This window comes from Crinia signifera, chromosome 12 (genome assembly GCF_055691185.1).
Source record: "Crinia signifera chromosome 12, ASM5569118v1, whole genome shotgun sequence".
NCBI classification, from domain to species: domain Eukaryota; kingdom Metazoa; phylum Chordata; class Amphibia; order Anura; family Myobatrachidae; genus Crinia; species Crinia signifera.
This window is the reverse complement of record NC_139228.1, coordinates 16,889,738-17,033,916: the sequence shown is the minus strand read 5'-3', so window position 1 is coordinate 17,033,916 and position 144,179 is coordinate 16,889,738. Positions and strand designations below refer to the sequence as shown.

General features: G+C 44.7%; 1 protein-coding gene across 1 annotated transcript; it reads right to left on the bottom strand.

Annotated features, from left to right (window-relative positions):
- Positions 1-39,724: 39,724 nt before the first annotated feature.
- Positions 39,725-136,002, bottom strand: LOC146050488 (putative N-acetylated-alpha-linked acidic dipeptidase). The gene is made up of 17 exons (XM_083167531.1): positions 135,809-136,002; positions 120,397-120,685; positions 119,161-119,286; positions 118,889-119,072; positions 112,257-112,347; positions 109,651-109,746; positions 88,050-88,135; positions 86,670-86,789; positions 79,974-80,056; positions 78,101-78,164; positions 68,182-68,249; positions 51,249-51,349; positions 49,829-49,919; positions 48,398-48,650; positions 45,897-45,978; positions 44,689-44,781; positions 39,725-40,391 (listed from the first exon to the last, which is right to left on the bottom strand). Exons 1-17 carry the CDS (start codon positions 136,000-136,002, stop codon positions 40,175-40,177), a joined length of 2,238 nt encoding a protein of 745 aa, XP_083023657.1. The 3' UTR covers positions 39,725-40,174.
- Between the last annotated feature and the right edge of the window lie 8,177 nt (positions 136,003-144,179).

The window sequence follows — 144,179 nt, the reverse complement described above, 5'->3', positions numbered from 1 at the left end:
GCCCGGAGGGCGCGATGAATCACCTAGTGAATAGTATATAATCCCTTAGCTTAGTCAGATTTGGGAAAAGACCTCCTGGCATTTAGCCCTATTAAACTGGGATAAAACCACCTCCAATGCCCTGACACGCCCACGTTCTGGTGAGCCCCACCCCTTATGAAATCTGTAACAACTAATTATTATAAACCATAAAGTCTGAATAATGATGAGTGCACTTACCTTACTGCTAGAGAATGGCCAGCACATGCTGAATTGGAAGCAGCTCATGGCCGCTCGCGGACATCTCTTCCTTTCTCGAGAGTGGTATGGAGCAGAGAGAGAGGGTTAGAGCCGGTGGGGCCTGTCTCTCCCAGTGAGTCAGTGGGGCCTGTCTCTCCCAGTGAACTGGTGGGGCCTGTCTCTCCCAGTGAGCCGGTGGGGCCTGTCTCTCCCAGTGAGCCGGTGGGGCCTGTCTCTCCCAGTGAGCCGGTGGGGCCTGTCTCTCCCAGTGAGTCGGTGGGGCCTGTCTCTCCCAGTGAGTCGGTGGGGCCTGTCTCTCCCAGTGAGCCGGTGGGGCCTGTCTCTCCCAGTGAGCCGGTGGGGCCTGTCTCTCCCAGTGAGCCGGTGGGGCCTGTCTCTCCCAGTGAGCCGGTGGGGCCTGTCTCTCCCAGTGAGCCGGTGGGGCCTGTCTCTCCCAGTGAGCCGGTGGGGCCTGTCTCTCCCAGTGAGCCGGTGGGGCCTGTCTCTCCCAGTGAGCCGGTGGGGCCTGTCTCTCCCAGTGAGCCGGTGGGGCCTGTCTCTCCCAGTGAGCCGGTGGGGCCTGTCTCTCCCAGTGAGCCGGTGGGGCCTGTCTCTCCCAGTGAGTCAGTGGGGTCTGTCTCTCCCAGGGAGCCGGGGGAGCCTTTCTCTGCTGGGGTGCCATAGGGGAATGTCTCTGCTGGAGTGCTGGTGGGTCCTGTCTCTGCCGGGTTCCTGCACGGCTGCCTCGCCGGAGGTAATGTTGCCATTTGGCTCTCTGAGGGTAGTGTTGATTCCTCCCTCTCCAGTAGAATTTGGGGGCATCGTTCTGCATCACTGTCATTATAAAATAAAAATATACAATTATAATGAAACACAATTATACACAAATATCCCTTCTAGTCATAATGGGTGGAATGTAATTGTTCAGCACCGACGGTCACTTCCTGTTTTTGTTAATCCATTACTTACAGTGCATCTGGAAAATGTTCTCAGCGCTTCACTTCTTCCACATTTTGTTATGTCACAGCCTGATTTCCAAATGGAATAAATTCATTTTATCTTTCAAAATTGTACACATAGTGGAGCAGATGTATTAAGCATGGAGAAGAGATAAAGTGGAGATAAAGTGGAAGGAGATAACGCACCAGCCAATCAGCTGTGTTTGAAATCTGACAGTTGGGAGTTGATTGGCTGCTGCGTTATCTCCTTCCACTTTATCTCCAGTTTATCTCTTCTCCAAGCTTAATACATCTGCCCCAATACCCCATAATGACAACATGAAAAAAGTTTTAGGGGGATTTTTTTCTAATTTATTACAAATAAAAATGTTATGTAACTTATGTTATGCACTGTGGGGGTGATCTGTGAGTTCGGCCCCATCCAGATGTTTTTGGGACTACGCATGAGCATTGTCTATTACGCACATGTGCAGTCTCCTTTTGCAAATAGCTTTGATGAATGCATAGTCCCCCAAGCCATTTGCATACATCGGGACGGGACGGGGGCTCACAGTGGTGTCCATATGAAAACACTGGGCGTTCCCATGGGTATGCAGGTGGGATGGTATGTCCTGGGAGCAGGCAGCTGATATCACAGGACATCAGCCGCCTGCCCCGTCTTTATCCCGGTGCTCCCAAATATTAGCCATATATCATTCGGTGGTCAGCGTTGAATGATTTATCCTGCAGCGGAGATATGTGAGGAGATGTGTCCTCGTTACACATCCCCTCACATGTTAATGCAGAGATTTGCCAGTGTGTGTGTGTGCGTTTGTGTGTGTGTGTGTGTGGGGGGGGGGGGGGGTCAGGTGTTTGGTGGGGCAGCGTCACAGGCAGTGGCAGCACTTACCTCATTGGAGGAGGGGGGTTGATGAGATGCCGCCCCCCCTCCAGTGCCGCCGCTGCTGGGTATCTAACCCTAAATCACTTTCAAAGGTGATGTAACTCTGGACAAATAATGTCTCTGCTTGTTTCTGTAACCACTAATTAGCAACAGCAAGTGTCCCCTGTACTATGGTGCATGCTTGTTTTCCCTCTGAAGTGACACTTTATTGTGTTGTGTCTTCTGATGTGTGCAATATATAGGAGTAATCAGTCTCTCTTTTTTACCATACTTCTGGAAATAGAGGTGGTTTTTCCCTTGCTCATTTAAAGCAAATGTACGCATCTTACCATATACTGTATTGACCTCATTCTACTTTCAAGGTGACTCAGGATATGGGTGTCTCCCGTGGCTCATGACACCTCTGCGTTCCCTGCAAGGCCCTGCACAACACCGCTATAACGAAGCACACATTGCCACCCGCAATGTCGTGGAACGCACCTTCGGGGTGCTGAAAAGACGTTTCAGGTGTTTGGACAGGTCATCAGGTATACTGCTTTACTACCCAGCCAAAGTAGTAATGATTGTCCAGGCTTGCTGCATGTTACACAACATTGCCCTTTCCCAACCACGTTATGTGGAGGATGGCAATGCAGCAGTCGTGCAGGAAGCTGAAACTACCCCACCTATGGTAATTAGGGGTACGCGGAGGGGGGATCTGATGCGTAGGGAGATCATAACACAGTATTTCTCAGGTAATAACATTTTTAAAATATACTACCATGTACCTTTTGTTTATGTGTGTTTACATACCATAAACCAATTGCCATACAATATCACCAATATTTAGGGGAGTAGTGGGACCCCAATAAAAGAAGCTGCTTAGCCTGAGGTATCCTTTGGTGATGACGTGCTGGTAAGTAACTTTTTACAATAGTGCATGCCAATTAAAAAATGACCTACAGCAGCAATATATATTGTAACACCCTAATTGCATTACCATTGTGGATTACACCATTTTAGTTTAAAACACCCAACCATTACGATGATAAAAACCACAGACATATGTTAGTGTAAATGAATGCTTGATTTGTGCAATTACTGCTCCATAAATTGTCATGAACACATTATGCAATTAAAAAGTATACAAAAATAAACATTTGCATGTTACAGAATCATTTTTTGGGAACCTGTGTACGCGCACAGCCCCCCTTTGCCCCTGACCCAAGGACACCCCTGGTTCGCACACTCCTACATGGGGGAGAAGCTGGTGAGCCACTCAGTGGGGTACTTGACATACTGCTAATTGTGGAAGTAGCTGCCCCTAATAAATTTAGTTCTTGGTTATTTAATTGTGTCTGCAGGGCGACCAATGCAGTAGTTTGTGCTGTAATTGCTTGTGTTTGACCATGTACACTCTCATTTAGGATGGCTACATTATTGTTTTGGACCCGTAGGGCCTGGCTGATCTCGCCCAGACGTGTGTCCAGGGTGGCAGCCATTCTTACTTGTGTGCCCACACTTACACAGACACTGTTGCCATACTTGCCGACTTTTCATCTCCCCTTTGCGGGAGACCAGGGAGAGGGCAGCTAACTAGGGGGCGTGGGTGCTCTCAAATGTAATTTGGATAGCTCCGCCCATGGCCCTGCCCCATTTACGGCACAAAATGGGGCGTGGCCATGGGCGGAGCTATCTAAATTACATTTTGAGATAGTACCGTAGCACTTTTTAAAGGAAGGAACCATATTAAAGAAAAAATAGTGGGGAGCAGAGGGAGCAGAGGGAGAGCAGGAAGCAGCTAGCCGCTATATTACCATCTCATCTGCAGCACTGCCTTCTGCTGCTTGTGCCGCTCCCTCTGCTGCCCCTGCTCCGATGGCTGCCCCCTGCTGCGCTGCCGCTGTAGGCCTATAGCCACTGCTGACAGATCCCCGGCCGGACAGCCGCGGCATCTGCCTCGGCACTTTGTGACTTGCGCATGCGCAGTCACTTTTTTTTTTTTGCCAGACGGGCGAAAAAAAACGGGAGGATACCACACATTACGGGGAGACCGGGAGGAAGGAACAAAAAACGGGATACTCTCGCTAAATGCAGGAGGGTCGGCAACCCTGCCTGTTGCCCATTTTTTTTTATTGCTGAAAGATATTTCTAAGGTATCCTTGCATGTTGCCCATTTGATGGCTTTGCATCTCCATGAACACTATTTGTTTGTGTTTAAATGTATGTAATGTAATTGGTGCAACGAGGAGAGATTTGGATATTTAGGTCAAAGTCAAGCTACCTGGCAAGACAGAGCCTTATATAAAAGTGATGGCCTGCACCCATCTTCAAGGGGAACGAGAATATTAAGTGAGAAGTTTGGAAGCTTCATAAGCAACTTTTTAAACTAGCAGAGGGGGGCAGTGAACCAAATAAGAATGAAGAAATCTGCTCCCCCAACCTAGAGGTATTGTCTCTGCAGGCAAATGGAACAGGAAGCCTATCCACTGCAACAGAAGATAATGCCAATCAAAACCGAATAGATATAGGCAGAAAGATGAACATAGCTAGCACCAGGAGAAGCACAAACACAACTTTAAGAGCTATGTGTGCAAATGCTAGGAGCTTAGGAAATAAAATCCCAGAACTAATTGCAATAATGACAAGGGATGAACTGGATATTGTGGCTATTACAGAGACATGGTGCAATGAAAATCATGACTGGGACATAGCTATACCAGGGTATACTTTATTTAGGAAGGACAGAATGGGAAAAATTGGAGGAGGGGTTGCAATATATGTGAAAAAATATATAAAGACTACCTTAATACAAAGTATTGAAGAAAAAACGGAGGCCCTTTGGGTGACCATAGAAACAGGGGAGAAGGCGATTCTTCGTATAGGGGTGATCTACAGACCACCAGGTCAGGAAGAGGAACTAGACAAGAGCCTATTGCAGGACATCAATAAAATGTCATTAAAAGGAGAGGTGATAATCATGGGAGACTTTAATCTACCTGATGTAAACTGGGAGCTGCCTGTTGCAAGTTCCACCAGAAGTAGGGACATGCTGAATTCCTTGCAAGGAGCATCCCTCCAGCAATTGGTGAGGGAGCCCACTCGTAAGGACGCAATATTAGACTAAGATACACAATGAAGTTCTGAAGCCACCAGACATAAGTCATGCAGCACCTTAATTATAACATACCAACGTTAAATATAAATCTATCTAAAGTATCATCATGTAAGTAGGTTCCACAATGTATCCTGATATTTGCAGATTAAAAGGATAACTTTTACAAAGTTTTCATGTACTTGACAGGTGTGAGCATTTATATATTGAAATTTTTTTTTTTTATCACAGATTCGCAAATGAATAGCTAATTAACACAGCCGCGGGATATTGCTGTGGAAAAAGGTGCACAAATTGAATTTGTGGCAAACTAAATTGCCATCTTAACCCTGAGTGCCAACATCATTGTGAGAGATGTTTAAAATATTGGCTAAAAATACCAGCGTCCCTCACATTTGTTATATAAATTCAAACAAAAAATGTTGTGTAAAAAAGAAAGATTAATGTTTGCTAGGCGATTCTCACACCAATTTTTCAAATTTACTTGGCAATCAAAGTGCAGGGGACAGCCCCCCCCCCCCCCCCCCCCCCAGCCAGAGCGCAGTGGCAGCACTAGCTTTCCTGATTCCTGTCCCAGTGTGTAAGTCAGGGTTGTTCCCCCTCTGATCGCGGCTCCCCCCCACACACACACCACGCACCATTTAAATCACCTGATATGCTTATCTCCGGTGAGGGGGCGGGGCTAAAGTGTCATAATTGCGTCATTTTAGTCCCGCCCCCTCCACGGAGATGTGCAAATCGGGTCAATTTCAAGCATGGGGGTGGGGCTTAATGATGTCACGTTCAAGCCCCGCCCCCAGAACTCCTGCTGAATGTCTCCCCTCCGGGCTTCTCCCGGAGAGGAGATTTAAAAAGTCGGCAACCCTGGTGTAAGTTGTACAGAGCTGCTGCTATTCTTGCATATGACAAGATAGATAGATCTTATACCATATTTTATTTTTCTATGTGTATTTCAAGGTTATATACCTTGTATTTTTTCACAACAAAAGTGGTTCCCAGGTACCCCTGGGGGTACTCTGCAGACCAGTTTGGTGTACTTGAAAATAATACTGGTAATGATGGAAGAAGTAGGAGCCTCCCGATGGCAGAAGAAGTCTCCCATTGCCCTGGAGACAAACCACTTTGCGTCACTTCTGTTTCCATCTGCAGCATCATCAGTGTCTCCTCGTGCTTTTGCCCAACTAGTAGCAGCATTGATCTTACAGGCGTTAGTGTACACAGAACACTACACATACAGTACACAGCCAATAGCCAGACACAGAGGGACCCAATTCCTGACCGCACACACACTACTCCTCCGCTACTACCTAATATAAGGACATGCATAAGCATATGCATACCGCTCATTTCCACTCCACTCGTAAGTACTGTGGGCATTTAAAATTGAGAAGCCTAATCAAGGGGTACAGGAGAGTAAAAATGTACTGCACTACAAGAAAGCATAAAAAATTGTTTCATAATTAAGAGGGAAGTCCAGATATAGAGCATTTTGTCCCTGTACTCGCCCAAATTTAATTATCTCTGTACAAGTTACATCTGCCCCACCTGCGGTGCAGCATGTTTTTGTCCATTTGAGAAGGAATTTGCACTTGCAAGTGAACCAGAATAAGGGCCCAATTATATGGCCGATCAGCCAGATTACTGTAAAATGAGTACCCAGCGTTAAATATATTTAGGCCCTATTAAGTTAGTTATCATCAGCACACTTGTCCTATTCTTTCCCAATGACACTTTCCCTATGACAGTACAAGCTAAATCTGTCCTGAACATAATTGAATTTAAATACAAAGTGTTGGACAGTGACATACTGTACACTACAGTAGGCTATAAACATCCTTCAATATCTTTCTTCTGAGCACTTGTGATACATACAGCATCATACATTTATTAGTTGCTTAGCAACCATTCAGCCGCATGGAGAACAGAGAGTAAACTGAAGACATGATGTCATATAGAATATAATTTTTTTTTTTATTCATTTTTATCACTGATTTATACCACAATGCAGTTATAGATTTGTACTCAACAGTGACAGCTCCAAGCCTCAGCTGTCATGATGTGCTGTGGAAGTTCAGACATTCGTAATGGCAAGGAGACATCTGCTGGTGCTTCCTGCACATGTAAAACCTGGGTCAATTTTTAGCACAACCAAAACAGTAGTGAAATATAGCATAGTTGCCTACCCTCCTGCATTCTGCAGGAGACTCCCTGAAATAGCAGCAATCTCCCTCTCTCCCTCATTAGTCTAGCAATCTCCCTCATGTCACCTAGCCCACATTACACTGTTACACCATAGTTACCTCCCCTCCTGCATTCTGCGGGAGACTCCCTGAAATAACAGCAATCTCCCTCTCTCCCTCATTAGTCTAGCAATCTCCCTCATGTCACCTAGCCCACATTACACTGTTACACCATAGTTACCTCCCCTCCTGCATTCTGCAGGAGACTCCCTGAAATAACAGCAATCTCCCTCTCTCCCTCATTAGTCTACCAATCTCCCTCATGTCACGTAGCCCACATTACACTGTTACACCATAGTTACCTCCCCTCCTGCATTCTGCGGGAGACTCCCTGAAATAACAGCAATCTCCCTCTCTCCCTCATTAGTCTAGCAATCTCCCTCATGCCACCTAGCCCACATTACACGGTTACACCATAGTTACCTCCCCTCCTGCATTCTGCAGGAGACTCCCTGAAATAGCAGCAATCTCCCTCTCTCCCTCATTAGTCTAGCAATCTCCCTCATGCCACCTAGCCCACATTACACTGTTACACCATAGTTACCTCCCCTCCTGCATTCTGCAGGAGACTCCCTGAAATAACAGCAATCTCCCTCTCTCCCTCATTAGTCTAGCAATCTCCCTCATGTCACCTAGCCCACATTACACTGTTACACCATAGTTACCTCCCCTCCTGCATTCTGCGGGAGACTCCCTGAAATAGCAGCAATCTTCCTCTCTCCCTCATTAGTCTAGCAATCTCCCTCATGTCACCTAGCCCACATTACACTGTTACACCATAGTTGCCTCCCCTCCTGCATTCTGCGGGAGACTCCCTGAAATAACAGCAATCTCCCTCTCTCCCTCATTAGTCTACCAATCTCCCTCATGTCACGTAGCCCACATTACACTGTTACACCATAGTTACCTCCCCTCCTGCATTCTGCGGGAGACTCCCTGAAATAACAGCAATCTCCCTCTCTCCCTCATTAGTCTAGCAATCTCCCTCATGCCACCTAGCCCACATTACACGGTTACACCATAGTTACCTCCCCTCCTGCATTCTGCAGGAGACTCCCTGAAATAGCAGCAATCTCCCTCTCTCCCTCATTAGTCTAGCAATCTCCCTCATGCCACCTAGCCCACATTACACTGTTACACCATAGTTACCTCCCCTCCTGCATTCTGCAGGAGACTCCCTGAAATAACAGCAATCTCCCTCTCTCCCTCATTAGTCTAGCAATCTCCCTCATGTCACCTAGCCCACATTACACTGTTACACCATAGTTACCTCCCCTCCTGCATTCTGCGGGAGACTCCCTGAAATAGCAGCAATCTTCCTCTCTCCCTCATTAGTCTAGCAATCTCCCTCATGTCACCTAGCCCACATTACACTGTTACACCATAGTTGCCTCCCCTCCTGCATTCTGCGGGAGACTCCCTGAAATAGCAGCAATCTTCCTCTCTCCCTCATTAGTCTAGCAATCTCCCTCATGTCACCTAGCCCACATTACACTGTTACATTTTGGGGGAAATAAGGAATGAGAGACAGATACAGTTACATTGAATCATCAGCACCATTTCCCAGCACTTTACCAAGTATAGTAGCTCTTACTAGCTGCTTTGGGCTCATCTACATTTGGTCATTTTAAAAGATTCCTCTCAGATATAGCAGTACACACCCACGCTTCTAGGTGCCACGTTCACAATCTTTCACAATCTCTCCATATATGGAACTAGACACGCCCTTTGGGTGGAGCATGACACGCCCCCTCAATGGGGCGCTGTGCAAAATTCTCCTACCAGCTATAATCTCCTTGAAACTAGTTTTCAAAAGTACGCAAGTATGTGTATAGTAAGTAGAGGAACTGTGCTTAATTGTTTTCAGGTCCCATAGGATAGGACCCAGTTTGGCCCCTTCTCCGATGGTGGGGATCTGCGCATGTGCAGACCCCCTGTACGAGGCGTTTGCATGGGCAGGGGAACATCCAGCATTTAATGAGCATTCCCCTGGGATCGCAAGCGGGCAGATGCCTGCATGGGGCGGGCAGCTGACATCACATGACATCAGCCACCGCCCCCTTTTCAAACAGCAGCGGAAATGAAAGTCAATTTAACCTGACTTAATACCGAAGGGGAGAAAAATAATTTGATGGTCATCGACCACGGAATGACTTCTGCCACATGTGAGGGGATGTGTTCGCGTACACATTTCATGGCATGCTAGAAACGGGATGTGGGCGGCACAGTCGGCAGGGGGGCGGACATTCGGCACCAACCTGATCGCTTGGCTGCGAGTATCTGATTCAGATAAACCAGGGGTGGGGAACCTCAGGCCCTGGGGCCATATGCGGCCCCCGTAGCCGGTGTGAGTGGCCCTCCCACCCGTTGCCAGGAGTCAAGTACAGGGGAATTTTCGCAAGAAGTAGGTAGTTCTTGTGAGATTCCTCTTAATTAACAGCAGCCGGAGACTGTCAGTCCTATTCAGTGGCAGCCGCCAGAGCGTCAAATGGCTGCAGCAGGACAATTTGTAAGAGAAATTTTTACATATGGCCCCCGAAGGATTTTTTCCCCATACAAACGGCCCTTTGCACAAAAAAGGTTCCTCACCCCTGAGATAAACAAATGACTGCGTTTGTCAATGCTCCTGATAATCAAACCAAAAATACAGATATTAGGACACTGCTTCCTATTAAGAAATGAGGCAAAAATATATAATTTTTTTAAATAATATTTTTATATTTCATCCGAATAAAAGAATAAAAGAACACCAAACTCAATGATCAGCAAGATCTTAAAAATATTAGTCTCTCATCTGCGTCTATATTTATAGTAACATGTTCTTACTTCTTAAGGACCTATTTACTAAAATGCCACTTATAGTTGCAACAAGTGTAATTATTTATCATAGTTTATTGTGACCGCAGAAAATGACATATAAACAATAATATGTAATATTATTAATAAATGTTAATAAATGAAGATACAGACACTGAAGATCCATCATTTTTTATATAATTCCATCATCGGGGATAGACTTATTTATGGCAGGATAAGCCAGCATCAAGCTTAATTGTCAAATTGAGACATCAGCAATCACTTTAGAGATGAGAGGCCAGACGCACTAAACTTCAAAAGTGATAAAATGGAGAGTGATAAACAGCCAGCCAATCAGCTCCTGCCTGCCATGTCACAGACTGTGTTTGAAAAAGGACAGGTAGGAGCTGATTGGTTGGTTGTTTATCACTCTCCGTGTTATCACTTTTGAAGCTTATTGCGTCTGGCCCGAGATGAGCAGGCTCAGTCCTCAGAGAACCAAGCCCACCTAAACTTACCTAATCCGTGCCAGGACAACAAGGCAAAACCTCCTCTTCCTAGTGTCGAATCTTGAATCTCACAGGTGTTAAATTTGGGCACCCATTTCAAAGTCTCATTGAAATCAATGGGCTAACTGCTGATTGGCTGAGAGATCCGTTCTCACATTTCTCAGCCAATGGCACCCTGCATTTTCATCCGCCCAGAGGCTGCTGATGCTGCACTGTAGACACACACACAAGCTAGGCGTGGTAAGCAGTAAGAGAGCACTGTGTACACTGCAGTGTCCAGTCCATCATCATCCTCACAGGCACCATGCATGCTGTCACAGTAAGTGTATTGTTAGTTTTAATGGCACGTCTAGCCGCACTGTGTCCGACTAACACTGTGCGTCCCACAATGTATCCATTCTGCACTATAGCCTGCACGGTATCCGACCCACACTCTACGTGACCGCATTATATCCAACCTGCACTGTATCAGACCCACACTGTACTGTATCCGTCCCACACAGTAACCAACATGCACTGTAGCTAACCTGAAGTGTGTCTCTCACTGTGTCTACCCTGTACTGTAGCCTGCACTGTATCTATCCCACAGTGTGTGACACGCACTGTATACAACTTGCACTGTATCCGACCCACACTGTACTGTATCCGTCCCACACAGTAACCAACATGCACTGTAGCTAACCTGAAGTGTGTCTCTCACTGTGTCTACCCTGTACTGTAGCCTGCACTGTATCTATCCCACAGTGTGTGACACGCACTGTATACAACTTGCACTGTTTCCAATCTGCACTGTATCTGTCCCGTCCCTCCGCACTGTATCTGACCTGCACTGTGTGTCTCAACTGTAACCCATCCAATAATTTACTGTGTCCCCCAAAGTATTCGGCAGTCTGTACCCAACAATTTGTCCATCAAGTACGGAACACTTTTTTTATAGTGGAAAGTTCGGGGAACTGCCCAACAAAAATGCTGATTGCGCTCATGTAAAGCCCCGATCAGAGTGCCACTCATCAGAGACCCAGTGCCCCAAGGAGGAAGGTTCATATTGGGCACTAAGAGCCAGCTGTATCAAGCTTCAAAAAGTGATACAATGAAGAGAGATTAACAACCAGCCAATCAGCTCCTACCTGTAATTTTTTCAAATCTGGCCGGTAACATGGCAGTTAGGAGCTGATTGGCTGGTTGTTTCATTCTCCATTTTTATCACTTTTTGAATTTTGATACATCTGATCCTAAGAGTAGGCTGTAAAGACAGAGATTGGAGGTAGGACCAGATAGAACAGAATTGGGGTGGGTTGGAGAGTTTGTGGGTTAAAAACTGTCACAACTCAAAGTGAAAGTACATTGCAGAAAATACATTTTGATGTACTTTTAACCAGTGCATTACTAATTTGCAAAACATTTTTAATCAAAATTAACTGCCGTGTGTTTGTGCCGCTGCTCTGTTTAGTTTTGCTCGCCAGCCTTTGGCCTATGTTGGTGAACAATACTTTGAGCTGTGAGGTGGTCAGAATTAAGTTAAAATGTAAATGAATGTTATTGACGTTAATAATAAAATGGAAACAAAAAAGTCCCAAAATATGTGATATTAGATTTTTTTTTTTACCAAAAACTTAAAAAACATACATATCAAAATCACAAAATTAATACAGACACAAAACCAAACATTGGGGGCATTGTACATCTCTAAATTATAACAAGGAGTTTTGATTTCCAAGGGAAGTTCCAAGGATTGTGAGTCTGCCATAGACTTGTGTGTCTTGTAGTGAGATACTGTATGCAGTTCATAATTGAAAGCTAAAAAAGCTTACCATTCATTCCATCATTATACAAAAAGCAAGATGCATAAGAAGCCTAGGGCAACATGACAATGTTAACATGACAATACTAATTAAAAAGACAATATAAAACAAATGATCAAGTATTAATTTTTAATTCAGATTATCATTCTTGAAGATGTTGTTTGTGCAACAAGCAGGGGCGGATTGGGGACGTAAAGTGGCCTTGAAAAAATTTCTATCAGTGGCTTAATATGGACAGCACCAAATCAAATGTAGGTGGGTCCAATACCAAAATAGGCTGGATTAGTACATTACAATAGTAAAAGTGAAGACTGCACAGCGCTCGGAGAGGGAAAACCCCTAGCAGCCCTCACTCCTTGGGGGAAGTCTCGGTCCCCCTAGTAGTACAATTGAAAAGGTAGGAGAGGGGAGTGCTGGCGCTCAGGGGTTTGGTAAGGATAGTTAGGCGTATGGAAAGTCAGATGCTGGGAGCAATAACTGTGGGCTGGGTGTTGTGATGATGAAAGCAGGGGGCAATAACTGTAGGCTGGGTGTTAGGATGATGTATAAACTGGGAGCAATATCTGTAGGCAGGATGTTGATAATGGAGGTGATGGGAGGGTGATCCCCGACTACGGTAGGTGTTACGGTAACCTGTCCCACGGGGACGTATAAAACAAATAAAAAACTGAATAGAAACCAATCCAACACAATCACTGAACACACGCATTGAAACAGGTGTGCCTGTTATCTCACCGATGGGTGGTGGTATCACGGTACCCAGATCCCTTCACGTTAAGTCCTGGAGTAGATGATGTACCTCCGAAGATAACGTAAGTGGTTCAGGGTATGCAGGTGGTATGTAGAAAAAGGTGGTAGTAGCTTACCGTGTGGTTCCGATGTATCAGCAGATGATGATGCGTGACTTCCCCGAGTCCTGATGTGCTGACACGGTTCCAGAGACTAATGTGTCCGTGTACATTACGATACCTAGGTGGAAGCCGTTGGCAGTGTACTGGCCCCCCAGACCTATAGTTGCTGTAACAAACCACAAGCCTCCACATTTCACATAATACCCCCCCCCCCCCCCACTGAGACTGACTACAGACCCCAAAACCTCCATCAAGCAGACACACATCTCTTTACCATAACCCCTGAATATCACAAATATCCCCTCCCCAATGGAGTCGCTGGCTGACAGGTGGCTTCATAGTTGCGACGGCCTACCAGGAATCCTCCCTGTAATGCTGTGTACACACGGTGCGATTTGCACAATCGATTTTGAGTATATAGTCAAAATCACATAGAAAATAGTGCAAAGCAAACAGTGTTTTGCTGCATCCGATCCCCGCCCCTCGGCATGAGTGGCCCCTCGGCATCGGAATCGAAAGTAGAAATTTCTATTTCTACTATATCGTAACGAGGGCCATGCTGCTCAATGCAGCTTTGCCCCTGCTCCCCCCTGTCCCTCCTTCCCTGCCAGCTGATGCCAGCAACCCTCCGGGTCCCAGAGGCCACCGATTATGTTAACCATCGCACCATGTGTACACACCCTATAGCCAATGCGCCCCGGCTACAAGTAATAATGTATTATTGTAAAGGAGAGGCACCAGAACAACTCATAGTGGATACATTAAGGGGGGTATTTATGAAAGCTTGGAGGGAGTATAAATAGTAAGCGATAAAGTACCAGCCAATCATCTTCTGAATTAGATTCTACAGTCTGCATTTGAGAAATGACAGTTAGGACCTAATTGGATGGTACTTTAGGTCTCATAATGTTATCTCTTTCAATGCTTTTATAAATATTCCCTAGGTGCAGTAAAATAGTCTTCAGAGCATCTGATTGGAAGAAGAATTCGGTGACCTGCACAATGTGACTACAAGGTGACTCATTCCACTTTGTGACTCATTCCCCGCCACAGTTGTATGTTGTTTCTCATCCTTTTAGTCTCTCTGACACTCTGTTTCTTAGCCTCCGAAATCTTAGGACCAGCATGACAATCATTGCCTATATCAAAGAGCAGCACAACATCACAATGCAAACTCTGCACTTGTAAGAAGGAAAGCATAGATTTCTATTTCAGTTTCTCCCAAGGGTACATTGATATTTTTGTTAAGTTTTTGTTTTGAAACTATTTCTATTATTTTTACCTAAAATACTTAAACTAGTTTAAAAAAAAAAAATTCTGGAAATATGCTCAGTACATGTTTAATAGAATAACTTCTGTAATAATTGGACTCATGGCAAATTTGTTGAATGGCACAAATCACATAAAAAAAACATATTATAGTGAACAGAGAGGCTTTGGAATACCCCTCTGAGCTCTCTCACTGGCACATCCCACTTCTCCTCCTATGTTATCACACAACATGCTGGGAGCCTGTTTCTGTGTAGCAGTCTGTACCTGGCAGCCACAATTTCTAAATGGGAAAATGATTTTAAGGTTAGTTAAAAAAACAAAATCATCATTAGAAAGTGCTTAATTTGCTGGTACAAATGCACGTCACAGTAGTTATTGATGTTGAAAAAAGTTCTCCATCTCATTACTTATTATTACATTATCAGACCACTCAATAACATTATCAATGCCCTTCCCCAGAGGAGGACTTTCTACAAGGCAACCTAGGTGCCTGCCTAGGGCACAGCAGGTCCCAAGGGGCCCCATACAGATATCCAGGCCATTCAAATTGTTTTCATTGCGTGACTACCACGTTATGTCATGACATCACATGGCCCTGCCCACTCTCCCAAAGTCCCTTTGATGTACTTCGATTCAGATTTGTACTCACTGCCAATGTTCACCCAGCTGAGAATTTATCAGTAGACTGTGCACGCGCCAAGGTTCTCTTGCCAATGCGCCCAATGAAGAGCTGGGAGTGCCTGGGAAATCACAGGCATTCTTAAGCCTGCCAGGAGCAGGCAGATGATGCCAGCGGCCGGCTAGTAGCGGCTGTTTTGTTGGCAGCCGCTGAGTAAGTCCTGGGCTAAGCGGCAGCTGCGAACAGCAAGGGCCTGAGGAAAAGTCATTCGATGGTTAGTCAAAATTGAATGATTATTTTCCTATAGGTAGCCGGATGCGAATGTACCCATGTACCAGTACACATCCATTTGCAGCGCTTGCAAACCTATTCACAAGGCAGGATTTCATGGGGCATGGAGCAGATACAGACCTGTTTGTATAAGGCGGATGAATTCGGCCCTGTATGAACAGGACTGAATCAGGCCCAATATCTTACCGTCTCCCATCATTCTAATGTGTTCATAGCCATAGGATCTCTGTTCAAAGGCTGAGAAACATAGATAGACACATACTAAGCGCTTGCTTTAGCTTTGTTGGCAAATCAAAAAGGCAACTGGGCAAATCCATGATGTAACGTGCAGAGAGAGTTAGACTTGGGAGGGTCTTTTCTGTGCAGGGTAAATACTGGCTGCATTTCTATACCGCAATCCAGATTTTAGGGGGTGATTCTGGTTTGCTCGCAATACTGCGAGTTCGGCCCCATCCCGCTGTTTTGGGGACTGTGCATGCGTAAGGTGTATTATGCACAGTTGTAGGCCTACTCTGCGAATGGCTTCCGTGGCTTGTATAGTCACTGAGCCATTCGCATACATCGGGGTGGGCAGTGGCGGTATCGCCCTCGGGGCATCCCCATGAAAACGCTCAACGATCTAACCAGAATTACCCCGTTTGTTTGAACATACCCCACCCAAACCTGACTCTCTCTGCACATGTTGGGGGAAATTTACTAAGATGGGAGATCTATTTCACAGGGGATGTTGCTACGGGCAACCAATCAGAATCTACTTCTTATTTACTTAGCACCTTCTAAAAAATAATAGATTGTAAAATGTCCCCCGTTACGTGTTACCTGCAGTGCAACATGGCCCAGTTGTTGTGTGCTTTTTGTTTTGCTAACAACCCTGAATAAGGATCAAATTCTGGAAAAAGCCACAACATACATACATACAGTACATACATACATACATACAGTACATACATACAGTACATACATACATACATCCAGTACATACATACATATAGTACATACATACATACATACATCCAGTACATACATACATACATACATACATACATACATATAGTACATACATACATGCATACAGTACATACATACATACAGTACATACATACATACATACATACAGTACACATACATGCATACAGTACATACATACTTACATACATACAGTACATACATACATTCAGTACATACATACATACATACATACAATACATACATACATACATACAGTACACATACATGCATACAGTACATACATACATACAGTACATACATACATACAGTACTTACATACATACATACAGTACATACATACATACATACAGTACATACATACAGTACATACAAAGCACAATTCTACAATGAAATACTATGGGGTATTAATTATAAAGCGTTGTGTACTGATATCAAGACCTCTAGCTGTAAATAAACAGAAATATATGTCCCTTACATTGCAGTTAATTATACAGATGCGGTTAAATTACAATGGATAAATCTTAACTGCAACTTCACGCATGTTTGCATGAATGTTTTTAGATGCATGTTATGTGTACATTCGCCCACAATTTCCCGCAGAGCGATCTACACGTTTTCTGACCTGGAAACACAGCTTTACTCCGCTATTATATACACATCTACGCAATGCATCAAATGACTAATTATCTACAGATTCCTCATTTCCCAGATGGAAACACCTGCAGTGCACATGTAAAAACTACGACAAAGGAAAAAAACAACAATTCTGCTTTCGGCAGCAATACGGCACAATGCCTTTGTATTTTACTTTTAAGCAGTTTCTGAACAAAAGCACAAAGCTCACATTCACTTGTATTCACAAATGTACTCACTTACATTTAAGTACACAGACACATTCATTTGTACAAAGAGTGGAAAAGGTTTGGTGTGTATACACATAGTGGGGTAATAGGGCCCCCTCTGCGTCACACATTACATCATGCAGGGGGGCGGGGCCTCCAGCACCAGGAAGTGCAGCTCTGTCCTGAGGACGCCCCTGAGCGGTTGTACTGTAGGGTGCATGCCTGGAGGCGGGTCCACACTCCGGGCAGCATTGCAGCACACGTACATCCATGCTTATAGCTCTGTACAGCACACTTGTTCACACTCCAAATTCAATAGGACAATTTTTTAATGCTATCGTATCCAGGGCCACTTGGAGACTGGTGGAGCTCTGGCAGTAAGGGGCCCCACTGTGAATATAGGAGCTGATGTCAAAACTGTGCACTCCACCCCAAAGGAGGCTTGATGACAGCATAATGGAGGTGTGGCTTAGCCTCCCTGGCTGGTCAGTCAGGCCCGACCATCTGTACCCCCCCCCCCCCCCTCTATTCAGCATCCCTGGTCATGGCATTTCTATCCTGTCCTCTGATTCTCCTTCATCACTAGAAGAGTGTTCGGTGGAGTCTGTATCGCTGTCCTCAGGCACCACAGGAGCTATTGATTTCTTCCGCGTTGGTTTCGGCTTCCTCCTCCTAATGCACATTTGGACTCCACCCCATACAAGCATTATCAATATCCCTAAGGCCACCAGTCCCAGAATTAAAGGAATAACTAGTTTTTCAATTAAGGGGTCATCGTCAATTGCTGACCCAGATGATGTACTGGGAACATGCAGCGCTGTACTTGCCACTGCCGGGAAGCTGGAACTGTTAATTGTACATTCTCCAGTATAGCACGGGGTGTGTTGTTCAGTGCAAGCACACAATACATTGCTGGATCGTATGCACTGATCTAGGCAAGTCTCATTTGTTAGATAGTGGCACCTTGTTAGCGCAAAGCCTCCACCTTTATCCTTTGTCTGCCCACAGAGACAGTGCGTATCGTTACACGTATAGGAGACGTTCTCAACTGTACATGGAACGGACCTGTTTCCCCAGAATTCTTTGCAAAACACGTTAATGGTTGAGGAAGAAGGAATAATCTCTGTATGGTAGTGCGTGGAAGGAGTCGCATATGGTATATGTTGATCTGTGGCGGTGTGAGAAGAAGTTTCCACGTGTTCTTCTGACACAGAAATGTCCACAGGTCCACTAGAGCGGCATATTAAAGGCAAGTGTTTGCTGCACTTATCGTTTTTCCAAAACCAGGTGAGATTTCCAAGTCCTGAGTTAGTGGAGATACTTCTACTTTTCAGAACAACACATTTCTTCTTCATGGTACAAGACATTTTTGGAGGTTTTTCCCATTCCATGATCTGGGTATCCTCGTCTCCGGAAATCCAGATAAAGCCATAAAGGTTCTTGTCCTTAACTGTGCAGGCGTTTTCAGGTAGGAAAAGTCCAATCCAAAATTCGCTCAGATTTCTTTTACTTTGAAACCGTGTCACCAATTGCAAAACTTCCATCTTCTCCTGCTGACTTTTCATGGTGGTAAGAGATCCTTTGCTACCACATGTAACATTTGCTCTTTCGAATGGCAGTTCAGTGGTGTGTATCATGTAGCAATTACCAGTTGGGTAGCAGTGCGTCTCATCGCCCCGAGACATGGGTGCTAAGCCCAGCGACACAGCAATAAGCAGCCTCCAAGCGAGCTTCATGATATTCTTGTCTCAAAGACATACTAGCTCCGATTTCATACTGCCAGGCTTGATATGTACTTTCCAGGAAGCCTGGGAGGATGTGACTTCTCTGCTAGAGAACAAAACGGAGAAACAGGAAGCATGAGGTAGTGCAACTTGCCAAATGGAATTCAGGATGCAGAGAACGTATAATGTGTGTTTATGCCCTCTGTCTGCATATTTGGCACTGTGATCTCATAGGAAGAAGGAAACTTTTTCTGAAACTAAAGAAAGAGACAGTTGTTATTATTAACAGTTACTTATACAGCTCCAGCAGAATCCGTTCAATTTAATGGTGGAGATTTAGAATAAAGAGAGAGATAAAGTACTAACCAATTTAAAGCTGTCAATACAGCAGAACGATATCAGACCGATTTAGACAGGTCCTGTGAACGATTGTGTGCACATCGTGAGGTGTTTAGGTACGATGTGCTGTCCCGTGGGTCGAGAGGTGGATCCTCAGATCATGTGTGCTTCACGTAGGATCTCAGTCGTGATTGGGTGCTGATCGTGAGTGGGTGATGGTACGACCCGCATCATTTGACTGTCATTTTTCCAGGAACAATATGATGCATACAATCAATTGCGAGACGGTCGATCGTATGCGGCAGCTGGATCACATTGTGTGCCACTTGGTTTGTCCCTTGGTTCACGATGTCTGATGGTTTCAGAGGCTACATTTCCTGATGGGGTTCTAGCCACTACGGAGATTGTAAGGCAGGGAGATGACTAGGATATGTCTACTTCTTCATATTACCAAAACAAACTGAATATGTTGATTCCAAGTTCCAACCCCTTTTCATCATCATCATCATCATCATCATCAACGTAGAAATACAGGAATACAAATGAAGCATCATAACAATACAAATGGTACAATAAAAATATGAGATGCACAAGTCCGATGATAAATAGCAGAAAACAAGTAGATACTCTAAATATAAATCAAACACAGCAGAACCCCACTCTTACAATTGTGCTAAGTGGAATAGATGTGTACAGAAGTGTGAGCCAGACTTGTGAGAGCTTACAATCTAGATGGAAAGGGCATATGTTTTACTACTTGTTTATTTTGTATCCTTCCCTTAATCTGCCTTTTAGTCCTATTTGGAGTCATTCATAAAGTCCCATTGAAGCACCCTGCAATCACACCAGCCATCAGAAAATGTGGGGTCGGGGACTGACAAAATAGGAAGGGCCCCCTTTACCGTTCTTGAACCTCTGACTTGACTGGTGAGGCCTCCAGTTCAGCACTGGCCAAACTACTCTATCTCCATGTTGCTTCAAGGGCATGTGAACTTTGTTTATGACAAAATATAGTTGATAGACACCAGTCCTGAGCATGAGATGGCAGTCCCCACAGCTGCCCCCCCCCCCCATGGTCGGTGCCCTTCCTGCAGTACATCATGGTTTTGCATTGGCACCCCTTGCTGGCCTTCCCAGTGTATTTGAAGGAGTAATTACTATCAGCTGCCACTGAAATATAAAAGCGAACCTTGATATGTGGAAGTGGACCCTACTTCAGAGCTGTCTTACAGCATACTTACTTCCCCCATGACCCCATAACCCTCCCTCCCCCACAGCTTTACCTTTAGTATCCCCCTCACTAATGCCTAACCCTCCACCTACCATCTGAACCTAACCCCCCCTTCCCGCCCAGCCTACACCTAATTCCTTGAACTAAACCACCCCCCCCCCCCCCCAATGCTACCTGCCATCATCCTCATGGATGCCGACATGCCGGCATACGGAGATTGCTGGGATCCCGACCGCCGACATGATAAACACATCCCTATTTTTCAATGTTGCTGCTTCTTTGGTAGTTTTGGGTGCTGGATTTAAAGGGGCAATTATATAATGTAAAAAAAAACAGGAATATCATGTATTTAATATTATGTCCCTTTAAATCCATATGGCAGAATGTGCAAGGACTGAGACGCCCACGTCTAGCCTCTGTACACGTAGTAATACTGATTGGTGTATCTTACGACGCCACCATCAATTGTACCATTGAAACTTGCTGCAGCGCTATAACAGGTGCAGTCTCTCTCTCTGACTATGGCCTCCTGTGGCATTAGTACAGGGGCGGAGAGTTCACTCTGGTGAGGTGGCAACTAAATCATTGTTGGGCTCTGGCGATTAGCAGCGAAGTGATCAGGTTTGAATTACCCCCTCAATCTGGCTATATCGGCATTAAATGCGGCACTGAATCAAGGCCAGTGTCAGCACTTTTATCCTCTATTCATTATAACGGAAGCAATTTTGAGAGAAAGAGAAATGACCCGAAGCATCTGTAGGAGCTGAAATATTGTGATTTAATAGTAAAGGGTTCAGAGCTATAAATATCCATCGAAAAAAGCAGCGTTTTATCTTCTGTAACGGTGACAGCTCATCCAGTGTCAGAGAAAACAAAACACTGATTGATGAGCCGAAATAATGGAAGACTCTTCCTGCCTTTTAGTTCTGAAAGAAGAAGAGTAGGACTCAGATAAAAGACAGCGGAACGACTATCTCCGTAAAATATGAAAGAAGCGGTTTGTTTGTGCTTTTTTCAGTTCACTTTTAAATTGTAGTCTATTGCTAGTAAATAATACAGATGGGGTCTTCATTATAACGATTTTGGCTAATTAAAACACATAAAATAGAATGTCGACAAATAATTTATTAGTATTTATTTATAGCATATTCCACTTTACTTTACAATTGGGACCAATTGGGACCAAGCAGTATTAAATTGAGACTGGGTAGAGAGGACGATGGGACCGTAGAAACAGTGTGGTAAAATGTGTGGTGCATGGTATATATATATATATATATATATATATATATATATATATATATATATATATATATATATATATATAAAAATAAATATAAATAAATATATATATATATATAGAGAGAGAGAGAGAAGGAAGGAGGCGGCACTCGTCAGGCTGAATAATAGGTGTCCTTTAATCCTAATTATCACTATGTTTGTAAACCTGGGGGGGTTTCCCTTATTTTACTCCCTGTTGTCCTGCAAAATTATATTTATTGTTATCTATATGCATGCAATTTTCCCATTGAGACCACAGCATTAATGAGTTGGGCAGTCATATATACTGCCACATTAGATATATTCATGTTTGATACATTTATATGCTGTTGTTTTTTTGTTGTCTAGGTAACAGATTGGGCTCTGTTACGTTTCCCCGTCCCGGGCGCCATCTTGGGGTTGGCACTGTTGCATGAGACGGGAGATGGTTGGCGGAGGTGAGGTAAGCATACTGACACTTCCGGGCGTCCGTCCCCGTTTGCTGCTGTAGTGCGCTCCCTGGGCTGGCAGGCACGTGAGAGGAGACCGATGTATGGAGTAGTCAGCTGGACCGGAGGGACGCCTACTGTCGGGTGGACATTTCCGGTCTCACCTGGCTTAGTAGGACGCTCCCATGTCCGGCAGGTGAGCTCAATTTGTTTTTAATGGGGTTGGGGGGCGGGGTGATTGGTCTGGGTGTGTTTATAAGGTCACTTCTGTTATGTATCATTGTGTGTATGTTGTCCATCCCTGACGACGAGGGGTAACCCCGATACTGTAGGATTAAAGGACACCTATTATTCAGCCTGTCAAGTGCCGCCTCCTTCCTTCTCTCTGTCTGTTGGCCCCACGTGGACTTACAATTGGATGGCACCGCAGCACATATACCTATTTCATGGACTCTAGTAAGTCAGCTTACTTTTATTCTTGAGTGCCGGACCTTGGTTACATATATACAGGGCTATTTTTCAGCCGGAACGGTCCGGAACGCCGTTCCTGAAGCTCAAATTAAAAATGACGTCATCAGGAACGGCGTTCCGGAACCTGCTCCAGGCCGCCCAGCACCCGCATCGCCTGCCCGCTCCCCGCACCCCTCTCCCCGCTCCCCTGCCCGCTGTTTATGGAGTCCTCAGTCCAGGAGAGAGACGTGCAGCAGTAACATTCACGTCTCACGCTGGACCGCTGAGCCAATGGGCGCTTGCGGTCCAGCAGCCAATCAACTGGTGGCTGCTGGACCGCGAGAGCCTATTGGCTAGCGGTCCAGCGGGAGATATGAATTTTAGCAGCCCGTCTCTCTCCTGGAGTCCGGGCCGGGGTGCGGGGAGCTGGGCCGGGTCCCGCACCCCTCTCTGTGGCCGTTCTTCTCACCAAGCCGGGCCGGCTGAAGACTGACAGTACAGCGGCTGCAGCCGCTCTCACTGTCATAGCCGGCAGCTCCGCCTTTTTTAAGCTCCTCGGCTATGACAAGCCCGGCGCGTCTATCTGGGGAGAGGTCGTGCAGAGCCCGGCCCAGAGCGCCTGGACCACAGGCACACACACACAGCCTGCAGCACCGTTATGTGCCCTGCTCCGGGGCTCTGCCTCTGCAATACACATGCTGTGCTCAGCTGGGGCTACATCGGCATCAGCCCTGGACACCCGCACATCTCTGCAATATCCGCTGGGCACGCTGCATCATGTGCTGCGGGCTTTCTCACCCCCGGCTGTGGCTAGCAGCGCTGCTGGATGATATTGGTCAGTGACAGCCTGGTGTGAAGTTAAAGTCTTGCTTCCCCCAGATCATTCTGTTGGGGGACCATGCCCACCCCTAGGCTCAGGGGTGAGGACTTCTGCCCCAACCTGTGTTGAGGACATCTGCCCCTGCCAGAGGCTGGTGAGAGGACATCTACCCCTGCCAGAGGCTGGTGAGAGGGCATCTACCCCCGCCAGGGACTGGTGAGAGGGCATCTACCCCTGCCAGAGGCTGGTGAGAGGGCATTTACCCCTGCCAGAGGCTGGTGAGAGGGCATCTACCCCTACGAGCTAGACAGCACAGTATAAAGGTATGTGCTATGTGCTGGTGAAAGGTGTAATATGTAAATGTGTGCTGGGGGGTCATGTACATATGGGGAGGGGCATTGAGCATGTAGGTAAGTGGCACTTATGTGTCAAATGTGTAATGGGCATCTCTGTGTGGGCCATATGTTTAATGGGCATCTCTGTGTGTGGCATATGTTTAATGGGCATCTCTGTATGTGGCATATGTATAACGGGCATCTCTGTGTGTGGCATATGTATAATGGCCATCACGGTGTGTGGCATATGTATAATGGGCATCTCTGTGTGTGGCATATGTATAACGGGCATCTCTGTGTGTGGCATATGTATAATGGCCATCACGGTGTGTGGCATATGTATAATGGGCATCACGTTGTGTGGCATATGTATAATGGTCGCCACGGTGTGTGGCATATGTATAATGGCCATCATGGTGTGTGGCATATGTATAATGGGCATCTCTGTGTGTGGCATATGTATAACGGGCATCTCTGTGTGTGGCATATGTATAATGGCCATCACGGTGTGTGGCATATGTATAATGGCCATCACGGTGTGTGGCATAAGTATAATGGTCGTCACGGTGTGTGGCATATGTATAATGGGTATCTCGGTGTGGGCCATATGTATAATGGCCATTACGGTGTGGCATAAGTATAATGGTCGTCACGGTGTGTGGCATATGTATAATGGGTATCTCGGTGTGGGCCATATGTATAATGGCCATTACGGTGTGGCATATGTATAATGGGCATCACGGTGTGTGGCATATGTATAATGGAGCATCACGTGTGGGGCATATGTATAATGGAGCATCACGTGTGGGGCATATGTATAATGGGAATCTCTGTGTGTGGCATATGTATAATAAGCGTGACGGAGTGAGGAATTATGTTTTTCCTTTTTTTCTCTCTCTCTTTTTTTTTAATGTAATACCCCGCCCCTTTTGTAGCTCCTCCCACATCACCGCCCACTTTCTGCCCCCGCCCACAGTTCCTGAACCTATTTTCCTACAAAAATAGCACTGCATATATATATATATATATATATATATATATATGTGTGTGTGTGTGTGTGTGTGTGTGTGTATATATATATATATATATATTCATATATATTTATTTATTTATATAGAGAGATACATATCTATATCTACACACACACACACACACACACACACACACATATATTGTGTGGCAGATACAGCATATATATATATATATATATATATATATATATATATATATATATATATTTATTGTGTGGCAGATACAGCATACATGAGGATAATGTGGACAATCCAGAGCAATTTTAGAGCAGCAGCAGGAAAATTAGATCCAGTCCATGTTTTCTAACTGATGTGATCAGGGTTGGGCTGATTAGCAGCACCTTTGCCTTTCTGATATAAGTGTTCCCGGGGGAAAAGGTTAATTGTTCTGGAAGGTGGAATAGCCACCCAGGTGATAGGTCAGGGGTGTGGGCTATGGTAGGGACCACTAAAACATTCTGAGGTGTTTCCCTGCTACAACATAAAGACCAATACTTCTTATTCTGTGTATGTGATTCCTTGTCACAAAATAGATAGATAGATAGATAGATAGATAGATAGATAGATAGATAGATAGATAGATAGATCTGTGGCATAAATAAATTATACACTAAAAAGTATTGCTAAAATCTAGCAGTAAAAAGTTCTGGAGGACGACGGCTTCCTTAAAAAGTTTAAATTTAATCTGAAAACAAAATGCTTAAAACATAATGCATATTAGAACAACAATACATTAAAAAAATAGTAATAATAGGGAACCATAAAAAGATCTTATCTTAAAAATGCAGGTTAAATGAAACAGTTCAACACGTTTCGTCAATCTGATTTCCTCAAGGGGAAGAAACCAGACATTCACCTCAAATGCAAATGTGCCCCTGGCTTGACCCCGGGTGTTTTTTTTATTTAAATATTTTATTATATTCAAATGAAGAACAGGAAAAAAAATGTTGTTTTTGGGACTAATCAATTATGTGTTTTAATTACTTTCACTTTCCCACATCCCTCCTCTGAAGCTCTGCATCTCCTGATCACCTGTTTCCTTCCCCCTCTAATACCTGTACAACATTCATGAACTTGATAACACTTATTGTCACACTGTCCTTTTATTACATTTCAAAATGCTTACATACCTGAAACTCAAGGCCATAGCCTGTTGCATTGCAGTCAGACACTCTATTCATTGAGCTATCTGACCCTGCAAAGTAAGCTAGAGAATGGCAACTACTGTATTTGAAGTTCAAGGTATTATCAATGTTGAAGGGGCGAGAAAGTGATTTTGTCCCAAATAAATGAGATGCTGTCCAGGTACAATACTGGTAAAGGAGGAGGAAAAAGTGCCACCCACAGAGGGTCACCTATACAAGGAGGCGCATCCACCTGCATCCACCTATAACCCTTGTCAGAGGACTGGTAACTATAGAAAGGAATACAAAATGCCATTTTGAGATCTCAATAAGCCTCATAAATACCAAGCCTGCATAAAAATCTGCCTCAAAACGTTATAAGCCAGCCATCTATGTTACATGTTGTTTGTCATTATTTTATATGTATGTATTTTATATTTTGTATTTTATATGGTGAAGTGCACTTCACACATATAGCATTATGCACTACTCTGTTTAAATAATAAATTCATCAAAGTATTTTTACTTAAAATTGTGTCAATGTTCATTCAGGTCAGACTGCGCTTCTTAAAGTGACAGCATCTCATTTATTTGGGACAAAATCACTTTCTCCCCCCTTCTTTCTTGATACTTGAAGAGGTCACACATCCTCTTCCAAAAGCGGCAGCAGTCTCATCTGTTGATGGTTAATAAATTGTTGTAATTATTTTTATTGTGATCCACATCACCAATTATAGTGATCCAGCGCTCTTAAGTGCCCCTAGGGACACTATCCCCCCCCTTTTATTATCAATGTTCTCAATGGTTAATATGCCGTAAGCGGTATGTATCAAAATTGTATTCTCCCAGTGCATTTAATTGTATATTTATAATCTAGAACCCCAATTTGATAAAAATGAAAAATAGACATTGAAGTTTTTGGGTTGGGATCATTTGGTCTATTGCATTATGGTCGAAAGTCATTAGGTCGAATCCATTAGGTCGACATGCTAAAAGGTCGACATGACTCTAGGTCGACATGGGAAAAGGTCGACATGATTCTAGGTCGAAAGGTCATTAGTTCGACAGGTCATTAGTTCGACAAGGTCATTAGTTCGACATTGTCTATGTCGACATTCACAAGGTCGACATGGGGTTTTTCACTGTTTTTTACCTGAATGTCAACACAGTCGACATGGACACAGTTTAAAGTGCACTGCATCCCCTCGCATCGCTCGCTGCGCTCGCTATGCGTCGGGCACGGTGCCGCGCTACGCTCGGCACACTATTTTATTCTCCCACCACGCCCTAGTGGATGGTAGGGCATGAAATACCGCCTGTCGGCACATGTTGGCTCAAAAAACAGTGAAAAACTCCATGTCGACCTTGTGAATGTCGACATAGACAATGTCGAACTAATGACCTTGTCGAACTAATGACCTTTCGAACTAGAATCATGTCGACCTTTTCCCATGTCGACCTAGAGTCATGTCGACCTTTTAGCATGTCGACCTAATGGATTCGACCTAATGACTGTCGACCATAATGCAGTAGACCAAATGACCGCATCCCGAAGTTTTTGAATCATACCTGACAATGGAGAACGTTCCTGAGCATTATACAGATATTTCCAAAGGTTTGGGCTGTTTGCCATAAATATTCTCTATAAAATATTTGCTAATCAGTTCTACACTCACTCCAAAGAGTTCCTATGGCAATTACAGAAAGAATAATCAGAGTTACAGACCTATCAGAGTGAGCGAGTTAAATTATAGCAGTCAAGAGAATTGAAATGATATGCCGAGAGTCTGCATAAATGTTATATGTCAAAACATGATTATACTAAGAGCGCAATATACACTGCCAGCGTTGGATGATGTCTGATACAATTTACCTGGAGTACTTCACTAGGAGTGCCAATAGTACTAAGGAAAGCGATCACCGGAATGATCACTGCTTGTTGGCTCAAGTTTGCAGAATCTTCTACATTTTATGATACAGATTTTAAACAATATAAGCTACAGTGTTAACCATTCTCCTCAGTTTTCTCCCTTCTGATCCCCAATCTTTCCTGGAGTTTCTCCATTCTATACCCTCCCACCTACATGTTCTCTCGCTCAAAGCTGGCCCTCCTACTAGCTTCTAGCTACTCTGCCCTCTCTTTATTTACTACACCCTCTACTCTTCACCAGTTACTCCGTTACTACCAGTTGTGTGCACGGTGTCCATATGGCATGTATGGCAGATACAGCATATTTCCACATGAGGATAATGTGGAGAATCCAGACCAGGTTTTAGAGTAGTAGCAGCAGCAGCAGGAAAATTAAATCCTGTCCAGCATGTGATGTGGTCAGGGTTGGGCTGATTAGAAGCACCTGTGTTTTCTTATATAAGTGTTTCCAAGGCAGGAGGTAATTGTTCCTGATGGTGGAACAGCTGCCCAGGTGATAGTTTAGGTTGTGGGCTATGGTATGGATCACTGAAACAGTGGGGCAGATGTATTAAGCCTGGCGAAGAGATATACTGGAAATAAAGTGGAGAAAAAGTGGAAGGAGATAACGCACCAGCCAATCAGCAGTGTTTGAAATATGACAGTTGGAAGCTGATTGGCTGGTGCGTTATCTCCTTCCACTTTATCTCCAGTTTATCTCTTCGCCAGGCTTAATACATCTGCCCCATTGTGAGATGTTTAAACTATGTTGTGACACATGTGCTGCAATGCTGTAACCGTGCTTGCCTATGCTGTTTACCAGGTATGCTGCTAACCTGCTACAAAATAAAGACCAAGACTTCATCTTATCCAGTGTATGTGATTCCTTGTCACACAAGATGTCGGGGGAAATTTACTAAGATGTGTATTCTACTTCACATGTGATGTTGCTATGGGCAACCACTCAGAATCTACTTCTTATTTATATAGCACCTTCTAGGAGATAATAGACAGGATCTGATTGATTGCCCATGGCAACATCACATGTGAAGTAGAATACACATCTTAGTAAATTTCCCCTGTCGTCTTTTGTAACAAAGCATTAAATCTTATGTTTTCTGGGACAGTAGTGTCTCAGTCAACATATGTTCCTAGAGAATCTTGTAAGAAAGCTGGTCTCCTGTGCATCCATGAATTCTGCATAAGATCTTAATGATGATCATTTCTACTTGGTTTCCATGGAAACAATATTAATAACTGTGTTGAATGACATAAGTCCCATAAGCACGGTAGACCACCTTTTAACACCAGAGGCTTAACTACATACACAGGAAGAAACATATCAGATATTTGTTCTTTATGTTTTTTAGTTTAATATGTTGGATAGATAATGTATGTGATAAATCCATAGGAAAAATGGGTATCCCAGATGTACTGTAGAATGATAGGATGAAGCTCAAACCCTCTACTAGATTGATTTAAACAAGTTCATCTAAATTCACTGTCCAGAGTTCCAGCCTGTGGCGTAAATTACTTGAAGATATCTAAAAAATGTCTCGGCTGTTCAAACATTTTTGGAAAATTATCTTGATGGAGCTAAACCGGTGTAGATACAGCAAAGAGCAACTAGAACGCATTGCCTGGAAAATTGCCCAGTCTCTGTTCTACTTTTTACATTTAAGAATAAACTGGTTTAATTTTAATAACTGATGTTAAGATATACATTTCAGCCTTCTTACACAGTAGGAAGTCATGGTATATGTTTTAACAAGCTTCGATGCTGAAAGTCCAAAATCCTGGACCACACAATTAGGGTCATGACTGTTGGGTTAGCCCAACAGCCGTCACCCTGTCCCGTTCTCGGCCAGCTTGACAGGGATTTTGCAAGCGGGATTCAATGTCCCGCCTGCCGAGTGCCAAGAAGGGGGTGTGGCCATGAGAAGCATCCGGAAATCGTCAAACTGTGGCCGGGAGCTTGTCAATTCCTGGCCGTTCTTGGCAGAATGTGCTCGACTGCTTGTGAAGTCGGGCACATTCTGCCAATTTCCATGTTCAATGCTGTCGGGGAAGACAATGGCAGTGGGAGATTGAATATCCCCCTAAGTCTACTATCAAGAAAGGCCAGGAATATGAGGTAATATTAAGACCAAGATTGATTTCCAAGAAACTTTTTGTTAAAACCAATAACTTGCAGTCTGAAAACTATATATATATTCTGGGAAATACGCCTAAAACCCAGAAGAAGAAAAATAAATCATGAAAATAATGAGAATTGGATCCTACAAAAAAAAAATGTTGTTGCTTTTTATTATTAACATCTAGAAAGAACCAACGACACAGCAAATGTATTATAGAAATCTAGCACATACAACACTAATATCCACTAGAAGTATTTGAAATTCTGGCAAAACAGAGAAGTATAGAGGCAATAATAGATAGAACAGACAATACAAACAAACCGTAAAACCAGAATTATTATTTTATAAATAAAACAGTTTCTTTAATTTTTCCAACTGGAATATCACTATTAAAGAGAATAATGTACATTCAAAATATCGTATTTGCTCCAACTACAATCAAAAGCTAATATCATCATTCCTAATTTGTGGATTTGAATTGCTTATTAATTTCAACAGTTGACCATTAAGAAGTATTCGATCCACAATAAACAGAACAGAGTAACATCTGTTATTACACATAATCCATCCACTTTTAATTAACACTGAAACTCTCTTTCCAAAGAACATTGTCTCTGAGGGAGAAGTCAACAAAGTTCTAATTATCTTTTAATGACCATATTCATTTCACTCTCCGGAGGAAATTAGGTACAGTAGAAAGATTAGCATATCTAATGTTTTCATGAAACTTTCTGTGGCTCATTTTAAGAACAACATAAGAGGGGGAGAATGGTTTCAAATGGGACCAAATGGCTACTCGCTAAGGGGCTTATTTAAAATTAGGAGCTAATAAATAAAAAGGAAGCCATTTTCAATTTGGCACTGTCAGGCGGGATTACTAGGCAAAGCCATGCTAGATTACGGATGTGCATAGATCATGTGACTGGAGAAAATTGATTACAATGGCCGCTAGAGCCAAATATTTAAGGAATTGATATATCACGGTCCACCAGTACAGTACAGAACCATATGGGCTTCCCACTGTGTCTTCAGGTCTATCATGGGAAGGGAAGTATTTTGGATTAGATACAATCTCCTCTCCCAACATAGGGTGACATGGCAGCATGGATGGTATAATGGTTAGCATTACTACCTCACAGCACTGAGGTCATGGGTTCGATCCCCACCATGGCCCTAACTGTGCAGAGTTTTTATATTCTCCCTGTGCTTGCGTGGGTTTCCTCTGGGTACTCCGGTTTCCTCCCACAATCCAAAAATATACTGGTAGGTTAATTGGCTTCCAACAAAATTAACCCTAGAATGTCTGTGTGTGTGTGTGTACATGTGGTAGGGAATATAGATTGTAAGCTCCACTGGGGCAGGGACTGATGTGACTGTTCAAATATTCTCTGCAAAGTGCTGCAGTATATGTGTGCGCTATATAAGAAACTGTTAACAAATAATAAATAAATCCAAGAGCAAACACCAGCAGTCTCCAGAGGATGATACCTATATACATACATTAGACTTTCTCTTCATTTCCATTTTCCAGTAACCGATAATTACTTTATCCTGAAGAGGACTCTAACGCATGTAAAAATGTTGCAAAGACCATTATTACAGTCATGTTCACAGCGCTGCTGCCATCATTGCATGGACTCCAGGAGTATGTGTTAATAAAATGGATGCAGCGGGTACATTGGCACCCCCCCCCCCCCGTGGAATAAGGGGCCGTGTGTCTGCACACAGTGTACGCCCCATTATTCCCATTTTATAAATTAAATTTCATTCAGGCATACAATCAGATGCGATGCGATGCGATATCGCATCGCATAGCATTGCATCGCATACGACCATATCGCATGCGATGCGATGACCCGATTTTTCCATAGGATTTAATGTTAAAATGGACTGAGTCCATTTTAACATGGAATTCAATGGGAAAAAGGGGTCCTTTTCATACCCCTACTATCCAAGTGGGCATGGAGTTGGATATAAACCTGTGGCGAGCGTAGCGAGCCACCGAGCCCGAAGCGTGGCGAGCGAAGCGTGGCGAGCGAAGCGAGCCCAGCGAGGGGACGGTATTCTGTGTCCCCTACGCTCGCCACGCTTCGGGCTCGGTGGCTCGCTACGCTCGCCACAGGTTTATATTCAAAACCCATGCCCACTTGGATAGTAGGGGTATGAAAAGGACCCCTTTTCCCATTGAATTCCATGTTAAAATGGACTCAGTCCATTTTAACATTGAATTCTATGGAAAAATCGGGTCCATCGCATCGCATCGCATGCGATATGGTCGGATGCGATGCATTGCGATGGACCCGATTTCAAAATCGGCAGCCCAGTTAGTACATAAGTACCAAAAAAATATTGTGGGGGTAAGACACCCCTAGCACCCCATGGGGGGCCAAAGGTAGGTCCATCCACTACACAAAGTGGGTCATGGAAGCAAGGAATCCAGTATAACAAGCAATTTACGCCTAACTTGGTACACATATGAATTACAATCTGGGAAAAAAATATTGTGGGAGTAAGACACCCCTAGCACCCCCGCATGGGTCCCGGGGGCCTAAATCTGGTCACTACATAAAGTGGGTCAAGGAAGTGTGACACCCCACTACAGTGGTGTCCTCCCCTCTTTTTTCAAATCGCCCCAGCACTGTTAAACAGCCCTTTCTGCGCATGGACTGGGGCATGAAGGGTTAATGGGAGCCGGGTGCTAGGCCCCATAGAGCACCTCAGCTCCCTTTTATGTGAACGGAGCCTGAACCCACAGGGATTGGCTGGTGGGAAAGCGCGCCAAGGAGAGGTCAGGGGTGACCAGCGCAAGGTGTTAGGAGTAAGCAGCAGGACTTGCTTGCATGTGCAATGTTCATGGGCCCAGAGAAGAGATGCAGGGCACTCTCCAATTTAGGCACCCTCCAATTTAGGACGGTAAAACATCTGTCCAATTTGTGCGCACAATTCTGAGTACCCAATCAGGACTTGATAACTTTACTGTATGCTACTTTTAATATTATTGCATTGATGATTTTGTTTTAAATTGATTATTGCATGCATGCAAGTTATTATTTTTGTTATTTATTAATTATATTGTAAGTTTTGTGTGCATAAGGCGCCTACTGGTGTTTTTTCCAATTTGTTTCTTCTGTTGAGGGCGGCATCCCTCTACCAGAAGGCAGCCACATGCACACACACACTTGTCCATAGCGCTCAAAGCCTGTTGCTCATCTTCACAGCCACTAACTCCTGCAATCTTGACACCGCCGGGGTCCCGGGGACCAAAAAGGGGTCCGGCCACTACACAAAGTGGGTCAGGGTAAAAAATGTGCTCAGATACGGGAGCCCACCACAGACCTGTGTATGCCGGTCACACCATGGGCCCACCACAGACAGATGTATGCCGGCCACACCATGGGCCCACCACAGACAGGTGTATGCCGGTCACACCATGGGCCCACCACAGAAAGGTGTATGCCGGTCACACCATGGGCCCACCACAGAAAGGTGTATGCCGGTCACATAATGGGCATGGCAAACTGTTAAGTTATGGCGCCTGATTGGGACACAGCTTGTACTTTATATGGCAACTTTGTGATCGGCGTCTTGGCAGTGCCATGATTATACTGTGGGTTTGTGCTATGTGATGGCTCTCTTGCACCCAGCTTAGGATGGAAACAGTGAACCTTGCAGCTTCACCCTTGAATTTTTAATGATTCTCGCATTAGCCCTATGGAAATTCTCATTGGCAGATTTCTACAGGTTCCTCACTTTGTATGCGACATGCCTATGAAATCTGTCTGCCCTCCTGATTTAATGCAAGCACTACAGTACATGGTGGAAACATCATGTAGAAATATTTTGACTTTAATATAAAGTTTTAGGCCCACAGCAACCAATCAAAATATACTTCTTAATTATTTAGCACCTTCTAGAAGATAATATATAGACTCTGATTGGTTGGTTGCCCATAGCACCATCTCATCTGAAATAGAAGTCCCATCTTAGTAAATTTCCCACAAGGTACCAACCAATCAGCTCACTTGACGTCATCGCCGGCCCCCTTTTCAGCTGTCTCAGTCTGAAATAAAAGTCAGTAATCATTGGATGCTCGGCAAGTGTTCCTTAGTGAGCAAATAAATGCACATTGTCTGATAGGAAACGGTTAGAGTGACATCAAAGATGGAGTACAAAGCCATTGTCCTAGGGAGCACCTACAAGATAGGTGAATAGGTGAATGTGTCTTTCCTAGAAGTATTTAGCATAAAAAGGCATTGATCTAAGATTGTGCATCCTCTACGCACAGCTCAGCTGTGGAAATATAATAATAGGTTATAACACGTTTGCTCGGACACTTCCCTAATTACTGAATGCAGGATGGTTTGGGCGGTGATAAGGGAAATGTGGACACCTGGGAAGCCGTCCCTTTTCCATTCTTACAAAGGATTAAGGGGAAACTGTGAAACTGAAGGCATATAAATAGCTATTATGGTAAACTGGATTTGTTTTCAGAAAAGGAAACTATGCCGGATCTCTAAAAATGAAAGTGAGGGCCAGTAGTGTAAGCAGCCGCTGTTTGCACATGTACTTCTGCAGTGATGGTGGTGGATATTGATATAGGTGAGTGAGGCAGTGAGTGTGCCTTAAGCTGGGTGCACATTAGACTCCACTGCAAATAATACGATGTCGCTCATGATTTGCCTTGAACTCCTGGACAAACGTTACAGTGCATACATAATAAACGATCTCATAAATATGATCGATGGTAGCCACATCCAAGATTATAGCTGTCATTGGCAAAGAGCCTTATTCAGATCTGTTAGCAATGCTGCAATTCTTACAGATGGACAAAACCATCCTGCACTGCAGGTGGAGTAGATGTAACAGGTGCAGAGAGAGTTACATTTAGGTCAGTTAGTTTGTTTCTGTGCAGGGTAAATACTAGCTGTTTTATTCTCATACTGCAATATTGATGTCAGTTGGAACACACCCCATCCAAATCCAACTCTCTGCACATGTTACATCTGCCCCACCTGCAGTGCAGCATGGTTTTGTCTATTTGCAAAAATTGCAGCCAGGGACCGGCTGGGCCGGGGGGCAGGGTGCCATGTGCCCCCCGGGCCACTCGGTTACTTAGTGCTTTGGGCCACTGTCCTGAGGCTACAGCTACGGCTGTGACTGTACAGCAACAGCGGCAGTCACGTGGCTGGGAGTGAGTGGCCGAGAAGCGGCAGGGAGAGAGTGCCAAGCAGCGGCCGGGGTGCAGGTGCCGAATACCGGCTGACTTGGGGGAGCCAGCGTGGGATTCTGCTGAGGGGTCAGAGTCAGGCTGGTCGGGAGCAGCCCGGCTGCTTAAGCAGCACAGTCGGTCATCAATCCACCACTGTCTGCGGCACCTCCCCTTCCCAAGAAACTGCCCCTGTCAATCTCTCAATGACCCAGCGGAGTGAGTGCCGCTGGAGCTGAAGTGATGTCCTTCTCTGACATCACTTCAGCTCCAGAGCTGCAGCAGTGGAGACTTTTTGTAAAGAGCCGCACCAGGGAGCAGGCGCCATGCTACCCAGATGCAGGTACCCACAGAACTGGATTAAGGGATGGGGGAGGGGGTTTGTTACTACAGCTCTAATATATATATATATATATATATATATATATATGCATGCATGCTGAGATGAAGGGAGAAGCCCTCTAAAGTGCTCCAGGTCCCCCCTAACACTTCAACTTTACCACGTCGCATGCGCTGCTTTGTGCTGCTCACTTTGGCCCTTATTCTGATTCGCGCGGTACGGCCCGCGTGCGGCCGTACCGCCGATGTTTTCCGTCTGCACATGCGCAGAGGTCAATCTGCGCATGTGCAGGCGAATTCGCCGCACATAACGTTACTACGCCGCAAAGGGGGCGTATAGGGGAGTGAGGGGCTTCATGCCCTCATTTCCCTATGTATACGCCCCGCGTTTCATGGGCGTTCCCATGCAAACGCGGGGCGTACGCATGCTAATGAGGGCATGACGCAACTCATGGGGGCGGAAAGCTGACGTCGCCGGATGTCAGCTTTCAGCCCCCATACAAGCTACCACACGGACGATTGTCCGTGTGGTCTCAGCTTGCGGGAGCTGCCGCGGCGTGCGGACCTGCCTTCGATGGTCGACGACCATCGAATGCAGGGGGCAGCTCCCACCATTTTTATGCGGATCGCCAGCCGTCCGTGTACGGACGGCCGTGGCGATCCGTAGGGTGGGCGGGGATTCGTCTGGTGCGGTCGGAGCCGCATATGCGGCTCGACCGCACCAACCAGAATAAGGGCCTTTATCCCCAGACACACGGATGTGGGCGTGGGACCAGTGCCCAGTCCACAGACCACCCCTGGCCTCAGCACCTACTATCCTATTCAGGGCTGCCTTTCCATACATATATATTTCTAGGCATTATGATGTGTGGCATAATGTGTAATGAGTATTATGGTGTGTGGCATATTGCATAAGGGGCATTACGGTGTGTTGTGTAAAAAAAACAATGTGTGACATATTGTGTAATATGGGCATTACAGTGTACAACGTAATGTGTAAGAGGCATAACGGTGTGGCATATTGTGTAAAGAACATGACTTAGGCATTTTACTGTGGTGGCCAATGTCTCGCAATGCAGGGGTACTGGGTAATAAGGTAGTCTTTTCTTGTCACACACCCTTTTTTGGAATGCCATGGGGGGGGGGGGGGGGGAGGGGCGCTGAATTTTTTTGGCAGGGGGAGCAAAATTCATAGTTACACCACTGAGCCAGTGGGCGACCGGGGAGCGGTAGTCGAGCAGCGGCTGCCACTGGGGCCAGGAGACCAGCTGATGCTGGTAAAAAGACTTGTCTCCCCTCCCCACCCACTCCTATTTCCAGTGACGTAACTATAGCACCGCAGCCCCCGCCACCGCGGGGTGCGCTGTGCATATGGGGGCGCCGGGGGCTGCGGTGCTATAGTTACACCTCCCCCCAATCCCCCGCAGGCTTACCTATTTCGCTGGTCCCGGCGGCTCCGTTCTTCTGCTGAGGACCACCACAAAATGGCCGCCTCCATACAGCAGACAGAAACTGATGCCGCTGCCTATTTCCCCTCACCACATGATATCTCTCCCTCTTGTCCCCTATCACCTCCCACTCCTTCTCCCACCAGCACCTCTCCTGTCACCTCACCCCCTTCTCAAGTAACCCCTGCACCCCCAGCACCTCACCCTCTAACTCTTGGTAACCTCACCCCTCTGTGACCTCAGCCCCCCAGCCCCCCAGCCCCTGATTGAAGCCTTGCTGACAGGTGTGAATTAGGCCCAATATCCTCAGATCGAGCTGCGCGCACAGATTAAAAATGACGTTGCTAACGACTTACGGGAGTGCGCATAATTAACAATATAGTGCAGACATACTAGATCAGTGGTCCCCAACCCTGTTCCACAGGACCCCACACAAGTGCATGTTCCTGAGGACCCCTGCTCTATTCATTTACAGCCCACATCTGCATCCCTGCCCTCTCTGCCCTGGCCTCCTAGCTGTCTCTGTCCCTGCCCTCTCTGCCCTGACCTCCTAGCTGTCTCTGTCCCTGCCCTCTCTGCCCTGGCCTCCTAGCTGTCTCTGTCCCTGTGTCCCTGCTGTCCTTTTCTCTGTCCCTGAATTCTGTCTGAAGCTGTGTGGCATAATGTGAATTTTGCTCCAATCCACATGGTAAAATTAAAATTTTGTCTCATTCCGTGTAAATTTTGGCTTAAGGGTCAAGGATAAGGGGGTCTGCTATTGGGTTGTATAATGGGTATATGGTTTGGTACAATACACTCAAGGACACACCCCCTTTTAAGTGGCCATGCCCCTTTTTCAGGAGCACACGCTTGACTACAACATTTACTTTTCCATACCCCCAATTTTCACTTTGACCACTGATTATATTTATATTATATTTATATTACTTGCATCTATGGATTACATTTTTTGCTTTTAGAGGGAGCTACGAACAGGATAAGCCTTCACATTGTTCATTGCCTCATCAAGATACAAGAATGAAACAAAATCAGGATGCATGTGGTCTGACCCCTTTCACATCGCAAATGCTGGGTCGCACCAGGGATTAGGGCACGGGCCTGCCTACATTATTCAATGTAGAAGAGAAAACTGTACTTTAAACAGATTTGCTTTTACGCATATTAGACGCCTGCACATTAGCTAAACCAATATCTTTGTATCCTTTCTCACTGACTGCAACGTTGGAGCAGGACCCGGTCCTGGGTAAAAAGTACCCTGGACCAAAACTCACCCAAATCAATGTGTGACAGAATGAAACCCAATGAGATTAGTCAGGGACAGGTTGCGGTAATAGGAAATTAAAATGGAGGATTGTTAAATGGCAAGCACAGGTATGTGAATTCTGAAAACGGTCATGGCTCATGGCTCAAGAATGCAGACAGCAATCACAGTGGTAATCCTAAATACAAGCAGAAGTCATGCAAAGAACAAGCACAGGACTGGCTAGGTTAGCCCATTACACCAGCAAGGTCAGGATGGCGCTGAATGTATTTATGTTAGTGCTGGCCAATCAGCTTTAGGTTAGACAACATGTGATCATACAGGTCAGTGCTACTGATCAGCTGTAATTGATAAGCAGTAAGGAACCTACGGTTAGCAAGGCTAACAAATCAACTGAAGATTTACGATCGGCTCCGGAAAGGCCAGGTGACATATGGTTGCCTTGCAACCTCAATACACAAACCCCCAAACTACTGAAATATCCCACATGCTGCCGATAACCTGGAAACCCAGACAGAATGTAACAATGGCAATGTCGGCATTATAAATGTTGACATTTTGTACCACACGCACACCCATATATTCAGATCTACAATTTATTACACAAGGAATAAATAAAACATCTCTTAAACGTTTTTGATGTGATGTGGTTTTATTATGATAAAATTCACAATCGCTTCATATATATATTAAAATCATTTGCAATGTATCATACAGCATACGATAATTAGACATGATTATAATTCTACTATTTAAAGGCAGGTTTTAAACAGGTAATCAGAGGGGACTAGGGATGCCAATCCCGGGGCATTTTTTCAATCCCGGGATCCGGGATTGAAAAATGCTCAATCCCGGGATTCCCGGGATCCCGGGATTGGCATCCCCAGCAAAAAAAACCCCATTTTTAGCATAGTACCCACCCCGGCCGACCCGCACATCTACTTACATTAGGGTGCGGGCGGGCGGCCGGGAGTGGGTTTGGAGGTGCACGGTGCCTCCCGGCAAGTGCACCTCCATAGAAGACGGCGGGCGGCGGAGACGTGGCTGGCAGGCGGAGGCGGGCGGAGTCAGGCCGGCGTGCTGTCGGGAGGCGGGCAGGCGGAGGCAGGCCGGCGGTCACTGGTGACGTGTGGCCTGCGCAGCGTGACCTCTACTGTCACGCTACGCAGGCCACACGCCGGGTCAGGTTACGGGAACAGCCGGGCAGCGTCTGAGCTAGTGCTCAGACGCTGCCCGGCATTAGACTGCGCATGCGCAGTCTAATCCCGAAATCCCGGGATTGGATTCTCCAATCCCGGGATTGAAATCCCGGACTTTTTTAGGCCAAATCCCGGGATCCCGCCGATCCCGATCCCGGGATTGGCCACACTAGAGGGGACCAATGGAAAAGATCTAAGCATAAAGTAGGGCAGAATTATGCCTGGTGAAGTGATAAAGTGGAAGGTGACAATGCACCAGCTAATCAGCTCCTAGTTGTCAAGTTACAGGCTGGATTTGAAAAATGACAGGAGCGGATTGGCTGCTGCGTTATCAATTTCCACTTTATCCCTTCGCCAGTCTTAATACATCTGCTCCACAGTAAGAGAACATGTATCCTATAAGCAATAAATATAGATAGCATACCTCCTAGCATTTACAACTGGAAAATCAGGATATTTTAGGACACCTTTTCTATACAATACATCAGTTTAAATAACAGATGTTATCAGTGGCACTTGTATGCATTTCATGCTAGTTAATGTACATCATTAAGAGGACAACACCTCAGTATTTCACACTGACCCCTCCTATGCTGCCAGTGTCCTGCATGGTGCTAGCAGCGGAGGCGATGGTGAACACAATGACAGAAATTTCCTTTTCAACTTGTTGCCAACGCCTTTCCTGGTTTGGATCATTTTCTATATCAAACATTGCAGCAGCCAGTCCGGGGAAGCTGGAGGCACTGTACAGATTGTGCTGATTAGGGGCATAAATCACGTGTCTTGGAAGGAGAACAAAAAAAGTATCAATGGAAGAACACAAAGAGTTGTGTGTAGTATACAGTATTGTCTGAAAAACAATTCACAATGATTTGTTATTCTTTGCAGGACGCACATTCTTACCTCTGATAAACGTAACAAAGGATAATCAGTGTTAATTTATTTTGTCTATTACAAATAATTGGGCCTGTATTTGTTTGTGTATGTACCAAAAGTCAGAGGTCAAATTCATACCATTTGACATAGGCTACTGTACAGGAACCTTTATTCCCATACATACAGTACAGGTTTCTTTTTTTTACCTGTGGTCATACAGCTGAGCCAGAACATCTATAGCAGCCTGTACTGTACAGTGCACCCTAATTGCAGCCATTGTTTGTCACTGTTTATAAAGCTGCTCCTAGGTTCCTCTACTAGCCAATATAAACTCTTCCGTATACCTCTAAAAAGTCCAATTTTTTCCCGGGACACTACTGTTTGTTTGGGACTATCCCATATTCCCATCCGGGGACAGCACTGTCTCGCAATGTATGGGGCGGGGGGTGAGAGTTGGGAGTCCCCTCTGTCACTTGCTGCTCTGTGCTCTGCCTAGCAGCATCTATCTGCAGAGAGAGGGGCAGGAGGTATTGCCAGCAGCACACAGAGCGCTGGCCATGCCCCCACAATGGCAAAAAGGGGTGTGGCTTTGCAATCGCACACATACCCACAAAGCCCACAGCCCTTTTCCCGGGGCCATGTCTCCTTACCAGAAAGGCAAGCGGGAGTCCTGCTATGGGACATTAAAATGTTGGGAGGTATGCTACTGTATAGGTTCGCACTGTTCTTGTGCTCCAAGAGAGGACTCAGTGGTCAGTGGTCAGTTCCCTCCAAAATACATTTTGATGTAGAAGTTGTTAGATATAGAGGTTGAAAAGTCAAAAAGGTTGTGCAAGATATAAGAGTAGCAAGTGGGAGCATATTTGAACTGTCCTTTTGTATTTCCACCTGCTTAGAATATACTTGAATATTAGCAGATGCTGCTTGACCACCTGTAGATGAAAATAGAAATAAAGTAATTGTGGTGAGGATGGGAACGGCGTGTTCCCTTCCCAGTTATGAGTCACCATGGAAAGCTGGAAATGTGGAAACTCACACATTCTGGGTCACATGTCACCGAAAGTAGACGTGGACACATCCTAGTATTGTTATTAAAATATTTGAAACCTTTTCATTAATAGCTGTCAAGAACATAAAGTGAGAGGTCAGTTTTTTTTACAATTTATAAAATGTCACACATTGCACAGTAAATCAGTGGCCAAGACAAAGGAGCAATGGCAAGGTCATAAAAGTTTAACATTTTTATTAGTATTTATTGAAGTTTGTCAAACTATGGAGAAAATTTTAGAGGGGCAGAAAAACAGAGATGGACGCGGAGAGACCAGGGCAGACCACCACCCTATCTGCTGCTCGGTCACCTGGCATAGGGAAACAAAGGGGATTACAGCAAGCCCAGGCCATTGTGACTCACACCCCTGCAAGCAGTTGTCATGGCCACACCCCTTTTGTGTGCATGCACGCGCACTGTTGCTAGACTACACCAGTCTCTCCAGAAAATTAAGAGGCGCAGGAAGTGAATGGGGAGATGCATACCTTCCAACATTGAAAAAGTCCCGGGGCGGGACATCCTCATGTGACGCCAAAAGTTGGGGGTGTAGCCTGGAGATGAGGGGGCATGGCCTACAAATGATATCACTCCCACGAGGCCACACTCTCGTTTTGTCACTGTGGGGGGCATGGCCAGAGGTTCTGTGAGCTTCTAGCCATGCCCCCAGCCCCTCCACCTGCAGGAATAGATGCTGTGCACATGCGGACAGCGTCTATTCACCAATGCTCAGCGTGAGACAGAGGAACTCCCAACTGCAAACCCCCCCCCCCATGCCGCGAAACACTGCCGGACACGAGCGGGATGTGGAAATGTTGTGAGGTATGGAGATGAAGAGAAGAAGTTGAATTTATATTACACTCAAATTGCCTGCATAAAATGTAGCTGAAATATGAGGCAATAGTGTGTATATGGGATGCATCTGACAGCTCTGCAACACAAGTATACTGTATACACTTGGATTGCACCAGGAAAAACCCATAGAGATCTGGCCTGTGTAAAAATGTTGGTGCTGATGGGGACTCCATTAGGAAAAAGCCGCCTGCCGGCATCTGCAATCTGAGTGCTGCGACCTCTAACTCCAATATAGCTCATTAGTGGCTGCTAGTGGTCAGTATCAGCAGTGTGTGCTCGGTACCATGGACTGAGCATCTGCAAGAGATACCCTCATTACTTATCATTACTTATCTCTTATCACAGCAATAACAAATTATGGGCAGTGGTGTAGCTAGAAATTTTTCTCCCCCCTGTAAAAAAAAATTCCGCTCCCCCCCCCCCGCCCCACACACAAGAAAGGGCAAGGCGATGGACTACAGGCCCCGTTGGCTGAGCTGACAGGCGACCCAGGCAGCAGTGAGCGCTGACCCACTCATTACATATGCACAGGGCAAGGACCCGTTTATTAAATATGCACTGGGTCCCCGCTCTGCCTGGGTCGCCTGTCAGTTCAGCCAGCGGCGCCCACCACAGACCACGCTGACACCGCTCCCCCAAGCCACCGCAGGGTCTGCCACATATGTAGCTATGCTACTGATTATGGGTATGTGGTTATTAGGTTGTCAGTGTCTAGACCAGGCATTCCCAACCACGGTCCTCAAGGCACAACAACAGTGCAGGTTTTAGTGATATCCAGGCTTCAGCACAGATGGTTTTTTCACCTCAGTTGTTTTGAATAAACCATCTGTGCTGAAGCCTGGATATCACTAAAACCTGCACTGTTGGTGTGCCTTGAGGACCGTGGTTGGGAATGCCTGGCCTAGATCTACAGGTCTACTCTGACACATGAAAAAAGGTTGACGTGCATTAGGTCGATATGGTCACAAGATCGACACAAGCAAGTTTTTCATGTTTTTTTTTTTTAAACCGACTTGTTCATACTTTACCATCCCAGTGGACCCAGAGGAAGAATAGTGTGCCAAGCGCGGCAAGGCATCATTCCCGAAGCATAGCAAGTACAGCGAGTCCCTCAAGGGGACAAGGGACAATAATACGGTGTCCATGTTAACCTATGTCGACATAGACACTAAAAACTGTGAAAATGCATGTTGATCTTTTCCCTTGTCGACCATTTTTTATGTTGACACTTTCCTTGTATAAATTCAGCAAGGACTGATGGGAAGGATTCCATATTCTGTTGAAAGTACCAAGTAATATGATGGCTCTATAAAGTAAAGAATATATGAATGCATTGTGATTAGGGCGGCCAATCCCAGGATCGGGATTGGCAGGATCCCGGGATTTGGCCGTAACATAGCTGGGATTTGAATCCCGGGATTGGCCTGCATCTGCACAAATCTAATGCCAGGCAATGCTGAGAGATCTGCTCAGAGGCTGCTCCTGACCCTGGCGCAGTGCTGGTCTGCTGTGTACAGCGTGACCTGATATCAGGGCAAGCTGTGCAGCCCGTCTGCTGTTCCGCGCCCACCCACCACACCATCACTTGGTTCCCGACCACCGTATAACTGCCTGGCACCCGACCACCGGGCTCACGACTGCTGTATGTACCCAACTTTAGAGGAACAGTTCAAATTGTTCCCAGGTGAGTAAAAACATTTTAGATTGAAAGGAAGATATGCCAAGTATCTATTGCACCAAAATGCTACAGTATGTACATTACGTATGGAAATATATTCCAGCAGCATAGAATAGTCTCAGTCGGATACTTTTACAAACTTAAAATTATTCTCAGTCAAGAATAAAAAAATAAAATAAAACAGCGTTGTGGCATTATAAAAGCAACATGCTATGCTCTGCCAGTGCGGGTGAGTACACAGGCGCTGTATAATCCTGCCATGCCGCATGTCACTGCGCTCATTTACATCTTACGCGGTGATGCGAGAAATGAAGTGTGAAATGTTCACGGTCCCTGAAATGTGTCGGCTCGTTACATTTAAATGTAATCAACATTTTCTACACAAGCGTTTAGCGCTCCATGTAATAAACTGTGTCCTTGTATATTCCACTTCATATACTTCTTCCGAGCTCAGCATCATTTACCTACAGTACAGCCAAAATACCGACCACAATTGGCAGATGGTCAAAATACCGACACGGTCAAAATGGCAACATTTAAAATGCCGACAGGTAAAAAAAAAACGTGATCTACCTGCGAGCAGGCCTTAGGCATCAGTAATAAATGCTTATTTCTAAGTCATTACCTGTGATATATGCTCCCGGTGATTCCAAGGGGATCAAGGAAGGATCTCTCCAGCTGCATCAGCTGATCATTAATCTTTCTCACCTCTAGTGGGCTGAAAAGAAACAATCAGGTTTCATCTTTTTTATCTGTTTATTTCAAGAAATTCTTCATATCAAAACCAAAACATAAAGTTCATCAGTAATGCTGATAGGATATGAAATCAGCGTTGTGTAGGTGTATTTTATTATCACAATCAGGAGGAATAGGGCCTTCAGCCAGATGATCTTCCAGGCCACATAAGTAGGTCACATGGTTAGAGCCCCAGCCAATCAAGGGGTGTATACACAGTGAGATCTGGCCAGGTGATTTTGAGTAGATAGTCAAAATGACCTAGCAAGTTAGCCAGAATTGCACATTAGAAGTGATGAAAGTACAGAAGGAGGGAGAATACCCCAATGTGGCACAGTGCCGCAGCAGGGGACAGAGGATGCCATTCTGAGGGCAGATGTGACTTGCTCTATGGGAGTAGATGACAGGTGTTATATTGCCTGATCCAAATCCACGCCCGGTTCCTGAACATGTTCACTGCCATCTTTACACCCTCAACCCCTGACCTCCTGACGTCTGAGCATTTTCGGATCTCTTCCCGTTTCCTGTTAGCCGAAACGTTACTTTCAGCCTAGCAGCAGCCTCACCAATTAAGCTGCCCATATACGCTGCGTTTTGCAGGTGCAATGCTATGCGCTCTCCCACGCACATACCTTCGCACAGTTCAAAAAGTATGTGCTGCACATACTTTTTCAATTAGGTCCCGATCGCATCGCACACAAATCCCATGCGATTCGCATTTGATGATGCCATCACGTTCAAGACGCATGCAATGATCGCACCGTGTATGGGCACCTTTAGAACTTGCTGCAGGTGGATGCTGATTCCAGACAGCGCACGTGATTGGAAGATCATGTGACGCTGACGTTGGCGTAGCGCGGCCGTGTCAGTCACATCGGGTGGTCCGTCTGGATTCAATGTCCACCTGCAACAAGTTCAAATTGGTGAGAGTGCCGGGTGTCAGGGGAGTCTGCAAATGCCGGACAGCAGGGCATCTCTCGCCAAGCGGACCTCCAGAAAATGTAACCCTGGGGAGAACACTGCTCACACCCTATGGAGGTGCACAGGGTAGTATGCATTGTTGCAAAATCCATTCATACGTACAGATTTCTCACTCACTTTTCTCTGTTGATTTTCTCAGTCTTTCCTTGTAAGGAATTAGCCGCTCGATGAAATTCTTCAACTGCTTCCCTTACGGGATCTGGAAAATGAAAGTTTAGGAGGTAGAGTAAATGAATTCAGTGACATCATATAATACAGTACTTGCAATCCCCTCTGATTCGGTAAACGAGATGCACCTGTCCTTTCAAATTCCGTTTATTAGTATTTTATACACAGTATATGGTTGACCTCAGGCTTTTGTGTCAGCAAATAATAGCACGTTAACATTATTATAACTAACAGAAATTACACCTTAACCATATAATGCGCCAGAAGCGTAACTATTACTTTTTGGCCCCCTTAGCAAAATCTTAAAAGGGCCCGCCCCACCACATTTGTCACTACAATGCCCCTTAGAGAGAGTGAGGGGAATGAGAAACAAAGGGATTCATGTAATTCAGAGCGTTGTGAACAGCGCCGGGAGGGAGCTCCAATCAGTGCGTTCTTGTGTCGGAAAATGCTCTTCATTAGTATTTGGCGATGCCTGGTAAATACAGCATAGTGGTCCCCATTGAATAAATGGGGGATGCTGTGTGGCCAGAAATAGAGAGACTGTGGCAGGTATCAGAGATGTCTGATGCAGCCTGTCATTCTTAAATACTGAGGAAGGGATGATGAATATTTGTTGCAAAAGACGTACGACGTCCATTCAATGTCTAAGCAATTTGAACTATATATCAAAATTGAAGGAAAAGTCTCACCATGTGTACACACTCTTAAACAAAGACAGATGACAGATGTCATTCACAACTCACTCACCAGCGAATTATTTTTCCAGTCTGCGCGTAACTCTGACCCTCCACAATGTGCGTTAGAAACAGGGTGATTTAGGCCGGACCTATGTCACAGAACCTCCCTTAAAATATCTGGGCACACCTGTGTTTTTTCTTCTGACACTCCCGGAACAGCTGGATAACACCCCCAAAGGCCGGCTTCCTGTCAGTCAACTTGCGAACGGCTGGCAAATAAATTCATCCCTATTTTCTTATTGCTGTTACAATATCTATTTATTATTTATTACACTAATTATTCACTGGCCAGTGACAAAATTGACACATAACATAATTGGCCTAAAGGTCATTTGTTAGTCGTATTCAAACTGTTAGTTTGTTATTTTGCCAGGCCTATATGTTAAGGCTCATTGATAGCCATTAATGCAGTCATGTTAGTCCCATTAATAGGTGGACTTTGGTTAAGTTTAGTATTGTCCACTTTTTGGGACAGAAATCTGGTCAGACAGAAATCAAATAAGGGTGTAAAGTTCTCTGTACCTGCTTGTTTCCTGTGTCAGCAATCACTTAAGTCAAAGCAGCATTCGCATAGGGGTAGCATTACTTGCTTTTCTGTAGGATGCAGGTGGAGGAGAGACCCCCACTGAAATTCCAGAAAAGATAACAATCAACTATGACGCGTTTCCCCGCCTCTTTTCTGTGGCTTCCTCCGATAATGGACTGCTGCTTATCGTTGATGGGACGCTTCAGTAACATGTTTATGCTGGTTCGTGCATGAGTCCCAGTCTACTTCCGGTATTTTGGCGGTGTTCTAGTTACCGCCTTCTACATCTGCGCGGCCCGTCTCTAGTAGTGCGTGTAAGGCCTCATTTTGGGGTTAATGGGTCTTACTTGCAGCCCAGACTAAGGCTTGACATGGAAAAAAAATGAAAAAAACTCATGTCGACCTTTTAATTGTCGACTGAATGCTTATGTCAACCTTTCAACCCTGTCAACCTTAGCCATGTCAACCTATTTCACCTATTCCATGTTGACCCTCTGAGGTCGACCCAATGACCCATACTATGTAGGAGATAGAACATGTCAGGCTAACACATCACAGGATTTCCCGGTATTACTTATTTATTAACAGTTTCTTATTCGCATTCATATTCCACAGAACTTTACACTTTACATCAGTCCCTGCCCCAGTGGAGCTTAAAATCTATATTCCCTACCACATGTACATGCACACAGACATTCTAGGGTTAATTTGTTGGAATCCAAGTAACCTACCAGTATATTTTTGGATTGTGGGAGGAAACCGGAGTACCCGAAGTAAACCCACGCAAGCACAGGGAGAATATACAAACTCTGCACAGTTAGGGCCATGGAGGGAATGGAACCCATGACCTCAGCGCTGTGAGGCAGTAATGCTAACCATTACACCATCCGTGCTGCCCCAGGTAGGCAAATCACACTTATTTTACTGTGCATTATATAGAGGTGCAAAAAAAGAATACTCCACTGAGATGTCTTACAGCAATGGCTGGGCATCTGTGAACCTTATGCTTAATTGCAAACCTTATGCTTTATTGAATCTCTCCCTAGATTGGAATTAATATGGTTTGAACTAATGATCGTATAACCTCCTACAAGACTGAAATTTGCTAATTATTCTGAACTTGGCCAGATCTGTGAGTTTTAAGAGAATAGAAATGAAAACTATAATTGTAATATGTTAAATACCCAAACTCAAGCTGTGTTCCTGTAACATAGGTCCGTATGTGCTTTGTGCCTCCGTGACAAGCCTTCTCAGTGTCTCGGCATATTGTACACAGTCAAAATTCAGCACAACGTCATCAGCCAGACGCAGCGCCATTTCACCCCACAGACGTGCAACTGCTTGGTGGTACTTAAAGCCTTGGTCCATGATACGAGACACTAGATCCATTGTTTCGTATACAGAGTGATACATGGGGTATGAGGACAAAGAATACTTCTGAAAAACAGAACAATATCTTGTTAACTGGAAAAGAAAAAAATATGTGTATTATCCAAACAAACACACATATATATATATATATATATATATATATATATATGTATATATATATATATATATATATATATATATATATATATATATAGTCGCAGAAAAAAAAACAGACAGCGGCACTCAGAGGAAATTTTTGAGGTGTATTGAAAAACCAAATCCAACGTTTCGGGGCGGATATGCCCCTTTGTCATATATATATATACACACACACAGCATATATCAAATTACTCCTCACCTCTATGAGGTGAAGTTCCACCAGTGAACACTAGAGGTCACTCAACGGACCAAATTGCTCCTTTGTCATAGCAGAAATTAAAAGCAATTTTTGCAGGGACACTGATCTTTTTTTAAACTGGTTGGATATAGAGAGAGGGAGCTGTGAAGACAGAGATTGGAGGTGGGAGCAGATAGGGACTAGGGGCAGGGTGGAGAGTTTGTGTGCTAAAAACTGTCACAGCTTTAAGTGAAGGTACATTGCAGAAGCCGTATATTTAAAGAGTACACTTATATTGTTTTTCTGCAGGGTCAATACTGGCTTCTTTTGCATGTAGCCCACAGATGTTAGACAGCTTTCTTTTTACACTGCAATTTAGATTTCAGTTTGAACACCGTCCCACCCGCAAAATAGGGGGAAAATGTACTACAGCAGGCATGTCCAAACTGTGGCCCTCCAGCTGTTGTGAAACTACACATCCCAGCATGCCTTGCTATAGTTTTAGCACTCCTTAATAGCAAAACTGTGACAAGGCATGATGGGACTTGTAGTTTCAGAACAGCTGGAGGGCCATAGTTTGGACATGCCTGTACTACAGCTTCTAAAAAGGAATAAGAGGTGATGTCACCATAGCAAACTACCAGATTCTTTCTATTATTTTCTAGGATGCAATAAAGAAACTATAGACAGATTTATCGGTTGCTATGGGCAATATCTTGCAGTGCAAGATGATTTTGCCTATTTGGGTGCTTTTCCCCTTTGCTAACAAAGCAGAACCAGGCCCTATAACTTCATAAAATCATAAATTCTTTGTATAAAATAAACTGCAAGTTTTAGACATTCTTATTTGAAGGAGCATTTTGAATTCACAGCTATCTTTCCATTTCTAAAAAGTGACTTGTAGTACCGGATCATAGTTGTATCTCACATCTGCTGCCGGTACACCCAGAAGCTGCAGGAATGGGGAATAGTCACTTCCTGATCCCAAGTCCCCAACACTGTAACATATGAAACAAGCATCAGACAATACAGGACGTGCCGTTACCATCCTATTCATTGAACCCTGACAATAATGAATGTTGGAGACAGCTGTGGGTTAAAGTCAAAACTGAATGATCACATTTTCATTCGCCTATTCTTCTGTTTGGCATCTATTTGAGTAAACCTTGATAATTGAGTGTCCACGATCATTTAATCTCAACTGCCAGGTTCAAGGGGACCCTGGAAAAAAATGTCTTATAATTGTATACCAAGAATGGCAAGCTAAGCTGTTGGGTCTGATCAGCTGCAAGGCCTAATAAAGCTGACACTCCATTTTCAGTGAATGATATGTGTGGTGGATGTTACCGGTAAGGTGGCATAACCTGTACTGGGCGCTGTAATGTGGTATAGTTTAAATTGGATGGTATTGTCATTTTGCATAAAATGAATAGGGGACACTAATGTGGCTTAATATGAACCAGGGAAACTGTAATGTGGTATAATCACTGGCGTAACTATAGCACCGCAGCCCCCGCCACCGCGGGGGGGGGGGGGGCGCTGTGCATATGGGGGCGCCGGGGGCTGCGGTGCTATAGTTACACCTACCCCCAATCCCCCGCAGGCTTACCTATTTCGCTGGTCCCGGCGGCTCCGTTCTTCTGCTGAGGACCACCACAAAATGGCTGCCCCCATATAGCACACAGTTCTCTGAAACGGTCTGCTGTATGGGGGCGGCCATTTTGTGGTGGTCCGCAGCAGAAGAACGGAGCCGCCGGGACCAGCGCGAAAGGTAAGGCTGCGGGGGATTGGGGGGGCTTTGAATGGGCGGGGGGGGGGGGGGGCGCCCAAAACATAGTTACGCCGCTGGGTATAATGTCATTTATTTTTATGTTGCATAATATAAATAAGGACTAAAATCTTGTACTATATAAACTGTGTGTACTACAGTGTGGCATAATATGAACAGGAGGCTCTACAATATAGCATACTTTAATAGGCACTGTGGACCGGGAGCACCCATATACAGATTCCAATGTGGCACTGTGGCACTGTGGCATTATGCTAGTGCGCATGTGCAGTTCACAGGGAACTTCCCCTCAGCCTTTCTTGTTGCATGATCTATAAACTCGAACATTCATAACAATATATTAAGTTTGAGCATTGCTATTTTATAATTATTATGTTCACAAATTACCAGCTGCAGCATGTTATTATCATTAACTGTTAGTAATCGTTCTCATAATTATTCATCCTCATAACAACATAAAACAGATTTATTTTCTAAAGACGAATGAAACAAGATGAAGTTAATGCAGTATTTATGTAATTGTTATAAATTTACATACCGTGGGAGATTTTGGTCATGTGATGATGGCAGATTTTTAACCCATGTGTCGTACACTGTTTTCCGCCCTGCGCGCACTTCATCTGGGTTTGGATTGTCTATCTGGTACACAAGGAAAAACATTTTTTTTTTTATAATTGACAGGTTATTCAGTATTTCTGATTGTGTTGGTATTTATTTACTATCATCAATTTATATAGTGACTGCAAGGCAAAGTGTACAGATGTAAGGAACTACTAACATGCCCATTGCTGGGGGCAGTATATATATTCCAGGGGCAATATATACAGTATATATATATATATATATATATATATATATATATATATATATATATATATCGATACCTGGAATAGTTAACTTCCAGGTAGTGATATAGACTACCTATTTGGACCTCAAGCCAGAGGTAGAACTCTTGGATGCAATGGAGTCATCTGCCACCAGGCTCCTGCTCCCAAGGGGGCACCTCTCCTTTAAAAATATTTATCGGAATCCATTGATATTGCTTCTGTGGCTGATTCCCCCTCCTAGCAGGACCATAGAGGACTAAGCTAAGAAGACCTGGGGATTGTCAAATTCTGCCGAGAATGTAAGATGATTTTGAAAGGGGCCTCAACTGGTTTCAGTGCTGCCATCAGGGGGGACGGGACTGCGGGACTCCAGTCTTGGGCCAAGGCAGAAAGAGAGCCCAGGACTGGAGTCTATGAAGCATAAACAAAATTCACATTTCCCTTAAAGCAAGGTAGAGGTTGAGTAATGCAGACAATATGACACATCGGAGGTCTCACCAAGCACATTGGGGGTTCAGGAAGGGGAAACGGCCCTAGGTCATACCCCCGACTTCTGAAATGGGGGTGGGGGTGTGGCCTAGCAACCCGGGTGCCATGCCCCCAGCCCCTCTACTCCAGCGTATAGACACTGTGTACATGCACACAGCGTCTATTTCGGTACTTGTTTCCTAGCACGGCACCCATTACATAGTATACCTTAAGCCTTACAATAGTATGCGATGCAATGCAATGTTACGCAATGGCACCCGATGTTATACAATTTAAAACCGTATATCATCGCATTGTATGCCATTGTATGCCATATACAATGGTATACGATTTTAAATTGTATAAGCACCCTAATGGGTGTTTTCAATGTTAAATGGCCCCCCTATAAGATTATTAATTGTATAAGCACCGTAATGGGTGCTTACAATGTTAAATGCGGGGGCGTGGCTTGGACAGCCTAGAGGAAGGCAGCAATCCCCCGGAGCTCCTGCTGAATATCCTTTTAACTATCCTTTTATACTCTTAACAAGGGCCCTAATATTGGTGGCGACTGTGGGACAACCTGCCTGAACACTTGTAGTGCTGGTTGGTGTGCAGAGACGAATCCTCTCCGTCAATCCGGCTGTCACATTCTCAGTGGCCTGCTGCTTCACCGGAGCCCGTGAGCGGGGGATCTGCAGGCCGAGTTCCCCTGCGCCGGACAAAGTATCCTCCTGAACGGCACCCTGTTTGAGGTGTTTTGGCGGACGGGAGGAGGTGCGGGCTGGAGAAACTCCCAGCAAATCTTGCGGAGATAGCGGGAAGCGGTCTCGGCCGAGACACGGTGCCGCGGACCGCACTGAGAGAACCGGCGCCATCTTGCCCTGTCCATCGGAGTGCTTAGCAGTGTTAAAGGCTGCCTGAATACTGCTGGTGGTGAGTGGCGGTGGGACACGGAGTGTCTGTTAAACCTCCCCTTAACTGCACAATTTCCAGGGGAACCCCTCAATATCCTAATAGTATATTTGTGGACTCCCTGGATCGCACAACAGTGCCAAAATGGAACACTTCTCTGCACAAATAATTCAGGCTGTATATGCTTCATCTGCCAGACTCTCTCGCTACTTAGATGATGTACAAAGGGGTGTCCCTTTACCACATGTTCCCCATGGCTGCGAGTTGGAGGCTGTGGGTGATATTCCTACTTCTAATACCCTTCTGGATTATCCTGAGGCACCTCTGAAAATAACACTGAACTTGTACTCTTATCTGGTTCCATATAACATTGTGACCAACTGGTGCATAGCTCCTGGGGACGGTGCCGGTGGGACATTTCGCTTTCATCCTTCTTCTGTTTTAATAATGATTGCACGATGCTCCTGGTCTCTGACTTTTTCGAATCCCAGACAATCCTCAAATAACCCCCACGAGAAAGATAATCCATGCCGGTCGATGGTAATATACCCTCAAGGAACTAAAAACTGGCCAGACTAATGAATCCCTATAAACTGTAATGTGGACTCCAGGGGCGTAACTAAGTTTTTAGCGCCCCCCCGCCGGATGGTTTTTCGGCGCCCCCCTCGAACACCCCCCCCCCACCCACCCCCGCCGCCGCCACTGCCGCCCGCCACCTAACCTGACCCCCCCTTCTTACACTTACCTGTCCCCGCAGTCTGCATCTCGCCCGGCTCTCTGCCGGGACCTGCCTGACGTCACGGTCCCGGCCGGCTCCTGCTGCTGCAATGAAAACTGACTCTTAGAAAATGGCTGCCCCCATACTGCAGACAGAAAACTGTCTGCAGTATGGGGGCAGCCATTTTATAATAGTCAGTTTTCATTGCAGCAGGAGCCGGCCGGGACCGTGACGTCAGGCAGGTCCCGGCAGAGAGCCGGGCGAGACGAAGACCACAGGTAACTATACCTCCGCAGCCCCCCGGTGGCGCCCCCAATTTCTCTGCGCCCCCCCGCCACCGCGGGGGCTGCGGAGGTATAGTTACGCCACTGGTGGACTCTGTTCATATTCATTCTTATTAGCTCTTTTGCTAACCATTCTTACGGTTTACTATTATATAAGCTCTCTTCTGATGTTCTATATTTTTGCTATCCGTCACTATTCTTCTTATATTAGATCCGATGCAAGAGATGCCAGTATGTTATATTTACATGATCCTGCTAAATATTTATTTAAAGTGTCATATAGGCTATCTCTTTATAACCAGTCGCCATATCCTGATGTTGAACTAATTTATTAGGAGCCACTTATATTTGCGAAGGCTAGCCTTGTACTAGTTATAATACTTCGCTCTTGTGCCCCGGTTAAATATCCGCTTACTATCCTGTAACTAGGGGTGTGTAGGGAAGGGAGGGGGGGGGAGGGTTTAGTTAGTTAGCGTAGTTATTATAGTTAGTTGGGGGGGCACGGTTAAGGGATCCAGGTACACCTAGGTTGGGGGTGGGTAGTACAGGGAGGGGGGTTATAAGGGAGGTTTGTTTTGGGTCATTTGGGTGGGTTTATTCAGTTATATTTTCTGTTTCTCCGGATAGACCAGACATATGATACTGAACTATACACTTCACTCCGACATCATATCCTACCCTGGACAGGGATAATGGTGTCTTGGCAATCTTATACATATGCAATGTTCGAATTCTGCCATTCTGCAGTGTGACATTTTTAATTTGTTTAGTGCTTGAATGGCGCCTTTGGGCACTAGTAATTATTACATCCTGCATTGGAATGTCTTAAATTGCTATGTTCGTATACAATACCCTTGTTATACTGATATATACTTGATACTGACTATATACTGATTTGAACCATTGTCGTTATCCTTGCCCACCTTGTTATATAAATACTCCAGGTCATTGCCTTATGATTCGAGAAACCTACTGTCTGTGTCTATAATGTCCTCTGTTTGTAATGGGAACCTTGTTATACACTGTAAAATTTCAATAAAAATCATTGAATTTAAAAAACAATGTTAAATGCACCCCCACGCCACCCCCACTATCAATGCCAACCTGAAGCCTGGTGAGCGCAGCGAGCCCGCGAGGGGCAGCGGTACACGTTCTACGACCTTTTCATACCACCACTATCCTTGCGGGGCTCGCTGCGCTCGCCACGCTTCGGGTTGTGGGCGCCGTGCTCGGAAACAAGTACCGGAATTAACTGCTTAGCTCAATCCAACTGTTGTGTATACATTCATAGGGCAATATACATTAATCACAGTATGTCTAGTGGGGACAATAGCCTATGTCTTGAAAGGATATCAATCCTTAAGAGAGAATTTTTACTGACCACTTGACAATTTGAATTTGTATCAATATAGGGGGATTAAATCCTTGTTAACAAATACATTCACATTTTATGCTGTGCATAGATTCCTGAAATATATGGCACGGGGCACAAAATTATCAATTGTAAGTGACAGTAAGAGAAGGAATAAATGAGAAGTACTGTATGGAGCTCTTTGCAAGATTCTCTGAAATCTTCTACTTTCTCACTATCAGGGGTCAGAGGATAGAGAGATGAGAGTTTAAAAGAGACTCTTTTGCTCCGAAATGATAGATGAAAGGTTCCTTCTGCTGCTCCCTTTCATTAGGTCTGCAGCACTGATATTAAGTAACATTGCAGTATCGCTGATCTGCTGTCAGTGGAGTGAGAGAGGAACTAGGTTGAAACAGTATATTTGTGCACTCTGTATCGATTTTACAAAAAGATATATGTTGGTTGAATTTAGAAACAAATGTATAGTATGGGAACAGTAGATACTATTAGCCACCACACTTCTTACAAAATATAGATATAATTGTGCACAGAGGAAGAAGGGAAAAATAGAGATATCCAAGGTGTTAGTTCCACAGCAAATTTTGCTTTCCTCTCATCATTGAAAAAGCGGATGGAGGATGAGAGATTTGATTGGACACCAGTCAATCTAAAGGAGGATAGAGTGTAAACTCTCTACTACTCTGCGTTTAACATGTGGGATATACCATGGTGCTGTAAAGCATTGCAGGGCATAAATCACGTCACGATCGAGTCTGGTCCCGATACTTTGTGTAATCGCCCAATTCTTGATGTGTGCGGGAGACTCCGGAGATACCAATATCTGTGTCGTGTCCCAATATGTGTGGAGGGGTCGTCCCTGGGGATGTCAGTAGCAACACTGTGCTCTGCTGGGTAGGCCGGAGTTTCAGACCCTCCTGTCTAATACCCCTTTCACATTGCAAAAACCTGCTTTCAACCCGTTTTTCTAAACGTGTCTTAAAACTGGTCAAAAGCCAGTTAAACCCCTTTCATATTGCATGATGTAAAGGTATATTGCAGTTTAAATACCATTTTGTACCTTTCAGATTCAACCCGTTTCACCCATAGAAAGCCATACAATGTCATTTTAAATGTTTTTTTCCTGCTTGTGGGCGGGGATCAAGTGTGGTTATCATTTGTAGCAAATACCGTTTCTGAGCTGTTCAGACTGCAGGGAAAACGGCTCAGAAACGTGTAGGATCCTGCTTTTAACACGTGTCAAAATACCGGTTTTCTGTAACCGGTAAATTGACAATGTAGCTTTCACATTGCAGCTGGAACCGTTTTAAAGCACTAATAAAACGGCAATATACCGTGTTACAGCTGCAATGTGAAAGGGGTATGAGCGGCAGGGGTGCCGTTACCGCTTTACTGCCTCTACTGCAGTATTCGGTGCCACGCTGGTGTGTGTCCAAGGGATTGGACAGTCACTCTTGGTCCTCTCCTATATGCGCAGTCTATGTGGCTATTGCCAGCGGTGCCCGGCGGGGCCTGTATGCAGCCTCTCCGTCTGGAACCGTAATATACTTTGCGGAGGTGCCCGGCAGTCTCCGACTCTAGGTATGAGCTGCCTGGGTTCATTCAGTGTTGTGTGCGGGATGGGGGAAGACGCGTTTCGCCTGTGAAGGGCTTGATCACTTCCTGTCCTGGATGTGCTGGGGTTCATTTTATTTAACCCCGCAACTGCTCCTAATTGGTCCGCATTTTTTTAAAGTTGATTGTCACTTGTGATAATGAAAACAGCAATTATTCAATTAGTGCGGGATGCCGGCAAAGTACTCCCTGTTTATAAAGTTTGACAGTTTTAATAGCACTGATTGAAAATGGATAACATTTTTAACAATAATAGATATAGTTATTTCATTGGGAATGTTGATATTAAAAGCAAACGGAGAACAAGAGAACATTCTATTTTAATTTTAATGGGATATCAATTGCATGTGCAGGATTTTAATTGTGTATATATATTAATTTGAGGATGATTCTTGTGAAACAAATATCTGTATGGAGAAGTATGTGGGTTATCCTTAATTTTCAATTGGAGATGCACATGTATGTGTTGACAAACACTAATATCAGCCGTGTCCTATGATTACTGATGGTTCTGAATATATAGTTTTCTGAAGGAGGGGATAATCATAGAGAAATAAAATGTTAGAAAAAAATAAAATAAAAAATAATAATAAAATATATAATAAAAAAAAGGGGGAACCCACATTATTTTGGGTATATAGATCAAGTTAAACAGAAGTGAATACTGAGAAATTGATGTCAGCAATAATTTCTGGGATTTCACAGGAATGAGCTATAATTGATGTTTTCAATACCTGATTTGGTATAGCACTCTGTTAGTGGCAGTGCTTTTCCAAAATAGTTTGGTTTCCACTTTGCTGTCCTCCCCTTTATAGATTTTAAGGTCCAGGAAGGATATTTCTTGACTACTGATCTCAGAGGTTAGGCATAAGTTAAGTGTGTTGGTGTTGAGAACATCCAGGAATTCTTTCAATAGTGCTTCTCCTCCATCCCAGATAAGGATGATGTCGTCAATATAGCTACACCATAGGGAGATGTTCTCGGTGTATCTTTCATTATCCTCTCAAAAAAAAACCCCAGTTCCTTCTCCCACCATCCTTAATAGAGATTTGCATAAATTGGCGCACATGCCGCTCCCATTGCCGTCCCCCTTGTCTGCAGGAAGAACGTATCATTGAACGTGAAGAAGTTGTAGTTGAGTACAAATTGCATAAGGTCCACGAGGAAAACTTGAAAGTTGCCTCTTTCCTCTATGTTGAGAAAATACTTGATGGCCTCTACACCTTCTTTGTGGTTAATGCTGGTGTATAATCCCTCCACATCCAAGCCTACCAATAGTTTATTGTTTTCCAATTTAATGTCATGCATTTTCTTGAGTATGTCAGCCGTGTCTCTGGTATATGAGGGTAGCTCCAGTACAAATTTGCACAGATGTAAATCTAAGAAGATGCTTGCTTTTTCTGAAAGGCTTCCAATCCCTGAGACTATAGGTCTACCAGGTGGTATCTGGGTTTTTTTATGGACCTTGGGGAGCAGATAAAATGTGGAGATTTTCGTGTTTTCTGTCCATAATTGTGGAATTAATTTTTTGGTTAATGCACCTTCTTGTAGGGCATTTTTGAGGATGAGTTCATATCTGGATTTAATCATGTCCAGCGGGTTGAAAAGTATCTGTTTTATAGCAGTCTTTGTTGTCAAGTTGTTTCAGTGCTTCTGCAGAGTGTTTTTGGCCAGATTACCACATTTCCCCCTTTGTCAGAGGGCTTGATGACGATGTCTTCCCAGCTTTGTATATGCTTCAAGTTTGACCATTCCTCTTTACTTAGGTTATAGGATGTTTTGTGAAACCTGCGGTTGGAGTATAGTTTATCAAAGTCCCTTGATACCAGGTTCATAAAGATGTTGATTTCTGGACAGATAGTTTCGACTGGAGTGAAGGTTGATTTCTTCTTACATTTTGGTCTTGCCCCCTGTTTCTCAAAGTGAATGTCTTCCATGTGGGTGTGCTCTGATTCCCTTTGGAGTTCTTCCATGTTAGCCAATGTCATCCTCTCCTCGTCAGTGAGCTCAATTTCATCGGGATTATCCCTGGTGCTGTCCCTTCTTGAGAAGATTTTTTTCAGGAGGAGTTTCCGGCCAAAGAGTCTCAGGTCTTTCTCAAGAATAATCTATCAATGTGGTTAGTTGGTGAGAATGAATGGCCCTTCCTTAGTACCGCTTGTTCCGTGTCTGTGAGGACATGATCCGATAAATTAATGATCTGGAGCGTATCCGTGGTCACTGCTTCCGTGCCCTGATCAGATATCGGTTTGGGGATGGGGAACCCCATCTTCTTGTTCTTCCCTGAGGAGCGCCTCATTTTTTTCCAGATTCTTGGTAGCCACCCATGTGATCCCAGCGGTTGTCTAAAAAAAAAACCTGCGTTGGATGTGTGGTTTGATCTTGACGTGCTTGTATCCGCTGTGTCTTCACCTGACGAATCAAGTTCTGAGGACGAATAATTATATTCCCTGATATTATTTAGAGTTCTCCTTGTATCCCTGTTGTCATTCCGTCTCCATGAAAAGATTTGTCCTGTGGCAAAAAATTTCTTGCGTTCAATTATTGTTTTTTCATCGTTGTCCAGGTTTTTCTTGTTTTGTTCAAATGCCCTTTGGAAGTTTGTGTCTTTTTCCAACTTTTCGAGCATGTCAATTTCTTTTTCACATTCTTCAAGAATCAGATGGTCATGTTTCAATAGAATGTTCGTGAGTTCATGGGATCATTTAATCAGACAGGCTTCCCATTCATTCCTAAGTGCCTTTAGTTGCTAGTGGGAAGGCTGGAAAGACCTTAGACCTCTTGGGTATATTTTGTGTTTCTGGTAGTTTTCCAATGTTGTGAGATCCCAGCTTGCTCTTAATTGTTTTTGTAATATTGATCTTAGATTTTAGAAATCTTCATCCCATGTATTGTTCGTATCCTTGTCATGGACTTCGCTCGGGAAGATATCGTTAAGATCCTCGTTGATATTTCTCAGCGTAGTTAGTTAATTTTTTAGACTGAAATTTGTCATGCTGTTTCCAGAGGAGGTTAATGTATTGTGGAATATCACCTTCTTAGTGGAAAATATTCAAGTTCAGAGTTTATTGTTTATACATCCTTATGGTTTATACATCCTTATTTTCATATGTATAGGTAAAGGGATCTGGTACTTTTGAAGTAAATATGTTATTCTATTGTATACGTCGGTTTATTCCCAGTTCTCTGTCCTTCATCAAGGCTTGTAACAATCTCCAGAAGCAGCTTATTACCACTTCTTCCCAACTGCTGCTAGGCCATTTTAATCTGACATATTACTAATATATTTATAAATGTACTGCACCACCGCAGCAAGGTTTTGTGACCTTTTGTCACTGTTATGAATGAACATTCTGTGCTAAATACATGTGTCACTAACCAGGACCATTATCTCCAACTGATATGACCGAGAGGCAATGGCCACAATGAACCCTGTCCAAAAGGGTGTCACCCGGGGTTCTGGGCAGCAATCCAGTTTATATTGCTATTTGTTCTTTCTACTCTGTAGCTCTAAATATTCCATGTTTTAAAAAAAAATTTGACTATATTATACGAATCCTACATTGAAATCCATGTTTACTTGGTACTTATATTGCTGTTGCTGGACTGCAAAATTCTAATCTGTCTAGTATATATCAGTAGAACAAGTGGTGCTGAGAAACTGGTGGAATGAATACTAATTACCCAGGCCCAGGTCTGATGGTGGGGCCCAGAAGGGGCCCACTTTACCTGGCAGCAGCAGCTGCTTCGGCATCTCTTCTCAACAAGCTGCTGTGTTCTGGGCTGCAGAGTGGCCAGAGTGGTGCTTAAAGTGCACATTTTTTCTGTATTTTATTCTAAGGGTTCATGGCCATGACTCCCACAACTAGGCCACGCCCCCTACAATTTACCTGGGCACTGACAGCCTCTCTGCTGCTCCATGTACAACATCTGAAGGCCTGGAACTAACCCTGGTCCTGATTTTACTCCACTGCTGATCTAAATCAATATTTCATTAGTCCTATGTCAGGGGTAGCCAACCCCAGTCCTCAAGAGCTACCAACAGTTAACGTTTTCCATGTCTCCTCACAAAATTGCAAGTGAAATAATTAGCTCCACCTGTTGATCTTTTAAAATGTGTCAGTCAGTAATGAGTGCACCTGTGTACCTGTGAGGTGAGCTGGAAAACGTGCACAGTTGGTAGCTCTCGAGGACTGGAGTTGGCTACCCCTGTCCTATGTTATCCCAGTGCCTCACGGTATCAACTTGCCCCACATGTTATCTGTATTAAAAAAAAGTTAAATGTAATCCTAATAGAATTGTCTAATTATGTTGTTGTTATACAGGTAAAAATACACCCAAACATATTTGTAAAAGATAATTGTACAAGAATCATAAACCAAAGACCATAGCTTGAGTAGACGTTCTACAATTCCAGGCCTGACAGGGCCAGCCACTTAATGAGCTGATTATCCCAGTTCTTCATTAACGTCAAAGATTACAAGAACATAACTAATGGTAAAAATGCCATTGCAAAGTGCATTATCATTACATTTTAGAAAGTACATTAAAAGAAACATTTTTGAAAGTAGAAGATCTAATCAATTCAAAGCCATCCATGCGTCATCGTTCATTGACAATATTTATCTTTTCATATCTAATGATATTATTACTTGAAATGTCACAGACGAGCATGTCATGATCCACTTATCCTCTCTTCTGTTCTCAAAACAGAGCACATTGTAAGATTAATGTTACGGGTTGTTTTTCTTGTGAGATAAAACAACTGGATATCAAATTCAATGTATGGCAGTGGGTGCTATTTTTAACTGAAGATTTTTATTTTTTTTCCTGCTCTTTCTATTATTTATTTATTTATGATGTTAAAGTGACATCATAAATGATTACTGAGTTATTCTGACAAAAGTGAGATCGCTGAGAATTTAGATCATAGATTTATCAATTTCCCACAATGACCGCCAGTTTGGCTATCCAATGAGCCCCATTATTGGGCAGTATTCAATGACTTTTATCAGCATTTAATCCTAAACAGGATTCGCTGCACTGTCGCTTTGTTCCAGAGGGCTGGGGCCTTCGCTGCCAGCCCTCCCTGTCACAATATTCAATGCCGCAGGGGCACGCTGCCCCTGACGGCGATTCTTAACACCTGCGGTGGATGACGCAGGGAGCCGGGGGGCGGCGGCAGGCAGGGAGATGGAAGTCTCCCTGCCTGCCCCAGAATGTATGTGGGGGGGGGGGGGAGGGAGAAGCCCCCCCCCCCCCCCCCCCCCCCCGGGAGAGCTTGCAGAGGACTGGGTAGGGAGCTGCTAGCACTGCTTCCGATCGTGCATATGTAATGATCGGGAGCAGTGAATATATGAATATGTAATGAGCTGCTCTCGGCTCCCGGCCCCCTGCTGGCTGTTATGTGTAAAAATATATATATATTTTTAAATTAAATATATTTATGTGCTGTAAGCACATGAATAAAAATAGCATGCTCCTACAGATAATACAATTCCTGATTTTTTTACACCAAATTTTTTAAAAAGAACTTTATTTTAAAAGTTCACATTCCACTTGACCATAAAAAGATGGCGATTGCTACACGGTGACATACGGCGAAAGTCACTTAGAAAGCAATTCGCCATCTTCTCATTGAATACACTCATGGTGAATCACATTGAAAAACTCATTGAAAACCCACAGTGAATTGCGGAGACGGTGAATTATCCGTCATTCACTGTTCGCCGTCAGCGAATATTGCACGTTGAATAGGGTGATTCACTTTTTCAAGTAAAAAGATTCACCTTAGAGCATGAAAATAGCACATATTCGCCGTAGAACATGGCGAATGTCTCATTGAATACTGCCCATTGAAGATTTCATTTCACCTGCCTCTGGCTGAAAACACAAGTTTCATAGAACCTGTGTGTTTTGGGAAGAAAGTTTTTTTTTTTTTTTATTGGGCAAGCTAATTCGATGGCCTAATAAAAAAACATTGTCAAAACATAGGTGTAATATGGGGGGAATTGGTGGATATCTGCTATGTGTAGAAGGGTACACACACATATGTGTGTGTATATATATATATATATATATATATATATATATATATAAATATATGTATAACAATTGTATCCGGCACTCCCTGATTCTGATTCGTGAAGCTGCCCTGGTGCCCTCCAATGAGCAGGATACCTCCTGCCCTGGTATGTGGGAAGCAGAGACGGGCGGCACTCAAGTGGTGGTGAAAAAAACCAACAAGTTGTTGTCTTTTGGCTTGAGAAAGGGGCGCAGCCCCGAAACGTTGCCTGTATGCACAAATAAACCCTTCTTGGTTTTTTTCACCACCACCTGAGTGCCGCCCGTCGCTGCTTCCCAGCTAGCTGTTTATATGTTGAGGTAACCTGAAGAAATGTCACCCCATACTTCTTGAAGCACCTCCCACAAGTTGGGATGGATTGGCTTGATGGGAACTTCTTGCTTACCATACGGTCAAGCTGCACCCACAACAGCTCAATGGGGTTGAGATCTGGTGACTGCGCTGGCCATTCCATTACAGACAGAATACCAGCAGCCTGTTTCTTCTCTAAATAGTTCTTGCATAATTTGGAGGTGTGGTTTGGGTCATTGTCCTGTTGGAGGAGGAAATTGGCTCCAATCAAGCGCTGTCCACAGGGTATGGCATGGCGTTCCAAAATGGAGTGATAGCCTTCCTTATTCAAAATCCCTTTTACCTTGTATAAATCTCCCACTTTACCAGCACCAAAGCAGCCCCAGACCATCAAATTACCTCCACCATGCTTGACAGATGGCGTGTTCTGTATCAGCATCTTTTCAATTGTCTTGTGTGATCCAAACACATCAAACTTCGATTTGATTGTCCATAACACTTTTTTTCCCAATCTTCCTCTGTCCAGTGTCTGTGTTTTTTTTGCCTATATTCATCTTTTCCTTTTATTGGCCAGTCTCAGATATGACTTGTTCTTTGCCAATCTGCCTAGGAGGCCAGCATTCGAGAGACCCCCCTTCAATGTAGATGTTGACACTGATGTTTTGTGGGTACCATTCAATGACACTGAGACTCTTTTTCTGGCTATTTTCAAGTATAATCAAAGCCACAAATGTGATGCTCCAGATACTGAACTAGCTCAAAGGAAGGTTAGTTTTATAGCTTCTCAAGTGAGCAAACCCATTTTCAGCTGTGCTAACATAATTGCACAAGATCTTTGAAGGGGTTTCAGCTAGTATAGTCATTTACCAAATTAACAATGTATAGAGTGTATTTCTGATTTATTTAATCTTCATTGGGAAAAAAAACGTGCTTTTCAAAAAAAAAAAGGACATTTCTAAGTGTCCCCCAAACTTTTGAATGGTAGTGTATGTTGCATCCCTGACCCACTTTGTAGTAGCTGGACCCCTTTTTGGGTCCCCGGGTCCCCTGTGGTGTTGGTGGCTGTGAACTTAATCTGGCCAATCAATGGCCTCTATCTCCTCTATGTTATGCAACTTTGGCATATGTTGCTTCACTGACTCACTTTGTGTAGTGGCCGTACTACTTCCCCCCCCCCCATTGGGGGCGGGATTGGGGGTCTATGTGACTGCGAACCTATGCTGGGATGATAGATAGATAGTGGTGATGTCATGAGTAAGTATGGGGAATAATTGGTGTAGAGGTGTTATGACATCATTAAAACTGGTGAGGGGGTCAGAGGTCATACCAACTATCATTGCATGTCACCCAACAAAATAGGCAAGGGCCCCCACCAGCAGCAAATACAGGCTTCAGAATAGTCATGTGCACTCTGCCCTCATAGCCACACACATTGCCCCTAGATATGCCTCTCAACACTCTTAGGTCAGGACGCATGCAGACTGGAAACCAATCACTCTGTCAGTCCACGAGCTCCGATTGGCTCGTGGTAAGTGCTAAATTCAAAATAACGCCACCGAATCTGTCCCTCTATAGCTGTCTGCCATTTGTCCCAATCCCCACTGCTTTCTGCTTCCACCCAGGCCGGGACTGAACTACCAGCTGCGCTCATGTGAAGGCAGCCCTGCACAGCTTCGGCACCAATATTTTTGATGTAATTTTCTTTCTTAAAACTAGGTCCAGAAACAGCAAGCAATACATGAACTCCTTCCAGTATTTACAGAATTATCTGGAGAAAGGAAGTAACCATCAATCTTGCATCACAAGAGCCTTTTTTTTCTGATTAATGAGAGAGCATTGCCTAATATTATGATTTCGATTTTCCTGATGGGCAAAGGGTCATCTAAAATAGTAATAAATCTCAGAGATGTCTATTTATAAAGCGGAGATAATCTGAGTCTCCGGTGAAGACACGTGAGAAAAGCTCTGTCCCCCCATCTCGCTAACAAGAGGTCAACGCTGGAGAAATCACGTACAGGTTGAGTATCCCCTATCCGAAATGCTCGGGACCACGAGCATTCCGGATAGGGGAATTTTCCGGTTTTTGGAATAAATTTGTGTAGCCATACTTACCTGTCCCCTGAAGGTGTCCGGTGGTCCCTCGGTGTCCGCGCAGTCCCCGGGCGTCCACAGCAGGCCTCCGGCATCTTCTCCTGGTCTCCAGCGGTCCCAGGAATGCATTGCGCGAGTGTGCGCGCGCACCGGTGACGTCACCGGCGCGCGCACACACTCGCGCAATGCATTCCTGGGACCGATGGAGACCCTGTAGAAGATGCCGGAGGCCTGCTGTGGACGCCCTGGGACTTGGTAAGTATGAAAAGAGGGTTAGGGGGGGTTAAAAAAAAAAAAAATTCGAATGATTCCAAAAACCACGGTTTTTGGAATAATTCGGATAGGGGATGCACGGATAGGGGATACTCAACCTGTATTTGGGTGACTGTCTTAACCTGATGGTCTGTAGCTGCTTGAACATTCTCATTTACAAGGGATCTGCATGAGCCTCTTTTTGCAATACAGCATTATTGTGGTTGAGCTAGATAATGGACAAATTACAGTATTGCTGACCAACAGCTACATTTTAAAAGGTTTGATAAAATAATTTGATAATGTAGCTCAGATGAAAGGGTGAGGGCCAAGTTTATTTGACAATAAAAAGTGCTTTAGGGCAATTAACTAAGAAGGACAGTTCCACATGCGACCCCAAAAGTCCCACTTTGAAGTAGGCCCTGATTCTAATAGTGATAGATTTACTAAGACGGGAGTTCTGCTTAAGATGGGATATTGCTCATAGTTACCAATCAGATACTATTAAGGGTACTTGTGTATTAGCACGGCTCCCACGATTTCCATCTTATGGCATCTTATACAATTTAAAATTGTATACCATTGTATATGGCATACAATGAGATGAGATGAGATGAGATTTTAAATTGTATAAGCAATGTTAATTGGCCCCCCTATAAGATTTTTAATTGTATAAGCACCCTAATGGGTGCTTACAATGTTAAATGCACCCCCACTATCAACGCCAACCCGAAGCGTGGCGAGCGCAACGAGCCTGCAAGGGGTGGCGGTATGCGTCCTCCGACCTTTTCATACCCCCACTATCCATGTCGGCGTGGAGTTGATTTCATATAGTGTGGCGAGCGCAGCGAGCCACCGAGCCCGAAGCGTGGCGAGCGCAGCGAGCCCCTCGAGGGGCCGCGTTTTACTTTACATGAATTACGCGTCCGCTATATAAAGTCAACTCCACGCCGACATGGATAGTGGGGGTATGAAAAGGTCGGAGGACGCGTACCGCCGCCCCTCGCGGCCTCGCTGTGCTCGCCACGCTTCGGGTTGGCGTTGATAGTGGGGGTGCATTTAACATTGTAAGCACCCATTAGGGTGCTTATACAATTAAAAATCTTATAGGGGGGGCCAATTAACATTGAAAGCACCCATTAGTGTGCTTATACAATTTAAAATCTCATCTCATTGTATGCCATTGTATGCCATATACGTCATACAATTTTAAATTGTATAAGATCGGGTCCCATCGCAGCACATCTCATCTCATTGCATACCATATTAAGCCTTATGGTATGCAATGCGATGGGCACCGTGATAATACACAAGTACCCTATTATGTTCTAGAACAGTGTTTTTCAACCAGTGTGCTTTAAGCTGGTCTCAAGTGTGCCCCCAGATCTAGAGATGCCAAAACCAGATTACAGCCACCACCAGTTCATAACCAACAGTTATTTACTGGTTTATAAGGGGGTCAATGAGTTTGTTTGTTTTTCTGTGAGGGGCCAATGTGTTTTGCCCTGTGGGGATCTCATGGTGTGCCTTGGCAATTTTAAAATCTTATTTAGGTGCCGCAAGGTAAAAAGGTTGAAAATCACTGTTCTAGAAGGTGCTAAATAAATAAGTAGACTCTGATTGGTTGCTATGGGCAATGGCCCTTATTCTGATTGCTTTGCTCGGACTTATGCATGGGCCGAAGCGAATGTACCAAACCCCGCCTAACAAATGGATTGCCGATGCCGCCCATTCGCATTCCAAATTTAGCCAGACGGCATGCAAGCGGACGTTTTATGTGAACATCCAGTCGGATGCATGTGGGAACCTCCCCCATCATTCGATGGTCAGCGACTATCGAATGATGTGGAAAGTACTCAGCCATGCATGAGTGGTCTAGACTACTCGTACATATGAGCGAAGAAAAGCAGGGATATGGGCGGGGAAATGACATCCGGTTAAGTCCGCTGTCCGCCCCCTACACGCACGTCATGACCGCGTTTCCATATGCATGCCCTGAATTTTCATGGGAACACCCAGGAGTGCACATATGGTAATGACCCTGATCAGCCCGCAAAGCCCCTATCCACCCCTGCTCCGAAGGCCAGGAGCGAGCACTCTGCGGCCGGACTTCTCGCCGAGTTCGCTTGCTCCCAGCGTACAGACATGCTCAGAAATGGTTCTGCACATGCGTATACGCAAAACATCGGAACACTGGCCGAATTCGTGTCCGAGCTAAGCGATCGGAGTAAGGCCCATCACAGTTGAGAGGGGCATATCTGTTGCAGTCGCTCTAGTTGCACCACTGAAACTTACACCAACACTATTGGCGGTGCCCTTCTCCACTTGGGTATGTCCTACTAAGTGAGCAACAGCCTTGCTTGCAAATTAAAACTACAGTTCGGAACCATGCAAGGAGTGACACAGACACAGATGGAAAACATAGTTCCACTGCGTCAGACGTCACCGCTGCATCCAATGCAGAATAAGGCAAATGGCGTCCTACTGAAAGGGTAAGGTCTGTGGTTTTATCAATAACATTTATTCCCAGAAGCCCTTTGGCCAGTGACGGATGTACCTTCTTGGCTGCCGCAAACAGTAGTTTATGCAGGATGGGAGTAGCAAGTGCACGGAGGGTGGAATTTCCTGTAAGGAAGAGATTTCATCATGAATCGAGAAGTGAGTTCACAAGAAAAAATAATGTGACAGAAAAGATAAACGCAACTTAAATGCTAACAAAATAAAATTATGGTAATAAGGAGTTAGTATACAGTAAATTAGAATATATTTCCTCTTTTCCAAAGAAAATGAAATACAGTACAAGAACCTGTAGAATAGATTAGCAATGTACTTGAAATTCTGTTCAACTCACTAATTAGCACACAGTTTGGCAAAGAACTATTTTTAAACGACTTAAGTAAACTGTATTCAGTCTGCCAGACTTGTTCTCTTTCAGCCGCTACAATGGTGCAGCATGAGCTACTGTATTTGATCCATTTATTTCTTACCATCTGTTCTGATAGAAGCCAGATACTTGTGAAAAAAGCAGAGTTCCGGGAATTCTCTAGCGCTCCTTAATCCCTCTGCTGCAGTGGTTTTCAAATGGTGTTTCAATCTCAATAACACCCAAAAAAGGTACAAATGTTAGCAAGTGGAATGGGAACCGGTCTGCAGCGCTGGACAATATGAATAAATTTACTGGAAATCCCAAAGAGAAGCAGTCCACTCCGTAGTTTCAAGGTAAAAAAAGTACTGAATGCTTTATTAAATAAAAAGTCACATAAAAGGAAGAAAATTTCCTTAAAAAATCACACAAAAACAGTCTAAAAGTATATAAAAAAGGATTCACTCTCTTCTTTGCATAGGAGAGAAAACAATTTAAAGGTAGCTCACCAGATTCTTGGAGACGCAAGTATCCCTGTATACTCCAGACTGCACTATAGGTCCTTATGTTGGGTACACCTATCTGGGTGTATGGGGTGTTTCAGGGCTGGGAGGCCGTTCTGCCACTACGGTTACCTCTCTAGTCCTTATGGATTCCCCAGATCTCAGCTCCACCCGGACTCACGGTATTGCGCTTTGGGTTCTGGAAGCCGCACTGCCACTACGGTTATTCCTTCCTCCTTCTGAGCTCACCTGCAGATCTTTACTGTGTAGTGTATCTGGATGGGTACTTTCAGGACAAAGGAACCGTACTGCCACTTGGGTCCTAAGTCCTTACTCTTCCCCAAAAGGGATCCCCGGTGTCTGGTATAACACGGAATGGAGGGCCGCACTGCCACTGCGGTTTATTTCCCTTGCGTGGTTCCCCGTCCCGGGTCCCGTTTAAAGAGTGTCCGGCTTTAATGTAAAGTGCCGGCACACTCCTCCGCCTCTGCTGCCTGCGCTTGCAGCGTTTGGCGGGCACACAGGTCCAAAAGTTCTTATCTGGATACTGTGTGATAATACAGGGGACTCTGGTCTGTTTGGAGTCTGGTCTTTCTCCTTCTCTCCACAAGCAATATCCTCCAGCTGCTCACCAACTAGTTTCTACCAATTATAAAATATATTTGGTAAAAACTAGTTGGTGAGCAGCTGGTGGATATTGCTTGTGGAGAGAAGGGGAAAAGACCAGACTCCAAACAGACCAGAGTCCCCTGTATTATCACACAGTATCCAGCTAAGAACTTTTGGACCTGTGTGCCCGCCAAACGCTGCAAGCGCAGGCAGCAGAGGCGGAGGAGTGTGCCGGCACTTTACATCAAAGCCGGACACTCTTTAAACGGGACCCGGGACGGGGAACCACGCAAGGGAAATAAACCGCAGTGGCAGTGCGGCCCTCCATTCCGTGTTATACCAGACACCGGGGATCCCTTTTGGGGAAGAGTAAGGACTTAGGACCCAAGTGGCAGTACGGTTCCTTTGTCCTGAAAGTACCCATCCAGATACACTACACAGTAAAGATCTGCAGGTGAGCGCAGAAGGAGGAAGGAATAACCGTAGTGGCAGTGCGGCTTCCAGAACCCAAAGCGCAATACCGTGAGTCCGGGTGGAGCTGAGATCTGGGGAATCCATAAGGACTAGAGAGGTTACCGTAGTGGCAGAACGGCCTCCCAGCCCTGAAATACCCCATACACCCAGATAGGTGTACCCAACATAAGGACCTATAGTGCAGTCTGGAGTATACAGGGATACTTGCGTCTCCAAGAATCTGGTGAGCTACCTTTAAATTGTTTTCTCTCCTATGCAAAGAAGAGAGTGAATCCTTTTTTATATACTTTTAGACTGTTTTTGTGTGATTTTTTAAGGAAATTTTCTTCCTTTTATGTGACTTTTTATTTAATAAAGCATTCAGTACTTTTTTTACCTTGAAACTACGGAGTGGACTGCTTCTCTTTGGGATTTCCAGTAAATTTATTCATATTGTCCAGCGCTGCAGACCGGTTCCCATTCCACTTGCTAACAATAGAAGCCAGATACTGTTACTAGTGCATGCTAAAGCAGGAATTCAAATGTAGATTCATTTTTCATCATATAATGAATTCAGGGTTTGTGAAAGGCCACAATCACCTGTTCTGTATTTTCATATTCAACTTTTAATCTACGGACCTATCCAATTTGTACTTGAAAGTTATTTACAGGAAAAGAAAAGTGGTTCAGAAAAGATATACTTGATCATGCAGGGCCATGAGGACAATGCCAGAGGACTAATGTATGCACTGTGCAGCTTTTACTGAATACCTAAAAAATGCATTCACTGAATGGTATTAGCAGCGCCGTCTTTTTCGTATGGGCTTAATGGGCACTTGCTCAAGGGCCCCAGGTGTATAAGGGCCCCTGAATTTTGAAAATCGGCCCTGGGGAACTGGAGATATCCAACTTCAAAGCAGTAGTCCACATCCGACCTGTTAATTGCAATTCCCAGTCATATTTCTCAGGTTCTCTCTGACTGAGCGTATATTCCAAAAGCTGGGACTCTTCCCTTTCTGTCGACACTAGCGACTTGTGTCTATCATGCCCAGAACCAGAGATATCAGCCTTCCAAACGTCTGGTGTAAAGTTTTATATTTTTGTCAATGGATTGCTCTGGCTCCTGATCTCTGATCCCCAAGTTCCCAGCACCTCCTGAAAGTTGGGACTCTAGGTTTTTATACTATTGAAGGCTAAGAAATCTATTTTCAGATAATGGCGATATCTTCAGTCAAACAAGCTGCCGTTCCACCGGAAAATGACGAATATTAAGCCCACTCCATTATCCAACCCTCCCCTGCGTATAAAACACCCCCTACCTCCCTGGAAGTTATTTACAAGGGACCCTTCATTCAGCTCAGTGCCCCCTTCCACATGTTAGTGTTCATTCTCCCACCACCTGTGCAGTAAAGGAGTAATTAGCAGAAGTTACTGCTCCAGGACCTACATGTTGAATGGAAGATAGAGCACCCCCTGCCACCTGTGGGACATCAAAGCTGCTGCTGATAGCACCCCACACCTTGGAGGGGAGAATTAGTAAGGGCCCCAGTGCATTGCTTTGCCCAGGGGCCCACACTGCTGTTAAGATGGCCCTGGGTATTAGTAAACGGGATACAGTCATTGGGTCTACAGCAAGTTGGTCGACAATCCTTAGGTCGACATCGGGATAGGTCGGCATGGTTCCAGGTCGACTTAGGTCAAGGTCGACCTGGGTCTAGATCGACATGGGTTTAGGTCGACAGGTCATTAGGTCGACAGGTAATTAGGTTGACAGTGTCTAGGTCAGTGTTTTTCAACCAGTGTGCCGTGGCACACTAGTGTGCCTTGAGCTGTTCTCAAGTATGCCCCCACATCTAGAAATGCCCAAACCCATTTACAGCCACCACCAGTTCAAATGTTATTTACTGGTCTCTTCTTTTCATGTAAAGGGCCAATGTATTTTATTTTTGTTACCTGTGGGGACCAGTGTGATTGTTTTTAATGTGGGAGCCAATAGGTTTTTTTTTCCTGTGGGGGCCAATGTGTTTTGCCCTGTGGGGATCTCATGGTGTGCCTTGGCAATTTTAAAGTCTTATTTAGTGTGCCGCAAGGTAAAAAGGTTGAAAATCACTGGTCTAGGTCTACAGTCAAAAGGTCAACATGGAGTTTTTACTGCTTTTTGATACGACATGTGCCGACAGACGATATTTCATGCCCTTCCATCCACTAGGGCTTGGCGGGAGAACAAAATAGTGTGCCCGAAGCATTGCGAGCAAAGCGAGCGTTGCGTGGGGATGCAGTGCACTGGAAACTATGTCCATGTCGACTGTGTCGACATTTCGGTCAAAAAAACAGTGAAAAACCCAATGTCAACCTTTTGACTGTATAGGACTATGCTATACAGCAGGTAAAAATACACTGGAACCAATTGGAAGCCCCCTATAAAATTTGCATGTAGACCGTGAATGTCAGTACACTGATTGAGATTCGGGACAATTTGCTGGGTAATTATGACTGCTAATTATTTGGATTCTGAGATGGATTCGCGGTAAATACAAAGTAATATCACCAGTCTATAAAGCCATTTATATTGCTATATTAGTGTGTTTTATGTATTTAATTGTGATATTTATGTGTTTTTACTTTAATTGAGTTATGTTTTAAATGGTGATTCATCTGTTTATGAGAAAGATTAAAAGGGAAAGACTTCCAAATATAATATCCTTGTTTTACATTATTATACTGAATGAGCAGGGCTTCATCATTATAGTGGAGTAATCCATTATAGAAATTACATTATCCCTAAAGTCAGATTTGTGGTGATGGACAGGATTGACTTCTGTTTGTCCACATATTTTATGAAGCCACAAGCACTGGGTTTGACTATTATACTATGCATAAATAATTTGAATTGATCCTGGATCACCAACCCAGGGCACCCCTGTAAGTCCTCCGCAGCACACCAGGGTGCCATTGCACACCGTTTGGGAACCACTGCCCTGCAGTAATGACCTGACAGACACTCTCCTACAGTAATCACCTCATAAACACCCCCTACAGTAATCACCTCACAGACACCCCCCTACAGTAATCACCTCACAGACACCCCCCTACAGTAATCACCTCACAGACACCCTCCTACAGTAATCACCTCACAGACACCCTCCTACAGTAATCACCTCACGGACACCCCTATAGTAATCACCTCACAGACACCCTCCTACAGTAATCACCTCACGGACACCCCTATAGTAATCACCTCACAGACACCCTTCTACAGTAATTACCTCACAGACACCCCCCCCCCCCCCATAGTTATCACCTCACAGACACCCTCCTACAGTAATCACCACACAGACACCCTCCTATAGTAATCACCTCACAGACACCCTCCTACAGTAATCACCTCACGGACACCCCTATAGTAATCACCTCACAGACACCCTCCTACAGTAATCACCTCACGGACACCCCTATAGTAATCACCTCACAGACACCCTCCTACAGTAATTACCTCAAAGACACCCCCCATAGTTATCACCTCACAGACACCCTCCTACAGTAATCACCTCACAGACACCCTCCTACAGTAATCACCTCACAGACACCCCCCTACAGTAATCACCTCACAGACACCCTCCTACAGTAATCACCTCACGGAAACCCCTATAGTAATCACCTCACAGACACCCTCCTACAGTAATCACCTCACGGACACCCTCCTATAGTAATCACCTCACAGACACCCTCCTACAGTAATCACCTCACAGACACCCTCCTACAGTAATCACCTCACAGACACCCCCCTACAGTAATCACCTCACAGACACCCTCCTACAGTAATCACCTCACAGACACCCTCCTACAGTAATCACCTCATGGACACCCTCCTATAGTAATCACCTCACAGACACCCTCCTACAGTAATCACCTCACGGACACCCCTATAGTAATCACCTCACAGACACCCTCCTACAGTAATTACCTCACAGACACCCCCCATAGTTATCACCTCACAGACACCCTCCTAAAGTAATCACCTCACAGACACCCCCTATAGTTATCACCTCACAGACACCCTCCTAAAGTAATCACCTCACAGACACCCCCTATAGTTATCACAGACACCCCCCATCAGTGGCGTAACTACAAATTTTGCTCCCCCCCGACAAAAAAATCCTGGTGCCCCCTCCCTTTCACTAACTTTTTCCACTGTCGCCTTTAATGATAACCCGTTTGTCTTTATAAGTCAGTGTCACCTCTACAGGAGCATGCTCCAGCTCCTAGTCTCCACAGCAGCCCCAGTACCAGGCCAGCGTCTACAGTAAAAATACCTACAGCTCCTCAGCAGCCACAGTGCCTGCCCCGGCGTCTGCCAGTAATCACCGGTGCTGCTGCAGCAGCAGTACAGAACTAGCAGTGCCACACGCATTGGGACCATTTTACCTTTGCTGAAGTCTTCATCTCCATCCGAGTCGCATCCCACCCGCCGCTTTAGAGACCCTGCGCGGCCCAGCGTGCACCTGGTGGAAGGGGGGGGGCGGCAAACGGCGTGCACCCGGTGATAGGGAGAGCGGCAAGCGGCATGCACCTGGTGGAAGACACTGTCAGCAGACAGTGCTTTCACATCGTGGTGTGTGATGCCTAGTAGTCCGCTCTGTGGGAAGCGGCTGCTGCTGCTGTTGTGTGCGCTGTACAGTGGCACGCAGGCTGCTGCAGCTCACACAGGATTCTTGGCTCCAAGAGAGCGCCATGACCCTGCGCCCCAGTGGCGCCGGCTCCCCCCCGCGAACGCTTGGGCTGCGGACCCCTAGTTACGCCAGTGCCCCCCATAGTTATCACCTCACAGACACCCCCCACATACCCTCCAATAGTACCGATTTAGCCGGTACAGTACCGTTTTTAAACGGTCTGTACCGGCAAAATTCAAGAGTACCGAATGTACCGCTTTTTTGGCTGCCAAGCACCCATTCCCAAGGGTGCATTGCGGTTCCCGGGATAGCGCCATGCGTCATGCGCCGGCACCGCGGACCAGCCTCACTGCACTCAGGGAACAGGTCTCTGTGTCGGCTAGTCCTCTCTCGCATGCACAGTGGTGTTTTCTGGACACCAAGCGGCAAGCGCTGCAGAGAGAGGAGAGCTAGCACAGAATGGGGATGCAGCGGCTGCGGGAGTGACATGGGGGGAATGACTACAGCGGTGCACCCAAGGTAAGGGACGGCATCCTGCGGTGCACCCAAGCCTGACTGAAATCGCCCCCCCCCCTCTTCTTTCCCTAACACCGGACACGTCCTCCCATCACTTGCAGTAGTCACCACTTCACAGATGTGTGTATATATATATATATATATATATATATATATAGATTAGCGCTCACTTTTTATTGTATTTTAAATACACATTCGGAAAGGGGTGAGCACGCCCACTCTACCAGTAACCACGCCCACTTTACCGATAGCCACGCCCCTTTCTAGATGTGTACCGAATTCTGACTTGCAGATGTTGGAGGGTATGCCCCCATAGTTATCAACTCACAGACACCCTCCTACAGTAATCACCTCACAGACACCCTCCTACAGTAATCACCTCACAGACACCCCCTATAGTTATCACCTCACAAACACCCTCCTATAGTAATCACCTCACAGACACCCCCCATAGTTATCAACTCACAGACACCCCCTATAGTTATCACCTCACACAGACACCCTCCTACAGTAAATATCTCACAGACACCCCCTACAGTTATTACATCCCAGCATGCCTTGCCATAGTTTTAGCATTTCCTAATAGCAAAACTGTGGCAAGGCATGATGGGAATTGTAGATTCACAACAGGTAGAGTGCCATAGTATGGCCATGCCTGCCCTACAGTAATCACCTGACAGACACTCTCCTACAGTAATCACCTCACCTACACCCCCTACAGTTATCACCTGACAGACACCCTCCTACAGTAATCACCTCCCAGGCACCCTCCTACAGTAATCACCTCACAGACAACCCCCCTACAGTAATCACCTAACAGACACCCTCCTACAGTAATCACCTCCCAGGCACCCTCCTACAGTAATCACCTCACAGACAACACCCCTACAGTAATCACCTCACAGATACCACACCCCTAAAGTAATCACCTCACAGAACTCACACCCAGAGGGCCAGATGTATCAAGCTTCATCAGCTCATGGGCCAGATTCTCTAAGCTTCAAAAGTGATAAAATGGAGAGTGATAAACAGCCAGCCAATCAGCTCCTACCTGCCATGTCACAGACTGTGTTTGAAAAATGTCAGACAGAAGCTGATTGGCTGGCTGTTTATCACTCTCCATTTTATCACTTTTGAAGCTTAGAGAATCCGGCCCCATATCTGCCATGTTATAGGCTGGGTTTGAAAAATGACAGGTAGGAGCTGATTGGCTGGCTGTTTATCACTCGATTTTATAACTTTTTGAAGCTTGATACATCTGGACCAGACACCCTTCTACAGTAATCACCTCACAGACACCCTCCTACAGTAAATATCTCTACAGTTATTACATCCCAACATGCCTTGCCATAGTTTTAGTATTTCCTTATAGTAATACTATGGCAAGGCATGCTAGGACTTGTAGTTTCACAATAGTTGGAGGGCCATAGTTTGGCCATGCCTGTCCTATAGTAATCACCTCACAGACACCACCCTGCAGTATTCACCTCACAGATGCCACACTCCTTAAGTAATCACCTCACAAACACCCTCCTACAGTAATCACTAATCACCTCACAGACACCCCCTACAGTAATCACCTCACAGACACCCTCCTACAGTAATCACCTCACAGACACCCTCCTACAGTAATCACCTCACAGATACCACACCCCTAAAGTAATCACCTCACAGAACTCCTGCCCTCTCTTCAATTAACACCTGACAATAAACACCTGTTGCAAAAAGTATTTTTATATACACCCATCTACCAATATAGAAAACATTGAACTCATGCCCCAATCTGAGCGCAGGGGGGCTTGCACTTTATTACTTATATAACTGTGCATTGCAATAAACCTCAGCTCCTTTTTAAGTCTATACACATTAGCGCTCAATTCTGAATTAGGCCCTTAGTACAGCGATTAAGGCAGTTTGTGCCCATTTCTGAGGATTTTCCACTATACATTCTCACAAAATAAGCGAATTGTTGTAAGATAGGGCCTTATTCTGGTTCACTCTCAGAGGCAAATTCCTTCTCACATGGACAAAACCATGAGCACTGCAGGTGAGGCAGATGTTACTTGTGCAGAGAGAATTAAATTTGGGTGGGGTTTTACTTCAAAGTGAGATCTATATTGCAGTGTAAAAATAAAGCAGTCAGTATTTTCCCTGCACAGAAACAAAATAAGTCACCCAAATCAAATCTCTGCACATGTTACATCTGCCCCATCTGCAGTGCACATGGTTTTGTCCATTTGAGACGGAATTTGCCTCTGAGAGTGAACCATAATAAGGCCCACAGTACATACGTAATTATGTAACCATATGTATTTTACTTGCATCAAACCTCACAACCGGAGAAATGAAATAATGGAAATAAAGTACAAAAGTCAATCTCTGCTATTAAAACACATCATAAAACGTGTAATTACTTATTGGCAGGTATTCAATGCTGTGGGCGAGCGGCGACAGCGAGCAGAACTTCCTGCTTGCTGTCACCACTCACCCTGTCAGTATTCAACGCAGCCTCCTCATACGCCAATTCCCCCTCGCTCCATTTTTTGAGCGAGGGGGAGTTGACGTATGCGGCTACAGAAGCAGCGAGGCTCGCGACTAAATACAACAAGTTTTCTGCATTAACCGCGGGTCTCGCTGTTTTGGGGAATTCTCGCCGTCCTGTGACAGCGAGGATTTTCCCAGAACGTTGAATAGATCGAGCGGCCTGCGCGGGGGTTAAACAGCGAGGATCGCTGGTTTTCTGCAATCCTTGCTGTTTAACCCCCTTGCCGGCCGCATTGAATACCTGCCATTGTATCAAAAACATTCATGTCTATGTAAAATCAATATCTCTTTATTATCCAAAAGCACTTTTTCCTTTACCTGCAAGCGACAGATCCACATTCAGGTATGCCACAGTTCGGGACCCTAACACTTTTCCCATCTCCTGTAAAAAACGAGATTTATGAACTTTTACTTTTTACTGTATTAAATAGCACAAACTTAATTTACTTCTAAGTAATCATTCTGACACTTACAACAATCAAGACTGGTATTAGGGAAGATTAGAGCATACAATACAGGGCCAGATTCTCTAAGCTTCAAAAGTGATAAAATGGAGAGAGATAAACAGCCAGTCAATCAGCTCCTACCTGCCATGTCACAGACTGTGTTTGAAAACTAGCCAATCAGGAGCTGATTGGCTAGTTGTTTATCACTCTCCATTTTATCACTTTTGAAGCTTAGATAATCTGGCCCCCAGTCTGTAATTGGTACTATTGCTGTATTCTCTGTTTGAATAGACATAAGCATCACTTCTGTTGGGTATTGATGATTAGGTCAACCAAATGAAGATTGACATACATTGGGTCGACCACTGAAGGTCGACAGGCCTTATGTCGACACAGACAAAATGTCAACATGTCTAAGGTAGACAGGGTCATAAGGTCCACCTATACATTAGGTCGACATTGGGAAGCTCTCAGTCAAAAGGTCAACATGGGTTTTTCCCGTGTTTTTTGGCCCGAATGTTGACACAGTCGACCTAGTGTAGGCTCGCCATGCTTCGGGCATGGTGCCTCACAAAGCTAGGCACACTATTCTATTCTCCCTCCACACCCTAGTGGATGGCAGTGCATGAAATACCAGCTGTTGACACGTCAGGTCAAAAAAAAAAAGGGAAAAAGCAATGCCTTTTGACTGTTGACTTGCCCAATGTCGACCTAATGCATTGAATTGCCCAGTGTCGACCTTACGACCCTGTCGAACTTTTGTCTGTGTAAACCTAAGGCCTGTTGACCTTCAGTGGTCAACCCAATGTATGTCGACCTTCATGGTTTCGATCTAGTGACCATATCCCCTTTTGCTAAGGATAGTTGACTCCTATGGAAATAAGTGACAAATCATTCTCCTGGCAGTCCGAAGGGCGAGTCTGGGTTTGGCAGATGCATTACCAACCTGACTGCATTATGCCAATGGAAGTTTTGGGGAAGAAGAAGAATGGTAAGGGACTGTTTTTCAGGGTTTGAGCTACTGTAGGCCTCTTAACTCCAGTGAAGGACCATCTTAATAAAAAGTTTTGCTCACCTATTTTGACAAATACCCTTGGCACTCAAAGGGTTAATGCTTCAGCATTCCAAGATATTTCAACAATGCTCTGCTTCCAACTTTGTGGCTACAGTTTGGGGAATGCACTCTTCTATTCCAACATGACTGTACGGCATTTCACAAAGCAAGGACCATACAGACATGGATTGATGGGTTCCTTGTTGAAGAACTTGACTGGCCCCACAGAGCCCTGACCTCAATTCCATCGAGGACTGGAACGTTCAGTAATAAAATAAAAAACTTAAATTTCTCTTTTACAATTTAAAAATATTTGATGGTCTGGTCTTGGTCTTGGTCTCATCAGCGACGGGTGGCGAGGCAGCGGGGACCCAGGGGGGGGTGCTCCGTCGGTACAGGGCACGTGAGCGTCTCGTGCGCACGCACCCCCTCCCATGGCTGGCAGAGGCTGGCGATAGAATCGCCAGCCCCTGCAAAGATGTAACGGCTCCAGCTGTATACTAAAGAGATTTCTAGCTGAAGGCAATTAAATGACCTTTGGATTGGAGGAAACTTGATGACACTGGTTAATAATTTATATCTTATTAAGTGTTTGTCTCATATTAAATTAATATTTGATGCTTAATTATTGCTTTATTATTTTCACACTGACACAGACTTATTTATTTTTAAATAAGTGCATGTAACTTACTTCTACGCCCTCTGTAGATCCAATAAGACCATATTCCTCTGCTCCCCAACTACAGAACAAAATGGACCGTCTTGGGCGCCAGCCTAATAAAACATAATATATGTTCTGTTGGAATTTCACAGGAGCCATAAGTAGTTTGCAATCATTTCAACTGAGTTATAAAATTCTTTAAATTTTTACAAAATAGAAAAACTAAAAATTAAATTATAATATGCATTTCATTTATTAATTCACAAACTGACTCTATCATGGAACACATTTCGTTAAGGAAATACATTCAGACATATTAATGAAGTATAACATTCCAAACATAGTAATTTAGGTATGGAAGTAGTTGGTATCAGTTAAATATATATATATATATTGTGTAATGAAACCAAAGAGTTCCCAGTCATTGGGGGTGAATTGCAAATTGGAAAACAATTAGAGTGCAAACTGACATTCTAGGTTTGAGAAATGTGCCCTATATTAGATTTATATTTACTGAAACCATTGAAAATGTATCTTAATTTCTGTGTTTCGGGGGCTAAAACGCACATGTATTAACATTTATTTAAATATTAATATCATTTTGTCTGACTTTTTAATGTGTCAACCTATTACCTGTCATCCAGTAATGGTCGACCTATTAATTGTCAGCCTACAGATGGAGCTCCTCTAGTGCTTGCGGGGGGTGGGGGGGGGTGGTGGCGATAGAATCGTTAGCCCCTGCCAACCACCGGGCCCCGCCATCTGTTGGAAGGTGGTGTGCGCTCATGAGAGGCTTGCGCGCCCGTTCCCATGGGAACAGTGATCACAATATGGTTTCACTGGAAATCAACTTCAGTAAATTACATCAAAAAGGATCTGCAAAAATACTAAACTTCAGAAAAGCGAACTTTGAATTATTCAGGGAAGCCCTAACAGGAATTGGGTGGGAAACGGTTATGGAGGGAAAAAATGCAGAGGAAATGTGGGGTACTCTAAAAAAGGTGCTTGATTCACTAACTATGGAATACATTCCTAAAGTAAATAAAGGTAAATTCAATAAAAAAAAAGCCACCATGGTTGGACAAAAAAGTAAGGTCAGCTATCAACAATAAAACAAGAGTATTTAAATTCTATAAAAATAACTTGAATGAGGAGGCGTTCGCAAAATACAAAGAATCAAACAAAACTTGTAAAGGGGTAATCAAAGCAGCTAAAAGATTATATGAAGAGCGCATAGCCACTGAAAGCAATAACAACCCAAAGAAGTTTTTTAAATACATAAATAGTAAACGTTTAATTAAGGAAAACATAAGCCCACTAACTGATACTAGTGGAAAAAGTGTTACTGAGGACAAGGGAAAAGCAAAACTGTTAAATGAGTTCTTCTCATCAGTATTTACTAAGGGAGAGCAGACTGTGGAACGAACATTTACCACAAACGGGACAAATAAGCCAGATCTCATTGTGGATTTCACACCGAAGGAAATAGTACTGAGGCTAAGCAAATTAAAAACAAATAAATCACCATGGCCAGATGGGATTCATCTGGAATTAATGGAATTAAGGGATGAACTAGCTACCCCCCTACAATATATCTTCAGCAAGTCACTATCGTCAGGTATAGTACCAAAAGATTGGAGAATAGCAGAGGTAGTGCCAATATTCAAAAAAGGAAAAAAGGAAGATCCCGCTAATTACAGACCTGTTAGTTTAACATCAATTGTGGGTAAACTATTTGAAGGATTTTTAAGGGATGGTATCCAGGAATATTTAGACCATCACCGTCTACTCAGTACTAACCAACATGGGTTCGTGAAAAATCGTTCATGCCAAACTAATCTACTAGGGTTCTATGAAGAGGTTAGCAAAAACCTTGATAATGGAAATGCTGTAGATGTGATTTTCCTAGATTTCGCTAAAGCATTTGATACTGTCCCACACAAGAGATTGATTAATAAAATGGAGAACCTAGGATTGGGTGAAAATATCTGCAGATGGGTAGGGAATTGGCTATGTAATAGAGAACAAAGAGTGGTTGTGAATGGTGCCGTATCAGATACGATACCGGTACTAAGTGGAGTGCCCCAGGGTTCGGTTTTGGGGCCCATTCTGTTTAACATTTTTATTAACGATATTGGGATAGGGTTACTCAGCAATTATTAACGATATTGGGATAGGGTTACTCAGCAATGTATCCATCTTTGCGGACGATACAAAACTTAGCAAAGTCATCAAATCATCAGAAGATGTCACCATGCTTCAAAATGATCTTGCAATTCTAGATGAGTGGGCAAAAAAATGGAAGATGAGGGTCAATGTAGATAAATGTAAGGTTATGCACCTTGGGAGACACAACCAGTGTGCAAGTTACAACCTTAGCGGAGAGGAACTGGGTAATTCCATACTTGAAAAGGATCTAGGAGTCCAAATAGACAGCAAACTGGAATGTAGTGCCCATTGTAATGTAGCTACAAAAAAGGGCAACAAAATTTTGGCATGTATTAAGAGGGGAATGGCAACTAGGGACTCAAGGGTAATTATGCCACTGTATAAGGCATTGGTGAGACCTCACCTCGGGTACGGAGTGCAATTCTGGGCCCCACACTATAAAAAGGACATCATAGAATTAGAAAAAATCCAAAGGCGAGCAACAAAGCTTATTAGGGGAATGGAGAATTTAAGCTACGAGGAGAGATTAAGCAAGCTGGGACTATTTACACTAGAGAAGTGACGTTTAAGGGGGGAGATGCTCAACATGTACAAATATATCAAGGGCCAATATAAGGAACTGTCACACACCCTCTTTTCTACTAGAAAGGAATCTAGGACACGAGGGCATGAGTATAGATTAGAAAAAAGATTTCATTCAGCTAGTAGAAATAATTTCTTTACGGTCAGAACAGTCAAACTCTGGAACTCTCTTCCCAGAAAGGTGGTAACGGCTGGCTCATTAAATGCGTTCAAGGCAAAGTTGGACAAACATTTACTGGATAAAAACATCCATGGGTACAATTAAGAAATATATTCTGTCTGTAAAATATCAGAACCTACCAAATCAGCAATGGATATCTATACCAGGTTGAACTAGATGGACGCAAGTCTTTTTTCAGCCTTACCTACTTTGTAACTATGTAACTATGTAGCTCCCCATCGGTCCCCACCACCTCGCCACTGGTCCCCGACGGTCGCCACCCCCTGCACCACCCTAAAGTGGAGACGGCCAGGGTTCTGCCGCCGAGTGACTGGGATGCACGTGCATGTGAGACACTCGCGTGTGCCAGTCTAATGGAGTCCCTCTCAGCCAGCGATCGCCAGTGGGTACATTTTGGTGGACACCGGCATTGAATGAGAGGGGCTCCATCTGTATTGATAGGATACCCACCATTCTAAACTTATAATACCCTTACTTGACATCAAGATGCCTATTTAGAGCAAAACAGAATCTTAGACAGCCTGAATAATTATCTTGTCCACAAAGCCACTTTATACATAGTAACATAGTTTGGGCGGTACGTCCCGCGCCCATCGCCCCAATGCTCATCGCATATGTACTAAGCTGAGCTGTGAAAGGGCAGCTCTCCAGATAAGCGTTGCCTTTTGCGATCCCCAATACTGCCTGGACATCCTTGTTTCTAACGGAGAAGTCCAACTGCGCATGCGTAGATAAGCTGGCGGCCGCGAGGCATGCTGGGAGGGAACCGTGTCAGATCCCTCAGCAGCGCTGCGAAGACAAGACCATAGGCTTCAACTAAAGCTGGCGTAACCCCCGCAGTGAAGCCCCACCAGGAGGGGCTTTAATGAATTTAAAAATGAGGTAAAAACCCATAAAACTGTGTTTTCAATGCATTTTTTTTTGTACATCCCACCCTTTGCGAGGTTAAAAAAAGACATAAGTCCATACTATAGTATCCTATCTCCAGCATTCCCTAAGGCCTTGGCCTAAGGCCTTGGCTGATATTTACCCTACTAGACCTCCCCCTATGCATTATAATTAATGGTTATATCCCTGGATTTCTTTGATAAAATTGGTCCAACTGCATCCTAAATATATTAAGTGAATCAGCCACCACAACCTTTTCTGGCAGATAATTTCAGATCTTGGGCCAGATTCTCTAAGCTTTAAAAGTGATAAAATGGAGAGTGATACACAGCCATCCAATCAGCTCCTACCTGCTATGTTACAGACTGTGTTTGAAAAATGTCAGGCAGGAGCTGATTGGCTGGTTGTTTATCACTCTCCATTTTATCACTTTTGAAGCTTAGAGAATCTGGCCTCCTAACTGCCCAAACTGTGCCTGTTTCTTTGCTGCGTGTGAATTCTCCTTTCCTCCAGCCTTAGTGGGTGCCCGCGTGTCTTGTGCATAGGCCTCATGGTAAACAGAACCTGACAGTTCTCTCTATTGGCCCTTGATGTATTTATAGATATTAATTATGTACCCTGTTAAACACCTTTTTTCCCAATGTAAACATTACTAGTGTGGCTAACTGTTCTTCGTAGTCCAACGCCTCTAAACCCATAATAATTTAGTTGCCCTTCTCCTGACCCTCCACAGTTCCATATTATCTTTTTTAAGGTGTGGTGCCCAGGACTGGACACTGAATTCCAGGTGGAGTCCTACTAATACCAGTTTAAAGGAGTTAATTTGCATAATATACAAATAGAAAACAACAGATAATCTGACCTCACAGTTGTACTACATTATAACGGACCTTTAGTAATTTACCCAGTGGTTCTATATTGGAGAACTGTGATCATCTGCAAATGTGAAGAATTATTACCAGCCTCCACAGCCTCATCTGTTATATAATCAGTTTGTATTCAGTATAGAATAAATTATATTAGTTTACTGATACATTATGCCAGTAAGACGTGACATCTTGTATTTTTGCTGTCAACAGCAATTATATACATCTACGTGTGTTTCTCTACAAAATGCATTTACGCATTTTGGCTCATTCTCTTTACAGCCTACATTGTGTAGTTACAGTACTGTACATCATGAGCAATGACATCAATAGGTTTGTATGGTACATTCTGACTGGAGGGTCAAAGATCAGCGAAAGCACCACCTGGTGTTATTGTAAAATGACTTGTCTACTCGGTAAAGCTGAGGGTAACAGATTAGGAATGGTGCCAGGATTACAAATGTCATCGCAGTGCTTTATTATACTGTAGCTTGAAGGAAGAGCTGGAATTCTTCATTAAACACATGGCAGGGTTCTAACAAGGAATATGTTGTTATTATTATGTATTATTTCCATGCATGACGTTCTTACCATCTATTCTGTCACCAATACATGCTTGTAGAAGTTAATAGTGAGACACTGAACATGTTTCAGATCACTGTGAGTGGTTAGCCACTGAATAAAAACCCGCCCTGTGTAAATCTGCAAGTGAATTGCAAAAATATTGCTATCCGCTATCCTGTTGCTCATCCATACACAAATCACCATCTAATGATTTTTCCAGTGTGTACAAACATTATTAACCAGTGGCGTAACTACATTTTGGGTGCCCCCCCGCCGTTAAAGGGAGGGCGCCCAGCCACTCACCCGCCCCTCCGCCAACCGCCCCCCACCCCGCCTGCCGCCCCCCAGGTAGCCGTCAATGCAGGTGGGGGGGGACGCTGCGAGGCGGCTGAGGGGACGGACGCTGCGGGGGACACAGAGGCGGCAATTACTTACAGCTGAGCCGGGCAGGGGGAGCCGGGAGCTGTCACTGTCAGTACGTAAGGAGAAAAAAAAAAGCCCATACAATGAATCGGCAGCCTGTGATTGGCTGAGCGCTCTCTCAGCCAGTCAGCAATTGGCTGAGAGAGCGCTCAGCAGCCAATCACAGGCTGCCCATTCATTGTATGGGCTTTTTTTTTCTTCTTCAGTACAGACAGCTCCCGGCTCCCCCTGCCCGGCTCAGCTGTAAGTAATTGCTGAAGCTGTGTCCCCCGCAGCGTCCGTCCCCCCAGCCGCCTCGCAGCGTCCCCCCCACCTGCACAGGTAAAGACTGGGGATGGTGCGGCGGGCGGCGGGGTGTAACGTAACTATAGCACTGCAGCCCCCGGCGCCCGCACATGCATAGCGCCCCCCCGCGGTCGCGGGGGCTGCGGTTCTATAGTTACGCCCCTGTTATTAACTCTAGCCCACCACAACTCTGCAACAGATACAGGCCGATGGAGGCTGTCACTGATGTCACAGACCCTCCTTTGAAACACCTGGGCAGGCCTGCGTTTTTCAGACACACCCAAAAATGGCCGGTTACCACCCCCAAACCCCGAGTTCTATTGCACATGGAATGTTGCTTTAGGCAACCAATCAGAATCGATTTATTTAGCACCTTCTAGAAGATAATAGATCTGATTGACTGACCATAGCAACATCCCATGTGAAATAGAACTCCCATCTTAGTAATCAAGTGACCCAAACCATAGCATCTAAAATGGCTATCCAAGCCTCTGTGGCAGCTGGCCACACCCCCTCTGGAGACTAGCCACACCCCCAAGTATTGGCCCCTGCTTCTAAATCCTCTGAGTGCACCCTTCCTGCACTGAAGCACAGTGTTATGTGTTGGAATTCCGAGGTTCGGGTGAATGAATAATCACTATGTACGATTGATGTCATAAACAATATGTCTCTGTGGTCCAAGAATTTTGTAGGACAACATTGATTGGTGCTTCACTTGGCGAGCGCAGTTACACAGATCCCAGTAAAAAATTTCCCCATATCATATACCTTCTTTAAGTAGCTTGGCAATGGCTCTGCTTAGCTCCATCATAGTGGCGGTACCGCTGGATGGATCAATCGCACCAAAAACCCAAGCATCTCGGTGATTACCCAGAACCACGTAACGATCTGTGTGACAAAGAAAATGAATGTAAAGAGATATTTAATCAATAATAAATTCCAGTATTAAGAAAATACACTCATTTATTTATGAAGTTAATTATAACGCACATACATACTGTAATATGAAGTGCTTTTCAGAGAATATTTAATCATTCACTTCAATGGCTGCCCCAGTGGAGTTTACCATATATATTCCCTGTATTAACAGGTGAGGCCAAATGTAATAGGGTGTGAGAATCGGAAAGTCAGAGATTTTGGGCGATTATTCCCATTTTGTTAAAGCGGCAATCAAATACATGGCAAAAATCAACCTAGTTTTGTAGTGTAATTGCAACATTAAAAAAATATGGTAAATCTCTCCCAAAACATCTCACTTTCTGATTCTCTATCCCTATTACCTTTGGCCCGTGGTTTGTTATATCAAAGCAAGGGGTGTTTTTAATCCATATTTACTGGAAAGAAGGTGAGTACATATTACATTGTCCATGGCCTCCCACTTGTCCTCACTGGCCACAAACTGCATGGGAGAATATTACACTGTCAAAACACAGAGTAAAGGCAGTATAAACTTGGACAACTGCAGGGGGGGGGGTTTGATATAAACTTAAATAAATATATATATATATGTGAAATAAAAAATGGTTATAGAGCGTGCTCTATCAGTACCACCACCTTTCACGATAACACCTCATATGAAATAGATGGAAAGAAAGGTCTCCAACGTGGACAATTTTTTCACATTTATTGTATAAAAATGTTTATACAGAACATTATTTCTTCTTAAAACATGTAAAACAATGCATAATGATATTTTCAATCAAATAGATGCTTGAAAACCCTATGCGTTTCGTCTTGATGACTACATCAGGGGAAGACTCAAAGCAAATGATTTATTGGGCTTAATGACTCCTTTCAATATGGGTTCTTCATTAATATACAATTCAAACAAGAAACGGTAAATGAACTATGGAAAATTCCAACGTTTTTTCTTCGGATAGGAGATGGTAGCCTTAAGCAGGGTGGTGCCATAGCAGTAGCTCCACACTTGTATGTCCTCCAGAACAGATGTTCAGATTATCCTATTTATTTTGCACATTCTATAATAAAATAAATAGAATCTGATTGGTTTCTATGGGCATCAATATCCCATCTTAGTAAAATTACCCCTTAATTTGGGATTAATGACAAAAAGCATGTCAATGTAGTTATGACAGAAGAAAATATAAGAAACACCACATTACGCACTTTGTTTGCTTGATCACTTACCAGGTTCATATTGTCCTTCAATAAATCCAAAGACATTTTTTATTGTTCTCTGAACGTTATAAGTTTTCACATAAAGTTTTATTTTGCTGTAAATAAAAAAAGTAAAATGTTTGAATCGCTGAACTTTAATGGTAACTACATAAAAAAACAGTGCTGAAGAAATAAGGATGTGTGACCTATAGCAGCCTTCCATCTAGATTCTCCCTTCCACATAATGTGTTCCAGGCTCTCTTATGGAATCACTTTGCCTGTAGGGGGGAGGACTTTACTAAAATGGACAACCAATCAGATACTTTATCTTCTAGAAGGTGCTAAATAAATGAGAAGTGGATTCTGATTGGTTTCCGATAGCAACATCCCATGTGAAATAGATCTCCCATCTTAGCAAATGTCCCCCGAAATGTCTTATTTTTACCATTTATTTATCACTGCTTTCCCACAACCAACCTCAACAGGAGACACACAAACTGGTCGGTAGCGGGATCTGGGTGAGAGTCTAACCCCTGAGAAGTGTTCTAACATCAGAAGACAAAATTACATAAATTAAGAGAGCGCACGGTGTTGATCTGTACTCTATTTTGTTATTTATTAACTGTAATGTTAAGTTCTTTCTTCCTGTACTGTTCTATGTAATGCCCTATGTACGGCGCTGCAAAACACTTGTGACGCCTTATAAATAAAATGTAATAATAATGTTAATAATAAAAAACTAAAAATTGTTGATAATGCTGGCATACTGTACAGAGAGCTTAATTAATGAACATTTATATATATATATATATATATATATATATATATATATATATATATATATATATATATATATATATATATGATAGATGGTGTGACCCCAATAGTGTGCTTATAGAAGAGCAGCACCTCTATAGTACCTCGCTGTTAACAGAGGGACTGAAAGGGAAATGGATAGAAACAAGATAGAGGTGCGCTACAGTTTTATCACCAATGCCCACTTATCAGGTGGCTAGTAAAACAAAAAGAATATAAAATAGATAAAAATATATGTCTAGTGTCCATGTGGCTCTGAAACACTGCCATCTGTTGGTAGCAAATGAAACTACATCTACTACTGTAGCTTTCGAAGAATTTGCTTCAAGCAGGCTTACAATAGGCGTGCGCAGCACAATTTATTAGGGGGTGCACCATCAAAGGGGTGTGCCAAGCACCACCTATTGGGCATGTCTAACATCGCCCATTGGGTGTGTCTAACACCGCCAATCAGACGTGTCTATCATCATCTATTGGCACTCGCTACAATATAAAATGTCTCTCAGCCACACCATAATCTCCTGCCTGTATCAGTTTTAATCTTCTAATTACTCTGTGTAACAGTACTTGTAATAAAGTAAAAAACACATATGGATGATGCAGGTATGTAGGGATTAACATTGCAAAATACACATATTGATGGACGCTTCTTTTAATAAAATACAGTTCGAAAAACCAAAAGCCTTTGGTAAAAGGTATTGCAGGTATTGCCAGCACCAGACGGGTGTCCCCCTTGGCAACAAGCAATAATAGTCCCCCTTGGCAACAAGCAGTAATAGTCCCCCTTGGCAACAAGCAATAATAGTCCCCCTTGGCAACAAGCAATAATAGTTCGCATGGCAACGGGCAATAATTGTCCCCCGTGGCAATGAGCAATAATATTCCATCTTGACAACGAGCAATAATAGTCCCCCTTGACAATGAGCTATTTCAGTCCCCCTTGTAGGGTTACCACCTCATCCCTTTAATTCTGGACACATATTAATTACACAGGTTCTGTGGCTGTTTAAAAAAAAACAGTTGAAATGGAGTCTTGAAGTCAGCCAGCCACAGAACCTGTGTAATTAATATGTGTCTGGAATTAAAGGGATGAGGTGGTAACCCTACCCCCTTGGCATTGATCATGAAGGCCCTTGGCATCCACCATGAAGCCCCTTGGCTTTGATCATGAAGCCCCTGGTGTCGAGCATGAAGATCCTAGCAATGAGCATGTATTATGTGTCAGATGTGTACTGGGCATTACGGTTTGTTATATAGTATGTAATGGGCATCATGTGTGGCTTTATGTGTAATGGGTATTACAAAGTTTATTAAAATGTGCAATGGGCATTATGGTGTGTGGTATAATGTTAGGCCGCGCCCCCTTTTTACTGCGCAAGAGCCCCGTCTACTACAAATCAGGGGGGGGGGGGGCGCAAAGCATGCTCCGGGCACCGTGGCACCTAGCTACACCACTGATCGCATGGGAAAAACACACCATGCATGATGGGCACCTTCATGTATTCAAACCTGCCGCATTCATTCCTACTATAGATCCACAGGTTGCCTGAGAAGCATGTACTGCTGGTAGATCTTGAGGACAGGTTTGGACGCCCCTGCCTCACGGTACAGTCTATATTGTCATGCTTAATTTTGGGCAGAAATTAGACAAAACTAAGTAAACTTTAAGGAGTTTTGTTTTTCCGCTTACATGTAAGTAATCTGCACTTGGTACATGTAAGTAATCTGCACTTGGTACATGTAAGTAATCTGTACTTGGTACATGTAAGTAATCTGCACTTGGTACATGTAAGTAATCTGCACTTGGTACATGTAAGTAATCTGCACTTGGTACATGTAAGTAATCTGCACTTGGTACATGTAAGTAATCTGCACTTGATACTATGAGTAGCACTTAACCGTAATATTCCCAAGAGTTCTCAAGATCTAATTTACTCCATGCAACACGTATCAGTGTTTTGCAGCCATTATAGTATAGCGTAAACTGCGTTCATATCTCAGTATCATTATGCCTCTGGGCCTATAGTAAGTGCATTCTCATCAGCTTATGTCTGGTTGCCTTAGAAACACAGAGGCCTCAGATAGTGCAGCAGACATCTCTATGAGTAATTGGCTCCTGGGCATTTAATTACTGTCTGATATTTTTACATTTTCCTTTTTTTGCCTGATTATTTCCTGCTGTTTCCAAATGGCCCTTTCTAACATTGCTTTCTAACAGTAACTACATAATCACTACCGGCGGCGTATCTACATTAGGGATACAGGGCACCTAAGTACAGGGGGCCCACACTGCACACCCGGCACCCACCTTTTTATACTCATCTCTCTGGAGTTCCCAGCATTGCAGAGCGGGGAATAGACGCTGTGTGAAGGGGCCAGGTGGCATGTTTAGAAGATGATCATGCCCCTGTAGTGATGAATAATGGGGGCATGGCCTGCGGTTGTGGTATCCATGAAAGGCCACACCCCTTTTTCATGCGAGCGTCCCAATTTCTAAATTGACAATGTTGGGAGCAGCTCTATTGTAGTCAGGGCTGCCACTAGTAATGTCGGGGCCCAGGACTGACCTGCAGCCCGGGCCCCCAGCGGCACCCCCCTCGCACGTGCTGGCACCCCACCCCCTCGCGCACGCCGGCACACCCCCCTCCCCCAATTACTTACCAGCGGTGTAGTCGGCTGCGCAGCAGCATCTTCTCCCAGGCTCGGAGCACTCACTGCACAGTGCAGCCTGCAGAGCGCCGAGCCCCTCTGTATCCTAGGCTCGGCGCTCTGCAGGCTGCACTGTGTATTGTGTGAGCCTGGCCACCGGCGCCGGGTGGGGGAATTTGTGCGGGTGAGGGGGGTGCCATGCCACTGTGGGCAGAGGCTGGGGCCCAGGACAGTTGTACCCCTGGCACCACCCTGTCGGCGGCCCTGATTGTAGTGCTCACAGTATGCAGGGGTTATTAATTCCTACAGACGTTCTCCAGACAAGGACAACTGGTGAACCAGAAACAGGGACAAGTGCACATTGATGATTGATATGCTTGGGGAGTTTTGGCTACACCTTCCTGCCTACCTAGAAAAGCTACTGTAGCACTAGTTGCAGGAGTCTTTAATGATGGCAGCCACTGCAGCACAGTCTGCTGACAAAGGTAAGGCTGGCCGTTATAGAAAGGTGTCAGAACACAAATAGTTACATAGTTACACCGTAGTTAAGGACGAACAAAGATGTGCATCCCCCGAGTTCAACCTTGGTTAGTGTGTATGATCCATTTGCTACATCCCTTATTTTGCATTGTGTATTCTGATTTATTTAGTTCAATCTGTCTTCGTAGCTTAAATTCTCCAACCCTTTATTAGCTTTGTTGCTCTTCTTTGGACCTTTTCCAGTTCTAGGATATACTTATTATAGACCCAAATTCTCAATTTTTTTATTCATAAACCTCTTATGTGGCACGGTATCAAAAGCCTTAGCAACCTCCAAGAAGACCTCATCTACAGCATTTCCATTGTCTACACGCTTAATAAATGTGTTTGGCATGAGCGATTTTTCACAAACCCATGTTGGTTAATACTGATTATACTATGGAGCGCTACATGTTTTTGGATACCATCCCTTAAAATGCCTTCAAATAATTTACCCACTATTGATGTTAAGCTCACAGGTCTATAATTTGCTGGGGCTTCCTTTTTTCCTTTGTTAAATATTGGTACTACCTCTGCTAATCTCCAGTCCTTAGGCACTTTACCAGATGAAAGTGAGTTCTCAAAAATGTAATACAGAGGGTTTGCTAATTCCTCCCTTAATTCCATTAGAACCCTAGGATGAATCCCATCCGGATCTGGAGATTGGTTTGTTTTGATTTTGCTGAGTCTCTTTTTTTATCTCATCTGTTGTAAATTCAATATTAAGTTCTAGCTGGCCTGTCCCATTAATGGTACCTGTGGGTTCCAGTGTCTGCTCCTCCCTATTACACACTGATGAGAAAAATGTATTTAACAGTTCTGTTTTTTCCTTATCCTCAGTAAAGCTATTTCCTTTGATATCGGTTAATGGGTCTATGCTCTCTTATTATTCTTTTGCTATTTATGTATTTGAAAAACTTCTTGGGATTGTTTTTGCTCTCTGTGGCTTTGCGCTCTTCATTTTCACTTTTAGCAATTTTGATTACCCCTTTACAAATTTTATTTACTTCTTTGTACTTATTGAATGCCTCCTCATTTCCCTTAGCTGTAAAATTGAACTGCTCTTATTTAATTTATTTATTGTTGTCCTTACTTTTTTTTTTTAAGGATTGAGCATAGAACATGTGTCAGTCACAGTTAGACATTACAGCGTTTATGTTTTATACAATTTTATCTCATGGAGAGAATATTACAGATATCTATACGGAAACAGAAGGTACATGAACAATGCAGAAATTGGATGGACAGGACTGGGAGAATTCTCATAGTCAGGCAGTGATATTGCAAGTTGGGAGATCAATCGGATCATCCCCCGACAGAATACATGTTTCGTACCACTGAGTAGATCGAAAGCATTTGTAAATCTGTGTTTTGAGATCATTTGATAAAGAGTCAATAAAACCCTCCCATATCTGAAAGAATTTTTATGTGCGGTCTTCTTTTTGGAGAAATGTATCCACCCATTCCATATGAAACACAGAGAAGAGTTTGGCTCTTAACAAAAGGTACTGTATAGTAGGAGGTTCTGTGTGAATCCACTGGTGTAAAATTCATTTGTGGGTAACCACTGAAATAAAGAGCTACTATATATATCGTAAAAACGTTGTGTTGGGATCGCCCATTCTGCTGTCAGTGGGAGACGGCATAAAATATATGTGGTGGAAAATCCCTGTACGTGCCTTGATGGATCAGAGCTGTCTTGGTACCATTAGGAGAACCAATACAATATTAGTTGGGTGAATTTAATGTGGCTGTTTAGTGTTTGTATTTGTATACATGACAAAGGTAATTTAGACAGCAAGCTCCCCTTGGGCAGGAACTGGAGAGAAGGACAAAGGCCCTCCTTCTGGTTGACTCGGTATGCTGCGAAGCTCGCATCTTACTGAGTCCCAGAGAGGCCGCCCTGGCAAATATAGGCCCCCCCCCCCAGATCATCAAATGATTTCTGCCAGACTGGCAAATATGTCAGTGGAGACTGACTTATATTTGTGTGTGCCGGGACAAAGACAGGATGGGACACTCCATCATTGCCCCATTTACATGGGAACACCCAGCGTTTGCATGGGGCCGCCCATAAAAGGCTTGGCCTTACCTGGGCCCGCCACCACCCCCCTCCCGTGCGAGCGAGCGAAACACCAACTGCAGGTCGGCGAAGGCACCCCCACAGAAGCCATGCACATGCGCATATGAGAATATGTTCAGGGCAGAACCAGGTGAACACGTCGGGGACCGAATGGATTAGAATCGGTCCTCATATTTGCTGTGTGCACCATATAAATGTTCATAAATATATTGATATCTTCGATGGCATTAGTAAAGTTTTTGAATTTCAAGAATAATTTTCTATGTATGTAAAGGGAAGACCCATTTATACAGCTGCTTAGGGAGGTATTCAATTGTGGCTGGTTTTTCTGCCAATGCGGTTTCACTTTTGTAAAAAGTCAAAAACGGCATTGGCCACAAATTGTCGAATAAAGACCCAGATTCGCTCCCCTGTCCGATGTTTTGGATTTTTGCTTGTGCAAAACCCTGGAGTGACCGCCTTCAGCGAGTTTCACACTGGCTGGGGCGTACGCTAAGTGATAGGGGGCAGATGTATGGGACCGCCAAGTGTTTTATGGGCGTGCTCACAAAAACGCTAGGCATACCCCTGCGAACACCGGCGTGTCGATGCCATCAGTGCCCACCCCCTTTTCGGCCATCTTCGTCCAGGATAAAAGTAAGTATAGACTTTATGGTGTGTACACACGGTGAGATTCCCTTGCTATTCCACTTAATATTAGATTGCTATGCAATCTTTGCTATCTCTGTACTATATACATACAATTCATACAATCTGCATTAGATTTGCACTATATAGTCATTGCTGCCCTGTCTATCTGGGTTTAGATTTGTGCTGTCACAGGAGCGCACAAAAAACCTGTTCGATCTGCATACGATCTGCATGCGGTTTTCACTATATAGTCAAAATCTAATGTCAAATCTCACCGTGTGTACACAGCGACCATCAAATGATTTTTCTCCATGCAGCCGCATGCAAGTGGATGTGCAAGAATACACATCCAGTCGCTTGCTAGTGCAGGGATTCCCTCGACAGGGGGCCGTTTACCTGCTCGCTAGACAGCAAATATACATGCTGCCTAGAATCAGACCCATAGTTTCCTCTAAAACATGTAGACTGGCGAGTAATTCACCATTCGTGACTTTTCTGACAGAAGAAAAATTGCCATTTTAATTGAATAGGTCAGGGGTGGTCAACCGGTCAGAGGTAAAGAGCCAAAAAATATCGGTAGTCAAGCCAAAGAGCCGACATCATGCGTGCCAAAAAAGGGGCGTGGTCTATTTTGACCCCTTGGGTGGGTGTGATACAAATATGCCTCCAATAGTGCTGTGCCAGATACACATATGCCCCCCACTGTGCTGGGTATGCCCCCACGGTGCCAGAAAGCTGGTATGCCCCCACAGTGCCAAAAAGCTGGTTTGCCCCCACAGTGCCACAAACCGTTATGCCCCCACAGTGCAACAATCTGCTATGCCCCCACAGTGCCACAAACTACTATGCCCCCACAGTGCCACAATCTGCTATGCCCCCACAGTTCAAAATTCCCAGCAGCAGCACTCACCATTGTTGCACCATTGTTTAACCCCCTCGCCGCCTGGCACACGCAGTGCGGTATCTCTGCGGGGGAAGCTGGCACTGCACGTTGCTGGCAGGGAAGTCACGCTTCCCCTTCTCTCTCTCTGGTTCACTCCAGGTCTGCTTCCTGCTGCTCGGGTTCTGCAGAGAGCCTCAGTATCCCCCCAGATGACACTCTTCCAACGAGCCGAGTTTAGCCGCGGCCTCTCTGCGTGCAGACAGTCCCGTCTCCTGCCCCCCTCACTTCTCTGTGACTGGGCCATCCACCAATCAAAGCTCGCGGGCCGGCTCCTGATTTGCTGCCGGCCCGCAAGCTCTAATTTGGGGACAGCCCAGTCACAAGGATGCACAGTAAGGGGTAGGAGAGATGCGCGATGCGCGCTCTCCTCCCCTCAGAAGAAATATGGATTCGGCACTGGGGGACGGGAACGGGCTCTCCTCCCCTCAGAAGAAATATGGATTCGGCAGTGGGGGGGGGCGGGAACTGGGATGGGCGGCGGGCAGCAGTGGGAGGCGAATGCAGCTCGCAAGCCGTGGGTTGGCCACCCCTGGAATAGGTTGAATGTAAATTCAACCGAAAATCATCGAATAGTGCAGATTTCCTCACTTTCAAAAAATCAGCCCTAATTTAATACCCCCCTTCGTTTTACACTTTTTTGATATACTGGTCTGCCTAATATAGCATCTCCCAATGAATGCAGCAGTAGAGAAAGTAACCAATATAATCCTTGCAACTGCGCTAGATATGGAGTTCTATAAGAATATATTGTAACCAGGGCAGCCAAGAGGTATGCCTGGCCCCAATAAAATGGGGGCATGGCCTAATTACGGAAGGCGTGGTCACCTCCCGTGATTAGATCAGGCCCCCAAAATTATTACCGGGAGAGTGGAAAAAACTCTCTAAAGTCGAGAGGGGAGTATTATTATCCCCCCACCCCTTCACCAGCACACTCCTACAGCATGTGCTGTACTGACAGCAGGCTCAGCATGAACTTTCATGCTGTCAGTAAGACGCTCATGCTGAGCCTGCTGTCAGCACACCACATGCTGTACATGTGTGCTGCTGCTGCCTGGGAGGGACCGAAGGGGAGGGGGTCGGACCAGGGCCCCTACCGGGCCCCTCCAGCAAGCCCGGGCCCGGGCACTTAGTACCCGCTCTTCCCCTTCTCAGCAGCCCTGATTGTAACATGGCACCTTATACATTTGCATTTTGTATTATGAGAAGACCTGCCATCTGGATACTCCAGGGCACCTATCTGATACAGATGCCCATGGAAACATGGTATAGGAATTAATTAATTAATTAATTAGCTTGTTGTCGCGTTGTTTCTATAACTACTACACAAGCAGACACGTCTTCACACATCTGTATGAAATGATCACCATGGCAGAATGCTTTTGCTCAAGCTGTTTCCATGGCAACTAGTACACCAAAAGCTTATATGCAGGGAAACGGGTCCCTTTGTAAATGGCTGGGGTTTTGCGCTGACCAGCTAGAGGCATTTGTTGGCAATATGGCTCAAAGATACATCTGTATTCTATTTGCTTATGGCAACTAAGGAAGATGAACATAACAGTTTATTCAGGTCCAAAATCGTCCCCGTCTCCAATGGTGGGAGTGTGCGCATGTGTGTAGTCCTTCATGCGCAAACCCCCGGAGCAAGCACCTTTGGGCAGTTTTTCAGCGCCCACCCCCTTTTCGGCCATCTTCGTCCAGGATAAAAGTAAGTATAGACCAGGGGTGTCAAACTCAAATTCATCGGGGGCCGCATCAGCAGTTTGGTCACCCTCAAAGGGCCGGTTGTATCTGTAGGTCCCCCTGTATAATTACAATGCCATGACACCACAGGCTGCTCCCCCTGTATAATATAAAATGAATGCCATGACACCACAGGCTGCTCCCCCTGTATAATAATAATGCCATGACACCACAGACTGCTCCCCCTGTATAATATAATAAAAGTAATGCCATGACACATAAATGATTATACAGGAGGAGCAGCCTGTGGTGTCATGGCATTATTATTATTATACACGGAGACACCTCAGGAAACAGCAGATATATATATATTTTTTTATTGTTGTGAGTGTGATCCTCATCCTCACTTACTGTTTCTCCGTCTGTCCTGCAGCTGCTGCGGCTTCCAGCTTTTCTTCACTGCTTGCTGCAGCCACACTGTCCCCGACTCCCGGTCCAGCTTCCCTGCCTGCTCCTCCTTCTCTACAGACGCATAGGCTGGCGGCGTCATCGTCATGACTTCCCCACCCAGTGTCTGTCACTGCCAGGCATCAGAGGGAACAGGCGGCCGGGCCCTCCTCCACGTAGCCGTGGAGGCCGGCGGCCATGTTTCTGTAGCCGCATACATATGTGCCTACAGGAACATGGCCACCGACAGTGGAGGAACAGGTAAGGCGGCCGCGGTGGGGTGGGTGAGAGGAGGTGGCCTAGGCAGAAGCTGGGACACACTGCCCTGCGTGCTATCTCCTTGCGCGGGCCACATGACGAGGTCTGGCGGGCCGGATTTGGCCCGCGGGCCTTGTGTTTGACACCCGTGGTATAGACTGATGGTGTGTACACATGGTGAGATTCCCTTGCTATTCGATTTAAAATTAGATTGCTATGCAATCTTTGCTATCTCTGTACTATTTACAGAAAGGCATGAGGCAATTAAAAGACGAGACCACATGCCAGAGATTGCGAATGGACCCCACGAACCAATATAAGAAAGAATTGGAAAAAATACTCTCCTTTCCAGCATGTTAAAAATACAATGTGCCTCTGTAGTGTGTACTGGACTGGAGAGAGAGGCTGTTTTTCGGCAGTCCCGTGCTCTAGCCATTGGGCTGATGCAAGGTTCCATGGTGTGACCGATGGGATACACCAATCAATATTCCAATATGGGCTCTTAAAAGGTTAATCCTTTAAGATTCCATCAGGGTGCCTGGTTTATAGCCTGGTTTACCATTTATTGCTGTTGCCAATTTTAACCAATTGGTCAAAGTCACCAATCAACAGAAGTTTTGACAAAGTGTTTTTTAGTATATTTACCCCTTATCTGTTTTATATATTCCATTTATTTATTTATTTACAGTTTCTTATATAGTGCAGCAAATTCCGTTGCGCTTTACAATAGGGGACAGTGATACAATAAACTGGGTAGTAACAAACTGACAAAGAGGTATGAGGGCAAGCTTACAATCTATAGATACATGTACACGTCCCACCCAGTGTCAAAGGGTGGTGGTGGGGGAAGCAGTTTGGACTTCCCCCTTTCAGTGCGGCCAATAGAGGCGTTTGCCCTAGGCCACACCCCTTTCCGGAAGGTGTGGCAGGGTGTCGCGAGTCTTGATTTAAGGGAGGTGAAAGTCATATAAATGTGTCAGTATTTGTGCTAGTAACTATCAGTAGAGCCCAATGACATCTGCTGTCACCATACACACCAGGAACCTTTCCGATGGGCGCGGAACTCACTGACAAGCTACAGTATTTATAGACACCCGACCACTGGCATCCCGACCCTCGCCGTCCTTTTTAAGTGATGGCTCAACTACACCAGTTTTTTGCTTCCCCATAATGCATTGCTCATGTTTGTTAAATACTCCAATCTTGCTCATACCGAACAAAATGCATTGGGATAATTATGAAATGAGCAGAAAGAGCCGCAGGGCTGGAGCCTGTCATTTTTAATTGAAATGTCAATTTTTGTTTTAAGCAGATATAATTAATGCATGTGGATCAGAGAAACAGCAGTTTGCTTCCAGCTATTCTTGCACTATATACAATACTCTAGGCAGTTTGTTCATTAAAATATCTAATTTATATCAAATACAAAACTATACTTCTTTCTTCTATCCTTCTAATATGGTAACCAGTACTGTATATGTTCCATGGGAAAATCCTGTATTACACCTTCACAATGGGTATGAATCAGTAGATCGCCCAAACTAAGGACAACATACATTAGGTCGACAACTGAAGGTCGACACGCCTAAAATCGACAGATAAAATGTTGACATGCCTAAAGTCGACAGTGTCAAAAGGTCGATACAAGCATTAGGTCGACAATGGGAAGGTTGACATGGTTCTTCCACTGTTTTTTTTTTGCCCCAATGTCAACATAGTCGACATGGACACAGTATCGGCCCAACGCTGCACTCATCATGCTTCGGGCACACTATTATATTCTACCTCCACACCTTAGTGCAGTGGTTCCCAACCCTGGTCCTCAAGTACCCCCAACAGTGCATGTTTTCCAGGTCACCCGGCAGGTGCACTTATTATTCAGACACGTTTTAAAGATCCACAGGTGGAGCTAATTATGTCACTTGTGATTCTGTGTGGAGACCTGCAAAACATGCAGTTGGGGGTACTTGAGGACCAGGGTTGGGAACCACTGCCTTAGTGGATGGTAGGGCATGAAATACCGCCTGTCGGCACGTCGGCTCAAAAAAATGCGTAAAATCCCCATGTTGACCTTTTGACTGGTGACCTTCTGGTTTGACCCTGTCTACCTTTGGCATGTCAACCTTTTGTCTTTGACCTAAGGCCTGTTTATCTACAATGGTTGACATACATAATGTAGTTTATGTCGACCTTAATATGTGTTGACCTAATGACCAGTGGCAGTTTTTTTTCTATGGGCTGTGGGGCTGCAGCCCCCCAGGTAAAATCTGCCACTGTGAGAAGCCAGATGCAGTCTGCGCGGGCTTCACTGTGACTGGCAGTGACTTTCTATTGGAAGTCCGACCTGCCAGTCACCCAAGGCAGTCCCATTTGAGAGGTTTTCCCTCCCTCCACGATGCCTCTCTATGGGCTGCTGCGTGGCCTAAGGGACACAATGCTCTATTCCTGGACTTTCCTCTTAATTTACCATTACTATCACCTGTGGTGAAACACCCTTCTTATCAATAAGCCTGTTTAAAAGTGGTGAGGACAATCATCCATTAAGAGGGAAGTCCAGGAACAGAGCATTTTGTTTGGTCTCTCCTGGAATGAAGGGTGTGTATACACGCAGGTGTGTGATTGGCCAGCTTGGAGTAGTGTTATTCTTTGTGGTTCTCCAACCCAGTCCTCAGGATCCCAGTCCACAGTTTCCGGATAACCTGGCAGATGCACAGGTGTAATAATTAGTCACTGAAACAGTTGGAGCTAATTATCACACCTGTGATTCTGTGAGGTGACCTGGAAACATGCACTGTTTGTGGGAACTGCAGACTGAGCTTGAGAATCTCTGGTTTTTATTAATGGTTCATGCCAGCACATCACAGAGTAAGTGTATGTATACAGTGTGTTCTAAGTAGTGATACAGTTTCATGTTCTCTGATGTTTTATATTGAAAATATGTTAATCACTCAGCTTTTTGCAACCATATAGTTTGTTATGTGGGTTTGATTCACTTCCATTTACTGGTCACGAAGGTCCACTTAACACTATAATTTTTGCATTCTTCGTATGTATGTATGTATGTATGGTTCATAGTCTCATAATAGTCTTCTAGTGCTTAGTAGGTATAAAATGCACGTGTGTGTAAAATATATATTAGTATACAAATTTGTAAACTGGAACACCCCAGTATTACACAGGTTCCATAGCTGTCTGACTTCAAGCCACATTTATCCTAGATTTGATCAGCCACACAACCAGGTGATTGGGTATCTGTATTTGTTAGGGGTTTTCTTAAAGAGTGTTCCTTTTATCAGCAGAACTGCACATATCACACTGATATGATATGAACCTATACAATTATTATTATTTTTTTTTAATCTCTCGCTCTCGCTCTCTCTCTCCTCGTTATTATTAATTGAATGTATATTAATGTTGTGAAATAACTTTCAGATACATGTTCAAATAATGAATAACTATCCTGATTTAGAGCTGTACATAGTTAATAGTTGTAGCTGTGAATCTGGATTCAGTATAGAATCCCGACGCCGGAATCCCGACAGCCGAAATGCCGACAAGGGGGGGACGTGGATCGCCCCCCCTTGCGGGCCCGGTGCCTCGCTACGCTCGGCCCACTAATTTATTCTCCCTCCAGGGGTGTCGTGGACACCCCAGGAGGGAGAATGTGTCGGCATTTCGGCGGTCGGGATTCCGGCGTCGGGATTCTGAACGCCGGGATTTTAACTGCATCCCGTGAATCTGTGCGCAGCCTCTGTGCAAATTTTGCAGCAACAGGGATTGTCATTGAATTGGGCTTAATTCAGATTACACAATTGTACTCAAGTTTTTCATTCCTGCAAATGCAACTTGCAAAAAGAGATTGGTCACAAAGAGAGTGACAGGTAGACTGCGTTTGGGGGTGGTACTGGGGAGCGGTTGGATAAATGAAGGCGTGTCAGACATCGTTTTCTGGGCGTGTATAAAATAGCAGTTGTGGTCTTACTTGCTACTTGTCCCTGTGTTTATGTTAGCTCCTACCCATGTAATCACAAACGCATTATAGCAACAGCAACCGCTAGAATAGGCATGTCCAAACTATGGCCCTCCAGCTGTTGTGAAACTACAAGTCCCATCATGCCTTGCCACAGTTTTGCTATTAGTTAATGATAAAACTATGGCAAGGCATGCTGGGATGTGTAGTTCCACAACAGCTGGAGGGCCACAGTTTGGACATGCCTGCGCTAGAACAACCACATCTGAATCCTGCCCATTGTATACAAAGGTGCAACCACTGGCCACTATTCAGGCAAAGATCATCTGAATATCCCTGTGGCCTGCACAGCGGGAAGATGTTGGAGACATTGCTACTGCCTACACATGGTTGTAGCTGCAAGCAGTAACAGTTGCAACAAGCAGAGCCGGATTAACAATGGGCCTGATGGAGCTATAGCTCCATGCCCACTCTCCAAATAGGCCCCCGGAAACCAGAGATACTGCCAGGCAAACCTGGAACGTTTTCCCCATAGGATAACATGGGACCCGCTAATTCCGACCTTCACCCAGTTCCAACGGCTGCCAGTTCCCCCTACAGCATCACAGAAACTCGAGGTTGATCTCAGTCGAACCCAAATCCAAATCGCTAGGCCTTCAATCTGATATCTGGTTCATTGGTTCTAGAGATATTGCAGGTAAAACTATTTTTTTTTTTTTTTCATTTCTGAAATGTAATTTCACGGATGTTTTTTGTTGTTTGAGGGCAGATTTCTCTGGAACCAAACGGCCCAGTTTCACAGGACCAAAATCATTCGAAGGTTACATGTAAATGGGTCAGTTGGTTCTGAAGATATAGCTGGTTGTTTAAAGGGGGCGGGGGTGGTTTTCTCTCCCCTCACACCAGAAAATGCAGGGACTAGGCTGGTGTAAAAGGGGCCAGTCCGAGAATGTCCCTGCATGATCCTGGGACCATATTCCCTGCATTTTCTGGTATGAAAGGGGTATTATTTCAAATAGCCGGGACATGCAGTGCTCTGAATACAGCCGGGCAGCCCCCTGCTCTCTGCCCGGCTGTTAATGGCTGTCATTTCTTCCCAGCGGCGACTGTGCCCCAGTTACCGCGAGCATGTATTCCCCCTTGGCAATGAGCATGTAATCCCACATGGCAACGAACATGGAACCCCTGGCAATGAACATGTAGGTAAGCAACACTTATGTAGCATACTTTTTAATAGGCATTATGGTGTTTGGCATAATACGTAATGGAGATTATGGTGTGAGACTTAACATGTAATGGGCATTATGGTGTAAATTTTTAATATGAGCCTTTGGCGCGCAATGCCCCTATTTATGAAGCATATTGTGCATTATTGCTCAATCTGTTTGGTATAGTGCAGGCATGTCCAAACTATGGCCCTCCAGCTGTGAAACTACAAGTCCCATCATGCATTGCCACAGTTTTGCAATTGGGGAATGCTAAAACTATGTCAAGGCATGCTGGGACATGTAGTTTCACAACAGCTGGAGGGCCACTGTTTGGACATGCCTGGTATAGTGTGTATTTTGGCTCAATCCATGTGGCAAAATGTGAAGTTTGCCTTAATCTGTGTGGCATAATGTGAATTTTGACTCAATCTGTGTGTAATCGTGTGAATTTTGTCTCATTCCATGTGGCATAATGTGTAAGAAGAAAGTACAGTATAAGGGGTTACTATTGTGTTGCATGATTTGTATAAGGGGTATATGGTGTGGTAAACTTAGGTTACCACATAAAAGGTGCTGACATACTGTCTACCAAGTTTCGGCTTTCAGTATTTTTTATGACTGGAGTGCCGCCTCACCCCACAAGTATCTTAGGACATCGGCTTCCTGCGGGTGCACCCGCCAATATATCTCCCTGCATTTTTATTATGCCAGCCCCCTGCATTTTCCAGGTATATATATATATAAATTATATAAATTAGTTGAAAGTATTTACACAAATAGAGACACATCCATGAGCAGACCACCCAAACAGAACACTGGTCACGCCCCCCACATTATAAGGTGTTGGCCACAACCCCTATTATTGCGCATAATAGGCCCTTGATCATTCAGCTCCAGTCCCATTTAGACCTTAATTTGGCTCTGGCAACAAGACTGTTTTTGCTGCCATTCCCCCGGCCATTACTACCCACAAACCGCGCCTGTCAGCCACTATATCCCCTCTGCAACCACGGTCACAAGACTATCACCCTACATGTGCAGTGCGACTGAAATACATGCGCAGACCACAAATAATCCCAATTGCATCAGGTTTGCACTTTACTGACGTGAGTAGAAATGTTGTGAATCATTAGCCCATGTTGACCTTTTTCATGTGTCAATCTATGAACTAAGTCACCACTGACAACAGGTCGACACAAGCAAAATGTTGACATGGAAATAGTCAAGTCAACACAAATTAATTTTTCACTTTTTTTTTTTTTTTACTGGTGTCTGATGACATCTGGCGACATGGACAATGTATATGTGTGCCGCATCCCCTCGCATGGCTCGCTGCACTCACCATCCAACATTGTTATAACCAAACTCTATGATCACTTGGATCGTGATGTAAAAAAAAGTCCATTTAAAAAAAAAAACAAAAAACGCAGGTCAATATTTTCATGTATTGACCGTTGACAGGATGCTTGTGTCAACAATTTGTTAACGTTTACCTTTTTCATTTGTCGACTTGTTGACCAATAATGGTCAACCTATTGCTTGCTGACCAATTAATGGATCCTATTGAAAATCCCCCTCTTGACAGACTGCCCACTCCCAGCAGCTAGGCTTGACCTTCTCAGAGAACTCCAACGCGTGAGTGGAATTACCTTGAGAAAGTGACTCTTAAGATAAAGGTCTAAAGGCCCCCATACACTAGGGCGACTTGTCCTTAGGACAAGTCGCCCCCGACTTCCCCCTGAGCTTCCCCGGCTGCTCCCCGGGGGAGCTTGATTAGATTGGCACTTGATGTGCCATTTTTTACATGTGATAAATCGTCTCGATTTTATCACATGTAAAAAACCCGGGAGCAGGGGGGGGGGGGGGGGGGGGGCTACAGAGCAGGGCTGCTGGTGGGAGCAGGGGGGCTGGGGACGCTGCGGGGGACACAGACGCTGCGGAGGACACAGGCGGCATAAAGCCGGGCAGAGGGAGCCGGGAGCTGTCAGTGCTAGAAAAAAAAAGCCTATACAATAAATGGGCAGCCTGTGATTGGCTGAGCGCTCTCTCAGCCAATTGCTGACTGGCTGAGAGAGCGCTCAGCCAATCACAGGCCGCCCATGCATTGTATGGGCTTTTTTTTTTTATTCAATACTGACAGCTCCCGCCGGCTCCCCCTGCCCGGCTCTATGCCGCCTGTGTCCCCCGCAGCGTCCCCAGCCCCCCCTGCTCCCTCTACCGCCTCGCCGCCCCACTAGGTCCCAAGTCGAGTGGTCGGACGTGCAGCAGATCAGACCACCCGACGCAGATCCGATGCGCACGGGACCGCGCATCGGATCTGAGGGGACATCAAAACTAGCCGATTTTGGCCAGATCCGACTGATCTGGCTGAAATCTGACCAAAATCGCCTAGTGTATGGGGGCCTTTACTGTACCAATGCTTTATCAGGTCTTCTGAAAACATGTATAATAACGCTCCACCTCCTCCCCTTACTTACCTTTATCTACTTCTCATTCATTTTTGCATTTTTTTCATTCAATACAATACTGTATATGTATTTTTACTTCAATGGTTATTCAGTGTATTTTCTGTGCTACAAAATACTCTACGGGGGTATTCAATCTGAGGTTCACGGCAGTCGAGCTTGTTCGACCGGCGTGACCCAGTCCCATTCTCGGTCAGCTGGACCGAGAACATGCAGGCGGGATTCAATGTCCCACCTGCCGGGGAGCGAAAAGGGGGCGTGGCCGCAAGTTGCGGGGATATTCAATCCCCGGCGAGCATCTCCCATCGGGGAGATGCTCGCCGGGCCCTATTCAATGCTGTCTTCCCCGACAGCATTGAGCAGGGTTTCTCGGCAGAACGAGCCCGACTTCACTAGCTGTCGGGCTCGTTCTGCCGAGAACGGCCGGGAAGTGACGAGCTGTGTACGTACCTAAAGACAAATCTAGTTTAACTACATTTGATGTATGTCATGCTTAGTATCGTTACTGCTTTTTGCACAATGCATAAAATATTGGTCATAGATGTTTTCAGCGAACGAATTAAGTATTTTGGGCCAGAAACCATTGAACACCCATTGGAGCCTAAAACAAATACACTGGCCAACCAGAACCATTATTGTCCCTTATTACAGTTATCTCTGCAATTTATTTTAAAAAATATGTAGTTGTGTACTTAGCACTTATTATATTTGGCTTTATTGGGCCCATTAAGCCGTAAAGGTTGTATAGGTGTGTTTGGAAAAATGCTTTAATGAAGCAGTGTTCTGTTATCGCTACCCTGACCTGTAAGACACAGTAAAGGTGCCCATACACTAGTAAGATTTATCTTCAGATCTGGCTGGTTGGAACAAAAACCTGGTTATGGATGAGTGACAGTTTGTCAGCATTTCCAAGCAAATGGTCAACTGTCATTTGCGCTCATCCATAACCATGTGTTTGTTCCAACCAGACAGATCTGCAGATAAATCTGCGTGTGTATGGCCACCTTAAGGTCTGCAACAGCCTGTAGTCTAGTATGAGAGCACTCGTCTAAAACCATCTTGATATTTATGTTTCAAAACCTTTTGCTGTAAATTATCCACAGGTACTGTAATATGTAAAAGAATAAGTAAAGAATTGGTTACTGAGTAAAACAATAACATGACAGTAGCTAGAGATGGCTGCACCTTACATTTGTGTGCTCACTGTAAGGAGAGGCGAATTTTGACCTCATTAGGACTGTGGCAAGACACCAATTTGGGGCCCCCCTTCCTCATACAAACTATAGCAATATATCTGGTCTGAATCGCCCCCATAGATAGAGAGGAGAGAAAGGAGCAGATGGCAATGAGATTAAACAAAATCAACTTTATTTATTTCAGATTGACATTGACAATGACCTTGGGGTTCTGTCGGCACTCTGAAATAGGTGTGTTGCCCATTGAATTAAGACTCTGTTGGCACATGGAGTGGGTGTACCATGAGGATAGAAGGCGGAAAAAGAGGATGGGGGCAGTGGCATTCGCAGAATTTGTAGTAGTGGGTGGTTTTGACATATCTATGTATATTAAGGTGTAATTCAATTGTGGGGGATGCGAGCTAACTACTGTTAAGGCAAAGTTTAATTTACTGCAATGGCAGCCGCCCACATCAGACCAACTTTCCTCCAACCATCCAACTAGTTGCTTGGATGGAATAAAATTATGGTACTGGATGGGAGCAAATGTAATAATTACTTCCGAAAATTTGCTCCCAAAATCTGAAAAAGGACAAACGCTGTCCCTCACACACGGTACTGTAGTTGAACCTGTTTGATATAAACAATTCACTGAATATTTTTGTCCATTTCCTGGGTTTGTGAGCACATTCCTGATTGTCCTTTGTTCCCATCCAGTACCAGATTTTTATTCCATCCAAGCAACTGGTTGGAGGAAAGTTGGTCTGATGTGTGGCCAGCATAAGCCCGTTATCTATCTATACACATGCTCATCATAAATGTTATAAACCTAAGCTGAAAAAGGGAAAAATATTGGATAGGGTAAAATGATATGCTTATTTAGAATGTATTTCTGGCAGAGCTATTATCATTTATATCCTTTATTAAGTGCCAGTATATAGTTATTGAGAGGATTATGATACTAATAAACAGGCAATGATTTTTTGCTTACAGTAAGTGAGGCATAGGGGACATGGATGGACACATTAGTAGAGTACATGTCTGTCCATATAACTGGTTGGTAATATCATCTCAATTAATAGGGCTGTGCATTAGATAAGCACTTTATAAACAGACAACCACAGTAATATTAATAAAGTAATCTAAATATACTTAGTGCAACTTAAAAAAAAAAATACAAAATGAGCCGCCATATTTTTTCACCATCTGCATTTTTAATTTTAATGCAGATGCAATAAAGAGTTTTCGCATCAATTGCTACCACGAAAGTTAATGTTTTCCTGGGAAATTACCAATAAGTTCTTGTCCGGTTCCAGGGACATCCTAACATACGGGCTCAATGGGCAACTTCCCAAGCCCCCCAATTCTAGGGGCAGACTGGGTTGTGGGCATCTACCTCCTGAGCTCCTTGGGAGGCAGTAGAAAATGCTGCTTGGTCCCTCAGAGTGTGAATCATACACGATCCTGCTCCTGATTGGTGGATGGCTGGAGCTATCCACCAATCAGAGTGCTGCAGCCATTCCCTGGCCCTTATTCTGATCGGTGCGGATATTCCCGCATTCTTACGGTGCGGTCCGCACGCCACGGTGTTTTGCCGCGTGCGGCCATCGTCCGTAGAAACGCCCACGTGTCCTCCGCATTCGGACGGACTCACTCTTTAAGAACAGGGCGTGTTTACGGACGACATACAAAGCATGCGTGTGCGGGAGAAACACTCCGATTCGGCACGGTATTACAGAGTATTACAGAGTATGCTCGGGAATACCGCATCCGAACGGGAGCCAAGCGGTGCTACCGCACGTAAGCGGAGTATTTACGCCAAACAACCCACTATGAAGTATCTTCTGCAATACATCACATGACCCACTTATTCAATTACCTATCCTCATAAAAAACAGCTTATTTGGAATTGGAATCAATGTGTGTGGTTTCATGAGTACATGTCAAATACACATGTGTATTGCTAGTATTAATATTCTGTCATGTCCATTGTTAGCAGTTTTAAAGTGTCTGACAAGTACAGGATATGTGGGTGTTTAGGAAGGGTTCCTTGAAGCAGCAATGGTTTCAATTAAAGCACTGACAAGCGGCCTATTAGTGAGTAATGAGTAAAGGAGTAGATTCTATTGGGTTCAGGTGTTAATGGTTGTAGTCATTAGGCGTACGTTCGCCTAGCGCATGAACGAGTGGTGTCCGCAAAGCAATAGTACACTTGTGGACACCGCACATTTCTGCCCTTTTTGATCGCGTGCATTCGGAGTGGTTTCCGAATGTACGCCCCCCAACATAAGTGTACTCCCCCGTGTCCGCCCATGTTTCCTCCCCGTTTTGCCCACTTTGAAACTACGCCCATGTGTCATTCCGCATGACGCCCATAATACGCCCCTATTTCCCGAATGATAGCGGTGAACAGTTCTGGACGGGATCTGGCCGAACTGGTACCGAGTCAAGGCGTGGCACATGCGCGTTGCGTTCTCCACGCATGCGCAGACGCCGAAAAGACGCGATCCGTAAGAATGCGGTAAAGTCCGCGTCAATCAGAATAAGGGCCACTGTATGGAAGCAAGAGGAGAGATGGCATGAGACGATGGGCTTACCGCGTGTGTGGCCATCTCTGAGGGGATACATATATAAAATCCATGTTAAAGTATTCCATTGGCTATTATAGACTGAAACATCTTCAGGGTACAAACCCTGCTCAATAACACAGAGATAAGCAGAAGCCTGAGCTTCAGTCTGACAGTGGTATAAGAGGTCAGATCTAACGCAATCTTTTAAATCTCATTACCTTTTCTCAAATGGCGATGCAAGACCTGGTCCGACCCTGTATGTGAAGTTCAGCTTCCCTTGCCATTGGATTGGTGCCACCATCCCAGACATCTTACTAGAACAGAATACTCAATAAATATAACACCTAACAAATATTTCCAATGAGATACAGTGAAGGCTCACAGCCATTGGCATATTTATAATGGGCCCCTGGGGTCTAAGGGGGCCCACATTCAACCTCCTGCCCCTATTTCTTCAGTAGTCTCCAGTATCTGCTACAGCAGCCTCTCATGCGCAGTAGGTGAATTGGCGGGAAAATAGCTGCTGCACATTTTTTGGGAATTGCACAGAAGACTGTAGCACTGCTCTAGATCAGGGGTAGCCAACTCCGGTCCTCGAGAGCTACCAACAGTTCACATTTTCCAGCTCACCCAGGTACACAGGTGCACTCATTACTGACTGAGACATTTTTTTAAAATTCACAGGTGGAGCTAATTATTTCACTTGTGATTCTGTGAGGAGACTTGGAAAACATTAACTGTTGGTAGCTCTCGAGGACTGGAGTTGGCTACCCCTGCTCTAGAGCTTACTAGCACCTGGGGCCTGGCAGAGGGGTCACATTTTACATCTTTGTCAAAAAGCGCACTACTAGGCTCACTTTAATCAGTGTTGTAAATGTTACCAAAAATGTAAAACGTAATAATTTGGGAATAGGGATAATTATGTGGTGAAATAATATTAAAAAAAATCCAGAAATGTATTTAAAAATGAATAATGTATGTAAATGACAAAAACGTTAGTGATTACTATTGGCTGGATGGGTTCCTCTGGGATATTTAGGTTGACAACTGAAGGTCGACGGCGCTTAGTTAGACACCGGAAATAGGACAACAGTCAAAAGGTCAACATGAGTTGTTGTTTTTTTCACTTTTTTTATTAGCCATGTGCCGACAGGCGGTATTTCATGCCCTATTACGGTAACACTACGGTGTGGTGGGAGAATAGTGTGCCGAGTCCAGCAAAGCATCGTACCAAAAGCATGGCGAGCGCAGCAGTACACTATGACTGTATCCATGTCGGCTATGTTGACATTTGAAACAAAAACTCATGTCAAAATTTTGACTGTTGATCTTGCCGTTGTCGACCTTAGCCATGTCAACCTATTTTAGGTGTAGACCTAAGCCCTGTTCATCTTCAGTGGTCGACCCCATGCATGTCACCCTAAAATGGGTCGACCCATTCCCGTTCCTCTGGCATACGTGCTTCTAACTTGTGTGTCTTTGGACAAATGTATTTAAGCCTTAAATAGTGATAACATGGAGAGTGATAAAGTACCAGCCAATCGGTGGGGATTTGGAGAAGATCTCTGCACCCCTCGCACAGTGCATTTGCTAAAAGCCTCTGTAATTCTGCATAACCAAGGCATTCTAATACCCCTTTTAAACCGCCGCAAAAACCCGGGTCAGCGACGGTGTAAATGGGTCACGCCATGTCCCTTTACACGGGACTTCTACCCAGGTCCTGACCTATACTCTGCTATACTCTGCAGACAGCAGCGGAGGCAGCAGAGGAGGTGAATGGATGCCTGTGTGCGGCATCCATTCACCTCCCGGACGAGACCTGGGGGGGGGGGGGGGGTGCACGGGGCTGGGGGCAGCCCAGCAGATTACCTTAGTGCTGGGCTTGTCCCCAGCGCAGCGGTCCGGGTCCCGCCGGCGGCGATCGGCGCTTGGAGATGACGTTATCTCCAAACAGCGGCTGGGGGATGCAGCGGTTTAAAAGGGAGCAAACGCCGGGTCACACCCGGCTTGAAGCGGGGATCGAAAACCCAGGTGCGACCCAGCGTTTTTGGTATAAAAGGGGTATAATACTGAGGCCCTAACCATAGTTCTTTCACAGTGTGTACAGTAGCATATCCTGTAACGAGATCACATCTACTATAGTTATGTTAATTCTATTGATTAACTTTTCCCTCTCCAGTGCAAAGTGGTGCAATTGCATGGGCTGGTTGGATGCCGTGGGCCTGTTTGCATGATGTAGAAGGAGCTCGATTGACTACCTTATGCAAATACAAGTTTCTGTAGTGTCCATGCATGATCCATGCTGCTTTTAGCAGGAAGCCGTTCCCACTGTTCTTATGTCTACAGCTCCATGCGCGGTGCAAGGGATCAGTCTGAAACTGACTACCGTTCCCTGGGTCTGATTCAGAGTGAGTTGTAGTTTCAACTACAATGCCCTGCGCTAGAATTCAGGAATCTGCCCAGCACAGGACAAGGCCGCTCCGCATGCTAAAGTGTGGGGAAAATGACAGAAGCTGATTGGGTGGTGCTTTATAACTGTAAATGTTATCCTTGATAAATATCCCCACATATTAGCAATATAGATAAGAAATCTCGCCAGCAAACATATAAGGATTTCCGTGTTGATCATGATGAGTAGTGTGGTATAATACCATGTGTGTTTCATTTATTGTGCACATTTTCCCATTGGGATTATGGTGGTGCAATAAAGTATAAAATGATATACTCTAATTATGTCCACATTTGTTTTGTGGGTTTTTTTCCCCTCTGCTTCCAATTTCTAGAAAATCCTCGGCCTTCTGAGAAAATGACATACGGTATATACCTCAGATACTTGGCAGCATCATTGTAGCCAATTGGGGTCACTGGGATCTTTGGCAATTCAATATCTCTTTCATCCAAGTAAAATGCAGAACCTACAAAAAAAAAAAAAAAATGTGTGAAGTCCCTCAGAGATTTACCTGCGTATTCCTTGATATACTGCACCTGGAAGATCCATTTGAAAAATGATACTTTTAGAGCAGTTGTAACAAAACCAAAAAGTTATCTCCTTGGAAAGCAGGGCAGTGTACAGTATATGCGTGTTTAGCTAGAATACCGACCTCGGCATCCAGAAAGAGGGAATTCCGACAGGGATCAGGTAAACAGGCTTGCCTTCCCCCTGCTTATTCCCGGTAACCTTTACCCTCTCTTCCTGCAGCCTAACCCTGCCCTCCCCAAAGTCTGCCCCAACCTTCCCTGCTAGTACCTAACCCCTGTACCCAGCTGCATTTGAGGGACCCCCACTCTAGAATCCTTCAACAACAGACAAAAGACTTTCCTGTTTACTCAAGCATTTCCATAATCCCTTTAAGTGTAGTTTATAAAAAGCCCCAGTTACTCGCCGTTCAGTATGCCAAAAATTGGGATTTCCTCTACCTTCCCCCATGGCAGCCATTACTATGGGTTCCTCCCTTCTGGGTAGTCCTTCGGAAAAGAAAAAAAGACACCAGCCCCTATAAGAAGGCTCCACCTCCCTGCTCCGGTGTCTTTTTTTCTTTTCCGGGTAGTTGGAAGGGCTTACCCTGTGAAGTGCTGCCTGGATACCGCTGCTCAGGTGTGGGGACTTTGCTGCAGCTGGTGGGGTCCGGTCCCAGAGTTTGTGCCGCATGCAAACCCAGAAAGGGGTAAGCTGAGTCGGCGGCATCCTCAGGAGTGCACTATCAAGCGGCGCGGGATAGCGTTTGCAGTGTAACTCCTGGCCTGTGTTAATCTTCGTAGAGAACAGGCGGGTGTCAGGTGGTGCGCGACGCGGGAGATGACGCGTGCATAACAAGTAGCCGGCTGGAGGAAGAAGCCGGAAGACGCCGGGTCGCGTGGACGCTGCTGCACGGAGCGCGGTTGGACGGGTGAGAGAGTCTGATATTTTTTGTTGTCCACTGCATCACCAATGCTTGCGGGGAGAGAGAGAGAAGTAAGCACCTTGTATTTTGCTTTTGTCAGAATTCTGTGGAAAGGATTGTCTGCTTGGAAGCAGGTGTGTTGGAGTAGTACTGAGGCGGTAACTCTTTCCCTGCTGGATTGAAGAGGTGATTGTGGATGCAGTACTCTCTTACTGAATGAGCAGTGTTTTTTTGCATAAGCTAAAGTTGTATATGCTTCTATTCAGCGCACCACCTTGAGATTATGGAGGAGGAAAACCGGCAGGCTGTTAGGAAGTCAGGGTAAGCCCTAAGAGAGGAATAATTTTTTAATGGTGGTGGTCATTAGTTTTTTATTTTTATTTTTGTTGTGGCACCACTGTGTTTGTTACTTAGGTGATATTCTTTGTTGGTAGGTCTGAGACCAGCAGAGAAAAGGAAGCTAAGCAGAAGAGATCACACAAAGCTAAATGCAGTTCTTGTGACAAATCTTTGCCTGAGAGGCATGTGGGCAGCCTGTGTGAGGCTTGTAAGACCCCGCTGCAAATACCTATGGTTCAGATGAACAGTCTGGTAGATATGCTGAGAAAATCACTGTCAGATACCTTTATGACTAAGGAGGATTTTTCCAAAATGAGATCTAAAAGGAAACATGCTGTATTAAGTGATTCAGATGAATCAGTGGAAGCAGCTGGCAGTGTGCATGTGCTGGATCAAGATCCTGACATTGATGATGAGGATCAGGTGCAGGACAAGTCTGAGTCTGACTTCAGTACAGACATGATTAATAACTTATTGGGACTGATTCACAAGTCTTTGAACATAGAGGATCCAGCAGAAGATCTTAATTTGCAAGAATTGCTGTTTAAAGATAAAAGGAAAAAGAGTAAAGTTTTTCCATTATCACAGACTTTAAAAGGGGTGATTGCTGATGAGTGGAAACACCCAGATAAAAGGATTGCTATATCAAGTAGGATTGCAAAAATGTATCCATTTGAGAGGGAGCAAGTTTCATCCTGGGATGAGGCCCCTAGGGTGGATGCAGCGGTCTCTAGGATATCCAGGAAGACTACGCTTCCACTAGAGGACGCAAACATTTTTAAGGATCCCATGGAAAGGAGGATCGAATTGGGCCTTAAAAGGCAACACTTGGTAGCAGGGGCGGCATTAAAGCCTGCTGCAGCAATGGCGGTGACCTCCAGAGTTCTCAGAGGCTGGTGTCAGCAGCTTGAGGCTGATATATTGGATGGCATAAAGAGGTCTGAGTTAATCAAAATGATTCAGGACATACAACTGGCAGTACAGTTCTTGTGTGAGGCCTCTTTGGACTCAGTGCGCCTGGCTGCAAGGGCAGGGGCCACTACAGCAGCTATCAGAAGGGCCTTGTGGCTGAAGCCATGGGCTGCAGACGTTCAGTCAAAGAACAAGTTAATGTCTCTTCCGTTCCAGGGTGATTACCTGTTCGGAAAGCAGCTGGATGATCTGGTGACAAAGATATCTGGGGGCAAGTCGGTTTGGTTGCCCCAGGACAAAACTGCCAAGAAGAATGTGCCTAGTAGGTTCAACAGATACCAGCCACAGGATTATAGGGAAGCCAGGAGTTATAGGCCTGGCAGGGCCTATAGAAGGGGATCCTGGATATCCAGGGCAAATTTTCGGGCCCAAAGGGGCAGAGAAAATAGATTCCCTTCCAAGAAGGAACAGCAATGACGCCGACCCTCAAAGGGTAGGTGCCAGACTGTTAAAGTTTCATCAGGTCTGGCAAAGGTCCACCACAGACAGGTGGGTCTTGGAAATCATCCAGTCAGGATACAAGATAGAGTTCAAAACGTGGCCAGGAAATCTGGTAGTAGAATCCCCTATTCCCAGGGACAAGGAGGAAAGGGAAGCTTTGTTTTTGAGTTTGGAAGAGATGATGGCCCAAGGCGTGGTCACTGTAGTACCAAGAGGACAAGAGCCTCTAGGGTGGTACTCTCGTTTTTTTGTTATAAAAAAAGCATCCGGAGGTTTTCGTACCATTCTGGATCTCAGACGTCTCAACAAAAAGGTGCGCATCAGGCCATTCAAGATGGAATCAATCAAGTCCATACTTCCAGAGATAGGTCCAGGAGATTTTATGACTTCAATAGATCTCAAAGATGCGTACCTTCATGTGCCAATATTCGAGGGACATCGAAAATTTCTACGTTTCAAGATTCTAGGTGTGAGCTATCAATTCACGGCCCTCCCATTCGGGTTGGCAACTTCCCCACGCACATTCTCAAAGGTACTGATAGTACTAGTGGCAAGACTGAGGCAAGAAGGCATAAAGCTATGGCCTTACCTAGACGACATACTTATAGTGGCAAGCTCCAGGGACGTTGTGCTACGTCACACAGAAAGAGTGATTCAATGTTTGGAGCAACATGGGTGGCTTATAAATCGAAAGAAAAGTCATTTAGAGCCAACTCAGAAAATACAATACTTGGGAGTGATAATAGACTCCGCCCAAATGAAGGTGGCATTAACCGCCGACAGGAGGTTGAAGTTGATACAACAAGCCAATATGATGAGGATAAGATCAACGGTGAGGTCACAGGACTGTATGAAGGTGCTGGGTCTCATGGCGGCCGCATTAGAGACAGTGCAATGGTCCAGATTTCATATGAGGAAAATACAGGCCTGCTTTCTCATACAATGGAACAAGGACAGCAAAAATCTGATGCAAAGAATAGTGTTGACAAAGGCGGCAAAATTAGATTTGGCCTGGTGGTCAGACGACGATCGGCTAAGACAGGGAAGGTCGTTCGCCCCCATGGAGCAAGTAGTCGTGACTACGGATGCCAGTCAAATAGGCTGGGGAGCAACTTGTGGTCCAGGGATTGCACAAGGAAGATGGTCCCCATCCTGGGGAAAAGCACACTCCAATGTGAGAGAAATGGAGGCAGTGGTCAGAGCGTGTCGTCAGTTCCAGAGTCAGATTCAGGGCAAAGAGCTCATCATCAGATCAGACAATCGGGCTGTAGTGGCCTATATAAATCGCCAAGGCGGAACAAGAAGTCGCAGTCTGATGGAAGTGGCAGACAGGTTGTTGGCCTGGGCAGAGACTTCTGTTCTAAACATAACATCGGTCTTTCTGGCAGGGAAAGAGAACTACAGGGCAGACGAATTAAGCAGGAAGACCTGTCTACCAGGAGAATGGTCGCTCAACGACGAAGTTTTCACCATGTTAGTGAGGAGATGGGGTCTACCTCAAGTGGACCTCATGGCCTCAGCAGAGAACAACAAGGTACCAGTGTACTTTTCTCGATTCAAGGATCCGCAAGCAGAGCAATGGGACGCGCTGACGGCCACCTGGTGGATGAGGCGTGCCTATGTTTTCCCACCGATTCCGGTAATTCCGAGATTGTTGAGGAAAATTCAGAGGGAGAAAGCAGAGGTAATAGCGGTACTACCTTATTGGCCACGGAGGGCGTGGTTTGCTTCAGTACGCCAGATGGCGGTGGAAGAACCGTGGACGCTTCAGTCAAGACCCGATCTTCTAGTTCAGGGGCAAATATGTCAGCCGCAACCTTTGACCTGGAAGTTGACGGCCTGGCGGTTGAAACCAGGTCATTGACTGAAAAGGGTTTTGAAGGGGAAGTGGTCCAAACCCTGCTCAAGGCTAGGAAGGGATCCACTTCTGCAGCGTATTACAAAGTGTGGAAAAAATACGTATCAAGGTGTAAGGAGAAGATGCAGTCGCCGAGGGAAGTTACATCAGTACTAAGTTTTCTGCAAGTAGGACTGCAGATGGGACTGTCCTTAAGTACTTTGAAGGTACAAGTCTCAGCCCTGTCGGCAATGTTGGACTGGGACTTGGCAGGGGACAGGTATGTCCGAAGGTTTATTCAGGCAGTAAGAAGACTGAAACCTAAATTTAGATCTCCCATGGCACCTTGGGACTTGAATTTGGTGCTTGGGGTGCTTATGGAACCTCCGTTTGAGCCCTTACACGAAATTTCATTATTATTTCTTTCCTGGAAAGTTTTATTTTTGGTGGCAATTACGTCTGCAAGAAGAATTTCAGAATTGCAAGCGTTGTGGGCAGAAGAGCCTTTTCTAAATTTTTTTGAGAATAGGGTAGTTCTAAGAACTAATCCACAATTCCTACCAAAAGTTGTGACAGAGTTTCACATAAATCAAGAGATTGTTTTGCCCTCTTTTTGTATGAATCCTACAAACGAAAAGGAGAAGCGTTTGCATAACTTGGATATTGTGAGAGCACTAAAAGTTTATGTTCAGAGAACAAAAGAAGTTCGAACAGTCAAGAATCTGTTTGTTCTAACAACTGGTGCTAGAAAGGGTCAAATGGCCTCAAAGGCGACATTGGCGCGGTGGATTAAGGACTGTATCCTCAAAGCGTATCAAGTGAGGCAGAGAGAGCCACCTGTGAGCTTGAAGGCACACTCTACAAGAGCAATGGCCGCTTCCTGGGCGGAGAAAGGATCCGCTTCAGTGGAAGAATTATGTAAGGCGGCAGGATGGTCGTCGATACATACATTTACAAAACATTACAGACTGGATGTAATGTCTTCAGCAGACGCTAAGTTCGGGAGGAAAGTTCTTAGCGCAGCTCTATGAAAGTTTGAAGAAGTTGTTCTGAAACTATGATTTATGATTATTATGATTTCGAGGAGGCAACAATTCGGTGCTGGTTGTGAGTATGCCCTCCCGAAAATGATAACTGCTGGGGTATGACCCATAGTAATGGCTGCCATGGGGGAAGGTAGAGGAAATATCAGATTATTACCTGGTAATATGTTTTCCTCTACTCCACCATGGCAGCATATATTCCCATCCCTTACGAATTGTTGTGTGTTGTGTTATGTGGAATAATTATTTCTGTTTATGTATTAAAGCTGGAGAATGCAAGACACCGGAGCAGGGAGGTGGAGCCTTCTTATAGGGGCTGGTGTCTTTTTTTCTTTTCCGAAGGACTACCCAGAAGGGAGGAACCCATAGTAATGGCTGCCATGGTGGAGTAGAGGAAAACATATTACCAGGTAATAATCTGATATTTTGGTGCCAGAATTCCAATTGATGCCGGGATTCTGGTGTCCGTTTCCCGGCAGTAGTCCTAATGACAGCATTGGTATAGTAAACGCCGGTAACCTGACCACCACAGAACAGTACAAAATCAACTGACAGACCAATGTATTTTTTTTTACTTTTCTCAAAATGGATCAGATATTGGTATTAGTGGGATTAAAGTAACAAAATTCATTATGTTTGAGGTTTTATTTTTTTTTCTTATCTCTATTGTTCATCTACTCTGCCTCCAGATCCTGTTTATTTTGTAGTAAAGAGGGGAAAAGATCAGCTCAAGATCTGTGACCCTAAAATTGGCATATCTGTAATGATACAGGGTGTGGTGCACACATCTGGGGGGAAAGACAGCATGTGGTCCTTATCTCGACAGTGTCTAGTTAGATAGTCAATCGGTCAACACTAAACTCTCCATATGTAATATACTGTATAGTGCAATGTTTGCCACAACTGTGAATCGAATAATCAGTTAATTGTACAATTTCCCTACTGGTAGATGGGTAGAATGGGGTACGTGGATCTCCATTTGTTTGAAGAAGAGTTCCTCTCTGAGCCCCCGTGCCAGGTAACCACCAATCCACAGGGAATACTCTGTCCAGGCTGCCGGAGACATAATCTGCTGGATCGGAGTACAGAATCATTCCAGCACAACCAAACATCTCCCCATGCTGCACCTGAAGGAACAGAAACCAGGCTAAACCAATGTACACTTTATGGATCACCCAATTAGTGATCTCAGCTTTGTTATTGCCATTTACTGACCTTATCGCCTCTGAATATTTTACCATATCTGGCAATTGCAACGGTGCCGGTTAAATTCAATGTCAAGTTCCTTGTTAGGTAATGGAAGTCTTCCACAGTACCATAATTAACATACACTAGATCTCCCTATGGAAAGAAAGACGGTTTAGCCTGAAACGAACACCGGAAATATATAAATATATATAAGTTTTAATAAGACAAAAAGCAAATGTTAAATGACACAGATGTTCCCTAAACTCAACCCACCAGCAACAGAAGACACCTTAATCTTCTGCCAATATTTAGATTATTGCTGTGAATGGGGGTTAGGGGCTCGAGTGCATTGTTTTGCCAAGGGCCTTCAATGCGGAACCAGATTGTCAGTTTGTTGGTTTCAACCGGTAACCGCAGTATGAGCGGTAACCACAATAACCATATTGTAGGGGTTAGTAATGTTTTCTATAGGTTTTTCACCTCACAAACTACTGTACACATCAGACCAACTTTCCTCCAACCATCCAACTTGTTGCTTGGATGGAATAAAAATGTGGTAATAGATGGGAGCAAATGAAATATTTACTTCAGAAATTTGCTCCCAAAATCTGGGAAAGGACAAAAACTGTCGCTCAGACACGGTACTGTAGTTGAACCTGTTTGATTCAAAAAATTTGACTGAATGTTTTTGTCTGTTTACCTGGGTTTGTGAGCACATTTCTGATTGTCCTTTGCGCCCATCCAGTACCATATTGTTATTCCATCCAAGCAACTGGTTGGATGGTTGGAGGAAAGTTGGTCTGATGTGTGGCCAACACAAGGCCCTCATTCAGGTTGGCTCAGTCAGCTGCGAACATCACAGCTTACCAAGAGCCTGAGACATACAAGCGAATACAGAGCCCCCACCTTCCCGCTGCCGGATCTCCTCGGAAACATGTATGGGGATGTGTACGAGAACCATCGAATAATTTGTCATGCCTTTCTTAAATAAGTCAGTTTCAACTGACTTTAATTTGCTAGTGCCAGGACAAAGATAGGGTGGATGACTGATGTCACCAGCCCACCTGCGTACCCATGGGAACGCCCAGTTCTAATGTCCCATGTCTTAATTGTAATGGATCTGAGAACACTCGGTATAAAGCTCCTCTTGAGTTTATTTTAATGTTCCTCTTGAGTTTATTTGAATGTTTTAATGTATGGAAAACCTACATGTCAAATGCAAAGTCAGCAATTACAATGAAGCTTCCCATGTGAAAATCTTACCACGATAACACCAGATGGTGAGTAGGCATTGAACGGATTGACCACGGTCGGATCATTTTGATCAGGACTGAGAATCTTTTCAACTTTTTGCGATAGATCGCTTTCAGTTCCATCATCCGACAAAATGGAGACATAATTGGGATCGCTTGCATTGGGGTAAGAGAGAAGTACTGTGTAGTTGTATATCTTTGCTCCATGAAGTCCATTTTGCCATGTCTGATATATGTGATTCACAAGAACCACTTCATCCTGGGTGCTTCCTGCTATATGAGGTTTGCTGGTGAAAAATCTGCAGAAAGGGACATTGCAGTTTATTACAGTATATTCTGTTAATATATATTGTCATTGTGCGTACATTTAGAACTTTTGTTTTGTTTGAGGTGTACACAGAGAGATGCTTTTCGAAGCCGATATGAATTGTTTTTCCTGATTTATTAGATGGTGGTGTGATTGTGGTGTTGAGGCAGGGCCGGCTCTACCATTAGGCAACTTTAGGCAGCTGCCTAGGGCGCCAGGATCTGGGGGGGGGGGGGGGGGGGGGGGGGGGGGAGGATAGGCACCAAGTCTGCCTATCAAATAATCATTGCTGTCTATGAGGAATTTGCAACTTCTAAGACCTCACCACCATACTTTTTCCTTGAGGCATACTTCCCTACTTTACTGCCCCCTCCTCCTTGTTCTCTGTTGTGGGTGTCCAAGGGAGGCCTTCAGGGAAAGCAGTGGGCTTGGGGGGGGGGGGGGGGGGGGGGGGGGGGGGGGGTTAAAGCTTTGCCTAGGGTGCTGAGAAGCCTTGCACTGGCCCTGTGTTGAGGCTACAAAAAGCAGCTGATTCAGAGTTGATAGCAAAAGCAAAATTTTTCTCAAATGGACAAAACCATGTTGCACTGCAGGTGTGGCAGATACAACCAGGGGCAGATTGTCAATATAAGTTACAGGCAAGATCACTGTGGTGTGGATATGTGTTAGGGGTCGAAGGTGGCAGGCTGGCAAAGTAGACCTGTGAGAGAGCCACTTTCAATTACCAATCTGCCGATGACCAGGGCAAGGGCATTGTATTGGATTTGGCACAAAGTCACTGCAGCAAAAGACACAAGGACAATAAAACCATGTGCAATTTGACATAGATGCAATGCAATCTAGTATAAAAAGTTCTGCCTGCGTATAATTTTTGTACTTTGCGATATGCTATGTGTGAGAGCACACATCGCAAGCCATAGAGAAACACGGTGTGATGTGAACTGCAGGCGATGCGTTTGAAGTCCAAAAAATGCTTCTGAACATCGCACTGCGTGTGGGCACCTTAAGTCCCGTGTCACTGGATTAACCCCAATGTATTTTTATATATTTTTTTCAAATACTTGTCATTTAAAAAAAAAAGGTACTTGTGTAGTTTCACGGCGCCAGTAAATCACATGCGATTTGCATACGATGTGCATGCGATTCGATGTGTGATGCGATTTATTACCCCCACTATCCACTATGACATGGAGTTGATTTTATAGAGCCCGAAGCGTGGCGAGCGGACACGAATTACTTGACATGTATTCACTGAGCCCGAAGCGCGACGAGGGGCCGTGGAATACATGTGAAGTATTCCGTGTCCAATCGTGGGGCTCGCTACGCTCGGTACGCTTCGGGCTTAGTGGCTTGCTGCGCACACCGCACTATATAAAATCAACTCCATGCCGTAGTGGATAGTGGGTGTATGAACAGGTAATAAACCTAATTGCATGCAAATGGTATGCAAATCGCATGCGATTTACTGGCGCCGTGAAACTACACAAGTACCAAAAATAAAACACATAAAAGCATGGTCTATATGGTATATGCTCCAACAAACAACAAACCATTCCTTCTTGCTTGGATCTAAAGGTGCCCACAGACGCTACAATTGTACTGTGCTATGCGTTTTTGACTGTACAATGGTTCTATACAATTTTTCTTCCAGCTTGCTATGAGATGTGCACTTGGATGCATGTGATGAACCCATGTTTGTAATGTTAAATTTCAGATGTAGTCTAAAAAGTACGTGCAGCACGTACTTTTTTAGACATACAATATCGCATCGCACAAGCCCATAAACACCATCCAATAATTGTACTTAAGATGCAATTTGTGCTTAAAAAGTACAAAACGCATTCGATAATTGATGCGTCTGTGGGCACCTTAAAGCTGATACGCACTTCTACATCTGTTGCAGGAGCGTTGGATGATCAATGGCTTATAACGCTCCTGTTACTGTCGGGAATGGGAGGACACATGTTATGTACAGTTAGATGCTGCCATTCCAACCTCTCAATCCCATAGAAACCCATACACACTGAGTTATTTCTAGCACTGTGTCTATGGGGTTCGCAGGCAGCTGAAGGGGTCAGGCTGGGACACACTGCTCAGCTAATCTGCACCTGATAAAACAAGTGTCCATTATCTTTTCACTGTCTTCTACTGCGTAGCTTCCACTGCAAAATATATATATATATATATATATATATATATATATATATATATATATATATATATATATATATATATATATATATATATATATATATATATATATATATATATATATATATATAAAAAATTTTTTTTTTTTTTTTTTTTCGTTTTTCAGAGCTTTTGCACCAGGGAATGGGCTGGTGCCAAGTGCGCAATGATAATAATGCCTACCAAACCCAGCATGCCAATGGGGTTGGCCGGGCTGCAGAACTGCAAGTACCTCTGAAAGGTTTAATACATTTCCCCCTTCTTGCCTTCTCCACATGCAATAGGTATTTTTTGCCTCTATCTCATAAGCTGATCCCAACCAAAATATCAACAAATTTAGATTTTGAAAAGAACTAGAACTTTTATAAGAGCCAATGGGCTTTCTTGTTTAGGAGGCTGCTACTAGGTGGAACCACGTGTCCAAAGCAATAGAAACGGAGTTCTGTGGCTGTACATGCACATTGGAATTATAGAGGTGGTGCCACGAGGGGTGGAGGTGTATGGGGGGGTGAGGTGTTGAAGGTCTAGAGGTGTTGGCTAGAGAGACTGGTGAAGTGGCAACACTGAAGTGGTGCTGTGCTACGGACTACCCAGGGATGGGGTGCTGGGGACCACTGCAGAAGCGCCAGCAGATAGTGCCTGAGATCCAGAGATTGTGTGTCAGCACTTGGAGCAACAGCTGAGTTTTGTGGCTGAATTTACTAAGATGGGAGTGCTAACTCAGATCCGATGTTGCTATGGACAACCAATCAGATACTATCTCTATCTTCTAGAAGGTGCTAAATGAATAAGTAGATTGTCTTTGGTTGCTATGGGCAACATCCCATGTGAAATAGAACTCCCCGTGTGTTTAAACGCCGATAAAGCTAGACACCCCTGTTGAGAACCATTAACAGCTACTTAGAACTTTTGAAAACTATTGAGAGACTATTTAAAGTATTTTTGGAGCTAGAGATATGAATATGCTTACATTGTTATATAATATCTTGTTTAAGCTACTATTGAACCAATGAGTGAGTCTAAGGCCCTATACACTTATCCGATTGGGGCGACTTCGCCTGATTCGGACGGATCGGGACGAAAAATCGAGCCAAACTGCTGGCACGCATTCCATTCTTCATATCCGACCTCTGGGTGGCGGGTGCTGAGCGACAGCAGGCAGTGAGGAGCTCAGCGGGATGGGCTTACTGGGCAGTGGTGGGTATTGAAATTTAAAAAAAGTGTCACATGACTAGCTGGCCCCGGAAAGGAGGCCACTGATTGGCTGAGAGTGCTCTCTCTCAGCCAATCAGAGGCCAGACAGTCATTTGACACATTTTTTTAAATTTCAGTACCCACCGCTGCTGCTCAGCACCTGCCACCCGCCCCACTGCTCCTCACCCCCTGCTGTAGCTCCCTCGCATGCAATTTATCACATGTAAAAAAAAATGGCACATGAAGTGCCAAATCGTATGTGAGCCTCCCGGGAGCTGCCGGGCGGATCACAGGAGAATTGGGAATAATGTATGGGGCCAGTGGCGTAACTATAGCCCCGCAGCCCCCGCGGTGGTGGGGAGGCGCTGAGAAAGTGAGGGTGGCGGGGGGGTCTGCGGGGCTATAGTTACCCGAAGAAGAAAGGAAATTGGTGACCAAAGAAAATTGCGGTGGGGGGGGGTGCGAATTTTCAATAGTTACGTCACTGTATGGGGCCTTAACACTGTAAATAGCAGGGGCGTACCTCCCAGAGGCAATGTAGTTGGCTGCCTCCGGGCTCCATGACCGAAGGGGCATGTGCACAGCACCAATGTGGTTCACAGTAGGATCCAAGTGTGACCGCTGCTCTTCTAACGGAGCTCTGCTGCAATCCCGCTGCAGTGTTAATCACCGCTATGAATAGAGGGTGTGAGATCCATGTGCAGGGGTCGCAGAAAGGGTTCATCCCGGCAGCTGTCGCTCATCGTTACATTGTTGTAGAAGCTGAGCTGGGAGCTGAAACCAGGACCAGCTGCACTTTACCTATTACTCCTGTACATACACAGCATCAGGGCAATGGGGCAGATGAAGCTGCTGCTCCAGGCCTACACATATGGCCAGACACAGCCACATGGTCGGCCATAAATCATAAATATTACCATCGCATTCTTATTTTACACATGTATGCAATTTTTGTACTTTTTTATATTTAGAGAGACATTGGGGTGTATGGGTTCTACGTGCCTACATGACATTGACCTCACCTCCTCCACTTCTCATAACAGGCCCTTGAACAATTTTAACTCCAGGCCTATAAAACCCTTATTCCGGCACTGCCTCTATCATACCTTCCAACTGTCCTGTTTACAGTGGGACAGTCCCGCTATTAGGAGATTGTCCCACTGTCCCTCCTGCAGCTGGCAATGTTCCGCAGGCATGGGGGCGGTTGGGGGGGGGGGGGCGGAGATCACCACTGCCCTGTGCAAAGCCGCAATGATCGCTTAAGAGATGCCTGTGCATGCAGATAGGGGACTGGGGGCTGTCCAGCTGCTAGGGAAATGTTGGGCATGCCCCCGAAAAGGGGGATGTGGTGCTGGGCCATTCACCTTTTCGGCATGGCCTGGCACCATGGCCTCTGGCAGGTCCTGAATACTAAGTTTCCAATGTTGGTAGGTATACTCTATATAATTACTCCTGCCAGAGGCTGAACTACCATTGGTGCCCACTGCTGCCCAAAAAAGCAATGAGTTATTTTAAACTTGGGTTAGGGTAGGGGAGGGGGACCTAAGTTATATATTTGCACCTGTGCCCACAAACCTCAAGTTCTGCCACTGACCCCTGCCAACACCTGCAGTAGGGGACAGGACAGCTCCCAATGGTTCCACTCAGCCTACACTGCAGCAAGCGATGGTGCACCCACCTCTGCTGGACCGTGAGACGGGGCATATCAGTGAATGCTGAATCTGCATCTTGCAGACGGCAGAACCTCCTGATTCTGAGCCTGACTGTCCAATGTTGGACAGCTTAGCTGGGGCTCTGCCAATTCCATACAGGATTTTGGTCCCTGAGAGAGTGCTATTTATAAAAGGGGGGCACCAAACTCCAACTTGCCTCCAGGTGACTAGGATGAACTTATACCCCTGGTAAATAGAGGAAGTCATCTTTTGAGACCATTTTCAACTGATTAAAGAGCACTTTAGGACTGAACTAATAATACTGTGAATGGCTGAAGATAACTGCATTATTGAAAGTGGAACTATGAACCTTATTCACATTGGACTGCAGTATTTGTTTTCAAAATGGGCAAAGCCATGTCCACTGCAGATGGGGCAGATGTAACATGTATAGAGAGTTAGATTTGTATGTGTTATTTTGTTTCTGTGCAGGGTAAATACTGGCTGCATTTCAACACACCCCACCCAAATTTACATCTGCCCCCCCTGTAGTGCACATGGTTTTGCCCATTTTGAGAACAAATTTGTACAGCGATCAAATCTGAATAAGGGCCTATGGGGCAGATGTATTAAGCCAGACGAAGAGATAAACTGGAGATAAAGTGGAAGGAGATAACACACCAGCCAATCAGCTGTGTTTGAAATATGACAGTTGGGATCTGATTGGCTGGTGCGTTATCTCCTTCCACTTTATCTCCAGTTTATCTCCTCACCAGGCTTAATAAATCTGCCCCTATGTTTGTAGTGCCTTCTCTTGCAGTTAAAATAAGCTCATGTAATTATTTAAAGTTACAGACAGAGCCATCCTCATCTAGCCCTTTTAATAGGATTAAGGCCCTTATTCTGATCTGTGCGGCCGGAGCCGCATACGTTGCTCCGGCCGCACAAACCAATCCCCGCCTACAAGACGGATCGCCACGGCCGTCCGTACGCGGACGGCTGGCGATCCGCATGAAAATGGTGGGGCGTACGCCTCCACCATGGTGGGAGCTGCCCCCTGCATTCGATGGTCAACGACCATCGAAGGCAGGGCCGCACGCTCCACCCGCTCACGCAAGCTTAGACCACACGGACAATCGTCCGTGTGAAAGCTTGTATGGGGGTGGAGAGCTGACATCCGGCGATGTCAGCTTTCCGCCCCCATCACTGGCGTCATAGCCTCATTACCATGCATACGCCCCGCGTTTGCATGGGAACGCCCATGAAACGCGGGGCGTATGCATAGGGAAATGAGGCTATTAAGCCCCTCACGCCCCTATACGCCCCCTTTGCGGCGTATAAAATTTTTGTGCGGCGATTTCGCCTGCACATGCGTAGAGTGACCTCTGCGCATGTGCAGAGTGAAAACATCGGCGGTACGGCCGCACGCGGGCCGTACCGTCGAGATCAGAATAAGGGCCTAAGTGAGCCAGAGCTGTCAGACTTCATCCTATGCTAATAGCCTACTGCAGCGGTTCTCAAACTGTGGGTCCTGACCCCAAAGTGGGTCCCGACCTGCTCAGCATGGGGTCACGACTCCATGTTGCTGACCATCAGCCTGATGACTTTTCTAATCTCAGTCAGTGATTCAAGGAGTCTGGAAAATCTGTTGTATTGTCTGTTATTTTAGACTCCTCCCATCATTTTGTGCCTCCACAATGCTGCCATGTATGTGCTGCCTGCTGACTGCACATGTGACACGATGACCTTCTGCAGTAACTTGCTGGGGTCCTGTAATTATTTTTATTGTCTGATAGGGTCCCAGAGCAAAATAGTGTGAGGACCCCTGGCCTACTGTATTGTTCTATTTATTGCATTGCTGCTAAGAACAATAGATGATAATAAACCTTGGTGAGCCATGGCTCTCCAGAGAAGGCTAGTAGAAGAAGGCTCCATCTGGATTTCTTACCATTACCTAATTATTGCAAACTGTTTTTACATTTGCCATATACCTTATGTGCCATAATTAGCTGTCATATGTGTAGTGATGATTATTTTCATCATGCAGTGTCCTGTCCTGGACTCACTCCTGGAACCAGCCTCTCTACTACAGCCTGAGATTAATAAGGTTCCACAACCTCAGGCTGTTAGAGAAGAAAGAAGAGCCACAGGAGCTACAATCTCTGCTGTAAGGTACCAGAGAAATAATATAAGTGTATTAACACCCTTTGCAAAGAAACATGGTTTGTCCAAGACACAAATTGCTTTGCTGAATCAGACCCATTGTGACAAAATCTTGGAACCAATTTTTGAACAACAGATAAAACTGGAAGAACCTGCTATAAAACTGTAATCTCTGCAAAGAGCTACATAACAAATAGAAATGTCATCACCACAAGCAAACGCTATAGTACATAATCCTGCAGGACTAATATGAACTGGTTCCAGCGGATCTACCAAAAGGTTGACATGCAATAGGTCAACTGCTCTCTCCTAAATGCTGTAAGAGCACCCTATTTAATACTGCACTTGTCACTTGCCCCCCGCACCCGCATCACGGCCGCATTATCATGGGAACACACAGTATTTTCATAGGGATGCCCATGAAAAGCTGTGTGTTCCCATGGGCGCAGCCCCTCGCCACCACCCCATGGGAACGGGCTGGCGAATAATAAATTTGCTGCACCCGCACACAAACGGAGACTGCACATATATGTGTAGGCGCATGCGCAGCCCAAAATCATCGCTCCCCTGTGCGAACATGCAGGGCGGCGAATGAACTAGATTCAAGCCCTCAGTTCCACAGCCTGAACTCTGGCTTTTGTACTATTTGTGTGTACAAGCCGCTTGTAAACTGTGATCATGTTCCTCTACTCTGCAGTGTTATCACTCTAGCCAGTAACCAGAAGTCCTCCAGCCTGTGTCCATTGCTATTGCTTCTTCTGGTTCCACTCCAGGTCCTTTCCCCATTGGTTCTAGTCCATTGGTTCTATTCCATTGAGAGCACTTTAGTGCCGTTCTAATCACCTCCTAATTCCTAAGGTTCCAGACTGTCTGAATCAATTCTGCTTTAGTCTGAAGTGACACTCTGCCCCTGGAGTAGACATAGGAGACTGGGGAAAGAAAAATAAACCTGGCATGCAGGAGGAGAAGACTTTGCACCCAGGGGGGGGGGGGGAGAGAGAGAGAGAGAGAGAGGAGCAGAGCCGGCACCCTGGAACCGATAGAGGAGACACGGCCCTGGGGAGATAGTGCACTGCTGATAAGTGGAGGTACACACACATATACGGTATGCGGGATGCCTGCTTTCACACATTTTTCAAACTCCTGCTCTCCCTCCTCTCCATCTCCTCCGCCCAAGCCTCCTTCTCCCCCCTCCTCTCCCTTTTCCTCACCCCCTCCCCTCCTCTGCTCTCCCTCTCCTTTGCTCCCCCCTCCTCCTTCATCCTCCTTCACCTTTCCCCCCTCCGCTCCTCCTTCTTCTACTCTCCCCATCCTCCTTCTCCTTTCCCCCTTCTCCTCTCCATATCCTCCACCTCTGCTTCCCTCCTCCTTCTTGCATCCCCTGCTCCCCCTTTCCTTCACTTCTGCTTCACTGCTCCCTCTCTCCTCTTCCTCTGATCCCCTCTATTTCTCTGCCCCTCTCTCTCCCCCTTGCTCTGTTTCACCTATCTCTCTCCTCCCCAGACCATTTGCCTAGGGTGCTGAGGAACCTAGCATTGGCCCTGCACACACAACCTAATGTTCTATCTCAGGTGACTTTGTAGCTCTGTTTACTGACTTGGAAAATGGCTATTGACTTTGTTTCCCTAAGACGCAGCACTCGCATATGGGTTTCTCTTTGTTAGTCTCTGTCATTCCTGTGACCATCCCATTCTGTAGCAAAGGTGGCTAGATCTTCTATGCCAGAGTTCTAGTGACTGTGACTCAGTTGTCATTGCATAACAGTTCTGTGTACCACGGATGTACACTTGCCAACACCTGGTGCCTGTAGCTATGCCGGTCACTTTTCTGTTTTGCACAATACACTTTCCTTTAGATACCTTTGTTCTTGTTACAATTTTTGGTACTTGTGAGTTATCTGGGCGTCCGATTTTTTGATTGTATGCCTTAAGTTAAGGCATACAATCAGATGCGATGCGATGCGATATCGCATCGCATCGCATGCGACCATCGGATGCGATGACCCGATTTTTCCATAGGAATCAATGTTAAAATGGACTGAGTCCATTTTAACATGGAATTCAATGGGAAAAAGGGGTCCTTTTCATACCCCTACTATCCAAGTGGGCATGGAGTTGGATATAAACCTGTGGCGAGCGTAGCGAGCCACCGAGCCCGAAGGGTGGCGAGCGAACGGTATTCCGTGTCCCCTCGCGGGGCTCGCTACGCTCGCCACGCTTCGGGCTCGGTGGCTCGCTACGCTCGCCACAGGTTTATATCCAACTCCATGCCCACTTGGATAGTAGGGGTATGAAAAGGACCCCTTTTTCCCATTGAATTCCATGTTAAAATGGACTCAGTCCATTTTAACATTGATTCCTATGGAAAAATCGGGTCATCGCATCGCATCGCATCCGATGGTCGCATGCGATGCGATGCGATGTCCCGATCCGACCCGATTTAAAAATCGGACGCCCGGATAACTCACAAGTACCCAATTTTTAATCAAGTTTTATTTGTTCCATCGGTACTTGTTTCCTAGCACGGCGCCCCCGATTTTGATCGAAGTGCATCTCATCGCATCGCATGCAAAATAGCGGCATGCGATTCGCTTTTTAATTGTACAAGCACCCTGATGGGTGCTTACAATGTTAAATGCACCCGCATTGTCAACACCACCCCCACTATGAACGCCAACCCGAAGCGAGCCCGCGATGGGCGGAGGTACGCGTCCTCCGACCTTTTCATACCCCCACTATCCACGTCGGTGTGGAGTTGATTTTAGATAGTGTGGCGAGCGCAGCGAGCCACCGAGCCCGAAGCATGGCGAGGGGACGCGGTATACATGTGAAGTTATCTGCGTTCCCTCGCAGGGCTCACTGCGCTCACCACGCTTTGGGCTCGGTGGCTCGCTGCGCTCGCCACACTATATAAAATCAACTCCGCACCGACGTGGATAGTGGGGGTATGAAAAGGTCGGAGGACGCATATCGCCGCCCCTTGCGGGCTCGCTGCGCTCGCCACGCATCGGGTTGGCATTGATAGTGAGGGTAGCGTTCACAGTGGGGGTGCATTTAACATTGTAAGCACCCTTTAGGGTGCTTGTACAATTAAAAATCGCATCGCATTGCATGCCATATGCTGGCATGCGATGCTATGTGATATTTCATTGTACAAGCACTCCTGTTAATTTAACGGGAACATCGCACGCATCGCTTACCACTAAATATGGTATGCGATGGGCGCCGTGCTAGGAAACAAGTACCGTTCCATCTTTGCAGCTGTAAGTACTTGGCCCCTTTGCCATGCCTCGGGAAGGTGCCTCACTGTGCTACCATTGTGCTTGGCACACTTTACCATTCCCAGTACGAATCCCTGTACATGGTAAAGCATGAGGCAGTTCAAAAAAAGGAAAAACAACTCATATCGACCTTTTTATGTGTTGTCAATTGGCTTTGGTCTGTCAGCCTTGTCAAAACCGACCTACAGTATCGACCCTAAATGGTGCTGGGATGTTATTGTGCATTGTGTGTATGTCATCTGTCTGGACTTTATTGCAACCTGCAGGATGTAGCTACGTGCCAGAACTTGAAATTTGTGGGCTTTCTATTAGCATTTATAGTGGCATTGGAGTTGGAAATGGAGGGTTCCAAACATGTGAGAGGCACCAGTCAATGTACTGTCACTAAGGTTACCACAGGCAGTGTCTGTAACTTGCTTGGCTAAGATGTGGGCGCTTAGGGCGTGATGTACTAAGCCATGAAACGTGATAAAATGGAGAGTGATAAACCACCAACCAATCAGCTGCTACCTGTAATTTTTCAAACACACGTGACATGGCAGGTAGGAGCGGATTGGCTGTTGGCTTATTTTTAAATTCACTTTCTTTATTTGTATTTTTATTTTTTCATATAATAACAATACAATACATTAATAACATACAGTACAATACATTACTTACATTTAACAAATACAAACATCCCCGTACACAATAGTTCCCCCCCTCCCCCGTCGTCTAAATATACACACGAGAAATATATATTTGGGTCAACTGCTCACTTCAATGTTGGTTAAGCACCTTATACGTATTTGTTTTCTTTTTCCACCCCATACTCTTCCCTTACTCATCTTGTATAGTAGTAATATTTTAAGTAGTAACCTGTCAATCAATTAAATATTTATTACTGTGCCTTTAAGGGCTGATAGCCATGCATTTATTTACGTGTTTAGTATATCTGTTTGATATGTGCAATACATTTTACTTATGTCAATCATAATACAATACATAATACAATAAAAAATGATAAAGAATATGTTTTTATTTTTTTATTTTTTTATATATATGTACATCTTGTGACATTTGTGATTTACAGTGATCTGTGGTATAGCCACTTTACTTTATGCTGGTCGAGCTGATTCCTGTGTGGTTGACAGGGTTTTTACTTAAGTTATTATCTCCTCCTCCTCTTGCCAGGTTAGGTAATATTCCCGCCATCTGTCCCATTTATCATGAAATTTTTTTGTGTTTCTCGTATAAAGCATATGTTTTTCATAGTTTCCGTAACCAATGCTCTCCACCCTGCCAATGCTGGGCTTTTAGTATATGCGAGCTATCACAACTTTCGTCCATTGTAATTAAACTAATAGCATAGGGGTAGAGCATTGGTATACAATTCCCCCCCCCCTCCCGATTCCTAGACCCAAGAGACAAGCTCTAGGATCTAGTTGGGTTGTTAAGGGTGTTGTCATTCTGATGTCATTCCAGACTTTTTCCCAAAAGGAGTGGACTTTTGGGCAGGCCCAGATCATATGGAGGAAATCGGCCTCTGTAATCATACATCTCGGGCATCTATCATCCTCCCTTATTCCAGCCCTATACATCCCCATTGGAGTTCGATATATTCTATGGAGCGAAAAGTAGTGTATTTGCTGGTATCTAACAGAAGATGTTGCCCACTTAATAGACCCCAGTACATCTTCCCAGTCTTCCAACAATATTGGGCTTAAATCCGTCTCCCATTTCGTTTTCAACTTCTCCAGTGGGGGTACGGATTGACATCTATTTAAGTTATTACATAGGCAAGATACCCGACCTCTATTGCCCAGGACTTGGAGCGTTTTTTTTATCGGGGATTCAGATATGGCCAGCTCAAGCCCCCCAAATTGGGCTTGAATTCCATGCAGTAATTGCAAATATCTGAAAAAATATTCCTTTGGCAAATTAAATTCTCCTTGTAATTGTCCAAAGGTCTTGAGTAACCCATTGGTATAAATTTGACTAATAACTATGATATCATTTAGGTGCCATATATTGTTGGAAGACATTTTTTCTAACTCTAGAAATTTTTTATTAAACCATAGGGGCGTTTCAGTGTCTATCCCCATCCATTCCACTGCAGAGTGAAGGGACCTCCATATTAACACCGCCTGGCGGAGAATAGGGGGGAGTTTGTATGTGGAAATTTCTGATAGGAGTAGTGCAAGTGGGGAAGCCCATTGGCCCATCTGTTCTTTGAGATATGCTTGCAATAACGGGTCCTTTCGTTTTTTGACCCAACCCACGAGATGTGCCACTTGGGCTGCCATGTAATAGTTTCTTAAATTAGGTAGCGCCAGTCCACCTTGTTTTTTGGAGTTATATAATGTTTGAATTGCAATACGCAGTGTCTTTTCATTCCATATAAAAGAAACTATTAACTTTTCTATCGCATTAAACACTTTTTTTGGAATGTATATGGGCGAATTCTGCCAGATATATAAGTATTTTGGCTGTATTACCATTTTGAACATGTTTATCAGCCCAGTGAGTGTCATGGGTAATTTTTTCCATGTATGCATACGATCTTTAAATCTATCCTGATTGAACATTAAGCTCCACATAACTCTTTGGGAAGGGGGTAATCCATATGCCTAAGTATTTAATTTTCACAGTCCACTTTAATGGAGATGCGACCTGCTGATCTTCTGGTATATAACCGGATATTGGCATTATGTTCGATTTCTCCCAATTTATTGGTAGACCTGAAAAGTCGCCAAATTTATTCACCACGTCTAAAGTTTGCTGTAGAGATTTCCCAGCATTTTTGCGAAAGAGCAGCACATCGCCTGCATATAAAGCTATAACTTCTTCAATTTCCCCGATTTTTTTTTTTAATACCCTTTAGTTCTGGATCTACCCGTATTTGACATGCAAGGGGTTCTATAACCAATGAGAATAAGGCCGGGGACAAGGGGCAGCTCTGTCGTGTACCCCGCTTCAGTTTAAAGGAATTTTAAATATACCCATTTACAGAGACTCTTGCCACTGGATCTACGTATAGTAGATGGATCCACTTAATGAATTGGGGGCCAAAAGCCAATTTCCGAAGCACAGCCCACATGTAATTCCAATCCACTGTATCAAAAGCCTTGGCTGCGTCCAGCGACACAACCAAGGCTTCCGATTTTAGGCTCTGACCTCTCTGCAAATGGTAATCTAGACGCCGCAGATTTTGAGATGCCGTTCTCTCGGGCATGAATCCCGATTGATCTGAGTGTACAGTGGAAGTTATTACGCGATTAATCCGATCCCCAGTCTGTTATATAAAGTTCTGCTGTCAGCTTTTTTTTGCCTGTCAATCAACACTACAAATAATGTAACTGGTGTAATCTACCATGTTTATTGTATTCTAGTCCCATGTAAACTTTTTTTCATGTTGTATGTACAGTGAAATATGGGCATTTATGCAACTTTGGCCCTTATTCTGGTTGGTGCAGTAATGTCCGCGTGCGTTCGTGCCGCCGATGTTTTGTGTCTGCGCATGCGCAGAGGCGTCTCTGCGCATGTGCGAACGGAACGCACGTCCAAATTCCGCATGAAATGTGTACACTACGAACGGGGTGGAGAGGGGTGTGAAGGGCTGTTTAAGCTCATTACCATATGTTTACACCCCGCGTTTCATGGGCGTTCCCATGAAAACGCTGGGCGTACGTATGGTAATGCGGCCGTGACGCACGTGTAGGGGGCGGACATATGACATTGCCGGATGTCAGCTGCCCGCACAGATCCCTGCTTTTGCACGGAGAAATGCCCATGTGGTCTGAGGTTGCGGGAGCTGGCGGACCACTCGGTCCTGCATTCGATGGTCTGCGACCATCGAATGATGGGGGAGGTTCCAAGAGATGGAGGAGGTGTATCCGTGAGAAATCCACTCGTGCTCCGTGCGGTCAGCGGCTTACCGCATTCGGATGGAGTGAGCGATCCGTACGAAAGGCGGGGTTTAGGACGCACGGTCCTGCCTGCATATTCGGCTCCGTCCGCACCGACCAGAATAAGGCCCTTTATGTCCTGAATTGTATTTTCTTAGTTGCATGTATCTCAGGGATTAGGTAAAAACCAGAATGGTCCAGACCGTGGATTGCTTTGGGCATTATGTGCAAGTGGCAATACTATGGTGGACATTATGTATATAAGTGGCACTACTGCTGTGGGCATTATGTGTATAAGCAGCACCACTACTGTGGGTATTACTACTGTGGGTACTGTCTATAGGAGGCATTTCTACTGTGGGCATTACTGTGAGGCTTAATGTGTATAAGGGTTACTGCTGTGTGGAGTAATGTGTGTAAGGGACACCAATCTGTGTCAAAATGTGTATAAGGGAAACTAGTTTGTGGTGTAAATGAATCAGGCGCTACATGCAGTGTAATATGAATATGATTGTGTTACTGTGGGGCGTAATTTGAAATGTGGATAATTTTTGTGGTCATGCTGCTTCATTTTGAGGCCACACCCCAATTTTTCAACATGTTGTCCCTTTGAATATTATGGGTTGGAGGGTGCAAATTTATAGTTTGCAGGGGGTGCCAGACACCATAGCACCGGGTCTGCTGTAAATACACAATGACAGTGGGAATCTCCTAGCAAATAATGCTTTTATGCCCATGTCTGGTCTTACTGCAAGTTTTTGCGAATCTCCTCAGCCTGGATCTCTTGGGACAGACGATGGCTGTATTTGGGGTCTCCGTCTTTGCTCATTCCCTGCAGCCATGCAGGTTGTCGTGGAGATATTCCAAAATGTCCAATCATAATCCCGATCACTAGGGATGCCACTCCGAGTGCTGTTATTCCCAGGATTTGCTGACGGTGCATTGCGACCTACAATAATTGTGACATACAAATGCATATAGAGTGATCATGGAAAATATCACATATGACATTAATCAAAAATAAATATGGCCTAGAATATTTTCCTCATTTCGCTTGTAAGTTCATTTACGATAGATATACGTGAGAATGATTTCATGTTACTATACTATTGCCCATTAATAGTTTCATGGATATACATTTACCCGGTGGACTCTACTGCTGGTGGGAACTTTTCTAATCTGGTCACAAAGGCATCAGAACTTTCTTCCTAAATTTGGGAGTCTTCCAAAATGAGGGGGACTATTTTAAAATATTGGCAATGATCATCTTGTAGGGGTATGTGGTTGTTCGGACATGGTTGGAAGGTCGACACAAGCATTAGGTTGACCATGGCTAGGTCGACAGTCAAAACGTCCACATGGGTTTTTCACTTTTTTTTTTGAGCCAGCATGTGCCGACAGGTGATATTTCATGCTCTACCATCCACTAGGGCAGTGGTTCTCAAACTGTGGGTCCTGACCCCAAAGTAGGTCCCGACCACCTCAGAATGGGGTCACGCCTCCATGTTGCTGACCATCAGATTAATGTGCCTGTGAAGGGGGGGACAGGGGATAACTCATTAAGTAAACATCCTCTGCTTCCCCCTTCCATCCCCCTTTTCCATCCCCTCATTACCCACTGCCTCCCTGTCACAATAGTGGGTACTTCACTTCACTGACCACACATGTGGCGGCCATTCTGTGGTAACTTGTTGGGGTCCTGTAATAATTTTTATTATGTGACGGGGTCCCAGAGCAAATAGTTTGAGAACCCCTGCACTAGGGCATGGAGGGAGAATACAATAGTGTGCTGAGTGTCCCGAAGCATGGCGAGTGCAGCATGCCATGAGAGGGGTGGATGCGGTACACTTAGATGGTGTCCATGTCAAAATTCGGGCCAAAAGTGAAAACCCATGTCACCCTTTTGACTGTCGACCTAATGCTTGTACCTTCCAAACATGTCGACCTATATCATATGTCGACCACATCCCTATCCCTACGACCATCCCTCGTAGGGATAGGGAATTCTAAATAACTGGATGAGTTTCAACTTTTTATGTATAAGAAGAAGAGCATCAAGAGGGCACTGCCAGCCATGTATATACTGTATGGGCCACAGTCCCACCTTCCCTCCCAGAGAAGGGACCCGGCGATGGCCACAGGGGGTAATGGGTTCGTTCTGGGTGGGGCAATGGATCCCTACTGGGTAATAACTTCATTGAGATTGTTTGGGGTCTGCAGTGTGGCATAATGTGTGGGCACTACAGTGTTGTATAAGGTGTGGTCATTCGTGTATATTGTATAATGTGATACCTGAGCAATTTGCACAAATTTGAAGAAAAATTATCTTTAGACTAAACTGTTCCCACATTAGTTTATTAGGATCCTTCTATCACTGCTCTACCATGGCACATGGGGCCAGATGCACTAAGCTTCAAAAGTGATAAAATGGAGAGTAATAAACAACCAACCAATCAGCTCCTGCCTGACATTTTTCTCACACAGTCTGTGACAAGTCAGGCAGGGGCTGATTGGCTGGCTGTTTATCACTCTCCATTTTATCACTTTTGAAGCTTAGTACATCTGGCCCAATGTGTATGAGGAGCTTTACTGTGGTGTAACATTTTAAAGCGTAACTACTGTGTGGTTTAATGTGAATAACTTACATTACTAGGCGATTAGCTGTGAATAACTGACAATATTAACATAGAAACATAGAATTTGACGGCAGATAAGAACCACTTGACCCATCTAGTCTGCCCCTTTTTTAAACATGTTACCTCAAACCATATTTGAACCTTATTTTTTTGTAAGGACATCAATATGCCTATCCCAAGCATGTTTACATTGTACTACTATATTTGCCTCTGCCACCTATTCCAATTATCTACTACTCTTTCTGTGAAGTAATTCTTCCTCACATATCCCCTGAATCTTCCTCCCCCTAGTGTCAGTGCATGTCCACGTGTTCTGCTACTCCTCTTCCTGTGAAGAATGTCTCCCACCTGTACCTTGCTAAAACCCTTGATATATTTGAAAGTTTCTATCATGTCCCCCCTTTCCCTTCTCTGCTCTAAAGTATACATATTTAGATCTTTTAGTCTTTCCTGGTACATTTTGTGATGTAGGCCATGCACCATTTTAGTTGCCCCTCTTTGTACAGTCTCTCATGTATTTATATCCTTCTGGAGATATGGCCTCCAGAACTGAACACAATACTCTAGGTGAGGTCGTACCAATGACCTATACAGTGGCATTATTACTTTTTTCTTTCTACTGTTGATACCTCTCCCTATGCAAAAAAAGAATCTGACTTGCCTTCTTCATTGCTTTGTTACATTGCCTACCTGCTTTTAAGTCCCCTGAAATAGTGACACCTAGATCCCTCTCTTCCTCAGTAGTTTCAATTATAGTGCCATTTATACTATATTTAGTCTTTGGATTTCTGAGACCCAAGTGCATGATTTTGCATTTTTTGGCATTAAACTGTAGTTGCCATGCTCTTGACCATTTCTCTAATCTACCTAGATCCTCAATCATTTGTTTTACCCCTCCTGGTGTGTCTACCCTGTTGCATACCTTTGTGTCATCTGCAAAAAGGCACATTTTACCCTCAATTCCATTTGCAATATCACCAATAAAGATATTAAAAAGCACTGGTCCAAGTACAGATCCCTGGGGTACTCCACTTGTAACCTTTCCCTCCTTTGACTGTACTCCGTTTACTACAACTCTCTGTTTTCTGTCCTGCAACCACGCTCTTATTCCTTCAACTATCTTAGAATCAAATCCCAAGCTTTTAAGTTTATTTAACAGTCTGCGATGTGGGACAGTGTCAAAAGCTTTACTAAAGTCTAGATAAGCTACATCTACAGCCCCACCTTGATCTATTACTTTAGTCACCCAGTCAAAAAAGTCAATAAGATTTGTTTGACATGATCTTCCCCCAGTAAACCCATGCTGTTTTGGATCCTGTAAATTGCTGGTTTTGAGATATTCTACAACTCTTTGTTTTAAGAGTGTTTCCATCAATTTCCCTACTACTGATGCAAGGCTCACTGGTCGATAGTTGCTTACCTCTTCCTTGCTTCCACTTTTGTGCAGTTGGACTACATTCACTGTTTTCCAGTCCTCTGGGATTACTCCAGTAGCTAGTGACTGGTTGAATAATTCTGTTATTGGTTTTACCAGCTCCCCTTTAAGCTCTTTTAGTATCCTTGGATGTATCCCATCTGGCCCCATTGATTTATCCACTTTCAGTTTTGAGAGTTCTGTGAGGACTTTCTCCTCTGTAAATGTACTTGTCTCTCCCTCAGTTTTCTGACTATACTTGCAACTTAACTGTGGCCCCTTCCCCTCTCTTTCAGCAGTGAATACTGAGCAGAAATAATTATTAATATTATCTGCTATTACATTGTCCCCCTCAAGAAAACTTCCACTCTCTCTCTTCAGTCTAATTATTCCACTTTTTGTTTTTCTCCTTTCACTTATATACCTAAAAAAAAAGTTTTCCCCCCTTTACCCACTGACTGGGCCATTTTCTCTTCAGCCTGTGCTTTTGCACATCTGATTACCTTCTTAGCCTCCTTCTGTCTAACAAGATACACCTCTTTTTTGCTTTCACAATACTTGCTACTTCTTTTGCAAACCACAATGGCTTTCTTTTTCTTGTGTTTTTCCTAACTCTTTTTACACAAAGTTCTGTTTCTTTTAGAATTGCACTTTTTAATTTTTCCCACTTATCCCGCACTCCTTCCAAGTTCTTCCACTCTGCCAAAGAATCCCTTACAGAGTTTCCCATCTCTACAAAATCAGCCTTCCAGCAGGAACTGAGGCCCGTATTCTAGTTCACTCTTTCTGACAAAATATTTCTTAGATGGACAAAACCATGTGCACTGCAGGTGAGGCAGGTGTTACTTGTGCAGAGAAAATTAGATTTGGGTGGGGTTTTACACCTGCCTCACCTGCAGTGCACATGGTTTTGTTCATCTAAGAAATATTTTGTCAGAAAGAGTGAACTAGAATAAGGGCCTCTGTTCCTGCTGGAGCCTGCTGAAAAATAGCCCTGGCAATGAGTCAGTCTCTGTCTTTATTTTGAACCATACTGCTTGATGGTCACTGGATCCCAGATTTTCACCCACATTTATGTCAGATATTCTGTCACCATTTGTAAGTATTAAGTCTAATATTGCGTCCTTACGAGTGGGCTCCCTCACCAATTGCTGGAGGGATGCTCCTTGCAAGGAATTCAGCATGCCCCTACTTCTGGTGGAACTTGCAACAGGCAGCTCCCATTTTACATCAGGTAGATTAAAGTCTCCCATGATTATCACCTCTCCTTTTAATGCCATTTTATTGATGTCCTGCAATAGGCTCTTGTCTAGTTCCTCTTCCTGACCTGTTGGTCTGTAGATCACCCCTATACGAAAAATGGCCTTCTCCCCTGTTTCTATGGTCTCCCAAAGGGCCTCAGTTTTTACTTCAATACTTTGTATTAAGGTAGTCTTTATATATTTTTTCACATATACTGCAACCCCTCCTCCAATTTTTCCCATTCTGTCCTTCCTAAATAAAGTATATCCTGGTATAGCTATGTCCCAGTCATGATTTTCATTGCACCATGTCTCTGTAATAGCCACAATATCCAGTTCATCCCTAGGAATTATTGCAATTAGTTCTGGGATTTTATTTCCTAAACTCCTAGCATTTGCACACATAGCTCTTAAAGTTGTGTTTGTGCTTCTCCTGCTGCTAGCTATGTTCATCTTTCTGCCTATATCTATTTGGTTTTGATTGGCATTATCTTCTGTTGAAGTGGACAGGCTTCCTGTTCCATTTGCCTGCAGAGACAATACCTCTAGGTTGGGGGAGCAGATTTCTTCATTCTTATTGTGTGGTGTGATAAGAATAATGAACACTACTGTGCGGTGTGCTGAGAATAACTGTTACTACTGTGCAGTTTGATGTGGGCAACTGCCACTACTGTGGAGTGTGATGTGAATTGGTACTATTCTGTGGCCATGCCCCTTCCCCTTCCCCATGAAGACGCCTTTATATATTCCACTGGCCCCAGTGGGTATGTGCAAAGCATAAATTAATTAAAAAGCCAGATTAATCTTGGCTTTTTAATTGCTGCCGCTTTAAAACATTAGTCAGACTTGTTGGAGTTGTGTGTAGTGTGTGTGATGCTGTTTGAATGCAGCTGCTGCCAAGAATGTAGATGTAAATTGTGTTCATTTAAAAAAAATGTGAACAAAAGATCACTTGCAAGTGAGAAACTACTAACAAGTAATAATATACATTTATTATTATATACTACTAAGCCCGTTCAAAGCAAATGCTTCGAAAGCTGGTAAAAAAGCTAGTGATAAAGAGAGAGAAAGAGATGTAGTGTGTATGTAACTCTGGAATGCCTGGAGCAAACATGGTACACATATGATTTATAATCTGGAAAAAAATACTGGGGGGGAGACACCCCTAGACCCCCAATCCTGACCCCACTGGGGGCCTAAAAAGAGGTTTGGCCACTACACAAAGTGGGTCAGGGGAGCAAAATATGGCAATGATGCATGACATAGAGGGGGAAGAGGACATTGATTGGGTCCAGATTAGGTTCATAGTCACTAACACCAGCAATCCCAAAACCGCCAGGGGCCCAAAAAGGGGTATGGCCACTACAAAGTGGGTCACGGATGCAATATATAGCAGAATGGCATAACAGAAAGGGGGTATAGGACATGGGGTTTAAGAAAAAGAAACCTGTGATCAGATCCAGGAGCCGACCACAGATAGGTGTATGCCAGGCCCACCACAGACAGGTGTATGCCGGGCCCACCATAGACAGGTGTATGCCGGTCCTACCATGGGCCCACCACAGACAGGTGTATGCCGGAACCACCATGGGCCCACCACAGACAGGTGTATGGCGGTCCCACCATGGGCCCACCACAGACAGGTGTATGCCGGAACCACCATGGGCCCACCACAGACAGGTGTATGCTGGTCCCACCATGGGCCCACCACAGACAGGTGTATGCTGGTCCCACCATGGGCCCACCACAGACAGGTGTATGCCGGCCCCACTATGGGCCCACCACAGACAGGTGTATGCCGGTCCCACCATGGGCCCACCATAGACAGGTGTATGGCGGTCACACCATGGGAATGCAAGCAGTTAATCTTAAAACAAAAGTAGAATAAAGTTCAGTTCAAGTAATGCTAAATATACAACCAAACCCGAGCAATGCTGGGGACCTCAGCTAGTTATGTAATACTGTATATATAATTTAAACAGTGCTTTTGGACCAACCGAAATAAATTTTATGTATTCCACTCCTTTTCTTAAATCAATAAATCATTTATTCACATAAATACACAAGGAAAAGTGTCCACCGGCCGGCAGAGATATATATATAAAAAAAAAAATCACAATAAAACTGCATTAGTATGCATATACTTCATAAAATCTATATATACTGCTGACCATTTGACAGATTTTGGTTAGGCTAACTCTCTATGCATAAGAAACAGGTTTTTTGTTAATAATTGTTAGTACACAGGCAAAGCAGAAATTAGGTTAGGTGCAAAGAAGCAGTTCTTATGGTGCGTACACACGGGGCGATATATCGCCCGTTGATCTATTGCCGGGCAATATATCAGCGAGTGATATATCGCTCAATGCCCCCTTTTCATCGGCGACCAGAGATGGTCGCTGATGAAAAGAAACCTCTGCCGGCGGTGCCGCAGAGGTAATCAGCAAGCTCCTGCGACCAGCGATTAGAACGGGGCTGAAAATGGGAGCATGCACCCGGCGATTTTTCGCCGCGCCACACTCCCATCACTGGCAATGTGGTCGCCAGCTACCATATTCCCAGCGATATCAGCCCCTATCGCTGCCGTGTGTACACGGCTTTAGTGTTGTTAATTGCAGGGGTGAATGCAAGCCTTTCGTTCTTGAGTGAAGATAAAAGAAAGTTCAGTTTTTTTAGGAATCAAAGTAGAAGGACTTCATATGCCCAATTTTAGATTTAGCAGTATTATACAGCCGCTGGCGACCATATTGGCAGTGATGGGAGCGTGCCCCGGCGTTAAATCGCCGGGTGCACGCTCCTGTTTTCAGCCCCGTTCTAATCGCTGGTCGCAGGAGCTTGCTAATTACCTCTGCGGCACCGCCGGCAGAGGTTTCTTTTCATCAGCGACCATCTCTGGTCGCCGATGAAAAGGGGGCATTGAGCGATATATCGCCCCGTGTGTACGCACCATACGAACTGCTTTTTTGCACCTAACCTAATTTCTGCTTTGCCTGTGTACTAACAATTATTAACAAAAAACCTGTTTCTTATGCATAGAGAGTTAGCCTAACCAAAATCTGTCAAATGGTCAGCAGTATATATAGATTTTATGAAGTATATGCATACTAATGCAGTTTTATTGTGATTTTTTTTTTTTTTATATATCTCTGCCGGCCGGTGGACACTTTTCCTTGTGTATTTATGTGAATAAATGATTTATTGATTTAAGAAAATCATTAAAATTTATTTCGGTTGGTCCAAAAGCACTGTTTAAATTATATAAACTGCTGTTTTTGCTGTTTTTGCTGTTTTTGTTACTAAGGGCTGAGTATCCCTTATAAACAGCTGCAGGTTGGATCGACACCGGGTTTCTATTGCGCTCAGTTCACTTGATTTTGTCTAGTTATGTAATACTTGGTACAGTTGCAATATTAATGGAATACCAAACACAATATATGTTGTATCCATTCTATCTTCAAGTTTACTAATTAACTATTTTACACATTTAATGCAGTCATTGGATCATAAAGTAGTTGGACATTGGTAAGCTGCGTAATTATATACAGAAAATGTGCATACACACTATAAGATATTTCTTAACGCTATGCGTGCTAACTTTGATGATATATTGTATATATATAATATCGTTATGGCTATCATTTACTTGCCCGTGAGATCCACCAATATCGTTAGCGATATTGGTGGAAATGTTACACACAATACCCCATAATGACCGGGTGTGGTATGATTCACCGACAGTCGGGATTCCGACAGTCATTATCCCGACGTCGGGATCCCGACTGCCTGGTCTCAGACAGCGTGGCCAGCGCAACAAAGCCCCTTGCGGGCT

Bases quoted from the DNA above. Each gene is read 5' to 3' on its own strand.
- LOC146050488 (XM_083167531.1), bottom strand. From the start codon at position 136,002: ATGCACCGTCAGCAAATCCTGGGAATAACAGCACTCGGAGTGGCATCC. The intron at 119,287-120,396 runs GTAAGATTTTCA...TTCTTTCCATAG, and splicing joins CACCATCTGGTGTTATCGTG to GGAGATCTAGTGTATGTTAA. The intron at 78,165-79,973 runs GTAAGTTACATG...CGTTTTTTACAG, and splicing joins GATCTACAGAGGGCGTAGAA to GAGATGGGAAAAGTGTTAGG.